Source organism: Phoenix dactylifera, unplaced genomic scaffold (genome assembly GCF_009389715.1).
Source record: "Phoenix dactylifera cultivar Barhee BC4 unplaced genomic scaffold, palm_55x_up_171113_PBpolish2nd_filt_p 000113F, whole genome shotgun sequence".
Lineage (NCBI taxonomy): Eukaryota > Viridiplantae > Streptophyta > Magnoliopsida > Arecales > Arecaceae > Phoenix > Phoenix dactylifera.
The window spans coordinates 156677-300855 of NW_024067685.1; the positions used below are offsets into that span (position 1 = coordinate 156677).

The following is a 144179-nucleotide window of genomic DNA, read 5'->3' on the forward strand; positions in this document are numbered from 1 at the left end:
TGGTCAAAACTTAGGAGGTGGCAGAATCAAATGCAGTTCTGGCTCACCATCCTAGACTTGATCTCAGCCATTGGTGAGAGCACTACTAAAGTCAATAATGGGTCTAACTCATCTGCTTTACGACTTGCTACTCGTTGCAAACCAAATCCTGCTGATGCGTTCGCAAAACTGCTCTCCCAAGTGCAGGAAAATATATCTTTCTTTTCTTTTAGAGATGAAAGAGCCCCCCTCTATTTTTTTTCGAATGAGAGATAAGAGCCCCCCCCCCCCAGCCGAGAGAGAAATATTCCTTGGCCTTCGATCCCCCTGATCGCATGCGGTGGAGACCGGTCGGCTGAGATGAATCCCCAGGAGAAGAGGATGGACGTGGACGGCTGGATGCTGATGTGGATGCGTGCGTGGGATCGCGATCTTCTTCAAATGGATGCATAGAGACGCTCGGGAGCTGATCGCGATCGCTTGCATCGTGGGAGGCTTGCTGGGATGTGCTGTGAAGCTCTGGGATGCGGACGGATGCGGAGGTGCTCGCGAACGGCTGGATGAAGCTGTGGATGCGGAAGAATCGAACACGGAGAAGCTGGTAGCAGGGCCTTGGACGCGGGAACCTGAGATCTAGGAGGTGGATCACGAACGCCTGCGGGATCTGATCGCAGATCCAGAAGCATGGGATGCGGAGGATACTTCGCGAAAGATTCGCACGCGGAGAAGACGGACACGGTGCCTGGGGTCGCGAATCCGGAAGACGCGCGGATGGGCTGCACAAGGGAGAGACTGATGCAGAATGAAGGAGCGTGGACTCGGAAGCGAGCTGATCGCGGGATGCCAATCCGAAAGCTGATTCGGAAGCTGGACGCAGAATCGTGGGAGCTCGGATGCGGGTCCATCCTGGATGGCAAGATACGGAAGAGGAAGCATGGATCACGGGCTCCAAAAGAATGAAGCGTTGTTTCCTTCTTTGAGCCACAAAAAGATGGGAACACGGAGACGCGTGGAGGGCGGATCCAACGCAGAAGGAAACTGAGATGCTTGGGCTCGCGGATGGATGAAGATCACTGATGGGAAGGGTATGATGTTGCTGCATGTGGCTGCACTTAGTCTGCTAATGCTCCTTTTAGTATGCAATTGGGGATGACCCCATACAGTTGGCTGTTCACCTGCGGTGATGCATCTTTTTGGACCCAATGTGCATTTCAGCTTTGATTTTACGATCACCTGCACTCAACAAAAGTATAATATTAAATCGGCAATTTTATCATTATCTGTTAACAATAATACTAATTTAAGTGATGTGTAAATTGCACTTTTGTGCTCTCATTACACCCCCCCCCCAAAACTAGCTTATTGCTAGTCTCTAGCAATTAACGAGCAAATAATAAAAAGAGGGCACAAAAGTTGTAGTCTAACCTATGACTTTTTATTGAAGCTAAGTACAAAGAATTAAGATATGTATCCACTTTCGTAAAGCATCACGATTGCACTTAGCACGTGCAACAAGCCGTTAAACCCCTAGGTTACCCTAGTGGACGAGTGTTGTCTCGTGAGAGTTTTCAGGGATGTTAGCCACAAACATCATGAATGATATGACATGAGATCCTAATACAAATATGAAATAAATCCTAAGCTAATACACATGTAATTAATTAATATGTATTTTCAAGCATGGCAACTGTCAAAGCAAGGAAATATAAAAGTGTAGTGTGCATAAAATAGTTTGACTTTATCAGAGTACTAATACCTCCACCACAACAGGGCACCGCCCGAGTTTTAGGCGCACTACTCAATTTCACAAGTGTTTTCTACAGTTTGTTAGAACCTGATCCATCAAATTTTTAGAATATCAAATATTGTATAAATTTGTCAAGAATGGTTTGCATGTAAAGAAAAAGCTATCAATCCCAACTAAACAACCCGGGTACACAGAGGTCCAATACAATGGAGTCAAACTAGCAATTACCACATGTCATTGGGTTCAGCCTGACCAACTCATTCATGCTTATTTTTATTTTATTTTTCATTCTTTTTTTTTACCAACACATATGACGACTACAGCTGTCCAACCTCCATGTAGCGAGCTTTCAGCCAATGACCCTCGACCAGTTGGCTCAAGATATTAGGTGAAACACCCCTCGGACTTAATTACTCGAACCAGACTATGCCACGAGGCTGACTTGTCATCATAAGAATTTTTTTTTGAATAATAATTATGCAAGAAAAGAGAAGGTATACTGAACCGTATAGATATTTTTATTATATACGTGACTGCATCATGACTATAGATCAACCAAGGTCGGATCATAAGGCACCTAAGTAATCTAGACGGGATATTCAACCTCTATCTTTATGTGAAAACCAAATCATGAACCTTATGGTACGAACAAAAATACTCGTACTTCTTTTACGGATAAGGCAAACAAAAATACAGTTAACAAATGTGAACTCCTGAGGCCTTCTTATTTATTATTAAGTACACGTGCGGGGATCTAATAATAGGTCTCTGATTAGTCATAGTGTACATGTGTTCCTTACCTTAATAGTCACACAAACTCAATATGAAAATACATGTGCATTTGTTCAGAAAAGAAAGTAATAGAATAAATCAAATGCAAAGACAAAATCTCTCTTTTTTATTTTTTATGTTTTTTTCATTCATTTCTTTTTTTCATTCATTCTTTTTTTAAAAAAAATATTTTTCTCCCCTTAACTTAAACATTGCATTGTCCTCAATGTACTATATACAAGAAAACTATATATGAAAGACAATAGAGAAAATAATATAGAAGAGAAGAGGAATACCTTGAGCTGTTGATATCCAGAAAAGAAGATCTATAAAATAAGAAGAAAACTAGAAATAAAAGAAAAATTAATTCTAACTAATATATACATACCTTTGTCGTCATGCTCAGTCATAAGAAGGCTCTCCCAAGGAAAAGGAGTCCTCTTCATCTGCAAAATTCTCAAGAAAAAATTTTAACTTGTGTCCATTTACCTTGAAAGTATTACCATCCCGTGGATTCTCAATCTCAACTGCCCCATGTGGAAAAACAGTTTTTATAATGTAAGGGCCTATCCATCTCGATCGTAACTTGCCGGAAAACAGATGTAAGCGAGAATCATATAAAAGAACTTTTTGCAGAGGTTTGAAAGACAATTTTAAAATTGATTTGTCGTGTAAAATATTCATTCGTTCTTTGCAAATTTTAGCATTATCATAAGCATCTTTGTGAATCTCATTAAGCTCGTTCAATTGCAATTTTCTAGTTAGATCGGCATCTTGGAGGTCAAAATTCAATTTTCTAATTACCCAATACGATTTATGCTCTATTTCTATAGGCAGATGACACGCTTTTCTGTAGACTAGTCGGTAGGAAGACATGCCAAGAATAGTTTTGTATGCAGTACGATAAGCCCACATGCATCTGATAGTTTCAAGGACCAATCTTTTCATGATGGGTTTACCGTTTTCTCTAAAATACGTTTGATCTCCCTATTGGCTAACTCTACCTGGCCACAAGTTTGCAGATGATATGGGGTAGCAACTCTATGGGTGACACCATACTTTTTCAATAAGGTCTCGAAAGGCTTATTACAAAAGTGCTTTCCACCATCACTAATTATGACCTTAGCCAAATCGTGAAAAAATATTTTCTTTCAGAAATTTCAAAACAGGTTTGTGATCATTGGTTCTACAGGCAACAGCTTCTACCCATTTAGACACATACTCGACACCAACTAAAAAATGTACTCATATCCAAAAGACGGTGGGAATGGGCCCATGAAATCAATGGCCCAACAATCAAAATTTCGATAATAGTAATGGGTTGAAGAGGCATCATTTGCCTACGAGTTAAACTTCCAATACGTTGACATGGATCACATATCATACAGAACTTGTGGGCATCTTTAAACATTGTAGGCCAATAGAAACCACATTACAAGACCTTTGCAGCAGTTTTCTTAGAGGCAAAGTGTCCACCACAAGCATCAGTATGGCAGAAAGAGAGTACGCTTTGTATATCATGATCCGGTATGCATCGTTTAAAGATTTGATCAATGCAATATTTAAACAAATAGGATTCATCATAATAATAATTCCTCACTTTGCGCAAAAAAAAATTTCTATCTGTCGACCCCCAATGCTCTAGAATCCAGTTCGTAACAAGAAAATTTACAATGTCAGCGTACCATGGCACAGTAGAGAGTGCAAACAACTGCTCTTCAGGGAATGAGTCCTTGATGGAAAAATATGACACCGAATCATGAAAAACTAGCCATGATAAATGGTCAGCAACCACATTCTCTACTCCTTTTTTATCTTTAATAGTGATGTTAAATTCTTGGAGTAGAAGTATCCATCGTATTAAGCATGGTTTGGCCTATTTCTTATCCAGCAATTATTTTAACGCTGCATGGTCCGTGAAGATAACAATAAGAGCACTAAGAATATAAGAGCGAAATTTGTCTAATGCAAATACTACTGCAAGCAATTTCTTCTCGGTGGTGATGTAATTCATTTGAACATCGTTTAAGATTTTGCTTGCATAGTAAATGACATATGGCTTATTATCTTTACGTTGTCCTAGGACAGCTCCTATTGCATAGTCGCTAGCGTCGGACATGATCTCAAAAGGTAGTGACCAATCGGGTGGTCGCACGATGGGTGCAGTGCTAAGCATAGACTTCAACTTTTCGAATGCATCTTAACAGGTTTCAGTCCAATTGAACGGTGTATCAAGGGATAGGGGATTACATAATGGTCGAGCTATGACACTAAAGTCCTTGATGAACCTCCTATAAAATCCAGCATGACCAAAAAATGATCTAACATCTCTAACCGTCTCGGGTGCAGGTAGCTTGGTGATTAAGTCAATCTTAACTCTATCAACTTCCATGCCCTTCGATGAAACAATATGTCCTAGGACAATTTCCTTTGGCACCATGAGGTGGCATTTCTCCCAATTTAATATCAAATTCTTTTCCATACATCGAGCTAAGACTGCTTGTAAATGTGACAAGCAATCTTCAAATGAGTCGCCAAAAACGGAGAAGTCATCTATAAACACTTCCAAAAACTTCTCGTTCATGTCTTCAAATATGTTGAGCATGCATTTTTGGAATGTTGCAGGTGCATTACACAACCCGAATGGCATCCGATGGAAAGCGAATGTGCCGAAAGGATAAGTGAAGGTAGTCTTCTCTTGATCTTCTGGTGAAATCTCGATTTGGTAATATCCGGAATAGCCATCGAGAAAACAATAAAAATCATGCCCTGCAACTCTCTCCAACACTTGGTCTAGGAAGGGTAGAGGAAAGTGATCCTTTCTTGTGACCAAATTCAGCTTACGGTAGTCGACACATATGTGCCAACTCGCCGGGACACGAGTTGGGACCAGTTCACCTTGTTCATTTTCTACTACCGTCAAACCCGACTTCTTAGGAACGACTTGAGTAGGGCTTACCCACTTGCTGTTGGAAATTGAGTAAATAATTCCCACGTCAAGCAACTTGAGGACTTCTGCCTTAACCACATCTCTCATCGTAGATTCAACCTTCGTTGCATTTGCCTTATGGTTTTGGCATTGTCCTCCAAATATATCCGGTGCGTGCAAATTAAGGGGCTAATTTCCTTCAATTTGGCAATAGATCACCCTAGAGCTCCTTTATGATTCCGTAGAACACCAAGTAATTTTCTTTCTTGGTCATAATCAAGATCAGATGAGATGATTATAGGAAAAGTATCCTCGGGTCCAAGAAAGGCATCCTTGAGTTCCTTTGGTAAGAGTTTCAACTCGAGCTTAGGTGTTTGTTTATGGGATGGTACTATTTTTGCCTCTCGAGGTGGCAGCTGTTCAAAATCTTCTACTTTTGGTCTCCATCCATTGATCATCATGGCATTCGAAAAATCCATACTAGGTGTGACTAACAAATCATCTTCATCGGTGCCATTAGAACACCAATCAATTAAGCCATCGCCGGATGGGTCGTTAAATGCTTCAGCTAACAAATATTCTTTCACGATAGTTTCAACCCAATTAACCTCCTTACTCTCTTCGTGATCATTAGGTTGCTTGCACACATTAAAATTGTTCAATTCCAGGGTCATGTTACCAAAAGAAAGCTTCATGACGCCATTCCTACAATTAATCAATGCATTAGAAGTTGCAAGAAATGGGCATCCTAAAATGACCGGAATCTGAGACTGTGAGTTCGAAGCCGGATGTGTGTCCAATACGATAAAGTCGACGGAAAAGTAGAACTTATCTATTTGGACCAATACATCCTCGATAATCCTCCTTGGAATCTTGATTGACCTGTCAGCTAATTGCAAAGTGACGGAGGTTGGCTTCAACTCACCTAAACCAAGTTGCTCATATACAAAATATGGCAACAAATTCACACTCGCCCCTAAATTTAACAATGCTCGCTCTATCCTAAAGTTGCCTATGATGCATGAGATAGTTGGGCAACTGGGATCTTTATATTTAGGGAGAATGTTGTGCTGCAAAATAGCACTCACATTTTCAGTTAAAAATGCATTCTTCTTAACATTTAATCGACGCTTGACAGTACACAAGTCCTTCAAAAATTTGGCATATGAGGGTACTCGTTTGATTGCATCAAGAAGAGGTATGTTAATCTTTACCTGCTTAAAAAGCTCAAGAATTTCAAAATTAGGTTCGAACTTTTGCAACAGCTTTAACCGTTGTGGAAAAGGTGAAGAAAAAGGGCATTCAACTTTTTCAGTAGAAGTTGGGACCTCAACTTCTTCTTTGTCCTTTTCATCAGCTTTGGGCACATCAGAATTAAAAGTGACCTGCGGTCTCAATGGGATGGTCTGATCAATGACTTTCCCATTACGCAAAATCATAATGCTCTTTGCATTCTTTGTATGCGAACTAGAAGGAGCCGCATTATTACTACCATGCACTTGTAGGTTAGGTTGGGGTTCAGCTAGAAACTTACCCTTCTCTTGGGTACTTAGGACGGTAGTCAACATTGACAATTGGTTCCTTATATCTTCAAAATTTCGAGTATTTTGAGCATTGATATTGGCTTGACCTTGTAGAAAAGATTGTATAGATTGCAAGGTATCCTCAATATTCGGCTTCTGAGAGGGCGGTGATGCAAAAGTAGAATGTGCAGGTGGAGGAGCTGAATGGTATTACTGCTGAGGATAATCATTTTTCCACCTAAAGTTCGGATGATTCTTCCAATCAGGGTTATAGGTATTCGAGAATGGATCATTATAAGGCTTCTGGTAGGAGTTCATAGTATTTGCTTGATCGTGCAAGACTTCCTTGAATGCCGGTATGGTGGAGCCATCTGTAGTGGTATGACTAGACATATCACAGATCCCACAACACTCGTTTATGAGCTCTATAGTCTTGACAGGCTCAACCTTTCTAAGCTCAATTTCTTCTACCTTCCCAGTGAGGGCTGCCATTTTAGCATGAAGATCATCTTCAGTTCTGAGGTTGTAAAGGCCACCCTATCCAGAGCTAGTAGGCTTAGGCAAAGACTTATTGTTTCTATCCCCGTTATCCCAAAGTTGGGCAGTCTCAGCAAGGGAATCCAAATACTCCCATGCCTCATCATGTTGTTTTTCTAAAAATCTACCATTGCACCTGGTCTCTACAAACTGTTTCAACTGTAGAGATAAACCTTCATAGAAGAAGCTAATAGTACTCCAAGTTTCGAACCCATAATGGGGCATGAGAGAAGAAGATCTTTAAATCTCTCCCAACATTCATAAAAAGTTTCATTGTCTTTTTGTTGGAAATTGCTGATATGCCTTTTGAGAAAGTTGATTCTTTGTGCAGGAAAGAACTTCTTCAAAAATTCTCTCTGCATATCTTGCCAAGTTCTTATTGATCTAGATCGCAAGGAGTTTAACCATGTTTTGGCCTTATCCTTTAGAGAGAAAGGGAACAACGTCAGCTTGAGGACATCCTCACGTTCGGCACTCTAAATGTAATGCCCAATTCTTCAAAGTCTTTCAGATGAAGGTAAGGACTCTCAGACTCTAATCCCTAAAATTTTGGTAGTAATTGAATTACCCCTGGTTTGACGTCAAAATGTCCTACATTATTGAAAAAAATCATGCATGAAGGCTGACTAGCTCTAGTAGGTTGTAGGTATTGTCTCAAAGTCATAACAGGGGGTTCATATTCTCAATCATGATGACTCCCCGCATCTTCATTTAAATCAGTCATCTTACAGGGTGTGAAATACTGCGAAGGAATCTCAAGATTGTGTTCTAAGGAATTATCACAAAATGAACGACTCAATCGACCGGTGTCGTCCCTATTCCACTTTAGCATGCAATTTTTATTTTATTTTTATTTTATTTTATTTTATTATTTTTATTAAATAAATGAAACTTACCTAAACTAAATCTCTAATTAAATCTGAAAATATATTAATAATTCAGCCGATTCTCCGGTAACGGCGCCAAAAACTTGATGCGTTCGCAAAACTGCTCTCCAAAGTGCAAGAGAATCGCGCAAGTAGTAAAACTCGGAAGTCCGAGGTCGAATCCTCAGGGAACGGTATATGTATTACTATCGTAATTTCAGATGTAATTTCAGATGGTTTTTAGAATTAAAAATAAAGAATAATAGATAAATAAACAAAGTTCAATGAAATAGAGATGGTTAGGGATCTGAAATCCCCCTTGATGATATTGTATCCAAGAAATAAACTCTATGGTTCTTGATTAAAGATTAATAGTAGGATAGATCTAATCATGGTATATTTTTCATGAACACATGAACCCAACTTCTAAGCATTCATCGTACCTAGTACGTCTATGACAAATCAAATACTAAAGGAATCTATATATCAATAGACATAAACCATTAAAGAACTATCTACCCAATAATTATGCAAGAATCCATAAAACATCAAAAACATAAATCAATAAGAGCAAAGGTTCAGAGTTTACTTCAAAAAAAGTAATATATCAAAGGTTCCTCCATCACTCTTCAGCTAAAAAATCAGCCTCTCATTAAAAACATTATCCTCCCTCTCATTTTTTTCTTTTCTTTTCGGAAACAAGACCTCCCCTATTTCTTTCTTTTTTTTTAGAGATGCGAGAGCCCCCCTCTGTTTTTTTCGAATGAGAGATAAGAGCCTCCCCCCCCCCCCCTTCGGCAGCCGAGAGAGAAATATCCCTTGGCCTTCGATCCCCCTGATCGCACATGGTGGAGACCGGTTGGCTGAGATGAATCCCCAGGAGAAGAGGATGGACGCGGACGGCTGGATGCTGATGTGGATGCATGCGTAGGATCGCAATCTTCTTCAAATGGATAAACAGAGACGCTCGGGAACTGATCGTGATCGCTTGCATCGCGGGAGGCTTGCTGGGATGTGCTGTGAAGCTCTAAGACGCAGACGGATGCAGAGGTGCTCGCGAACAGCTGGATGAAGCTGTGGATGCGGAAGAATCGGACGCGGAGGAGCCGGTAGCTGGGCCGTGGACGCAGGAACCTAAGATCTGGGAGGTGGATCATGGACGCCTGCGGGATCTGATCATAGATCTGGAAGCATGGGATGCGGAGGATGCTTTGCGGGAGATTCGCATGTAGAGAAGACGGAAGCGGTGCCTAGGGTCGCGAATCCGGAAGACGCACGGATGGACTGCATGCGGGAGAGATTGATGCGGAAGGAAGGAGCGTGGACTCGGAAACGAGCTGATCGTGGGATGCTAATCTGGAAGCTGATTCAAAGCTGGACGCAGAATCGTGGGAGCTTGGATGCGGGTCCGTCCTAGATGGCAAGATACGGAAGAGGAAGCATGGATCACGCGCTCCAGAAGAATGAAGCATTGTTTCCTTTTTTGGGCCACAAAAAGATGGGAACGCGGAGATGCGTGGAGGGCGGATCCAACGCGGAAGGAAACTGAGATGCTTGGGCTCACGGACGGATGAAGATCACGGATGGGAAGGATATGTTGTTGCTACATGTGGCTGCACTTAGTCTGCTAATGCTCCTTCTAGTGTGCAACTAGGTCTGACCCCATACGGTTGGTTGTTCACCTGCGGTGATGCATTTTTTTGGACCCAATGTGCATTTCAGCTTTGATTTTACGATCACTTGCACTCAACAAAAATATAATATTAAATCAGCAATTTTATCATTATCTGTTAACAATAATACTAATTTAAGTGATGTGTAGATTGCACTTTTGTGCTCTCATCACCTGCTCATTCCTCTTCTCAAACTGCTGCTGCTTCCTCCACCTCCTCCACTAGGACTCCAGAAGAAACCAACTACCACTGTCTTCATAGAATCCTAGGAGCCTTTTCTAATAAGCTTTATGATATTTATTATATAGCTAAGAGTGCCAAGGATATCTGGGATCCCCTAGAAAATCAATATAGACTTGATGATGCCAAGGATCTCTAGGATACCCTAGAAAATAAATATGGACTTGATGATGCCGGGGTAAAGAGATTTAAGGCCTCTGACTTTAGCAAGTTTAAATTTGTTGATTCCAAATCTGTGAATGATCAAATCCATGAATATGAAACCCTGATTCTTCAACTCCAGGCAAATGGAACCCACCTAGATGAGTCTTTTCAAGTTGCCTGTATCATAGACAAACTTCCTTCTACTTGGTCAGACTTTGCGAAGACTTTAAGCCACACCCAAGAAGATCTGTCTCTAACTCAAGTCCTAAATTCTATTAGGATTGAAAAAGAACATCGCCTTAGGAAAAAATTTCACTCCTCCACTCCTTTGCCAAAAGTCAACAATGTTGAATCCAAGCCTAAATCCAAAAATTAGAATCATTCTTTCCATCTAACCACAACAAATCCTTCAACAAAAAATCATTCAACCATAGAAACTCCTTCCAGCCCAACAACAAAAGACCCAACTTCTCTTAGAAGCAGAAAAAAGAGAAAGAATGAGAATCTGTTCATTGCTGTTTTGTCTGTGGTCGGACCAACCATATGGCCAACCAATACTTCTACAAGATCACTACTCGTCGTCAACCTAGAAGTAAGGGTTCTGCCACTTCTGGCGCCCAGGCCAACATGGTAACCTATGGGGCTGACTCCTCTGGGACTGCTATCAGGTTTGTTTCCTTCATACCTGAAGTTAACATGATCCAATTAGCACTTGACTGGTGGATTGATACTAGAGCTAGTATACATGTTTGTTCTGATCGCTTCTGATTTTCATCTTATCAAGTCTCATGTGGAGGAACTGTGACCATGGGTAATAATGCTGTGGCACGCATGCTTGGAGTGGGACGAGTGGATTTGACACTTACCTTTGAAAAGATCCTCACTCTGCAAGGCATGCACCACATTCCAAATATCCGTAGAAATCTAGTTAGTGGATTCTTGCTTGTCGAGCAAGGATATCGAATTGTTTTTGAATCAAATAAACTTGTAGTAACCCATGGTATATCTTTTATCGAAAAAGATTTTTTTTGTGATGGGTTGTTCAAACCCAATGTAATTATTCCATCTATGAACGAAAATTCTATTGTTCTTCATATTGACTCTCCTGTTGTCGGGCATGGTAGGCTGGAACATGTAAACTACAGTTCAATTAAAAGATTAATACACTTGAACTTAATCCTAAAATCAAAACTTAAGAATAATGACAAATGTGAGATATGTGTAGAGGCCAAATTACTTAAAAAACCCTTTCACTCTGTAAGTAGAGATTCTTATCTCCTTGGACTCATACATAGTGATGTATGTGACTCAGGAAGAACCTCAAGGGGTAGAAACAAATATTTTGTAACTTTCATATATGACCTTTCTAGATACTGTCACCTTTATCTTATCAAAGCTAAAAATAAGATCTTAAATAACTCAAAATCTATAAAACAAATTCTAAAAACCAACTAGATAAAAAATTTAAAACCTTAAGGTCTGATAGAGAAGGTGAATATACCTCATTTGAGCTGACCCAGTTCTGTGAAAAACATGAGATAATTCATGAAATAACAGTTTCCTATTTACCCAATCTAATGGAGTAGCTGAAAGAAAAAATAGAACTTTAATGGATATGGTTAACTCTATGCTAATTAGTTCCGGTGCGCTAAAAAATCTTTGGAAGAAGGCACTAGTAATTGCATCTTATATCTTGAACAGAATTTCATTCAAATATAATGATAAAATCCAATATGAAATATGAAAACATAGAAAACCTAACTTAAAATACTTAAAAGTGTGCTTAGCTAAAGTAAAAATTTCAACAACAAAAAAAAAATTGATCCAAAACAGTAGATGCAATATTTATAGGATATGTAATTGAGAGTAATGTTAATAGATTTTTAGTGTTTAACTCTCAAATAAATAAAATTAATAACATCATAATGGAAGCAAGAGATGCAATCTACTTTGAAAGTATATTTTTCTTTAAAATAAGGATAAATGATCAAATAAATACCAAGAATAATCTAGGGACTAGTTCAAGCAGAACCAGATTTAGAGAGGAAGAAGAAGAAGAAACTGAACCTATAAGAAGTAAAAGAACTAAGAGTTGAAAAGAACTTTAGAGAAGACTACTACACATTCCTAATAGAAGACTCCCCTACTTCTTTAGAAAATGCCATGAAATCTTTAGATGCCCCCTTCTGGAAAGAAACAATAGATAATAAAATGCAATCCATAGTTCAAACCATACTTGAAAATTGGCAGATCTACCTGCAGGAAGTAATCCCATAGGGTGTAAATGGATCTTTAAGAAGAAACTTAGACCAGATAAAACTGCAGATAAATACAAGGCTAGGTTAGTAGCCAAAAGTTTTACTCAAAAACTTGGGATGGACTTCCTTGATGTTTATGCCCCTACAGCTAGAATCACTACCATTAGGATCCTTGTTGTCTTGGCTTCCATTGATAAGCTGGTTATACATCAAATGAATATTAAAACCACTTTCTTGAATGGGGACCTAGATGGAGATCTACATAGACCAACCCGAAGGTTTTATTGTCCCAGGTCAAGAGAAAAAGGTATGTAGGTTGATTAGATCTCTTTATAGTTTAAAACAAGCCTCAAAACAATGGCACCTTAAACTTGATGAAATAATCCTAAATAATGGTTTTAAAATTAATAACACACATGAATGTGTATATTATAAAAAGAAGAATAACAAAATTATAATCTTATGTTTATATGTAGATGATATCCTAATTTTTGGAACAGACTTAGAAATTATTAATGAAGTAAAATAATTTTTATCTCTAAAATTTGACATGAAAGATTAAGGAGAAGCAGACCCAATCCTAAATACTAAAATCATAAGGAATGAAGATGGAATAACATTATCCCAAAGCCACTATGTGGAGAAGATTCTTAAAAAGTTTCACTACTCTGATTATCATCCTGTATCTACTCCCTATAATGCATCTCTTCATCTAAAGAAGAACTTAGGTGATCCAGTCAATCAAAGCTTGTATGGCCAGATCATTGGTTTTCTATAGTTTCATGCAAATTACACCAGGCCTGATATTGCATACTTTGTGAACCGACTAAGTAGATATTCTCACAGCCCTAACAATAATCATTGGACTGCTCTAGAAAAAATTCTCTGGTACCTTAAGAATACCGTATCTCTAGGATTAAACTATTGCAATTATCCTGCTATTCAGGAAGGCTACAATGATGCCAACTGAATCAGTGATACAGTTGACACCAAACAAACTGTAGTGGTTAAAAGCACCATGGAACCTGAAATGATTGCCCTAGATACCACTAGCATTGAGACCGAGTGGCTTAAAGATCTACTGGAAGACTTACCTCTTGTGATTTCACCATTACCTTCTATATTTATTCATTATGACTACAGATTCGCTATAGATAAATGCAATCAAGAAAATGCAAATATGAAAATGAATAGGCACTTAAAAGTGCATTATAAATCATTGAGATACAAATTAAATAATAACTTGATTGCATTAAATTTTGTAAAATCTGAAAGGAATCTACCTGATCAGCTTACCAAAGGATTGTCTAGAACATTAGTTCTAGAGTTGTCAAGAGGGATGGTGCTAGTGGGGCCTCATATAGGCAAGACATGATTTTCTTTTTGGGGAATGGGAGTAGTAATTTTTTAATACATATTGATATCTTATAAAAAACTTTCAGATGTGATGGCTATATTCAACTGAAATGGATTGAAACAACCTGCACCTCAACAGACCGAGCATGTATTTCAACATAGCTTTGTGCAACATCTACCGCTAAATGAAACTTCCTCTCTCTTATCGGCTGGTTAGTCTACCCTTGATTAAGTTCTGTATATGTTTTTTCAGTTGTTGATCCAAGTGGTCCTTTTGCTAAGGTGGTGTCCACAACTTAAAGCCATGTCATCATTTTGGCTCAAAATATATATACAGAAACCAAGCAAATAAATACACAAGGCCAATGAATTCATTATTCCAATGATAATGTGAATGTTTAATACTCACCAACAAGTATAGTTAGAACAGAATATGATGTTCATTTACAGTACTTCTTAAACCATACACCAATGTTAAGAAAGCTTTCGAAATCAGATTGTGGTCTGCAACAAAGAGCAAATGTCAGTACTTCGAGTAATTGTTCATGGTTGTTTAGGCATGAGATGACAGTAGCAAACCTCTCGATTCCATGGACATCTTCAGGAAATACAATCACTTTGACCTCAACACCTTTCTCCCTGAGAGTCCTCGCATACTATGAACATTTGAGACAATCAATTAGTTGTGAAACATAAAATTGTCAGTTTCTGCCCAACGAAAAAGGTTTGCCCCTTTTTCTACTACCTTCCAATCAAATGACACATGTAATCTTTGATGTGGTAAAGAAACAGGCTGAAGATGTGAGGTAGGACGCCAGTTTGAACTCCTTTATGTCACTCCACATCAAAAATAAATAATGTGACAGCTTTATTAGGATTGTTCAAAGTCATAAATGTTTTTTAATGCTTTACTTTGCAGCCCTATGAGGAGCTGAAGTTATTTTCATCTGCTGCTTTTCAGAAATACGAAAGCTTCATGTCAGGTCTTCTGCTGCTATTTTGTTGCATTGCTCTAACTCAAAGCTCCAGGATGCAAATCATCATCATGCATTGTAACGATAGTAATAAAAACCCAGTCAGTTTGATGACTTAAAGTATAAAAATAATCTTTGTATTCATTGACTTGGACAAATTTATGTTTTTGTCATGGTATTTCAGATTGGGTAGCCTCCTTTAGAGGAAGGCTGCACTACATTACTAGGTACATGTAGGGCTGTCACTCAATTAGAAAAGCTCAACTAAAGCTCAGTTTGGGTTAAACTCAACTCAGAGTTATTCATAGGCTTAAAATTAATTTCAAACCAAGCTGGAGATTAACCCAGCTTGGTCAGCCCCGGCTCAATAAGGTTTGAAAATATTATATAATATAATATCATATAAATAATACTAATATATTATTATACATAGCTTTTTCTATGACTTCGTTAAATTATTATGTTTTAGTTCGACATTTCCTAGTATATCTAATAATTTTCTAGATTTATGTTTAATATTATTTTTTGTAAATTTAATCATTTGAATCAGTTAAATGTTAACTCAAGCTTGAACACCACTAAAAGTATCTTGACTCAAGTTGCAATTAATTTCAGCTTGATATAAGATTATCAAGCAAATTGAGTAGGCAGTTTTGGGCTTCAATTGATAGTAAGCTTCAAGTAATAAACAAATCAAGCTTGATCCTAAGTTTCCAGCTCGAAAATAATTTCCAACAAAGTTTGATCAGATTCAAGCTTGAAAAAGCTCGGCTCAGTTACAACCCTAGATACCTGTTTTGTTTCCAAACAAAAATTTATGTTTTTGAATGATTGAGGTGGGTTCTGCTGCTCCATAATTTGAGGTTCGTTAATCTCAACATGTTAGGAAAGAAGCAATATTCTTATGTTTGTTTAATGGAAGTGAACCATTATTTTTCTCACAGAAATGAATATTGCTTAATCTGCTTGAAATCACTAACTTTTACAGATTCTTCAATTTTCCAGCCGTAAAAGGAAAAATATATAATAACACCAAATCTGTACCTGGAGACCATTAGAAACTGGAACACGAAGATCCTGTGCTCCCAAGAGGAAAAGGACAGGTGTTTTAACCTGCAGTTATTATCAAATTAGCAAATATGTTATTGCTAATTAAAAAAACTCTCTTAAAATATCTATCTCCAGCCATATTAAGCATACCCCCCCCCCCCCTCCCCCCCTCCGCGCCCCATCTTCCTGAATGAAAGTGTTTTGTTTGAATTTATTTTCTCAAAGTTATGGGTCATAATGTTATTATGGAAGTACAGTTTTCATAAATGTTGTTGAAATTTAATAATGATATTATCATGTTCATCATGTAACCACTAAAAAATTGGGCATCACATTCTTCAGATCTTCTAATTGTTTATCTCTTCCCTTGTAAGTCACCCCTCTTCTGCAGGAGGGATAATACTGAGAACAGCAGTTTCATTCTGGTTCCATCTTTCATCTCCTGCACTTATCTGATATCATAACATATATGAATCTTTGGAAGAGAAGGAGCTTAAGTTCAACAGAAGAGGAGAGCATGCAAAGTTGTTACAGTTTATGTAGTTCCCCTTTTGTCCTACAGGCAAACAAAGGAAAAGGACAACAAAATCACCATAATGAAGAAACATGATGGGCTATCCTGAAGTGAACCCTTGGATTCTATCCCGAGGTCAACCATAAAATTCTATTTCACCATTGGTTGTAGAAATTAACTAAAAGCAGAATGACTGATAAGAACATACCTTTGAGATATGTGCGATTGGAGATTTGCTATAAAAGAGACTTAAATATTCAGCTGAAGGAGCCTCTGAGAAGTAACTTTTTCCGTCTGACCCAAAGGCCTCTACATAACACCAATCAGGGATGTCAGTAGTACCAAGCATTAATGATAGGTTACAAACAGGATTTCGGACAGCTGCCACAACAAATCTATCTGGAGCCTGCATGAATGAAAAGATTAGGACATATGAATTTGCAAGATAATTCCATTAACTTTTAATAAATTGTACATTACCAAGTATTTTAAGCAGAATTAACTAGGACAAAGACCTGCATCTAGACATCTAGAAGGCATGCATATTTTACACTTGGAAGAAGAAAAAAGAGTTGGAGATTTGAAAACGATGACTCATTTCATATCCACATTTCATGAAAGGGTCATTGAGATATCAGACAGTACTATAATAAAGAGTCTAAATTACATTCTGTTTTACATTAAATTATTGGTAGCATATATTAACATATTTACTATTTAAATTATTAGTCTATAAAAAGCAGCAAGGAGCCTTATGAGCTGAAAAATGGTATAAAGAAGAACTGACAAATGATGAGAATACTCATTAATACCAGATGTGACAAATGATAAGAGAAAAATGGTAAAGAAGAATAGGTGGGAGGTGGAAAGAGCAAGGAATGTTTTTCTTTTTCTTTTCTTTTTTCTTTATAGGTGGGTGGGGGAGGAGCTGCAGGGAGGGTGGTGCCCAATTACATCTCATCAATTACATATAGGCCTTCTTATATCCAAACACACCTCTACACATGACAGAATGGTAGTTAAGCTCAAGATCTTTAAATGTTCTAAATCCTATTGCATGGTTGTGAAAACAGTCAAATGCTTGCTAGAAGCTTTCTGATCCTCAAGCTTAACAGTAATATTATTTATTTTAAACCGTCTTAGCATTAAACGGTAGGAAAAACATATACAACATAAAAATGAATGCCATATAAAATAATATTTAGAATAAATTATTAACTATCAAACAAAATATGCGATAAAGATTTTTGGATGCCATGGCTGAAAAATAGAAGCCTGTGCACGAACAAACATCTACAGAAATAAGAAAACAATCAGAGTTAGATATAGAGGGACAGGAGAAGGTGAATAACATTTACTCAAATAGAGTGGCGGTTTCTCATTAATGGATCTCAAAGAATGGTTGCTTACTATGAGAAAAGAAGCTGATGTTGAGAATGAGAACAGCAAAAACCACATTTCTATAATCTTAGTATACATAAATTTTAGACTCATCCAGCAAATTATAGATTATGTGACACTTCGTGACCGATAGTTGTCCTTACATCATCATTACATCATATTAGATATGATATCTTAATAAGAGGACTAATAATCAAAATATCAAATATATCAAAAATTGCATGCATTGAAGCTTCAGATCAACTAGATCATTGTTCAAATGGTGAAGCAGATTAATGAACCACTTTAAAGGTTTAAGCCAACATCTATATGGTTAAGCATTTGAAGCAGCCTCTAACCATGCAGAGAAGGCTCTTTGATGAGTAAGTTAATTTATGAATTTATTTATGGAGGAAAGTATTTATTTAAATCTTAAGTCATTCATACAAGCGATAGACTGGAAACAAAATAACTCGGTAGGTTGACTATATTGTAGAATTTGGAGAAAACCAGAACCAAATTGTGTTGGTAAAATATATATAGTACAGTACATTTTGTTCAAATTAATGATGCAAATTATGCATCATCAATCACTCAAATGCAAACACTGTGAGTGAAAAATACTTTCATTTTGATATCTTGTTAGTTTCATTCATGCAAGGAAACTACCTGACAGTTCATGTACAAATAGCCTTTGATGTGTGTGAAGTACTAAAATGTGGAGGTGTATCAAGAAGAAATAAACTAGTGAACCTCAACATCTCGATGAAGTATCTTTGCATACTAAACCTGGCCAATTAAATGAGTTGTTAAGAAACCTCCATGTGAACCTCCAAGAACAGCTACTTTAGATGCATCCACTAGTCCCTTTCCAGTGACATAGTCTAAAGCTGCAAGTACATCATTCACATCCTGCTCACATAAGAAATGAGGTGATATAGGATATCCTCATTAAATTCTGACAAAAGAATATAGATATCAAATTTCAGAGCATGAGGACAACTGGACAAGTACCTGAGACCCAACTTTCCCTGGAAGAGATTGCAATGCTTCCTCTCCAAATCCCAATGAGCCTCTGAGACAGCAAATGTTTCAATGAAAGACATTACTTTTGAATCTTATAACTCTTGTTGGTATACAATATTACAAAATTTCCTCAAAATATGTATGCATGAATGCATGGATGCACACATCCAGGGGATGGATGCATGCATTATGCATGTGTGTATGGATGTATGTATGCACGGATGCATGCATGTATGCATGTATGTATGTGTATACATTGGTCAAGTTCAGCTTATACGTTTTTTGAATTGGATGATGAGGGTCCTCAACTATGATCCGAGCTAGTTGGATGCGATATACTACCTCTAAACTTCTTTGGGGACTCCCAGCCTCAACAAAAGTGGTCAAAATTGGATAAGTTTAAATAACATGAAATAATGTATGTTTTTTGAATACCTGATGCATAGACTATAGTTCTCTGGATCATATGATTTTTGGTATCTTAGCTGTTTACAAGTAGTAGATCACATCCAATGACTCGGATCATCGATGTGGGACTTCCATTGTCCAATTCAAAAAAGGTGTAACTCTATAAGAGTGATACCAGGTGTAACTTGATCCTAGTCCTATATAAACAATCGTACATAAATACATATATATGTAGATACATACATATGTACACAGAAACACACAATATCATGGTATCACTTGGCAGATCTTAAAACTTACAGGTATAGAAGACTATAAAAGGTTCGCAAATGGTACATTACATTTATAGGTCCACAATTTTAAGCATAAACAAATTTAATTTCTTTATATTAGTTCAAACAAAAAAACATTGTTCTTTGTTGCACTGTACAAACAGTATCATAAATCATCCAAGAGTTCCGTAACAACTGCAAATTGACAGGTGCATTATTTCTCATAATTTTTCATATAAACTGACTTTATGCAACTATTTTGATATAGCAACACATGAAAGCCTAAAAATTCATGATAAAAAACAACAGGGACATGCAAATATGCATAGACATCAAAGGTAAAAAGCGTAGTATTCTAAACTTGTATGTATATTGTTGATAATATGGGGAGCTTGTGTATTCTATAGTTTTGCGAAAAAGTTTATATTGTCAGCTACCTTGATTCCTAACCTCTAGCCAATATAAAACAATAATTGTTGTCAAGGTTCGCAGTCTCGATATCAGACCCCATACTGGCACCATGCTGGTACAGTATCAGTATGCCTAGTATAGAGGTCGGTTTGGCGTATCGACACTTGGTACAACCCTCATATTGAGTCTTGGTTTGGTAATAGTATGGTTAGTACACTCGGTATGGGGCAGTATGCAGCAGTACAACTAACCATGACTGTTGTTATCATGTTCGATATGTAGACTGGGCCTTCAATTTTTTATAAAACAAGGATTAAAGGAAAAAATTAAAGGGGAAGAGCTCCAAATCATCTAGAGTAGAGAAAAGGTGGTCAACAAAGGAAGGGTACAAATTGTCCAAGAAAGCAAGTTTCAGTTTCAGGTCCTTATTGCTATGTATCAACCTACATCAATGCATTTCAACTCAATATGCATTAGTATAGGATAGTGCATAGGGTACATAGGTGGAGCTCGAACAATATACTGATAATCTAAAATCTAAAAAAATAGTACGAATTAAATCTAAAAAATAGTACGAATTATAGATGCAATATGCTTTTGATATGCATTGCCAATTAAAATATAAATTTTTTAATTTTCACATATCATTTTGGAAAAAGCAAACATTCTATATCTGAAACAATACAATCTCAAATAAATGGAAATACATTTGTTATTTATGGTAATGGGATCCGAGGCATGTAACTGACAAAATACAAGGCAAAATGGTAATTGACTTTGTCGAGCAAAATAAGGGCAAAAATGCAAATGTCGCTAACTAAATTCAATTATGTCCATCCTTATTAAAAATGTTATATATAAATATATGTGCTAGGACACCAATTTTGTTCATAACATGCATATCAAGCAAGCCTTAAATCCTTCAAAAATCGAAACAGTCTCCTTTTCGAATGCTCCCACGGTATGATAACCAAAACCACAAGATGAAGACCATTATAATCAGCTTCATTAGGCTTATTTATCATTCAATAATATCTGAAATACTACATATTAAATGGGCAGCTAAAGGATAGATTATGCTGAAGGAATGAGATAATTTTTTGGGTAAAATGCACCTAGGTCGAGTAAAAAAACAAAATTAGCTAATAGTAGTTACATGGAAACTTAGAAATATATCAGCAAACTTTTTAAAATGTAAATTAAGAAAATGTTTTTACACCTATTTAATGTAACATAAGATAATGACAATGTCCCAACTACCAAAAAAGCTATACAATGATATAAATTGATCATCCAAGCCTCCACCTCCCATCCCCCAACAAAAAAGGGTAAAATAACTTGATACTTCAAGTTAATGAAACAAGCAATTATACTGATTTACTGATAATAACACAAAATCAGAAAGAAAAAAAAGTATAATTGAAACCTGTATGTTGCAACAAATTAAGATGCTGGGGCACAATTGTGTAAGACTTGAACTGAAACAGAAGGTGGGTATTAGGGAATGTCATAATTCATCCTTCCTCTTTGCCCCACCTGATACCCTAGAACAATTCAAACTTGATCAGTTAGTTTGCCTAGGAGGAGGTAGAATTGCACCCACTAGAAAGGCGAGGCAACATGTAGAAGATGCTCTTAGCTGAGTCCTTAATGGAGAAGCAGGGGCTGTCGTAGAGACCCAGTTGTTTTCCAAAACAATGGTTCGCAATTTTCACTACAATCTTCTCGTGTCTGATCTCACAAATTGTATGTTTTCTCTTAGGGTCTCCCTCTAATCAAACTATTCAGCTTGAATCAAACCCTTCTTTATTAAATTCAGTTAAAACATAGTGGCAATCAAGCAAACATTTAAACTGGTTCTCCACTAATTATGATACTTCATAGTTCCTAAGCTTTCCTTAATATTAATTTGGTTCAGGTTTCACCACACATCTACCATCATTGTCCATTTCTACAACACTCAGATGTGTGAATTTATCCTATTTCTTTTCCAAAACTTAACCTTGCAAGATTGCAACCTCTATGATTTCTACCTATGTTCCATCTCGTCTTGCCTTGTTGCCTCTCATACTGATTTTTCAATTCCTGATCTGAAGAATAGAAAATATATTTTGTGTTTCTAATCATCCTTAAAACTCTCATTGACTAATTGTAAATTATCTGCTGATAACATAAACAAAGAAGTGATTCTCTTGAGTCATTTTCAGTCATTTCATTTACAGAATTATGAATGGATCAATGTTCCACAATGATACATGGTGACATCCACTAGAAATGAAAACCAATCATTCTCTTTCTGAAAACAATTGTTAGAAAAATAATAATAGCTAGAAAGGTCAATTTGCATAAAAATTAGCCTAGCATAAAATATTAAACCACTGTATGAACAAATGAATAAACAGGTACAGAAGAAGAGTAAATCTACACCTATAATTTACAATAAGCAAGGTGTAGCCTAGTGAAGAGAGAAATGCCAACGACTTAGAGTAGCTTGTCAATGAAACTGAATGTGGACCACCATGAAGAATTACAATTAGTGGATTGCGCGCACCATCTATCTTATTCTCTTTGTTCGATATAAAAATAGCCTCATATGGTTTTCTGGCACCTGCATTAAGTCGAATAATTAACAAAGATTGCAAATAACAGGATTTTCTTTAACATGCATGCATATCAAACTCCAAGACAAATTTCAGAATCCTCTTAAATATGGTAAAATATAATACTTAAAAATAGGGATATTTGGAATATACAATACTAAATATAAAGAATATAGAATCTTTAAATAGATAAATAAATTGGATAAGTAAAACTATGCTTCTTGCTGACAGCAACACAAAGTCCAGTTTAATGGGGTCAGATAAAGCTGGATCAGCAAAGTTATCATATTCAAAATCCCTTCCAAAAGCAAGCAATGGGGTGTTAGTGACTATCCATGGGACACTTAAGGAATCCTCTTTAGACTGGACATTAAATCTTATCATGAACCTCAGCAGATCAAGTTCGGCATAATTTTAAATAAAATACTTAAAACATCTTTAGCCGTACCCCCGTACCTCCCCAACACATATGCATCCCTGTTTTTTTCTTTTTTTCCCCCTTTTTTTCCAAATCTGCCTATTCAATTTTGCAGGTTTGAGAACTGATGTACGACTTGAGTGGCAAACAAGTATTAGTTAAGGCAAGCTCAATGGATATGGTTATGACAGAAGAGGAGAATTGAATAAGAAAAGAAGTTCGGAGTGGCTACTTAAACACTTCTACATGCGCAGTTTCTATACGTCCCTGTACATGTTTTCGGGTGCATGCTGATGCCTGCATGGGTACACTCACCATGGTAACATACCACTAACTACACAAAATATCAGTTTATTTAGATCAAAGACAAAGTATAGTTCTATGTACTTCAATACACTCCCTGCTTACCCTCCTCCATTTCCCCCAATATTCCAACATTGTGGATTATGCAGAGAACCAGTGAGGCGGAAAATGCTAAATAATGTCTAATTTTGACAACAGCTCAGCAAACTAGTTTGCAGAAAAAATGCAAGCAACTGGGAAGGCATGCCAATTCTCAACAAAACAATAATAACTAAACGACCACTCTCATAAGACACTCCACTTCTAGTAATCTGAAAGACACTCCAGTTATCATGATGGAGGGGACTGAACATTTGTCAAGAGAAAAAATTGAAGTTTCAGCCAGAATTGGATTCTTTTTACTGAAACAAATAGTTCCAGTAGTTTCAGTGGTTCTGGCCGGTTCAAAACACTATCCCTTATTTGGCTAGATTTTCTTGAACTTAGCTACTGGCCTAAAGAATGGAAAGTGACCATTATGGTTAATTTAGTAAATTTAGAAGATGTACAGCAGTACAGGTAATAAATGCCATTTTGGATGGTTCTTAATTTCTTTCATTATATTTCAACAAGTATGTCATTTCTTAGGTCATTTCTTCACTTATTTAATTTTGGAGGAAGGACATAGTTATCAGGTGCTAACAACTTCCCAGAAGCATTTCCTATGATTAAACTTAGAAATTTCGACAAGTTTGAAATTTAGGGTGCTGCTTGCAAAAATTCAAATGGTAAAATTTTCTTGCCAACTTTCTATATCGGCAGTTAAACTAATATAGGCTAAACAGAATTATGTTCATGAGAGACTGAAAGTTAAGCAACAAATCTTGTAGAAATCAAGAAAATAATTTATTATTACTTCTATGATTATTTTAGTGAAAGATATTTGACAGATGTGCTTTCTTGTTTTGCATTATGTTTCTTGAAAATCTCATTTAAATAATAAACCATTATAGATATCAAAACAATAAATCTACCTAATTTTATTTCATATTGTAAATAGAAAAGAGGGGATGTCTGAACTTTATTATTTATAATTTTGTATTTGGGTGCTTGATATGATGGTATTGGATTTTTATAGCCTATGATCAACAACTTATACCTTACACATACTTACTTTCATATACATCTTGATACTTAAATGTTAATTTTACAAGAAACTATAAAATAAGATTTTACTCTATCTCTGGTAATAATATGACATTACCCTTTACTATAAGGTGAAATATCATTTCATCCTTTTATTTTGTTAAAAACTTCTATAATTTTTGAGTTGTTCCACCATGAACAACCAAAACTGTAAACTGAAGTACCAAAACAAAGAACTATACTCCAAATGATACCTAACGAAGTTTTTCCATTTTATACTTTTCATTATTTAGATTTCTTTATTTATTTTTTGGGTTGAAAAGCCAAAGCTGCAATCAAAAATTATTTACGTAGAGCTCTTTCAATCCAATCAGACCAAAACCAAAAATTATGTTTAACCCTTGGTGGAGAGAGAACATGAGACTTGTCAACAAGTATTGAAACCACACTACAAGAAGGTGGAAGCTTACCGACTTGGTTGTCTGTTGGTGGTTGTGTTAGATATTTGGGTTCAAATCCCACCTTCACCAGGGTTTGGGGAGTTAGGGATATTTGGGGATATTTGGGCAACGGCTACCTTCTGATGGGTAGCCCATTGCCTACACTTCTTCTATTAAAAATAAAGGGGCAAGAAAAAAGAAAAAAGAAACAAAAATTCTGAAAAGGGTACTAGCAATTAGCCAAAATTTCACTTGAATGCCCAAGCAAAAAATAATGTTTTTCAAAACATTCTACAAGATGAAAATATCTTTATTGAGGACAAAATTGGTGGTAATAGACTGATGGTTTATCACTGTCATAGTTGGCATCATAGTAGGCATACGCAAAAACAGAGAAAGGATAAGAGAAAGAGGATCTTGGTGATGTTGCCACAAAGATATCAGAAAATAGGAAGGATTTAGAAGATGAAAATGACAGCAATTTTTTTCAACATGAATAGTTGTTAGTATTGACTCAAAGCTCAACAACTTATAGCAACTAGCAAGATCTGCAATCTCGGTACCGGATACCATATCGGTACTTTATCGTACAGTACGGTATAATATACCTCTATACCGAAATAGCTCTCCAACAATTTTCGCAATTTTTATCTCAGTACGCCTCAATACAGGTCAGTATACCTCGGTACAGACCAGTACACACCTCGGTACAGGGCGGTACACCTCGAAATGGGCGGTACGGGGCTTGTACCGACTTAAAGTTGCGTTTTGTATCGGTTTTCTCCTAGTACGGTATGGTATGCCTCATACTGGGCAGTATGAGGTGGTACGGCAAACTATAACTTATAGCATCTGACATAAATTGGATAAAAATCTTAATGGAAGTTTCAGCAGTTCAAGTTTCTATTAATTAATAAATAAATATTATTAGTTAGGTATATGTTGTTGAGTAAGACATCCCCAAGAGCCATTAGACACCTCAAGCATGAGGAAGTGGTGAGTAGGAACTGCATTTTTATTTCCTTGCAAATAATAAAATAACACCAGCTCCCACATGAAAGGACTCACCAATACTTCACTTTGATATGTTTGTTGTGTTATTTCATTATTTGACCTTCAACATTCTCCACAGTCCCACATGGTTCGGTGTCTCCTATAAATTATGCTATAGCAAAGACTTGCATAATCGACATGATGATGCACAGGATGCCTACCGTCCATGTATGTTTAACTCATCATTGCAAGTGATACGATCTATTAGTGACCTTGTCCATCTTTTCAAAGGTCTCAAGCAACATCCTCCTGATGGAACTGAACCCTGACTTGCTTTATCCATTCCACTTGAAGTCAAGGTTTGCTGAACCGATATTGGAGGGCGTATTGGTCGACGACTAATTCGGCACAATACGGATCCATACTGTGCTATCCCGAAGCGTACCGAAATTGAGAGAGAAGCAGGAGGAAGTGAGAGAGGACCGAAGGGGCGAAAGAGGGAGAGAAGTGGGAGAGAGGTGAAGAGGCTTACTTGGACGTTGGATGACGTCGATTAGCATTGATCGGTGTCAAAGAGAGCCCGATGAGTGACCAAGTGAGCGAGACGAGCAATCGAGCAAGGGGGACGAAGGATATGGCGAGCAAGATGAACGATCTGGTGAGTGGGATGATCAATCGGGCAAGCAATGCGAGAGATGGAGCTTCAAAGCTCTGATAATGGTGGAATGAGGGGGAGAGAGAGGTACTCAGAGGGCATCGGGGGGGAGTTGAGAGCCTTTGAACATGTCGAGCCAATGCTCAGAAGCCTTTAAATGTGCCAAACTGACCTAATTAGCCAAATCGTTTAGGTTCTTGACCGATTTGGTACAACCCGACTGTCCGATTTGGGTTGGTTCGACCAACCTTGCCTGGAGTTACTATCAAGATGCTCAAATAGCATATCATATTTCATGCAACAGTGATACTGGATCAACTGGTGGATTTGTCCCTGGATCACCTTCTTTTGAACAGCTTGACAAATATGGACAAATCTCTCCAGTTTTACATTAGTCCCAAGAGTAGTAGCTTCTTTGTAATACCCAATTCCTTAAATAGGGTCACTATGTATTGATAAAATCCTCCCTTCATCCCATCTATCAAGAAGGGTTTTAGCAATTTAAACATCACCAACATTTCTATCCAATATTCGCCATCTTGATACTGGATCCCATACTAGTAGCATGCTAGTGCAATGTCGGTATGCTTGGTATGAGGTCGGTATGCTTGGTATAAGATCGGTTCGGCGTACCAAGACTCTGTACGCCCTTCATACCAAGTTTCAATTCGATACTAGTACAGTATAGTATATGCCCAGTATGGGGCAATCCACACCAGTAAGCGAACCTTGATTCTGTCAATTCTTGATGCATCTTCTCAACAAGTACCCCAATCTAAGGATAATAACTCATTGAAGTTCTTCTATCACCAAGCTCATCCCTATGAAAACCCAACTTCATGCTTTTGCATTTAGACTTGTTGCCACCACTGTATTTGCTGGTACATACTAGGCTACCGTTTTGGTTCTTGAGCTTCTTCCATTTCGGCTCTAGGTGTGATGCATCAGAGGGCTGCAAATTATTGAAATATATAGAATGTTTTTTTTAGTCTTTAGAAATGACTCTTCTTTGAAAGAATTATGAAGGTACATCTCACTTTCAAAAGAATCTTAAGGCAACACCTCATGACTTCTTTTAGTTATGTTGCCTTAAACCATAAGCTCTTTAAGTCTTGACATGAGCCTTTTAAAGCATGGATGCAGCACCCATAGTCTAGTTTCACATGCTGGGTGAATGCCTGCATTATTAAATTATGCAAAACTACTACCTCAAAGGAGCTTCACCCAAAGCTTCATGCCAAAAATGGTAATGTCACTTCCCCTTGATATTGTTAACTTTTGATTGGTCTAGGTTTAGCACATACGTATAAAATTGCACATGCAGTATGTGAAAGGGTCAATCTTTTAGTGCCTGTTACTCTAATTAATGTGCATCAAATGGTCCTTCTACATAATCATCAATCATTGTTTCTCTCCTACCTCAGCATTAGAGCTTTACACTTGCACACAGATTGTCTTGCAGACTATCTTGATCCATTGGCCGTGTATAGACTTCTGTGTCCTGGAGTAGGTTTTCATCCAAGAAAAGCAAGTAGAAGTAATCTTTCATCCTAGCGCCGAAGCAAAGTTCAGTTCAATATCTCATATTTTATGGAGGTTATGTGGCTTTGCTGCCTTATATTATGAGTTGGTAATGCATTTAGTACTCCTTTATGCACTATGATCGCTAACATGCAATTTAGAAACTCAGATTGCAAAAACTCCAATTCTCTATGAGCTGATGAACCATATTGAGGTTGATCATCATTTATCTGACACTTACATCAATTATCTTGTCAAATTCTTACATTAATTGTAGAAAACAGCTCATGGCCTTCATGAAAAAGACATGTTACTACACGATTCTTGTTTTACTGCACAAACACCCGATGATTAATCCATTGTGAGACTGAGACTGTTAAAAAAAGTTTGTACATGGTGTTTGTACAGCCTTGCATTATTTGAAAGAACCATAGCCATAGCAATTTACATGGATTACTTAGATTACTGTTCTTATAGCTAATCTAACAATGGAGAATTGAAAGCCATCTAACATACATCATTAAACACTTGAAAGAAACAAAAAACATTGCACAACAGACAAATCTGCATAGCAAAGAGGCAAACAGTTTTCTTTACTACAAAAGATTCTGAAATTACCTTTAATAAGCTGGACTATAGATATAATTAAAACAAGTAACCCTAAATCTCTCTCATTGATCATATTTATATGTTTTATATAGTCAACAATGTTGAGCATGTTTTGCATCTTTCAGGAAGATCCATTACGACCATGTTATCGCAAATTTCATGACCAACTTGAAACAGAAGACATCAGATGTAGATGCTTAAAAATGCCTTCACATTTGGAGATGTAGATGTACTTGACAACAATGACAATGTACATGGTCGTATTATGATTTTTATATGTAGAGTATAAGTACAATACATATAAAGGAAATACTTGAAAATTTGTGAGGTTTCACAGAATGCATGATACATGAGACACACAATGCAGTTATCTCAAATTCTCAAATGTATTGTTGCATAAACTTATTGCCTCCATCCGTCATTAGATTCAATAATTCTTAGAAATTTCTGATAATTGTCTTGAACATTAACTTGATTTGTTTCCTTCACTCCTCAAACCATATTCTCAAGAGCTGTAGTCTACTTATGCCATTACAGCTGTCCAAGCTTTAATGTCATAAACTCATAATACTGTTTATAATGTGCTACCAGTCATCAGATGCCAAACTGTTGCAGTTTTCTTAGGAGTTAACTTATTTCAACATGAAATAGTTAACTAACATGCATCACTAGAATGGAACGAGCAAACAACTAAAATATAACCATATGCATCATGGTAGAATAGCATGGACCTTAAAAATTGCCTACCATATATGCATAGCAGCACAGAATCATACTAATTCAACATAAGAACAACAATGTTGTGTTTATTTGTTACCTTTAGAAAGGATTTCTGAAGGATCACTAACTGGAATCTTCATTATACTAAACTGAAGTGATGATAGGAAAGATTTCACCTGTTATAAGAAGAAAATTTAATTTTAACATTGTAAGAATTTTAATTCCTTAAATGCAGACAATGAATATAGAGTCCAAGAACCTGAGAAAGACAACCTTATCAGAGTATCTCACAAAAGGACTTGAAATGTTTAACCAATTCCACGTGTTTGATTGATCCATCTGACCAGTATGGTATCCATACTTGATTTGAGGAGGATCTATAGGGCTGCTTGACACTTGAAAATAGAAGAAAAAGATAAGTGAAAACTAAGTTTACTGCCCTTCCACTTGAACAACAGCATGATATGAACTTTTACCAGCAAGAATATTGTCCTCATCCAGTGCAAGAACATTCCATGAGTAGCTCGAGTCATTGGGAGTTAAACGTGATATTTCGCAGCTGTAGCAGAAAATTGCATTTTAACTATTTAAACAGGATAATTTAGCTCTTTATCTGCAAGTAAAGAGTAATCACTGATTACCTCAAAATGTTTACTGAAAGTATTACATTGGTGCTACCCCATACAGAAGACAAAATCATTGTACGTCCATCGGAAAGCCATGGATCAGAGAGAAAGCTGGAACAATAAAGTCCAGGGAAACAACCATCCTCAGGGCACACAACAACACGAACCTACCACATGTTTTTTAAAATTATGTACATTAGAATACAAGCTTTATTCCATCTACTTGAGCTAAAAAAAGTGATACTGCCAAAAGTATATATGACTGATGCAGCACTCTAGAATCCTCATGGGAACAACAAAAGATAGAAAAGAGATGAAATATATAGATGGTAGAGGCAAAAAAAGGGAGAAGTTTAAAGGAGGGAGGGAGGGAGACCATGGGGGAATAACCGTATAGACTTCTTCAGTCACAGATCTCCTTTTGTTTCATTCATTATTAGGATGAGTGTTCTATGGTCTGTACTAAGAACATTGCCTTCCATAGGTGGCTGGTCTCTTACTACACTGACCACAAATGAACTGGCAAATGTAAGGTTTCAACTACACAAATGAGATATAGTACAGACATTGTTCCACATAAGATTGATTTACAACCATCCATATAAACTGTCGTCGACAGTACAAGTTGATGTCATCATACAAACACAATAGTTTCAAAATTTTCAGAGGATTGTGTAGTGTATAGTGTATCAATCTCAGGCAGGTTAGGGTTTGGATCAGGTCCCCTGAGAATCCATATCTGATCTATATGTAAAAGGAGGTCATATTTTCCACCCAAAATTGATACACATGACCTTGAGTTGGACTGAAATAGGGTCATTTTCAGGTCAGTTTTGAATTGGAAGTACGTCAAACCAATCAACTTGCAGCCCTAATCACCAAAAACCCTGAAGAATCAGGGATAGCCTACCAGAGATATCTGCCCATAGGGGGCAATGGAATACAGGTGCGGGGCCCTGAATTCTGACCCTGATAATAAGCCACTAAGTCACATTTCAGAATAGTCTATAAGAATTGTTCATTATTTTAGTATCCCTCTCCCAATTATTCAGTAAGATAATAATAACATGCTTGCGAACACATTTCAAGTCATGTAACAAGAAGCTTGAGTTTTTAAATAGAACAGACAAGATCTTACCACATCTATAATATTTAAAGAGGACTGCAATTTCCTGTCGGCAGGCCAGTCAATTCTATGAAGTGAATTTGTGGCTGAATGTGCACCGCTATCAACAGCAGTTTTTGCAGATAGAAATACAAGGGACTTTCCATCTGGACTGTAAAATAACAAACCTATTCTACTTAGTTCAAAAATAAACTGTATAATCACTTGCTCAGCTTATATTAGTGGAGTGCAAACAAGATTGGTTACTGTGTATTCACAAAGAAAAAGTACTAATTACATATTTAAAAATGGTACACATGCACCAAGGCAAAACCAATTTTACCCATCAAAACATTGTAAAGCCAAGTCATGAACAAAAACAAAAAAACAAATGAGCGACTGGACCAGAATTTAATAATTGAAATGACCATGTGATGTGATACAAGGACCTTGAAGTATGCAAGAAACCCAATCCAGACTGCAACTTTCCATAATTACCGGTAACCAAAAGATAACTTACAACCAAAAACAGTCTATTTGCCATCAGATTTATGGATTTCCATTTGTCATTCATATCTATTGCCGCTGAAACTGGGCTGAGGTCGGAATGCATCGGACGACCCTGAGGTTGGCTGGAGGCGAAGTCGAGTAGGCTGACCGAGGTGCGGGGGGTGGTTCTTCTCCGTGTGTGGCCTACAAAAAGTCCACTTGTCGAAGAGTTTCTAGCGGAGGACCCTCCGATGTCAAGTCAGAATCGGGAGGTAGCAGTGTGGAAGAGAGAGAGTTTCAGCAAAGTGTAGGCTCCATGAGTAATATTGCATGCATACCAAAGGTCCCCCAGGCCGCCCCTTTATATAGGAGAGCTCATTTTGTCGTTATTTAGCCTGATGGGGCATGCAATAATGGTCAAATAACAGCCGATAGTATGGCTGAGGCATGGGTGTCAGTCTGCATGGGCGATGGGTGATGGGACGTAGGCCATGATACTACTGCAACTGTGAGCCGCCAGAGCTGTCGGTTGTTTGGACCGTCGGTCCTTATTGACATGTATTAATTGTTCTCCTCGACTGATGGATCTTCAATTGGGATCGAGGTTGCTCACTTCGGTTGATTGGCTGCTCGGTTGGGACTGAGGCCATTCTCGATTTTGTCCGGGGTCGAGGGAGCAGATCTAGCCTGAGGTTGAGGTATCTAACAATTCTCCCAACTTTTGCCCCCCACTTCTGAGGCCGAGCTACATCTCAGTTCGAGCGACGAAAGTCAAGCCGCTACTTCGATCAAGGACGAGACTTTCGTCGTGGGCAATAAATGAGTCGATTCATCTCCTCGAAGCGTCGTCGTATCTAGATTGTCCCAAGACATCATCACTACAGCGTTTCGCTTGAAAAATTATCAAAGCAGCGATCCGGCGGATTGCCCGTGCCATACCCCGAGGTAACATGTGGTGCGATCTACCGCAGTAGTTGATCGACACTTTGATCGGGGCCGTATGCACCTCAATATAAGGGTGTCCTCATCCTTCAGCCCCCACCCCTTGTTGCGCTTGCTTCTTCACTCGGGTGCTCGATTGTCCAAGCTCCCAGGTGGTGCTCCAATGAAGTCTTTCATCCCTCACTCCGGCATCCCCTGTGTTCCATTTCTAGTGGGTATTCACTCCTTTGGCTGCTCGATCCTTCTCCTTGTATTCTCTCTTGCCACCTTGTTCTCTTTGTCATCCTTCTCCGACGTCTTGTCCTTGGTCTTGCAGTTCTCGTCGCCATAAAGACCGATCTTGCACTAAGCCTTGAGAGGAGAAAGATGAAGAAGAGATCGGCAGCGGCTGCTGACGGTTAGACATCTTGGTGGAAAAAGTCGAGGGGGAAATCTTCCTCGGCCTGGGCTGCCGAGACCACCATCGAGGTCGATGTTGAGACCTTGATTCCAGGAGTTTCCCACGAGATGATCGTAACTCGGGGGGAGATTGCAGAACTTGACCCCAAAGAAGTCGTTCAGCCGTCTAGATCACCCCATCCAGAGGGGGCCGTTCTGCCCCCACGCCATCCGTCTCCCGAGGTTCGCACCTTGGCTCGATCGGATCCGAGCCTGTTTGCTTCAGCCGAGGGGGCCTTTTAGCCCCAACCCATGCCCGCAGGATCCATTTCCCAGAATGGACAGTCGAGGAGTCCGACTCAGCTCTGGAGTCTTTCAGAGTGGCGAGGGTGCTGGTCGAAAACAAACAGTTCCGAGCCGACAAGGAGCTCATACGCTCCCTCGACCCCACCGAGTTCTTTGACGCGGCTTTTGCCTCGATTATTCAGGCAGGTTTCATAAATATTCATTAAGTCATTTTTCTTGACAACTAACTCCCCCTCTTCTTTTCAGCACGCACTCGAGGTCAGTTGCTTGCATGATAGGTTCAAGATACTCTCGAGGAGCATCACAGAATACAAAGTGAGGGCAGAGGCCGCCGAGGAGCACACTCGTCTGGCCGAGGTGAGGGAGAAGGCTGTCGAGGAGCAGGCTCGAGAAGCCGAACAGAGGGCAAAGACAGCTGAAGACCGAGTTGAGTCGACAGAAGCCCAAGCCTCGGCTGTGCGGACCGAAGCCATGATCATGGAGAGGCAGCTGTCCTCCGTCAGGGGGGCATACAAGGCCGCCAAGCAGAACGTCGCGGAGCTTTCTGCAAAGCTAATTGAAGCCAAACGGAAGGCTACCGAGGCCAAAGAGCGGGCCGCCGAGACCAGGAGGCAGGCCATTCGGGTCGAGGCGGGGATTGCAGAGATGTTGAAGAAGTATTGCGCCTTGGAGGAGTTCCAAGAATAGGCCCTGAAGAATGTGACCGATGCCTTTGAGAAGGGCTTCAAAGCATGTCGGGCCCGAGCTCAGCAGCTCTTTCCACTTCTCCAGCCTCGATGACAACGACGCCAGAGAAAGGCAGATACACAAAGGCGGCGGCGGCAAAGGTGGCGACGCCGACGGCGACGGCGAAGGTGATAGAGATAAGGGCAAGGAGTGAAGCCCCGCCTCTCCATATATGTTTTTTGTTTGTTTTTCTTCTCGCTCGGATAAACCGAGTTCAATGTACTCGTCTTTTATCCAGCCTCTAGCTTTACTTTTATCCTTGTTGTTTGCTTTTTGTCTGAGTTCATATCGTTGCCCCAAACTTTAACCTTTTCTGGTAACTCCTTTTGCTCGACTTCTGTCGAGGTCAATGCATATACTAAAAGATAATGAAAGTAAAGAAATTTTCCAAAGTACCAGACTTGGTCTCTGTCTGTCACCTGCTTTCTGTTTGAGTCTAGGCCATAGCGACGAACTCCGACCTTCCATTGTAGTTATTTTTAGCTCGGTTTCTGCCGAGGTCAATTTACACACTGAAAGATAATAACAGTAAAGAAATTTCCAAAGTACCTGACTTGGCCTTTACTTGTGTTCGACCACTTCTTGATTTGAGATTGGATCGTCTCACCGAGCTCTTCCCCTTAAGGGGCTTCAGCCTATCTTGGGCTCCTCGGTCGATCTTTCTAGGATTCAGTTTCTAAGAAATTCTGAGTGAGCTCAGCTGAAGAAAGTCCCAAGTCGGACCAGGATGTCTCCTTTCATCTGAACCATGGTCCCAAAGGCATACTTGGATTGAGATCTGGGAGGGATTCCGAGCAGGCTTGATCTTCTATTGGGGCCATTTATGACCTAGGGAGGTTGAGTGGGAAGCCAGGCCTTCGGCACGGAGGCCGGTCTTCTGCTTGGGCCATTTACAATCTAGGAACATCAAGTGGCAAGCCAAGCCTTCGGCACGGGGGCCGATTTTCTGCTTGGGCCATTTACAATCTAGGAAGATCGAGTGGCAAGCCAGGCCTTCGACGTGGAGGCCGATCTTCTGCTTGGGCCATCTACGACCTAGAAAAGTTGAGTGGCAAGCCAAGATTTCGGCGTAGGGGCCGATCTTCTGCTTGAGCCATTTGCGACCTAGGGAGGTCGAGTGGCAAGTCAAGCCTTCGGCACAAAGGCCGGTCTTCTGCTTGGGCCATTTATGACCTGGGGAGATCAAGTGGCAAGCCAAGCCTCCGGCGTGGGGGCCGATCTTCTACTTAGGCCATTTATGACCTAAAAAGGTCGAGTGGCAAGCCAGGCCTCCGGCGTGGGGGCCGATCTTCTACTTAGGCCATTTATGACCTAAAAAGGTCGAGTGGCAAGCTAAGCCTTCGACACAGAGGCCAGCCTTCTGTTTGGGCCATTTACGACCTAGGAAGGTCGAGTGGCAAGCCAAGCCTTCGATGCAGGGGCCGGTCTTGAGGAGGTGCCAAGCTTCCTCGAGGTGTCTCCTCTGTTGGAGCCCAGGCGTCCCCAGAGTGACCCAAGTTAAATACGTTTTTCGCAACCATCCGATCTGAAAGATAGAAAAACAACAAAAAAAAATTATTAGAGATAAGTTAGGGATACAAAGGACCTCACTGATTAAAGACACGAGGGTTGTCGGAGTTCCGAGCCCATGGGATCAGGACATTGCCGAGGTACCCCAACCAGTACGTCAAAGACCTTCAATTGTTGGATTCCAAAGTCCTTTGAAGACTTGAGTCCGGTGATGAGCGCTTCGTGCTTAATTTCGTTGTCCAAGATGGAGAATATGAACCGAAAAGCATACTCCGTGATTACTCCACCAGGGCTGGTGAGTATGGGACTAGTCCCACCACCTCCCGGGCCCAACACCCACCCACATGCAGGGTCTATGGCCGCTCGATGGTCATCCTTTTGATGAGCTAGTTATCCGAGGCACTTAGACCCTCGACAGGTCCGCCAGTAATGCTGTTGATGATGCCTGTTGTCGGACGATTGTCGATCGACTCCAAAGATGGTGGATCAAAGGCCGACGTGGGTGCTTACCGGCCTGATCGAGGGTGCACGTACCGGTCAAGCCACTTGCGCCAAATGAGCGCTTCAATTTCATTTTTGAGCTAAACGCACTCCTCTATGTCGTGGTGGTTTTGGTAGAAGCGGCAGTACTTCTTCTGACCTCTCTTGGTTATTGGGTCTTTCATCAGATGCGGTGGGCGCAGATAGCCTCGGCCTTCGATTTTCATAAGGATCTGTGTCCTCGGGGCAATTAGAGGGGTATATTTCCCAAACTTCTAAGAAGGGCTCTAGGGCCGCTGCGAGCCCCTCTTGCGCTGAGGTGAGACACTCCTTGCTCTCTTCGCCCCTCGCATCTCTCTTTCCTCCTGGAGGGGTCTCCCGCTAGCAGACTCACGACAGGAGGCCATGGCGTCCTCTACATTGGTGTACTTGTTAGCTTGCGCCAACATTTCCACGAAGTCGATGGAGAAGCGCTTTTCCAAGGAGAAAAGAAAGCTTCACGGTGGTAGGTTGCTCTTTACTGCTGACATCGCGATCGACTGATCTAGGTCGTGGACCTCCAGCGTCTAATATTGAAGTGGCAAATATAGTCCCTAAAGGACTCTTTCTCCTTCTGCTTGATGTCGAATAGTATATCCGAGCCATGACACTGTCTTCGGCTAGAGACGAAGTGGGTCGTGAAGAGGCGAGCAAGCTACTTGAAGAACTGAATGAAATCGGGCTCTTTGCGAAGGGCTGCGGGAAATGCCTTGCAAAGCACGGTGTCGGTGGCTCCGTGCAGCATCATAAGAGCCTTGAAGCTCTCAAGATGGCCTAGGAGATCTAAGGGGCCATCGTATGGCTCTATCTAGGGCATCTTGAACCGATGTGGCATCGGTTCCTCCATGATCTGCTTGGTAAAGAGGGGCTCCAAGGAGAAGTGAGGTCATTGTTGGCCCTCGAAGCATGTCCCCTAAGGGCCCGAATCTGTCAGCCCATTTTTTCGATTATCCAATCGAGGTCGGCATCCCGTCAAGACGAGACTCAATGTGGCGAACAGGCGAGAGGCTCTAGACGAAGTCCTCATCAGAATGGGAGCTCAGAGTATGTCATTTTTCATTCCAGTGGGGATTGCTCCGCCGAGTATGCCAGCTCTGGTGAGATCGCTCCAAATCTCGGCATATTAGGGGCGGTGGCTGACTATGCGTATGCCATGAGCCGGTGATTGAGAGTGGTGGCTGGGTTGGCCAAATTCTGGCTGGACCATCTCCGGTCGCTCTACTGCCTGCTGCAGCACCTATACCTGTTGAGCGAGCAGGTTGAACTGCTCATTGTCCATAAGAGCGACAGATTGTTCCGGTGGAGTAGGTTCTAGGCTCTATCATTACCCTCAGCAGGTCGGTGCGTGGCGTTGCGAAGCACGCGATGCGCCGAGGGTTCCTCGTAACTTCATGCTGGTTGTCTCTTCCTTCGATAGATGCCAATGTTGCTGGGGTTGGTGGTCCTTCTAGCGCCAATCTGTTGCCGCCGAAACTAGGCTGAGGTCAAAGTGCAGCTCGAACAACCCTGAGGTCGGCTACAGGCAAAGCTGAGCAGGTTGACCGAGGTGCGAGGGATGGTTCTCCTCCATGTGTGGCCCGAAAAAAGTCCGGTTGCCGGAGAGTTTTCGATGGAAAACCCTTTGATGCCTAAGTCAAAATTAAAAGACAATAATGTGGAAGGAAAAAAAATTTCAGTAGAGTATAGCAAGGTCCGTCGTACCGAGTCCAGTAGGCATACCGGTTGCCTACTGGACCGGTACGGTTCCGGTTCGTACCGAAATCAGGCGGTATGAATCGGAAAGCTCTTCTCCGCCGGAGCCGGAGAAGAAGAAGAGAACGAGAGAGAGCGTGGGGAAGAGAGGGAGACCACTTGCGGCCGCCATCGAAGAGCCGCTGAGGGGCGGCGGAAGCCGGGAGGGCAGCAAAGCCCAACGGGGGGCAGGGAAACCCGCAGGGGCGCGGCGGAGGCAAAGGCCGCGGCCGCGTCCCCTGTTTCACCGTAGTTTTTAATTTGAAAATTTTAAGTGAAGTCGGCAAATCGGTTTTTAAGATTTTTAATTTGGCAACCGATTTGCCGACTTCACTTAAAATTCCTAAATTAAAAACCACAGCCGCGCCCCAAATTAAAAACCTCGGCCTCGGCCTCCGCCGCGCCTCTGCGGGTTCCCCCGCCCCCTGGCCTTCGCCGCCCCCGGCCTCCGCCCTCCCTCTCTTCCCCGCCATAGGTGGTCTCCCTCCCTCTCTTCCCCGTGCTTTCTCTTTTTCTCTTCGTCTTCTTCGTCTCCGGCATGGAACCAGCCTGTACCGATTTTCACGGCTCCGCCGTACCGATAACTGGCCGGACTGGTTCGTACCGGCCACCGATTCGGCATACCATGGAGTGTAGGCTCTATGAATAATATTGCATGCATACCTGAGTTTTCCTGGATTCTTTCTTTGTTTAGGAAAACTCATTTTGTCGTTATTTGGCCGGACGTAGCATGCAATGATGGTCAGATAACAGTCGGTAGTATGGCTGAGGCATGGGTGCCAGTTCGCGTGGACGGCGGACAGTGCTGATGGGGCACAGGTCATGGTGCTGTCACGGTTGTGGGCCGCCAAAGCTGTCGATTGATAGGATTGTCAATACTTGTCAACATGTGTTGATTGTTCTTCTTGACTGATGGCTCTTCGGTTGGGATTGAGATTGCTCACTTTAGTTGGTCGGCTGCTTGGCTGGGGCCAAGGTCGTTCTCTTCGGTTTACATCCGAGGTCGAGGTGTCCAACATTTCTCCCAGCAATATCAATGAATCTATTCAATTAGTCAAGCCTTTACATGTCATTTCAAACAACATAAATCCAAGATCACCTGCCTCTACTTTGTAGGTATCTATATAGTCTTCAATGCAAGATTTGCCATACCGGTTGGTACCGAGCACCGGACCGGTTGCCTAGCGGCATGGTCGGTACGGACCCCGCCATGCCATGCCGTGCCAGATCTGTACTAACACAGTAGAGGAAGAGGAGAGGGCAAACGGGAGAAGAAAAGAGAGAGGAGGAGGGAGGGAGGCCGATGGAGTGTCGGTGAAGGCCGGCGGCCTCCGCGATTTTTAAGTGAAATCGGCTTGCCCAAGCACCAACTTTCGACGGCCCTCCGCCGGCCTCCCTCCCTCTCCTTCTCCCTCTCCCGCTCGCTTTCTCTTTTCTCCTCTTTCCTTCTTCTCCCCCTCCAGCAACGGATTTCATTTTTTTTTGCCGAAACCATCCTGATCCACCGCTAGAATGGCTCGGTACAACTGGAACCGCCCGGTTCGGGATGGTTCCTTTGACTCTAAACCATACCATACAGTACTGGTACTAAACTGGTCAAACTAGCCCCGTACCGAGCATGCTAGCACATTAATAAAGTGGTACTAGTACAAAGTCTGGTACCAAGATGGCGAACCTTGCTTCAATGAATGCTAAAGAGATAACCATTGACTCTCCATCGCTTCATTCTTGATCAGCTATATAACTCTTAAACTTCTTGCATTGTACTGGTTTCTTACATTACTCTTCTATGTTCTACTGCATGCCCAACTTGGAATTGCAATCTTCAGAATTTTCATCTTATGTGCATGAATCAAGTTATTGATCAACTTTTTAAAACATCAAATATCCAAATTTCAAGTTTTATAAACAAATGCCACATTGAATGCAACAATCACGCATATTCCACAAGCATATCGAATGCAACAATTGAATGCATATTCCATGGAATCATGCATATTCCACGGTAATATTAAATATCTTCATCTAGCTCATGAATTCCAGATGAAAACATGATAGCATAAATTAACCAGCCTAGCGTACCTCTTGGCCATTAGGTCTAACCCCATCACTTTTGGTAGTTGTCCCATTAAAACTACTTCCATTCAATTTCGTATATGCGAGCCCAATAAAGATGGGGTAAGGGTTGTTGGTCAACATTGTATGTTGTTTAACAAATCCGAGGATCCAATACCTCCTTCCATCAAATCTTATCACCATTTACACAAGATTCAAGTATCATGCATTTTTCCACCTTGTTGACTAAGAACCAGCATGACATTTGGACCATGTCATGCCATGCTGTCACACAGCAGGCACTAGCATAAAAAGATAAAAAAACAGTATTAACTGATGCATAATTTGGACTCTGAATACTTTCCAAAAACTCAATCATTATTTTCATGTAGACTACTTTTGATTTCTAATATTTGGAGAAATCATATCTCAAACATCAAAGAAGATTTTGAATACTAAAAGAAAATCCAACTACTTATTTTAAGTTAACATGCACACATTCTTAAATGAAGGTATATTCAAGATCATTTTTTTTTATTTTTTCCTTCTTTTCAAAATTTCTCAAAAAATATATATAATGATATGTAACATTACTAAAAATAAGAAGAAAAGTAGTACTATCTCTAGATCTTAAATCAACAATCTGTTTGCCATATTTACAAGTATTCAATATTCATGTACTCCAGAACATTAAGAAATATCATCTGACTATTGAATGCTGGTGAACACAAATTGAAAGATGGTGAAGATTGAGGTTTGAAAACTCGGTTTTAGTATTGGTTTCAGTTAGGCATGTGGAGTTTCAATTTCACAGGCTCCACTTCAAGTTCTGAAGTGTTTGTAAGAAATTGGTAGACTAACCTAGAAACCATTGAACTTAATGAATCTACCATGGTTCTTTAGACATTATATTTATAGACCAATATGTCCAATGACAAAACAGAAATGACAAAATAATTATAGTAAACCAAAATTATGTTGGACGTGCTTTAAGATCAAAAGAGAATTATAATCAAGGGGAGCAATATACATTACCTAAACCGCGGAAAGAAAGCGCTACTTAAGCCATGAGTTAAATTGATCTCAGTTGCTGAATTGTCCATTTCATTATCACTGAATCATCATATATGATCAAAAGTTATCAACGAGAAAAGCTGGAATCCATAAAGCATCATATTAAGATTCTGTCAACTTTTAAGAAGAAATTGGTGAAGAAAGTGAGCATAACATCTCTATAGTTTCTAAGGGCAAAAGCACACTCACTTTAATGGTACTTCATTAGCTTTCAGTTCTTGAAAAGGAGCCCTAATTGCATATAAGGCACATGGCCTATTGTAACAATACTTAATACCGAGCTTTCTTGGAGTCTGGTTTGGACCATTTTCTGATGACCACCCAACAAAAACCAAGTAATTGTGACATCCATGGGAAGATGATGGAGCCCAAACAACTTGACCAACAGTTAAGGATTTTGAAATGCCTTGAATGGCCTGTACTTCTCCACTGTGACATAGATTGGAAAATGTTAGGTTGTAGAAATAGTCATCTCACACATATTTCAATAACTCATACTCATAGACATAGTTTGATGTAAAGATAGACCTGTTAATGTTGACAACAAACAATGAAGGTTTTCTTTTTTTTGAATAGGTTTCACCCCAGTCCTCTTCCCAATCTCCTTGGCCTTTCCAGCTACCACAGTCCTTCTCAGAACAACCTTCTTTCTTGTAGCCCAAATCATTAAATGCTGGTTTTAATGGAGATGGCTCTTCCGCAACATAAGCAATGAGAGTTTCTTTGTGATTCCAGGAAACTCCCTCAAACCTTTAAGAATAATTCAATTTTCAAGTAGCAGTTTAAAAAAAGGAAGTAACACTGTCAATTGTAACACCCAACAATATGCTATCAAAATAAATATTAGGTAGTCAGGTAGAACAATGAACTCGGGCTTCTAAGTCACAAAAACATGTAAGGTATTACCATCCATCAGTATATAGCGAGCCATGAACAGATTGTGGAATATGAATCTCCTTCTCCAACAGAGACGGACCCCATATTTCAAGCTGTGTAGGGGATTCTTTTTCTTTATTCCGAACCACAAGAAGCTTTGAACCTGATGGTGATGGGACAATTGTGGACACACCAGTCATTTCTATAGGAAAGGGGGTCCACTGGAAATCCACTGACTGTTTACTTGTCTTTGAAACATGAGATGATAGAATAACTGTCCGTTTTTTGTTAGCCAACAGATTCACTTGCCCAGTAGAAAACATTGCCCTAGAACAGTTTGCTGCAGTCACAGAAACAAAGGCCAAAATAATCTTGGAGAAAGAAACAAAGGCCAGAATAGATACAAACAATAGCATTGACTTCTGCAATCATTCAGAACATGGGTAGAGGTAAGAGTTGTAAAGGTCAAAAGTCCATACCACCATCAGACTTGAAAATCCATGCCTTGTCAATGCTAGGGATATTACTAAATTCTTGAAGCAATTTAGCCTGAGAAGCATATTCTGCTTCAATTGTTGCATCTATTCCCAGAGGCATTTCCTTCTCTGAGACAGCCCCAGGCACTTGCATAGCTGATGAGGTAGATAACGCCTGACTAATGTTACGAAATGAAGATAATAAACCAGCAAAATATCAACTTCTTGAATGGAAAACAAATCCAAAGCACTTGAGAAAAAAAAAAAAGGCAAAAGTAAGGCTTTCAAGGAGCAATTAACTTCTAAAATTATCGGCGTGTTTTTCAGTTATCCACAATATTGATTACCAAAAACACAAAGAGGAACCAATTTACACTAGGTTGCTCTTAGCAGATAAGGTGAATCAACGCTGATTTACATGAAATACTTTTAAGTAGAATTTTTCATAAAAACCAACAAAAACTATTATACTGTCAGAGATGCAATTAAATATTCTTAAATCGCTACCCAAATACACAAACACTACAGTGACAACCATTGTGAAGCAATGATATCTTGCACACTTTGCCACATAGTTGTATGACAGATGGATCTAAAACAAGTTAGAAGCAAAATGACCGCAATTCAAATTTAAAACATAGAATTGGGCATTTACGTTTTAAGAACTAGCATACAATATTACAATCTATAGAAGCTCTTGAGAATTTCTACGAAATAATACGGGAAAAAAATATAAAAGCAGACAAATAGAAGGGGGAGAAGAAGATCAAGCATCTAAAATCTCCAAAACCAACAATATTGGGCTTATGAATATTCAAGGACTGGCTTAAAAAAAAAACGTGGAAACACTGGCAATGTAGAGAAAGAGAGATTGAAAACCAGTAGGCATCTGAAAGCCGATAACAGAGAGAGAGAGTAGCGGGGTTCTTACGCGGGACTATAGAAGAATTTGAGAGAAGCGGAGCGGACTGAGGATTTGGGGCGGAAGGATGAGGAGGAAAACTGGAGGCCGTATAAATGGGGGGTGGCAGGCAACACGCTGGCCATTGGCATCTAGGCATCTACGGTCAGATCATCCCTGCCAAGATTCGGTACTTTATACTCCTCCGCGGATCATTGTAAAGTCCGATGTTCCTTTTTTTTTTTTGGTACATAAAATAGGTGACGAGGGGGAACCAAGCGGAATTTAGGTCGCCATTTGCGATACATGATAGGCTCATCGTTTCATGGTATGATCTGAAAATCCGTTGGCTAAGATTACCATGATCATCTTTTTAATTGGATTTCTTTGATCTCCAAATCTGCAGCAGGAGAATGCTGGGCCTAAATACATCATTGGACCACAGTCATCCTTTCTCCCTACAGGAACGTTGCTAGATTGAGCCAGTATGAATTCGGGCTAGATAAAGTACCGTTTCTTCGGCATGTAAAATAGTATTTCTATAAATCCCAAGAGGGTAAAAGCAATAATAGGATGAGCAGGCTGACTGATGTGTCTAAACTAGCTTTTTGAGTTTGGATAGACATTATGGATGATTTGTGGAATGATTTTCCAATATTATTGTGCCTTTGAATTGCTTGACTATTAAGGAAGTAAAGTTTGAATAGTCCAAGAAATGTGAGAGAAGCATTACTGAGCTGAAAAGAAGATTGATGTCACCTCTCATCCTCACTATATTTTCTGGGAGTAGAGCTTTTACCATATATAGCTAGGCTTCTAATGAGGGTCGACGATATGTCCTAATGCAGCATGATGAGTTCATGGCATATGGTTTTAGGCAATTAAAATCTTATGAACAAAAGTACTCTATAGAGATATGGACATAGATTTGGGGTTATTTGCATAAGTCTTTGGTCTTAAAATCTAGAGCATTATTTGTACTGTGAACACTATAAAATATTCTCTGAACAATGCATAAAATACATCTTTACTCAGAAAGAATTAAATATGAGGCAAAGGAGATTGCTAGTATTGCTAAAGAATTATAATTTATCAATTAACTATCATCCAAGAAAAAAAGCAGATGCTCTAAGTAAAAAATCTTTAGGTATTGGTTATATTAATCATTGTTGTTGTCGAATCCGGACTGAGGTAAGGAGTACAGCTCGGATAACCCTGAGGTCAATTGGAGGCAGGTTGACGCGTCGAATGCTGGGTTCCTTCGGAGATGCGATCAGAGACTTTTTGCAGGCAATAATATAAAAGGAGGAGAATTTCAATAGAATATGGTCTCTGTGAGTAATATTGCATGCATACTCACAGAAATATTACTCACAGAGTATGGTCTCTGTGAATAATATTGAAGTCCCTTAGGTTGTCCTTTTATATAAAGAAGCTCATTTTGTCGTTACCTAGTCTAATGTGGTGTGCGATGATGGCCAAATAATGACCGATAGTATGACCAAGGTATGGGTGCTAGTCTGTGTGGGCAGCAGGCGGCGCTGGTGGGGCGCAGACCGCGATGCTGCCATGACTATAAGCTATCAGAGGTATCAGTTGTTAGGATTATCAGTCCTTGTTAATATGTGCTGATTGTTATGGCTCCTTGGCTGATCAGCTTCTCAGCTAGGGCCGAAGAGCTCACTTCAGTTGGTTGGCTGCTCAGCTGGGGCCGAAGTTATTCTCCTTGGCTTATGTCGAGGTCAAGGGGGCAGGTCTGGCCATAGATCGAGGTGCCCAAAATTTTTTCCAACACATGCCCCCTTCTTTCAAGATCGAACTGCCTTCTGGTTTAGGCGATGGAAGTCAAATCATTACTTCGATTGAGGACGAGGCTTTCATCATGGGCAATAAATACGCCAATCTATCTTTTGGGGTACTCTTCGAGGCATCATTACTACAGCGATCTTGTGAATGATTTACAAGGGTGTACTAAATAGACATCTCAAGAATAACCTGCATATCACCCAATAATATCACTCTGTTGATTAAGGACATGTCCATACTTAAGCAGATGTGGATTCCCCGATTTTGATAGCCTACATCTTTAGGTCAATTAAGGCTCTAGGAGAGTCCTATTTAACAAGGAGAAAGGGCTTATAAAAAGTTTGCAGGATGCAATAAAAGGCTAAATTCGGTATAGTCATTGTAATAGAAGATCAGGGAAGAGAAGAACTAAGTTCTCATGACTTGGTTGTGTTGAGGAAGAAGAGAAAATGTAGTGCCAAGATCCGATGGAATGGAAGTATTGTTGTTTCTAGTCTTCAAGTTGGTGGAGGAAACAATGGAATGAACGAGATTATGGAAAGAAGTGCGTACAACCTAAATCATGAATTAACCTTTTTGGCTAAGTAAAACCTAAGACATATGATCGGAATTAGGTTGGTTGAGAGGGTTTGCAATTGTTAGGTATTATGAACTAAACTACTTCCTTGAGTAAGACTCTAAACCTAAACTAGAATATTCTATTAGATTCTTATGAATAATTCAAGAAGGTGCCTGGATAGATCTCTTAAGAACAACCAACATATCACCAAAGAGTCTCATTCTATTGAATGGGGACTTGTGCATTGAAAATGTTGGCAAATCTGGATTCCAACCGGTTTTGACATCCATATTTGGGTTTCTTCATGATTTGGAAGGATACTATTTTGATATCTCATGCGTGTTGTTGTTTGTGGGTTTTCCATTTGAAATTTTATGTATAATTCAAATAATTGTGATTTGTACAATAGTATTTGTATTTTTCTGGACTATGTTTATGGTCATCTATATACATAGTAGCTTTTCTTTTTCTAGAGAAAAGGAAGGGAAACCTTTCCATTTCATCAAAGAAATGCAATAAACTACATCAAACAAAGGAGGTGATCTTCCAAATCCTTTTTTACTCGCTAGCTCTTGTATAATGGAATGTTTGGTGTACAATGGAGGAGAAAGGGTATGTTACCAAGTTTGCAAATAGAATAGAAAGGCTTGACATTTAATTCCAAATCATGCTAGGAAGAGGATGGGGAAGAAGAGCTCCAACTCTCATTGCTTAATTGCATTTGAAGAAAAGAAAAAAAAAAGTGCCAAGATTTATTGGCACTCATAGGGTCCCAACCCAGCATATAGGCAAAGGATGAAAGGATGAAAAGAGTTGTGACCTAAACTACAAATCATATGCTTCTTTGGTTGAGCTGAAATAGTCAGTTGTCGATTCCACTGCTTAAATAGTTATTTTATTGTGCTACAAAAGTTTAAACCCAAATCTATAGTTTTGCCATAGCCTTTAATCAAACCCACTTTAAATACAAAACCTTTAGTGAACCCAATGCCAAACCATATTAGCCACATCTAGAGCCATTCCTTAACCACACTTGACATTTCTAAGACTAAATCCTATCTTGATTGATTCACATTGTACGTATTTGAGTGTTAACAAGTAAATTAGATGCAAATTACCCATATTATGACCATACTTAACTTGTTATAAAGAAGAAAAACCCTAGTCATCCCAAAAAAGAACATAGGCAAGAATATTATGTAATATATATAATCGAAGTTTCATGTATAAATAAGTCTGTTCATCACTAATGCAATAAGATTTTGTGTGTATTTTAGGAACTTAAATCTAACTATGACCAATTTAAGTGATATATCTAATTCAGGTCTAAACAAGGATAATATACAAGGAGTAATATCATGATGGTGCTACCTTGATTGTATTAACTTGTTATACAATCAAGTTTATCTTTCATGTTATAGTCTAAAGTAATATGTCCAACTAAAACTTAGACATATCAAGGTTTCAATAAAACTGATACTCCATTATAAAGAAACCCCATTGAAACTATTATTAACCGTTGTAATAGTTACGATCACTGTTAGTTATTTTGTGATTTAGAATTATTCAATATTAAAATAATAATACTATAATAGTTTTTTAATGGCTTATAGCGAAAATAATGGATGACTAATGATGTTATTGTCCAAGTCAATTCATTTATTAAAAGATTAGTAAATGTGGCACAAACTTTTTCGGAAGAAAATTGGCAAAAGTTGAATTTCAAATTGCTACATAAGTATTTTATTTAAGAAACAATACAATTACAACTAACCATCAATGTTCATTATATAATGGTTGTTATAATGGAATAATGGTCAAATAACAGCCATTAATCAAATGATTATTATTTATCTTAATATTATATGCAAATGTTTTAATTCTCCAACTTTTGAATTCCCATAGTGACCCTAACTTAACTTTTATTTTGTTCGTGTCTCTTTCTAATCCTTATTAGCAATTATAATCCAACACAAACTACATGCAAGGATTACTAAAGATCATTTACAATATTTAATAGTATCAAGCTACTTTTTTCGCCTAATATTCTACTATTTATTTAATTATAGTTATGATCTTATTGCTATAAGGTTAAGAGTCCTATTAATTGCTTGGACTATAGGAAGCCAGGTGGGAATTCTAGACCCCACAATCCAAATGTCGACGAGGGAGAAACTTAGTGATCTACTATACCTTCCACTTCTTCTCAAAATGCTACAAGATCAGTAATCTAAACGACGACAAGAAAGAAACTTCACAAACATATATGAATAGTAGCTTTGATTTTGTATGTGTTGTTTTCCTTGACTGTCATTATTGTTAGATTTTTATTAAATAATAATTAAAAGTTTTCATACTTAAAACATATATATTATGTATATATGTTAAGAAGGGAGTGTGGTGTGGATGGTTGGTGTGCCCGCTTGAGGTGCTTGAGGTAGGTAGTTCGAATCTCTGTTCCCTTCTTTTTTAAATCTCTCATATGGAGGATTTATTTACGTGAAGGCTCGGTTCTGTGCTTGTGCTCGTCCGACCCGACGGTCTTTGCGCTCGAGCCTGTGCTCGCTCGGCCCTGCTCGTCCGAGATTACTTGCGCCTCACAGGCCCTGCTCGTCCAAGGTTCCTTGTGCCTGTGCAACCAGAGGTTCTTTGCGCATGTGCCCTGCTCGTCCGAGTTTCCTTGCGCTCGTGCCTCTGCTCGTCGGCCCTACTCGTCCGAGGTTCCTTGCACCTGTGCGACCCAGAGCTGAGGTCGTCCAAGAGACTGAGGCCCTGCTCGTCCGAGGTTTCTTGTGCCTGTGCTCGTCCGAGGTGCCGAGGTTGAGGTCGGACCACAGGTGCAATGAGCCCAGAGGAGCCGAGGTCGGACAACAGGTGCGATGAGCCAAGAGGCGCATGAGTCGTGCTTCGCACCCTTAGCACGAGGAGCCACGTCGCTTCCTCGATAGCACCTCTTCGCAACCGACCTCGCATCCGCTGGCCATACTCCCAGTGTTTTTTCAAACTTTCTTACCGGTTTCGACCGTTGGATCGTTTTTTGGGTCGCGTCTGTCCCGAAGAAGTCTATAAATAGACCTCTTCGGATTAGACAGTATATAGAAAATTGAAAACGGAGAACTTCTATTCTTCCTGTTTGCTGTTTTTCTTTCAATCAATGGGCTTGCTGCATACTGATTCTGGGTTCGAAAGCTTCTTTGATCCGTGCAAATCATTGAGGCAGAAGGAACAGTGCGAGAGGCTGTTGTATCTCAGGAGTAGAACGCCATCCAAGCCTAGTGCACTGTAAGGCGGCGAAATCTACTTCAAGGAAAGTGACCAACATACCACGCCTCAGCATCTCGGGTTCCATTTTTCCACTTTCTCTATTTATTTTCTGTAAGCCTATTTCTGCCTATTATTTGTTGAAGTAGAGTATTATAGATTTAAAAATTTCTGGGACAGTATATTCCCAACATTCTTGAAGTAGATTTCTTCCTACATATAATAGGCTAGTACTTAGAGTTACCCCAATGGCCAATGCAAGTGACCCGGTTCCTCCTGAAAAATTTAATGGAAATAACTTTAAGCGTTGGAGACAGAAGATGGAAATCTTCTTAACCACACTTGGGTTATTTTCCATAATCTTTGACTCTCCTCCAAATGAGGAAGAGAATGAACCAGCTAGAACTTGTAATTTGGAGGAATTTAAGAAGAAAGACTACCTGTGTAGGGGAAGGATTCTGTCCTATCTTACTGATCCCCTTTTTGATGTCTACTGCACTTTTAAAACCTCCAAGGAGATTTGGGATGATCTTAATAAGAAATATGGTATCCAAGATGCCGGAATGGACAAGTATGCTGCTAGTCAATTCCTGTCTTATAAGATGGTTGACACCAAGCCCGTAGTTGACCAAGCCCATGAGTTAACAGTGATTTATCATGAGTTAGGCTTAAGGGGAATGGGAATAACTGAGAGCCTTCAAGTTGCTTGTACCATTGACAAGCTCCCACCTTCTTGGAAAGACTTTGGGTTATCCCTGAAATATAAAACCGAGGATATGACAATGAAAACTCTATTGTCTGCCATTAGGATCCAAGAACAACACCTTGAGAAAGATAATGAGCAACTCATGAATCCTGAGCTTCTTACCAAGGTGAACTTTGTAGAAAGCCAAAATAAGACCCATAAGTTCAAGAACTCCAAATTTGAAAAGGGTGGACCTAGAAACAAAAGAAAACCTATGAAGCCAAAATACCATATCAATAAGAATGATCGGAAGCCGATTTGCTACAATTGTGGGAAACTCGGTCATATGGCTCGAGTATGCCGGATGAAGAAGAAGAAGTATCAGAACTATGAACATGCGCCTTCTCAACCTGCAAATCCACAAACCAACATGGTGCTATCCAGTACTGATCCTACTAGTACTGATGATCGGTATGTAACTTTAAGTCCAGAATTAAATTTGGCAATTTGCTCTACCGATTGGTTAGTGGATACAGGTGCGAATGTTCATATGTGTACTGATCATACCCTTTTTACTACTTATCAGGTCCGGAGTGGCCTAACAGTAACTATGGGGAACTCCACCTCGGCACGAGTGCTTGGAACTGGAAAAGTACTTCTAAGGCTTACGTCTGGAAATGTGCTTACACTATTTAATGTGTACCATGTGCCCGATGGAAGGAGGAATCTGATCAGTGGATCTCTTCTAAATAGAAGTGGTTATTCTTTGTTATTTCAATCTAAGAAAGTGATTATAACAAAGAATGGAACATTTGTAGGCAAAGGTTATGAGTGTGATGGCTTGTATGTAATAAATAATGTATCTTTGGATTTTTCTTCTAATAATAATAATAAAATTGTGCTTTCAATATGTTCTTCATCTCTTTGGCATGCTAGATTAGGACATGTGAATAATAATACTATTAAAAGAATGATTAGCTCTGGTTTATTATCTAATGTTTCATTAAATGAAAAGGAAAGGTGCCAAATTTGTGTTCAATCTAAACAACCTAGAAAACCATTTAAAATAGTAAATAGAAATTTAACTTTATTAGAATTAATACATTCAGATGTATGTGATCTAAATGGAACTTTGACTAAAGGGGGTAGAAGGTATTTCATTACCTTCATAGATGATTATTCTAAGTATTGTCAAGTTTATTTAATGAAATCTAAAGATGAAGCATTTGAGATGTTTAAGACTTATAAATCTTTAGTAGAAAATCAACTTGACAAGAGAATAAAGATTCTCAGGTCAGACAGAGGAGGAGAATACACCTCTAATGACTTGAATGAATTCTGTAGAGTTAATGGAATTCTACATGAAGTTACACCTCCCTATTCACCTCAGTCTAATGGAGTGGCTGAAAGGAAAAATAGGACTCTGCAAGATATGGTAAGATCTTTGCTTGCCAACTCAAGTTTACCTGAGGTTTGGTGGGGGGAAGCAATGCTTACTGCATATTTCCTGCTTAATAGGGTTCCATTTAAAGGTTCTAATGAATCTCCTTATGAACTTTGGAAAGGAGGAAAACCTAACCTAAACTTTGTAAAAGTTTGGGGTTGTTTGGCTAAGGTTAATATTCCTTTAATCAAGAAAAGAAAATTAGGACCTAATACTTTTGATGCTGTGTTTCTTGGTTATTCTCTTAATAGTGTTACTTATAGGTTCTTAGTCATTAGTTCTGATATTAATGGCATAGAAAAGAATACTATAATTGAATCTAAAGATGCTTCTTTCTTTGAAGATATTTTTCCATTTAAGGATAAAATAGAAAAGCATGTAATAAATAGATCTAATGATGCATCTTGTAGTTCGCCATCTAATTCTCTAATTATTCCTAATAATGAAAATGAAAATGAACTTAATGATATTAATGAACTTGGTAAAGGGAAAAGAATTAGGAAAAAGAAAGATTTTGGATCTGATTTCTATACTTTTATGGTTGAAGATGATCCTAAAACTTATAAAGATGCTATGAACTCATTAGATTCTATGTTTTGGAAGGAAGCTATTAATAGTGAAATGAATTCACTTATGACTAATAAAACATGGTTTTTAACTGACTTACCACCTGGTAGTAAGGCTATAGGTTGTAAATGGATATTTAAGAAGAAATTAAGACCTGATGGTTCTATTGAAAAATATAAAGCAAGATTAGTTGCTAAGGGCTTTTCTCAGAAAGAGGGTATTGACTACTTTGATACATATTCTCCTGTGACTAGGATAACCACAATTCGTACTTTAATTGCACTGGCTTCAATCCATAATTTGATAATTCATCAAATGGATGTCAAGACTGCCTTCCTTCATGGTGATTTAGAGGAAGAGATCTATATGGATCAGCCAGAGGGATATGTGGCTCAAGGACAGGAAAGAAAAGTTTGTAGGTTAGTCAAATCCCTCTATGGTTTAAAACAAGCTCCTAAGCAATGGCATAGGAAATTTGATAAAATAATTGTTTCTTATGGCTTTAAAGCAAATGAATCAGATAAGTGCTTATATTCAAAGTTAGAAAATGATTCATGTATTATCTTGTGTTTATATGTTGATGATATTTTAATTTTTGGTACTGATATGAATATGGTGACTGATATCAAAACTTTCTTGTCTAATAATTTTGATATGAAAGATTTAGGTCAGGCAGAGGTAATTCTTGGTAACAGGATTACCAGAATACCTGATGGTATAATTTTTGATCAATCACAATATATTGAGAAAATATTGAAGAAATTTGATAAGTACAACTGTAAACCAGTGAGTACACCTTATGAGCATGGTTTGAACTTGAAGTGCAATAAAGGTGATCCAGTGGCCCAAGAGAAATATGCTCAAATTATTGGGACACTGATGTATGTTGCAAATACAAGTAGACCTGACATTTCTTATGCTATAGGAAAGCTCAGTAGGTTTAATAGTTGCCCTAGTCTTAGTCACTGGGAAGCACTGGATAGAGTACTTAGATACTTGAGAGGTACAATATATTATGGTTTACATTACTCAAGATTTTCCACTGTACTTGAAGGATACAGTGATGCTAGTTGGATCACTGATTCAGTGAATCGAAAAGGAACTAGTGGATACATATTCATGTTGGGTGGTGCAGCTGTTGCTTGGAGATCATCCAAACAAACTGTGATCACAAGATCCACTATGGAGGCTGAGATTGTAGCCTTAGATTCTGCAAGTCAAGAAGCAGAATGGTTTAAGAATCTTATGTCTGAAATACCTATTATGGAAAAGCCTATACCTGCTATCTCTTTGTTATGTGATAATGAAGCTGCAATTAATACTTGTAGAAATACTGAGTATAACAAGAGAAACAGAAGACACATTAGTGTGAGACATAAGACTATTAGATACCTAATTAAAAATGGTATCATAACTTTGGAATTTGTTGGATCTAAAGATAACCTAGCAGATCCTTTAACTAAAGGACTGGCTAGAAGCAAAGTCATAGAAACATCAAAGGGGATGGGACTGAAACCCATAAGGAATCATTGATAATGGCAACCCAACCTTTTCTGACTGGAGATCCCAAGACGAAAGGTTCAACGGGAAAAACAAGTTGTTTAATGATTAGTTAGCACTATAATAAAATGACTTTATGTCATTTGGTCTCTTCCTGTGATGTGAGTGCTAAATACAGCAGAGGTATACGGAAGAGTTTAAAACTCTGAATGAGTCCGAGACTATGGCAAGGTGCTGTGCTGCGAGCACCCTTAGAGGACTCACCTATGTGAGTGTGACTGTGTGGCCGCAGTCTATGGGGATAAGGGTTTAACCCCTAGAGCACTCATGAAACTGAGATATTGGCGCATAAGGCCAGAAAAAGCACCACCTATAATGAACCCAGTATTTGCATTTGTCATGGGTGAAGTATATAGAAATCTGAACCAAAGGATTTGGTTCAAAGCTTTTTAGCTACCACTATACCTTTCAGATGAAAATATACTTTCACTAGGTAAAGGTTCAAAGCCGCAAGCTACCTTTATTGAAGTCGTGACATAAACAAGCCCAGTTTGACTATTTTTTATTTTATATAGTTTTTGAAAACATTTTAATCAGGTGGGGGAATGTTAGATTTTTATTAAATAATAATTAAAAGTTTTCATACTTAAAACATATATATTATGTATATATGTTAAGAAGGGAATGTGGTGTGGATGGTTGGTGTGCCCGCTTGAGGTGCTTGAGGTAGGTGGTTCGAATCTCTGTTCCCTCCTTTTTTAAATCTCTCATATGGAGGATTTATTTACGTGAAGGCTCGGTTCTGTGCCTGTGCTCGTCCGACCCGACGGTCTTTGCGCTCGAGCCTGTGCTCGCTCGGCCCTGCTCGTCCGAGGTTACTTGCGCCTCACAGGCCCTGCTCGTCCAAGGTTCCTTGTGCCTGTGCGACCAGAGGTTCTTTGCGCATGTGCCCTGCTCGTCCGAGTTTCCTTGCGCTCGTGCCTCTGCTCGTCGGCCCTGCTCGTCCGAGGTTCCTTGCACCTGTGCGACCCAGAGCTGAGGTCGTCCAAGAGACTGAGGCCCTGCTCGTCCGAGGTTCTTTGTGCCTGTGCTCGTCCGAGGTGCCGAGGTTGAGGTCGGACCACAGGTGCAATGAGCCCAGAGGAGCCGAGGTCGGACAACAGGTGCGATGAGCCAAGAGGCGCATGAGTCGTGCTTCGCACCCTTAGCACGAGGAGCTACGTCGCTTCCTCGATAGCACCTCTTCGCAACCGACCTCGCATCTGCTGGCCATACTCCCAGTGTTTTTTCAAACTTTCTTACCGGTTTCGACCGTTGGATCGTTTTTTGGGTCGCGTCTGTCCCGAAGAAGTCTATAAATAGACCTCTTCGGATTAGACAGTATATAGAAAATTGAAAACGGAGAACTTCTATTCTTCCTGTTTGCTGTTTTTCTTTCAATCAACGGGCTTGCTGCATACTGATTCTGGGTTCGAAAGCTTCTTTGATCCGTGCAAATCATTGAGGCAGAAGGAACAGTGCGAGAGGCTGTTGTATCTCAGGAGTAGAACGCCATCCAAGCCTAGTGCACTGTAAGGCGGCGAAATCTACTTCAAGGAAAGTGACCAACATACCACGCCTCAGCATCTCGGGTTCCATTTTTCCACTTTCTCTATTTATTTTCTGTAAGCCTATTTCTGCCTATTATTTGTTGAAGTAGAGTATTATAGATTTAAAAATTTCTGGGACAGTATATTCCCAACAATTATTTGATAGATATAGAGGTTAACGCTTGTGAGTACACACTTGTAAGATCATTAAGATGGTCTTTCCTTCACATCCCTCAAAAATATTTGATACTATTTTCACATCAAGTTTTGAAAATATCTCTTTACTCCTTCTAACTACTTTATGTTGATTATATTTTTTGTGTAATATTTATTATGAGGATTTCTTTTCTTTGTTTCGACTTCAACCTTTAAGCAATCATAAATCATGATTTGTTGTTTGTAAATTGTTCAATAAATTCAAGATTAGAATTATGTTGATTTAACCATGAAAGCATCTCTTTTATCATTTTCTTAAAAATTACTCATCATTTCCCGAGTAAATTATACTACTATTTAAAAAAAATAATGCATTTTTGCACTTATCATAACCAAAATCTTTGTTATTGCTATGCTGTCAAGCTTGTTAATAAATTATAATTTGAAATTTGTTGATGCACTAGTGGAGTGATTTACAGGCCATACAAAAGTAGTACTCTCTAAATAAAAAAAAAAAAAATACTGAGTCCAACTCCACGAATCGTTTTCCTTTTTTCTCCTTTCTTTTACAATGGGTCGAAGTCCAGCCCTAAAAAGAGGTTGCGCTGAAAGTAACCATCCTTAAATTTTCTCCTCTCGGAGACGAGGCAGTGAAACAAAGCCGTTTTCCTTTCCTTTCGGATTACACAAGAAGGCACCCATCCATGACCACCTCCCTCGGAGCCGCCCCGAAGCTCCCCTTCTCTCCCTCCACCCTCCACACCCTCGCCAGAAGGCTCCCTGTCTCCCCCTTTCTCCTATCCCCTAAACCCTTCTCCTCTCGAGCCCTCGGCTTCGGTTTTCCTCTTCCTCCACGCTTGCGCTCTTCTTCTTCTTCTTCTTCCCTTCTCCCCCGTCGTCGCTTGGCCGCGCGCGCCGGCACCGGCGCCGACAACGGAGCCGCAGGGGAGCCCCGGCGCTATGATTTTGATCTCTTCACCGTTGGCGCTGGCAGCGGCGGGGTCCGGGCCTCGCGCTTCGCCGCCAACTATGGTGCTTCCGTGGCCATTTGCGAGCTCCCCTTCGCCACGATATCTTCCGACCTTGCTGGCGGTGTCGGAGGAACGTAAGAATTCTTTTCCCTTCTTGCGGTCCCTTTTATTTCTGATAAATATGATTTCGTTCTTTACTTTTTTTTATTTTCAAAGTTTTGGAAATGGGTTTTGATTGTTTTTTTTTCGAGAGAATTTTTGAATTTTTTTTAAGGATAAGATGCAGTTGATGTGTCGTTTCTTATTGGTTAAATTATTTATTTCTTTTGTTTACAAGAAGTGCAGTGTGAATGTTTAAGGAATAACATTAGGTTCTGGGTCAAAACTTGAATATTGTGAGGTTTTTTTGATTTTTATTAGGAAGTTCCTGAGTAGGTAAGATTACGTTGTTATTCTAGTTTGGGAATTAAGAATGTCTCATACTGAAGTACTATAGATGGTTATTTGCAACTTTTCTCTGAGAGTTAAAGAATTGGAGAGCAAGCAATAATTGGAGAGTGTTTGCGAACATATTTCTCAAGAACAATCCCTGTGGATGGTGCTTGTTTCTTATTCACAGAGAAGGCAAGTTTGGCAATGGCATGAAGATATGACATCATATTTGCTGTTCAAAGGTCTTTCTGACTAGTTTTTTCCCCTCAATCAAACTACAGTTACATTTTCAGAAGAGTGTTAAATTATGGCAGTGCATATGCTAGTAATGAGCGCCTGGAATTTCTTTTGGTCCATTCTATGGTGGATTGTGGAGGTCTAAAAGAGCTCTGGAAGAGGGATTGGATGCAGAGCTCACCTCATCAAAGTGTGAAGGCTTTGGGGTTTCCTTTCTAGGGTTTTGTTGCGGAGTTCTTCTCACCGAGCACCGAGCCTCGAGAAGGCAGTGGAGTTTCTCTAGTGAATGGGTAGTGAGTACCACCGTCTTTCTTGAGTGCGAGAAGGGCAACTTAAACTGACGGTTCACTTGAAAAACCGAAATCGAGCAGCACAGTAGTTAACAACAGACCCCTCCTATGTTCTTTTATTATCTTCATTTTTCAAGAAGATGACCATGCAACTACTTCACAATCCTCGTAAAGAAAAGAAATAAAAACATTAATAATATATCCTCTCAAAAAAATAATATTCACCTAATTGATCTATTCCTTTTAGTTTACTTATTGTTTGATAAAAGACACCGGAGAAGCGCATTCTCAAAGTTTTTTTGGTACAGAGAAAAGCATTCTCAGATTTGAGTGTGCATTTATTAAACTATATAAATGATAAATTTAAACAGGAGCACCATGACCATCCATGATTTTGTAGTAATTTTTATTATGAGTTGAGTTTAGCTCTTACCAATTCTTTTTCTAGGAGAAAGAACCCTTTCAGGTGAAGGATTGAAAGAGAAAAAAAACTTATACTCATGTCAGAGGGGTGTGTAAGTTGAAAATTGGGGAGGGAGAGATTCCAATCAAAGGCATAATAGGGGAGGGAGAGAGTGAGAGACTAGACAAGGATTGGTTGGAATTATTGACAAGGGAGTTTAAGACATCTTCTATATTGGAGGACTTTGCATTTTTTTCTGGATTGGTGGTGAAGTAGGATCCATAATACGGGTGGCAATTTACTCAAGCCTATCGGGTACCTGACTCGTCCCGAACCTAATGGGGTGGGTTTTACTCGACCCGTAGTCGATCCAGAGTGGGTGTGGGTAATGATAAAACCCGCCTTGAATCCGATCCGGATATATATATTCTTCACAACTCCCTTCCATGAGGCAAAAAAATGTTTTGTGTGCCAACAAAAATGATTTTTGTAGTTTTACCAATTCGCTTTCCCTAACCTGCCCCGTCGAACTCTACTTGCCCCGTCCCGGGCCGAACCCTTCCTGCCCTGCCCTGAGGCAAGTCCAGGGCGGCTACGAGCCTACCTGACCCATTGCCATGCCTAATCCATAAAGATGAAGTCACTTTGAATGAGGCTGTAGAAGTGTTTTATATCTTGGGTAGGTCTCTCATCCAAGAAAACAAACTGCTAGTGAGCATGTCTAATTGATCATGACATCTGAAGGAATAACCAGGATTAATTATGTGTATTTTATCAGATACCTCTTCTGCATGCTTTCTTCACTAGTAAAATCATGCTTATCGACCAACATAGCTCTCACCTGTTCATATTTTCATGTCTCATAGAGAATGTTAGTTTTTTGGAATTTTGTTTTCTTTATGGATTGACATCATACTTAATGATTTAAATATTTAGGATGCATTAATGTTAATTGTTGTGTGTTACATGTTTGAGATGGCATAAGCCTTGATGATAGTAAAGATATATAATCATGAATGGGCTATGTTTTGGTTCGTCAAGCTTTGCTTATGCATACCTCAACTTTTTTACTGTAGCTGTGTGCTCCGTGGATGTGTTCCGAAGAAATTGCTGGTTTATTCATCCAAGTACTCTCATGAATTTGAAGAGAGTCGTGGTTTTGGATGGACCTATGAAGCTGATCCGAAGCATGACTGGAGCACCCTGATGGCCAACAAAAATGCCGAGTTGCAGCGCCTCACCGGGATTTACAAAAATATTTTGAAGAATGCTGGGGTGACATTAATTGAAGGTCGTGGAAAGGTTGGATGATGTTTTGAGATCAGGTTAAAAATTCGAAGAGAATTTTCTTCTGCTTAATTACTACAGATTGATGAGCAAAGTTTTATCTGTTGTCTCTTCTGAATGATACAGATAATTGACCCACATACTATTGACGTAGATGGGAAACTCTACTCTGCTAGGCACATACTTATTTCAGTTGGTGGTCGACCCTTCCTGCCAGACATTCCTGGAAAGGAGTTTGCCGTTGACTCAGATGCTGCTTTAGATTTGCCTTCAAAACCTGAAAAGATTGCAATAGTAGGAGGAGGCTACATTGCTTTAGAGTTTGCTGGCATCTTCAATGGACTAACAAGTGATGTTCATGTTTTTATTCGGCAAAAAAAAGTGCTTAGAGGCTTTGATGAGGAGGTCAGAAAGTCATTGGGATGTTTGATTTTATGACTTCAGCTATATGTTCAGAAAGTTCGCTTCCTCACATCTAGGATTTTGCAGATCAGAGACTTTGTTGCAGAGCAGATGTCTCTTAGGGGTATTGAATTTCACACTGAACAGTCTCCTCAGGCAATCCTTAAATCAGCAGATGGTTCACTATCGCTGAAAACTAACAAGGGAACTGTTGATGGTTTCTCACATGTAATGTTTGCAACAGGTCGAAGACCAAATACAAAGGTCCAATTTTCCTTGGGCAATTTATTTCACATACAAGTAGCCTGGTTTCATGTTGATGCATGAATAATCTTCATAATATGTACTGAATGTGATGTTAATAAATACCAATCATGTTGCAGAACTTGGGACTGGAGGAGGTTGGAGTGAAATTGGCCAAGAACGGAGCATTATTGGTATATATGAATTAGCCGTTAGTTCTTGCTGGATCTTTAACTTACTATTATCTCATCAAGAGCAATGTATTAGTCATTTTATCAATAGATTTAAGTTCTCCAGGTTGATGAATACTCTCGGACATCGGTTGATTCCATCTGGGGTGTCGGAGATGTTACTGATAGGATGAACCTCACTCCAGTTGCATTGATGGAAGGAGGGGCTTTTGCAAAAACTGTATTTGGCAATGAACCTACAAAACCAGATTACAGGTTAGCTTCTACTGCATAAACACTTGGATGAGTATTCTGAAGTAATCTTCAATAAGATTGCTTCTGAAACATATATCAGATTGCTAAAAATGGAAACAGAGATGTGGAAAAGACCAGATATTGCCCAATACACACTTTACTTTTCCCCCACTTACTACAACCATAACAATCAATTGTTATCACATATTGTTGTCAGCTTATTAAACAATCTTTTCAACATCATAGATATTTACTTTTCCTAAATGTGAGCTTTCATCCGTGTAGGCTGCATCTGGTTCGGGAATAGGAAAAATCTGAATAAGTTGTTTAGTTTCTCTATATTCCTCTTTATTCAACTTTATCCTGCTTTTATATGAATCAATCTGTAACCTGTTTGATTGGAAACTTTGAATAAACTGGAATAGCTGCAAATGTTGTTTGATTGGATAATATGGAATCAGTGAATAACTGCAAACGTTTTCGCACTTCGAGATGAATTAATGCTATTGCAATTCGCAAAAGTTGAGTACAAGTTATTCAACCGCTCCTAGCTGAATAGACTTATGCAGGTTAACATGGTTCTATACCTGTTGATCAAAATAAAGTTATGCTGGTTAGAGATGAATAAAAAATCAGTGATTGGCTGAATAAACCCCTTATTCAGCACTTATTCGGGGTTTATTCACGAACCAAACACAACCTAAGTCCGACAAAGAAGTAAAACCTCCAAAAATTATCTCAATTCAGGACTTTCAATATTGCTTTTTCTAACATTTTTCAAAATTCATCGATTTCTATTGGTTTGAAAACTCATTTTTGGTTCTACATATGTTTGTTACTTTTGAGGGTTCTGGGCGTGTGCAAACGGTGACATACATGATATTTTCAGCTGCACTAGAATATGGAACATGTGACATGTCCTCCTCATCTGACTGTGGTGACAAAGGAGCTGAAAGCCTGAAATGAGCAGCAAGTGGAGTAGTCACAGGCTTGGCATTTTTCATGCCAAAACACTTTAAGACCTCAATATATTTCTTTTGAGTCAGATCTAAGTTTCCTATGTTTTGGTCTCTATGTATCTCCATACCAAGAACCTTCTTGGCTGCTTCCAAATCTTTCATCTCAAATTCACCACTCAACTATGCTTTCAACCTGTTGATTTTAGACATATCCTTGGAAGCAATAAGCATATTGTCAATGTATAAAACAAATAAATGAAAGAACCATCTACAAGTTTCTTGAATTAAGCACAACTGTCTTGCTTACTCCTTGAGTAGTCATTAGCAACCATATCAAACTGCCTTACCACTTCCAAGGAGACTGTTTCAAGCCTTACGGTGACTTTTTCATAGGCAAACATGGTCTTCCTTTCCATCAATCACAAATCCCTTAGGTTGATGCGTATAAATCTGCTCTTCAAGTTCACCATGCAAGAAAGCTATTGTAGTATTGAGTTGCTCCAATTTCAAGTCATACATGGCAAATAAAGCAAGCAATAGACAAATAGAACTATGTTTCAAAACAGGTGAGTAAACATCATTATTGTCAACATCTTCAACCTGACTGTAGCCCTAAGCAACCAATTGGGCCTTGTACCTAGCATCTTCAACTCTTGGGGTACCTTCTTTCTTCTTAAAAACCCATTTGCAACTAACAATCTTCTTTCCTTTTTGTGGTTCCATGAACTCCCAAGTATAATCTTTTATGGAGAGACTCAATCTTCTCTTCTATGGCAGCTAGCCACTTAGCATAATCAACACGAGATAGCTTTTGAATATGTGGAAGGCTCACCACATCAACTACCCCCCTCTACCACTTGCAAAGCATAAGCAACTAAATTTGCATGGCCATATCTTTGAGGTGGTCTAATATCTTTCCTCTGTCTGTCTTTAGTAATACTATATTCCTTATCCTATGGTATTTCTTTCACCTTAGAAGTACCGCACACCTATTCTGAACCAAGTTGAGAAGAAGAACTATGTTGCAGAGGAATTGAGCCATCACTCTAACTCCACCTTCTTGATGTTACTCTTCATCTTTCCTAAGTCACCAGAAATAGAAGACTCCTTTCTCGGGTGAAGTATAGTGGACTCATCAAGGTAACACCCCTACTAATCATGAATTTGGATGACTTGGGATCAGGAGACCATAATCTATATCCCTTCACCCTAGATGCATAACCGAGAAATATGCACTTTTTAGGTCTAGGCTCTAATACTCTATCATCAACATGAGCATATGCAGAACATCCTAATATTTTCAAAAGGCTGCCACTACCTAAAAGTCTTGTGACAAGCAAACATTTGAGGGCATACAACAAGCTCTCTCCATGGTAGTTCTGTTCATGCGCTCAACCACCCCATTTGCTATGGTGTATGTCTAACTTTTTTATGTCTGAGAATACCCTCATTTTTGCAAATTCTTCAAATTTAAAAGAACAAAGCTCCAATCCATTGTATGCTTTAATCCTGTTGATCTTCTTCCTTGTCTGCTTCTCAATCATAGCCTTCATTGCATAAATTGCTTAAACACTTCATCCTTGTGTTTTAACATAAATACCCAAACCTTTCTGGAATAATCATCAACCAAGGTAAACATATATTGAGTACCAACTTTAGAAGGAATATAATCCAAAAGGTATTGTGAACTGTAGTACTGAAGTTAACTCATTTCGGCTTGCCAAATACACAATGCTTGTAGAACTACATCTTTCCTATGCTCTGGCCATAAAGAGGACCTCTCCTACTCAACACAATCAACTCTCTTTCACTCACGTCTCAACCTCGTATGCAAATTTTGGTGATATCAGAATCTATTATGGAAGATGACGAAACAATTGTTGCACCTATAAGTTAGTAGCACCTTGAAGTACATACAAGCAAGGTTGGAGGAACCGGTACCGGGCACCGTACCGATTCTTCGGTGAGACGAGTCGGTACGGGCTGTGCCAGGCTTGTATCGGCAGAGTCAACAATATCGTGGGAGAAAAAGAGAGAGAAGGGGGAGAGGGAGGTTGGTGGAGGGTGGCTGACGCCGGCGGAGGCCGCATCGAAATAGGAGAACCAGCCGCGGCCTCGCCCCCCGCAGCCTCTGCCGGCCCCCTGCCGACCCTCCGCCAGCGTCCTGACCTCTCTCTCTCCCTCTCTCCCCTGCTTGCTCTCTCTTTTCTTCTCCTTCTTCGGCTCCGGCTCCGGCTCTAGCAACGGGTCTCTTTTCCGTTGCCGGGACCGTATCGGTGAGTCACTGGTACGGCTCGAAATAGTCGGAACCACCCAGTTTGGGACGGTTCCGCCGAACTTGCATACATGTTTCTAGACCTCTTAGCTTCTGTTACAACTTGGGCACCTTTAACTAGTGCACCCTTACTAACTTCTATAACAGTTGTGTACTTGGACCCATTAACATCAAGGGTTCTTAAAGAGATGAGATTCTTCTTCAAATGTAGAACATGTCAAACATTAATCAAGGTTTTCACCACAACATCATGTATTTTAACTCAAATTGCCGCTTTTCCAATTGTTTTACAAGGGGCACTTTTGCCCATCAATACAACTCCACCATCAACGGATTCGTATGTAGAGAACCAATCTCTATTGGGACACACGGTAGGAGCAACCCAAATCTAGAATCCATTCATCTTCAGAGGTGGAAATTTATTTCGCCTTATTGGGTATCTGACCCAACCCTAATGGGGTGGGTTTTACCCTACCCATTTCGAGTCGATGGTGGGGATAAAATCCACAACGGAGTTGAGGTAGGTGTAGATAATGGCAATAGTCGCCTTGAACCCAATCCGATTTTATATTGCTTTGATGATTATGATGATTATGATGATAATAAAGAAAAAAGTATTGTGATCGATCATAAGAATGATTAATCATGTGAAAGCTATAAGGTATATGCTTAGTTGTTCATTGTTTAGTTGATTGCTTTTTTTGGTTTAAGGGATGCTTGACCTTCTAAGAACAATATTTCTGTTTGTTGTTTCTATTATTGCTAAAAATTTGATTTGTTATGCTCTCTATCTTTGACTATTATTTTGTTTAATGTTATGTGAAGTACCAAGATTTACTTCTATATTCCTTTTTTATTTGGTTGCAAAAAATATAATTTATACAGCTCTACTTGCCTTGACCCGTCCCAACCCCTCCCGTCTAACTTTCTACCTGCACTGCCCCGTCCCTGAGATAGGTATGGGGTGAGTATGGGTATGTCATTCCAAATTGCGGGGTAGATATGTATGTCACCTAATCGACCCATACCCACCCTATTGCTATCCATATTAATCCTTGGATTTAAGCTCATTGGTCCATGAGAGAATGGTTTAAGCACCCTCAGAATCACCCTTTGGTACACTAGCTTGTATGGTTTTTTTTTTTTTTTTTTTTGATCCTACTGTTGCTTGTTTTTCAACTTATAACAATCAGTCCTAATATGTCCTTGCTTATGGCAGTAATGATAAGTCAAACTTCTGTAATTAGACTTCGATCTTGTCCTACGTTTGCTACTATTGAAGCCCTTTTCATTAGACCTCCCTCTGGCAATCAAGCTTTTTGCCTGACCTTCACTCACATTCCCAGTTGTGTGCTTCTCAATTTATTTTGTAAAATGTAAGGATGCTTTAATGTCCTCCATAGAAATAGTATCTCTACCATAAAGGAAGGTATCTCTAAAATGCATTTAGGAAGAAGGTAAAGAACAAAACAATAGGAGGGCTTGATCTTCATCATCTATTTGGATGTTAATACTCTTTAAATACATAATAATGGAATTAAACTCAACAAGATGAGATTTAATGGTTGTACCTTCTACCATATGCAGCATAAACAAATGTTGCCTAAAATACGGCTTGTTAGTGCGGGATTTTGTTATACACAAGGCCTCAAACTTGAGCCACAACTCGGCAGCCATCATCTCATTGAAAACTTCCTGCAAAACCTCATCAAATAAGCCCAACTGAATTGCAGTTAGGGTTCTATCATTCATATCCTCTTTCTACTCCTCCGTTAGAGTATTGGGCATCTTCTCCTTCTCCAGCAACACCTCTGCAACCCTTCTTATGTCAAGACAACATGCATCTTAATTTGTCATAAACCAAAGCTATTGGAGGGATCAAACTTCTCAATCCCGACTATCGTTGACATCTCAGGACCCAATCAAACAACCTAGGTCTTTGATACTAGTTTGTTAAAATGGATTTAGATGAAACAAGGTACTTAAGGAAGAAGAACAAAGAGATAAGAGAAGAGAGGGAAGGGAAAAACACAGCACACATAGATTTACGTGGTTAGGCCACATGCCTATGTCCACGGGTGAGGAGGAAGTAGAGATTCCACTATAATCAAAGGGATGGAGTACAGGAACAAAGTTGCTTCTCAGCAAAACCCTAACCCAATACATGCCATCTCTCATACTTTCCTAAGATGAGGCAAAACAAGATGTATATCAAAATTAGGTCAGATCCATATTACAGGGGCTCACGAAAAATTTCCAATCAACTTTTTTTTTCTTTTTTCCTTTTTTTCTCCAAATTCCAAACTGAATCATGGAGCGGGGTGAATCAAGGAATTCAAAGCACACTTAACAAGTGAGCTATTTAATTAAATTCTTTTAGATAAAAAATTATATTTGTTATATGTAAAAAAAGTTTTTATTCTTGTGAAGCATGTTGTATATATAGTTGTTCACATTAATCTTTATAAAATATTGTAATAAGGGTCTTTTTAGAGTGTGTGGTTTGTGAAGGGTTTTATTTATTAGCCACCTCCTCTATTAACTTGAGAAAAAAAGGAAAAACCAATGAAAATTGGCACGGTATAGCTTGTGTATTTAGAAAAATAAAGAATGAGTTAAGGATGATCATGGACACCAAAGTAAGGCAGAAAATAAATATGTATGGATAGTTCAGTTAGTTTTGGTGGAAATTTGTCAAAACCAGTAAACTGATTAGCTTTGGTCGGAACTAACTGAAACTTGAAACTGGGGGGTAAATTTCAGTTTTGTCTTAACATTCTGGCTGAAGCTGATGAATTTCTACCAAAACTTAAAACCATGATTTCTACATAGGTATTAGTCCATCCCGCCAAACATCATACACGACCTTTCTCTAGTATGTCGACCTTATACTCTTAATTTATTCATCCATATGGAGATTCCAACTGGATTCCATTAACAATGAGAATTCAGTGTTAACTGAGATGCAGACCTTGAAAACTACCAGTTCTCTATGATTTCTTGATCTCCGCAATAGATTTTTATAATGTTAATCTAGTTGATGATCAGTGGCATGATCTTATTGGTCTGCATGGTTTTCTATGACTAATTATTTTAAGTCACATAAAATTTAAATGCCAAGGAAAGCCAAGTAACTCTTTGAAGTCAAGTTCATTAAAGCTATAGAGAATTCATAGAGATCAACAACTGCACAAGCACCAGGCTATAATCATGTTAGATACCTAAACATTTTCACATGGTTTCCATTTGTAAACAGCATCCTCTAGTTAAGAATCTAGGCATGTGATAATTTTTACAAAAGATAATTTGACGTGACATCATTATAAGTCCAAATTAACCCTTTGACTAAGCAGCAAGAATAAAGCTGCCTACTGTATGTTGAAGCTGAAGTAATAATATGGATGCAACAAAGAAAGAAGAACATCAAGCACTATTTTGATATTGAATGTGGCTGTCACCACTCGTAGAATAACACCAATTCGAAATGTGCATAGTTTTTAAGTAGCAGTTAATCTTAAAAGTCTAAAGTTGAGGAACCTCTGGTGCTTTTATAGCTTTCCAAATCTTTAATTTTTCTTTTTAAGTCATGTCATTTTAAAGTTTATGAATTCAAGTTGTTTGTATTTGGGTGCCCACAAGGATTCTTTGCATATGCTTCTTTATGTTAAAGGAAAGATTCTACTGTTTTCTTGGTTTTTCTCAAAGCAAACTAGTTTTTCATGATGGTTGATATGTTGATTGGTTTAAGGCTTTGCTTTTTTGAATTATTGGTAAGTATTTAAGGTTTGAAGAATAGGGGTGGCAATTTACTCTACTCCATCCGGTACTCGACCCGATCTGACCCAACCTTAATGGGGTGGGTTTTACTTGACCCACAGCAGATCCGGGGCGGGTACAGATAATGATAAAAGCCTGTCTTGAACCCAATCTGGATATATAACACTTCATAAATTCTCTCTGAAGCAATTTGTATGCAAAAGATATTGATAACCCGCCGCATCATGAGACAAGTACGGGGTGGGTATGAGTGATGGCCTACCTGACCCATACCCAACTCATTGTAATCTCTATTGAAGGCCCTTACTCCTAGAAATTCGATACAAGTGCCAAAAAAATTTGAAGATTTTAACTTCGTCAGCTAGGTACCAGGAATTTTGGGTACTGCTGACTTTAGTTGCATACCTTAGATAACGTTGTTCATGAATTGTTATTTGTAGGATATTATGTACATAAATATAGTTTTAGGCACCATCTTGATGTCTTATATTTTAACATGCATTTCATGTACAACGTTCCAACTCATGTCTCCTTGCTGCCTGCACAAAGACTAGGACCTTACACCAAAACCTCTCTCTCACCCCCCCCTCTCTCTCTCTCTCTCTCTCGCATGTCTTCCCTCTTAAAATTGCTTCGTAGTTACTGCATTTTTTTCTCAATATGAACTTGTTACACTATGTCTTAGATGATATCACTCTATTGATGTTCTAGTGATGGTCATGTAGGGATGGCAATGTTTAACCAATTTAACTTGATTCAACTAGTTGTAGGTCGGGTCGGGTTGCATGTTTAATAAAATGGTCAGATTTGATTCTAGATTTTTCACCCATTTAATAAATAGGTCTGGTTCAGGTTGATAGATTTTTGATTTAATCTATATTCGACGCGACCCATATTTGGTCTGATCGACCTGATTGCTACCCCTATGATCAAGATATGGTTCCTTCAATTTTAATCAAACATTTGCTTTCGAACATGAAACTAATACTACTAAAAGATTCATATTAGATGAGCATGTGCATTCTAGGGCAAGGTTTCAAGTCCTGGTGGGACGTCCCATGGGATATCGAGATGGGGCACCAACAAAATGTTAGGATGATACTATTCCACCATTGTCCCAGTATCTTGTTTGGCATGTCTTGGGACATCCCCCATTTCAAGTGTTTGGATAAGGTGGGATGGCAGCACATCCCATTCCACAGAAATACCGGGACGGCCCGTCCCATGTGATTTGAGTGATTGCTCTAGGGGTGGATGCACATACATATTATATCTATGAAGTCAACATACAAACTCATACAAAGAAAGTAAAGAAAAAGCCAGTAATTTGGATAACGTAATTGATGTATATGGATGAGGTGCTGCAATGTCCATCATTCTAGGGCTATTATCTTGATGCTGCTTGCAAAGGGCTATGGTCTGTTGTGATTTCATGTAATGCTTTGTTGTGCATGCATGAGTGGACTTACTACACTTCTCTTGCTTTTGATTCTCACATAACTATTAGGACTTGCTAAGACTTTGTAAGATTCATTTTACCTGAATAGTCCTTCAAAATTTTACTGGTACTACTCTTCCTTACTGAAACCTATTGTACTACAACTTTTATTTTCGTTTGTCACCTATTATATACCATTTCTTTCAGCTGACTACTCAGCCGTAAGTTCTCAAATCCTCGAGTAAACCAATCTATATTTCATTCATCCTTGTTTCTGATCATGAACTGCCAAATTAATTTTAATCTTTTCTAAGATGATAAATTTAAAAGAGAGATGCTATAATTTTTATTGTAAACTACTGATCCTACCACTCTCTTTGTATAGGAAATCACCTGAGCAAGTGGATCTGTCTGATAGTTCATATGCTGTAGTGCTTATCAATGACCTTACTTTAAAAGGTGATGGCCATAGTGTGGACATCCACTTTCAGGGATGTTGGTTATGGCCTCTTCAGATTTAACCTCATGTAAAGTAACACTCGACTTATTATAGTTCATAGATGAGTGGAGACCAATTTGGACATTCTATATGCAAAAGGGGGCTGCAAGGGGTCCGTGATAGAGCCATAGAAAGGCAGATTACCTTAGTAGGGGGGAAATTTGTTCTTTCCACTTCATGTTATGAAGTTGAAATTCTATGAATGATGGTAACTTGTTTAGGTGGTTATGTATATCTTATATAGCAATTTATAGTGCAGCTTATACCAAATCATTGGGATAAAGTTTCCTTAAGATTAAAACCTAAAAATGGACAATGTCTTCTGAGCTTTATTTTCTCAATGATCAGGGTATCTGCAGTTTTTATCAATAAAATTGTAAAACCAATTCTTTATCTTCATTTGGCTTCTTACGAATCTCGATTCATTCACCAGTCATAAAATCTTGAGTTAAAGCTTAAAAATTATGACAACTACTAATCAACGTCAAGAAGGGGTTTTAAAAACCAAGAACCAATGAATTATTACATCAGGGTAAGCCTCTATCAATGATCAAAGTTTGCCTGGTTGATACTAGTATCACATGTGAAATTGTGCTGAAAGCAACCAAAGCTTTCTTTAATATTATTTTGTGGGCTTTTAGTTTATATAAAATTAGGTGGTGGAGTAGTTGTTGATCCAACTCCAAGACTTTTCTAATGGGTAGATGATGTATTTGTGACAGAGCGGTGCCATCTGCTGTGTTTTCTCAGCCACCTATTGGAACAGTCGGTCTTACTGAGGAGCAGGTGACACGAACACTATATCATTTCGTGTTGTGAATGAGTGGATGGGCATGTGCGGGCATGTTTGCACATGTGTGGGCATGTGCACTTGCATGCATGTCTGCATGTGTGTATGTGGGGATGGGTGTGCATATACATGTTTATTATGTTTTTCTTTTACATGTATAAATGGTTCAGGCAATTCAAGAATATGGGGATGTTGATATCTACACAGCTAACTTCAGGCCTCTGAAGGCCACTCTCTCTGGTCTTCCTGATCGTGTATTTATGAAAATTATTGTTTGTGCAAGCACGAACAAAGTTTTAGGAGTGCACATGTGTGGGGAGGATTCCCCAGAGATTGTCCAGGTGCTTTACTTAGACTTAGTATATTTTTGTGTGTTTTTTGCTAACATGTACCTGAGTGTACCTGATCTGCCGCCATTATTGTAATTTCTCGTGTTTCAGGGGATTGCTATTGCTGTCAAGGCTGAACTTACAAAGGCAGATTTTGATGCCACGGTTGGTATCCACCCTACGTCTTCAGAGGAATTTGTCACAATGAGAACTCCAACTCGAAAAATTCGGAGTTCTTCCTCTAGTGAGGTTTGTTCCATTTGTTCAATAGTTTCAAATATTAGCTGATTTAGTAGTGAATTATTAACTGCTGATATTTTGGCCAGTTCACACAATATTATATTCTGAAAGTTAGCAAATGAGCTTTTCAGAAATTTCTAGTCATTCCTTTTTGTTTAATAGCTCTTTTAAATAAATTTTCTTTTCTTTTTTTTTGATACTTCCAGGAAAAGACTGATGATGGGGTCAAGTCAGCAGTAGATGTTTAGAACTTTTACAGTAAGGTAAAGAACCACACTATTCTGTTAGTGATGACGTCAAAAACTCCTTATATTATTAATGGTGCTATGTTTTCTACTATTTTTCAAGCTAAGTACAAGTCTTACTAATCGTCGAGATGGTCATCGCTGTTGTTGGTTCTGAGACGTTTTTTGTCAATGCCTTGGATCCTAGATTCTATATGCATATTGTTGAGCTAATGTTATGCAAATGATGAAAAGCTTGGGCTGGAAATGGACCCAATCGACCCGAGGCCCATTGGGCTAGGCTAGCTTTAGGTTAGGCCTTTTTTTTGATAAAATTCAGGTTAGGCCTTGGGCGAAGCTCGAGACTATTTTGGGTCGGGCTTGGGCCTAAATATATTTCAAGCTGAGCTCATGCCAATGCTTGGCCTAGCTTGGACCCGACTCGAAGCTCGAGCCTAGAACCTGGCCAATCTCAAGAGAAATTATGCTGTAGTTGATTTATCAACAACCTTTTTAAAAATGATCTACTAGCTATAGTTATGCTAATTGTGGTTGAGTGCTTAAGCTTTTATTAAAGTTATTTAGTATTCACTATTTGATCTGCTAGGATTCTTTTGTGGTTGTGCTAAGCATCTCGGTCCATTTGAGCCAAGAATTTCAGATCAGTCGGACCAATTCGGATTGGACCCAACCTTTTAGTCCAAATGGTCTTTTTTTTTGGGGGGGGGGGGGGGGGGGGTTGGGCCCAATTGGGGCTCGCGTTGGGCTTGAGCTCAGTGTAGGGGCCAGGATTTAGAAAAAAAAAATTGTTCCTAGGCGTACACTAAAGCCCAGAATTTCCAGGCTGAGCTTAGGCAGTCCAGTGTGGCTTGACCCTACTCGGCTGGTTCTAGCCTTAATCTTAACTCTTGGAGTTTGGAATAATGGATGAGTGGGCAGTAAACATGGCACTAGTTCAATGTTGAGAATGCCTTGCCTTTACTTCTGCAAAACCTTCTTGTTCCTTCACAATCTTGTCTCTGCTCATCCAGAAGTTCTAGTATTTAATCAGGAGAATATTTTTCGAGGTAATGTGGATTGTTTTTGCACTAAGGGAAGAACTTGTTGGTAATTATGTTTATCTGATTTATGTGTTGTAGTGGAGGGCTTATAGTTACCAATGAGGATATGTCTTGTACATCAATGTAAGATATGGTTGATCAGGAGAGACACATACAATATTCGTGCCTGCAACCCACAGCATTGAGGCTATCATGTCCTTGAGCAATAATGATATATCCTTTTATTCTGTTGTCTAGCGACTAGATCTTCATATTTCAGGCAAGCTCCCAATACCATGTTTCCAGCTTAACATTTGTCGTCGCATTGGATGGAAAAGGTTCCCATTTTTGCACTAGCCAATGCAATAATTGTAGCTAAGGGTCTTTGATAATGAAGACAAATTTATTTGACTTGGTTCCTCCTCTACACGTCATTTTCAACCTACTCAAGTCAACAACTTGGTGAAGGCCTACAGCTTCAACCTATTGTGAGGCACGATGAAAGAAAGATCCATGTATGAGAATCCTCATTTTTAATTTGGCACTCAAATGATTAAGTTGCAGTAATATTATCTTGTGCCCTCACAAGAGTTTACTAGATAAAGCATCTTCTGACTACAAGTCAAACTACTGGTAGTTTGCAAATTGGTAGTTGGACCACAATTTCACTTAGTTCAGATCCAAGCCAATGAGGTAATGGGAAATTTCAGATGACATGAGTTAGCAAATTGATTATATTTCTTTGCATTTTTAAAACCAATAACTAGGTCATTTGGTTCGATTAGGGGTTTTCAAGTCAACTCCAATTTGTTCAATCTTGATCTTAACTTGTTGCAAATGGTGTCTAATATTTAGAACAAAAGGATAATGAAGTCAAGGGCTTGGATAATGGTTCGCCGTCTTGGTTGGTACCGGTGCGTATCGTGCATAATGTACAGTACCGGTACCGAACCGGTGCACGGTATAGGGCGCGTACTGAATTACACCGAATCAACCTCTATACTAGGCATATTGACACTGTACCAAGATGTTATGCATACAGGGTATGGTACTTAGATAGCGAACCTTAGCTTGGATCATACCACACAATCTATACCATGATTATTCAAGGCCTCATCGAACTATAGAGGTGTCAATGGAGCATCTTGGGACATCAAAAGTATTTAATGGTCCAAAATTAATCATGAGTCCAGTCTATATCTGTTTAGTATTTTATTAGATTCTTGGACATTAAATTACTTAAGTAACTTGGCCCATAAATTAGTTGGCTATCAAGTTACATGACTTGCAAGTTTCTTGGGCCCCAAATTTCATGCCTTTATAATATATTTGGTTAGTTGGTTCTTAAATTAGGGTTGGTTATATATATAGGATATAGATTAGTGAAAAGAAGGATTTGAATCACGCACTATATTTAGTTTATTGTTGAGAAAGGAAGTGGCTTTTCTCTCCTCTCCCTTGTCTCTTTAGTGCCTTCATCTCCTCTTTCCTTTCTCTCTTTTTCCCTTTCTTAATCTAGTCTTCTCAATTAGTTTGCTGAAATCTGAACCACATCTACAAATTAAAGAAAAAGGATTGTACTCTACTTACCCTTTCTTTCCCTTCACTCTCATATCTTTCCTTTGGTTCTCTTTTCATCATGTCACCATTCAATAAGTTTCTAGATGAGGTATGTCATCAACACATAAGGTAGGACTTTGGGGTTATGCACTAGATTGATATCTCTCAACAATGCATTGATGTTAAATGTTAATGCTAGACTGCAGGCAATTTCAGCAGATTTGGATGTTGGACAATGACTTGAAGTAAGGCCATCTTCTCTATCTTTTAATCATGAACAAGCTATGAAGCAAATTCCTGCAATGTCCGTGCAAGTCCAACTACATGAAGCACCCTAGATCAAAAGTCTTGTAGTTGAAAATACATCGACCAAGAATTTTATGATCAAAGATGTGTCCATCAAAGATCCTACAAAAGGTGATTCTTGATATCAAGAGCTTGCAATTGAAGATACACCATGTTCTAAAGATTTGATTGAGAAGCACGAAAGCACCAACGAACAAGTCCTCAAGCAGTTTCGAAACAACCAAGGCATGGATCGGTCTTTCAAGGGTTGTGATCCTATCACAACATTTTGATGATCCATGTCTTGTTGGCTTTGTGAAATTGTTGGAATATACCATCCATCAAATGATTAAAAGCTTCATGGTTGTCAATCTAAAGGCACTAGAATAACCAGATGATGGTGCAATCACAAGATGTGTTTGTATGGGTCTCCAGTAGATCCTGGAAATTCGGTGGTAAATCAAGCATTAAAGTGACATTAAGATCTCAAGGACGAGATCCATGCAGCGGAAGCGCATGATGAAGTCAAGGGCTTGGATCATGTAAAACAATCTATTCCATGATTATTCAAGCCCGGGCATCAAAGTTATTTGACAGTCCAAAATTGTTCCTTGTCCCTTTAAGTTATATTTGACAGTCTATATTTGTTTATTTTATTAGTTTTTGGGCATTAAGTTATCCAGCATTTAAATAGCTTATCCTTTAAGTTACTCGGCTGCTGTTAAGTTACTCGACCTACAAGTTACTTGGGTCCCAAGTTACATGCTTTCTTTAATTTGTTTCATGACTCACTTTTAAGTTAGGAAGGCTATATATAGAATATAGGAAGGATAAAAAGATGGACTTAGAGTCATGTATTTATGTGAGTTTGTTATTGAGAAAGAAAGTGGTTTCTCTCTCCCCCCTTCCTCCATAGTGCCTTATTTTCCTCTCTCCCTTCTATCTTTTTCCCTTTCTCTTTGTCAGCTATTCCTCTCTCTTAGTCTTCTGAAACCTGGACCATGTCTTGAAATTAGATTATAGGTCAATATCAACCCTTGTACTTTAATCCCTAGACCCTAAAAAAGCTGTTCCTAACACCAAACTCTATCTCCTAAATGCTTAGAAAGACCTAGAAAAAGTTCTTCCTTCCATTAATCTTTTATTGTGGTGTCAAGATCTAGGTCCGATTCTCCGAGGTTTTACCCTCTTTTGGGGCTCCTCACGGAGATATCTTCAGAATCCATTCAATGGATATTCGGAGATTAATTGGAATAGAGTTTTAAGTTTCAGATCTGATAGTTAATCCTTTAACCTCCAAAACAGTTCACTTCTTCCATGCTTTCTATGATAGGACAACAAGCACCAAAAGGGAGAAAAACTCTTAAACTTTCTAACCTGTCAGGTCCTCCAATGCAAAAGCAGGCCATCTGTAAGTTGTCCTGTGACACGAGTTAGCAAATTGATTATGTTACTTTGAATTTTTCAAACCAATAAGCTAGGTCATTGGTCGGTTTAGGTGTTTTTCAGGTCAGATCCAATTTGTTCGTTCCTGATCTTTTGTTATTACATAAAGGTGTCTAATATTTAGAGCGGCATGTGACTCATTTAAGTAAAGAACATGAGTAAGATCGGCTTTGACTTTAACAGTCGATCCATTTGCACTTGATAATTAATCAATTGGTTAGCTTCATTCAGATTCCTCTTGAGGTTCTTTGTATTTTTATTCCTGCAAAACATACATCTCTAGCCCTTTTTAGTCCTCTAAAACATTCTAAATGCATTCCATAAGTATGCTTATCATTGGGAGGTTATACATGTGAAATGTTGTATTTAACAGAGGATCTGAAGGAGATATTGTTTACATTGTAATCTGGTGATGTCTTGCAGGAGTCGAGGAACGATGAAGAGGTGTAAGTTCTTATTTTAAGAACAATACTGGTATGGGTCCATTCAATTGAATGTTGATATGGTTTTCTGAAAGTTATTTTCTTCTCAAACAAATGAATTGGTTCGTTGACTAGGATATAGTGGAGATGGATTTTGATAAGACTTACATATTCATTATTTTTAGTAGCAAAGTGTTGGAGGCTAAATTAGTTGAAAAACAATGCAAGTCTCTTGGAAATTGTTGCTCTAAAATACTTCAAATTGTTAAATGGGAATTTTAACAGCACATAACATACCTTGAAAATCATAGACAAGGAAAATTTGTTGGGTGAAACTGGCTTAATAATCGAGACAGAGAGGAATATTATAAAGGTTTTTATATAGAAAAGGCAAGAATAGGGAGTAAGGCAAAGGAACTTGATTGATTGAGACTGGTTATGGACAGAGCATAGGGAAAGAAATAGCTAGGCTAGTGAAGTTTATAAGAAATCTTGCAAGATTAAGAAATTAAATAGGGCCTAAAAATGAAAAAAAAAAATGTTCGGTCCAAACTTCAGATTACATGTGGGGTCGTTGATTAGGAAGTCCACAAAAAAGAAGGTTGTAGTATTTCTTTTCCGCTAATATATTTAATAACTTTTTATGCTGCAAAAGACTGCTAAAATTCATTGAGGAAGTTGTTCGAGGATAAATGATGCAGGAACAATGTGCCATGGATGCACAAAGATGCATTGTTGGTGGAGCATGGAGAATGATCACTTGCTGGTGGGGCTACTGATACTTTGGCCTCCTTAAAAACTGAAGTGGACGTTTAACTATGGCCTTAGGCCTGTTAACGAGCCGAGCCGAGCCCGAGCTTGGGGAGGCTCGGGCTTGGCTCGTTTCACAGAACTCGGGCTCGGTCTCGGGCTCGGGCTCGGTACCGAGCTCTGTATTGAGCTCGAGCTCGGGCTTGTTTGGTAAAAGAAAAGCTCGGGCTTGGGCTCGTAAAGCTCGTTTCGAGCTCGGACTCGAGCCCCATAACAAAAATCCACATTAAATACCACAAATGAGGCCGTTACGTCATTAAAATAAGGCCCATACGTCATTAGAATGAGGCCCATTTCCTTGGTCTCACTGTTGTGGCTCGAGCCCGTTTGGGCTCGTGAGCTGCTTGGGCTCGAGCTCGGGCTCGAGCTCGAATTTAAACGAGCCTCATTTTAGGCTCGGGCTCGAGCTCGTTTGACTAACGAGCCGAGCTCGAGCCGAGCTTTTAACGGGCCGAGCCCGAGCCGAGCCCGAGTAGCTCGGCTCGTTAACATGCCTATATGGCCTCATCTAGCTTGGCAAATTTACTCCACTGGCAGGTCAGGTTGAAATATCTGGACCTCTTAGTGCAACTGGATTGGATTGGAGTGGTGTTGCATGGACATGGAGATGAGAATGCTTTAGACATGCGTCCAAGTGTCTGTTTCAGCAAGAGGGAAAAAGTAAGATACTGGTATATGTGGGAAAAATAATTTTAAGTGAAATATTGTAGATTTATGTATTGTATATTATTTGTTAAGATCTTCTGGTATACATGTTTCTCATTCAAACATCCCATTAAACTGGAAGATTTTATTAAAAATTGATATTTTTCCAACTTAATTTAGCATATACATTTTTGATCAATCTCTGGGAGAAACAAAATCTCACTTTAGCATTATTATAGTAAACTGAATTCGTTGTTGGAAGATCCAACTCTATCAATTTCTAAAAGCTGCAACCAAAGTGTCTGTTGGACATGTATCTGGGGATATATATTTGACACGGATTCTAGGAGCTAGAACCAAAGTGTCCATATAACACAGGATCTGAGTTAATCTAAACTGTTTAATGAGAGCCAGTTTGTTGGCTCCAGTTGTCATATTTTAGTTTAACCTTGCTCGAACTAGATTTTATATATCTGGATGGTGCCATCCTGATTAGTTTTTCAACAGAGTCGAGCTGAATTTTGAAAATGTTGCAAATTTGGTTGGGTTTGGATCAAAAAGAGCCCAATTCTATCTTTAGGCCTAATATGGCCTCATACTTTTGTTCTGGAACAATCAAAGCCAAAAAAATGCTAATATGAAGCTGCACAGTCTAGAGATTGCACAAGAAAGCTATATGTGGTTGCTAGTGATGCCTATGATCCAGAAGTGCTAGTGCTAGTAATTAGAAGTTCTTGCAGGATCACTAATTGGCATCAAGAATGAAGAGATCCATCTCGTGCCATTATTCGCAAGATGTCAATGAAGATTAGCAACTCTTGATATAAAATTGCCATTATTTTGTTAGGTGAACCTGCCTCTGACTTGCATCTTTTGATTTTGCACTTTGGACGAGATAAAGATTTTTTCTATCTCTACGTCATTGGTTACTTCACTTGTGCAATAAACAAGAAATTACAGTAGAGAGAAACAAATTAATGAATGATAAATGGAGTATACATCCTATTATCCTTTGGGTGATTGTTCTCCTTGTTTGTGAAAAGAGAGCCTGTCCATGTACTGCACTGTATCTGCCATATGTACCATCTTGGTAGGTTATCAACATGGTGCAATGATTTGTATCTGTGTTCATTTTCTATTGGCTTGTATAAATAAAATATCAAAGTGATATACAGGCTACAGTAGACAGTTAGGGCATATGGGCTTGTACCGTGCTTTTCCTTTTTACCCATGACTAACCATGCTAACCTTATTTGTGCTTGAGAAAACTTGGAACTCTTTCGTTGTTTGTCTATTTTATTTTATTTTTAAATTTGAACACCAATAGCATGTTGTTTGCAGTATACCATGAGTATAGATTAAGGCAACCCAGAATGCACAAGCTTCCTAAATTACTACTAATAAGATGATCTTTGTGTAGTAGAAACAGCATGTACACAAAACCAAGTGTAATTATGTTTTAATAACATCGAAATGTAGCATGTGTAGTACAAACATATATTATTAGGAACACCATAAAAAATGGGCTCACTTGGAATCATTTAATCTTTTTGGTGGTGACAAAATTTTGCAGCATAATATAAAATATCCGAAAAAATGTAAGCAAATAATTAATAATCTATCATATGTTCAGGGCTTTTGTAATAGTGAGTTTACTTGATCTTTCAGGCAAGATAGAAAGAGCTTTGGATTCAAGAATATTGAGATATTCACTATTGAGGGAATTTAAGGAAATCTGTCATTTGTGCTCTCTCTTTCTGTGATCAAGTTCCGAGCTTTCTTCTCTTCATATCTCGGTGGAAATAAAAATTGATCATATTTTATGTAAATATAGTGCTCTCTCTCTCTCTCTCTCTCTCTCTCTCTCTCTCTTCCCTACATAATATTTATGCTGGTCAGGTTTCTGTTTCTTTAGATTATGCTTGAAGTCGTCAAAGAATTTATGCAGCTCGTACCCTCATCAATGTTTGGCTGGTCTATTTGCATCCCATTGGTTATATTATACCTGATGGCTGTGCCTGTGACTTGTAAGCCCTGCAGGATATTATCTACAAGCTAGATGATTGTATACTTTATGTATTTATTTTGCCTATTTAATTCCCCTGAGGAGCACTGTATATTGTGCTGCTATGTGGACTGATCAAATTGCGAACATATGAAAATTGATTATGTTCACTTTTTATGGTTTGCTATACGAAACTTTACGTTTCTTGATGGTGTCTGTAAACTTGCTAAGAAAAGCCAATTTATGAAACCATATGGCCATCATTTCCATTTTTGCTGTAAGCCCATTAAGCTGGCCTGAGTATCTTTCGGCATTTGCTATGTTTTAAGTTGACTATTTAACATTATAGCAATTGTTATAGCAATTTTAGAGGCCTCCTGTATATATATATATATATATATATATACACACACACACACACACACACACACACACACACACATACACACATACATATAGGTATTTAAATGATATTAGAAGCTGGTCCTCCAATTATAAGTGTTTATAAATTCAAATCTCCATGCATGTATGGAAAGCAATTTTATCCTTTAAGCATGAGAATCTTCTTTTTTTTTAATCATTATCTCTGTTATTATCTATTATTACTCACCATATTTGCTAATGATAGTTGTCATAACTGCCATCATTTTATACTTAAAAGTTCCTTCGACTGGGTAATGATTATTTGCAGAATGAAGAGAGGTCGGTTATTTTTATTACAAATGCAAATACAATTTAATTCCAACCAAAAATTTCTCAAATGTTAACAGGATGGCTTGAAAGATTTCTCCTACTAATCTCTCTGACGAAAAGTAAATAAAAGTAACTTGGGAACGATGGCAGGTCCCTATGCAATATAATTAAGACACGTGAATGCAAACCACTCATCCTGCATCCTTTACCCGGTAACCACCTCCTTCAGAATCAGAGCCCGTGGAAGCAGAAAGAATTTAGAGAACAGGGAAATACAAATGGCTGATCCAGTTGTTGTATTTGCGAGCAATGATGAACTTGACAATCAATCATCAATTCGAGATACTTGTTTACTTGTTGCGAGCAATATTGTTACCTCCGTTGATTTGGCTTCCAGTTAAGTCTATTGAGAGCTTCAAGTCCGTTATTAGGCAGCCGGGAGACTACTGGTTTCCGCTGAACGGCCCGTAGCTATTTTGACTGCGTTAAGCTACCTTTTGAAGTCTTATTTACTTGTGGCTCGCTTGCTCACTGCAGTGTACTGCAAGATGCATATGGTTAACATCTGGATGTAGTTTTTTTTCTTTTTTTTTAATGAAAAAAGCAGGAGGTTGTGGACAACTATCCTGAAATTTATTAAAGCAAAGCAAAAGCAAGCGGGATACTGCTCCTTGGTATTGATGATAACAATGTTAAGAGAGCTTCACGGGATCTTATAGCAATGAGCTTCACGCGATGTCTCGCACCAATCCAGAGGGGTAACGATTATGCTATGCAATGGTTACAGAAAAACAGAAGGCGGGCAATGAGTTGGCAGTGAGAGCTCGTCTTCCAGGGAAAGGTGGTGTCAAGGACTAGTAGAAGTATTGCTGTGATGGTCCTTTTTTTTGAAAGCCTCTAAGAGTTTCGCAATAATCCGTTTTGAACGTACCACCATAGACTTTTGTCCAGTTCTGAAGGCGGGGAGGATTATCCAAGTTGTTACTGTGAAGAGATAGTCCCATGCATCTGGTTTTTAGGGGGTGAAGTTTGCTGTCGATTCGCGAGAAGTGATCTTCTCTCATGTTTTCTTTTGTTAACAGTTTGTTGTGAAAAGCTAGCCAATTGAAGACTTTTGTTTTTTCTGGGAGTGGCAGCTTCCAATTTATGTTGGCAAAATGGGATTCTACTCCGCCATGACTGAAAAATCTGGAGCCGCGTCTGACTGAGTAGCCTTTCATGATATTCCATTTCCAGATTATGCTGTCTTCTGCATCCATAAGAGATACATTTTGTATGATATCTCTCGGTTGCTCTAGTTTCTCTGCTTTCCTTTGGCTCAGAATGAATGTAAGATTTGTTGGTTGTTTTATCATGGAGAGGTTGGCAACAGTGGCTTCCTTTTTATGAAAAATAGTTATAGCAGTGGGAAAAGTTTCTTCAACGGGATATTCGAAATCCGTGGGTTGTTCCAGAAACCGATTTGCTTCATGTTTCCAAGTTTGAAATTGATGCTTTGGAAGAACCTTTGTTTTGATGAAGCGATGCTCGCTATCAAGACTTGGCTTGGAGCAGAGGTTTTATAATGAAGTCCTTGAATCAGCCTTTTCCATGATCTGTTTTGCTCACTGAAGAACCTCCACGCCACTTCATGAGCTTGCATTTGTTGAAGAGGCGACAGATGATCACTTCGAGCCCGTCGATGGATTTTGGTCGACAGACTATAGACTATTTCGCAAGGCAGCAACCACCCTTGCAAGCTTTATCTCCTGGTCACAAGAATTATCTTCTTTTCTTTTCAATTTGTTTGATTACTTCGGCGGGTAGACCTAACGTGGACATCCAGTATGAAGGGATGGCACCATGGATGACATTAACCAATGTAATTCCTCCGACCATGGACAGGAGCTTACCTTTCCACCCAGCGAGTTTCTTTATCGATCTTTTCCTCCAAGAAGCGCCAATCAGATTTCTTAAGTTTTCTATAGTGAAGAGGGAAGCATACTTGATTGGGAGGTTCGATAATTGACACCCCATCTGATCTGCAAAACATTTGCTTTTTTCTGCTCCTAATCCCATTGATATGTGAGAGCTTCCGGGAAAATTTATCTTCATTCCTGTTAGGAGTTCTAAGCTGTAGAGAATGAATTTGAGGTTGGTGGCATGAAAGTTGGTTGCATTGCAGAAGATCAAGGTATGAGTGATATAACAAAGTTAGGGATCAAAATATGGATGTATGAGTGTGGGTCACATCTGGCAAACCTTAAAGTGCAACCCAATTTGATTGAAAGAGTCAAAGTTGCTCAAGATAGTGATCCAAAATTATAGAAAGTCAAAAGAGGAGTAGGTTGTGATAAGTAGTCAAAGTTTCTGGTTCATTAGAATGGGTCTTTGAGATTCAGAACAAATTATGTGTTCCTAATATTTCAAATTTGAAGAAGGAAATTCTAGAGGAGGCTCATAATACCAACTACAAAGCACATGCTTGTTGTACCAAACTATATAAGGACTTGAAGGAAACCTTCGGTGGAATAATATGAAGAGAGAAATTACTTAGTTTGTTGCAAAATATCTACCTTGTCGGCTAGTAAAACCTAAGCATTAGAGACTAAGAGGACAATTGAAACCTCTACCTATCTTTGAGTGGAAATAGGAGTACATCACCATGGATTTTGCAATAGGTTTGCTTGAGAACCCTAGTTGCAATGATGCAATCTATTCATTTCTTGGCTTATAAATTTTATCATTCTCTTGAAAGATTGGCTAAACTTTACTTCAAGGAACTTATGAGGCAATACTGCATTCCTGTGGCTCATTGATCATATAGCGACAAATTTGTATCTCTATTTTGGACAGATTTTCATAGAACCTTGGGAACAAAGCTTAATTTTAGATGCTTTTCGTGTCATACAGATGAACAATTAGAGAAAGTCATTTGTATATGATCTCTCGTTTGACTCCTCTCCTTTACCTCGTATGACTATGTTCACCGACCTCTTCTTGTTCAACTCTGTTACTTGTCTGGCATCCAACCCGATTTTCGTCCTCCTCATGTCTCTTCCGTCTCTCTATGTCCGTCCCTCCTCTAGCCCACTGCCATCTCACAGGTCACCACATCCTCACTAGACTTCAGCACCGACCACAACTTTAGCATAGCAAGCACCACTATATATGAAGTGATTCCTAGCACCATCGCCTCTTGTGTTACCGTCATCAGTCCCTCTTGTCTCCACCATCTCTCGTGCCTCCTTTCTCTATCTCTCTCTCTCCTTATTCTCTCACTCTTCCTCTCTAGAGGAAGAAAGGGAAAAGAAAACCATTTCTTCTTCCATTGCCTCTCATCTTGTTGCTCTCTCACACCACCATACCCATCCCCTCTCCCCAACTCTCTCCCCCTCCCCCTCCCTCTCTCTCCTTTTCTCTATGTGTGTGTGGAGGAAGAAGGTGAGAGGGTATCGAGCCTCTCTCTCTTCCACTACCTTTCCCCCTCTCTCTATCTCGTCCGTTTCTTACCCCCTCTCCCCTCGGCTCATTATTCAATGCAATTTCTGCACTACTTTTTCCAGTAGACCTAGATGACCTCCTTATCTCACCTCTAGTCTCTCTGTTGAAAAAAACAGGAATAGGCTTGTGGCATGGTTATTAGAACAATGCCACTATTTCATGCTATAAAGGTCATTATTTTGAAATCAGAGTTTTTGGGATTTTTTTTTTGAAATTATTTAAAATATTAGTATGGTATTAATCTAGTACACCTATGATTTTGGATTATTAGGTGCTAAGGGATCCTTTTGAAGAAATTAATCTACATTATTGCTGGTATTTGTGAGGTAAGCAACATTCTAGAATTTCAACTATTTTGTTCAAATTATTTGCAAAAAAATCTCATGTCAAATAATAAGCAAATTATTATAATTTCAAATTTAATTATTTGAACCCAATTCTTGAATGTATTACTATTAAACTTTATTTGTTAAATCATCTCAATTTATAATTACTGCATATTAAATCATATCCTTTAAATTGGCTGCCTGGTTTTTATAGACTATTGTGTTCACTTTTCTTGTATTTAAAAATTGGTTCAAGCAAGTAAAATTATATTTGTTGAAATTTCTTTTGTAATTTAGGTGGTGAGTTTGCATGTTGTTGTAAACTATGCAAATTTTTGAAATTCTGAACCATTGGAAGACTTCATTTTGTTTTTATAAATATTTAGATTATCTTAAAAATTGTAAATATTCAAAAAATTAATATATTAAATTGAATACACACACACATACATATATATATATATGCATGTATGTATGTATGTATGTATGTATATATAGTGATCTAACTCTCAGTATGGCTATGTTATGCAACCTATATTATAGAGGTTAAAAACAATATTTGACCTACACCATATGAGTTAAGTATGATATGCGACCTACATTGCAGGGGTTAAAGGGGGTGCTGTGAAGGATTACATGCAATACCATGATCTATTCCATAGGGGTTATATGCATTTTTATATCTATGACCGAATATTATATAAGTATAGTTCTGAACTTGAAATTTTGATTGTGTATTTTATATTAGTAAAAATGCATTATTTCATTTCATGTATAATAATGTGGATCTTTACTTTTGTTAATACATTACTACATTATGCAGATTTGTTGAGTCAAATTTATTTTGATATTTGCTTGTTTCAGTTATAAATAGTAGATTGTTACTTATAGAGCTATTAGGCTCTTTATTTTCGTTTTTCTCTTTTAAGATCCAAAGACTTAAAAGACTAACCTAATAACATCTTTGGGGAAGGCAAATAGAGGCAAGACTGGCTCCATTCTTAAGCCAACCTAGTTTTTGTCAATTTGTATATCAAGTGTTACTTGAGGATTAATTATAAATACATTAAGTACTAGAAGTTTAGAGTTGTACATTATTTATGACTTTGGTAATTCTTATGCATATATGTAGTATTCCATTTCGGGAGGTTAGTTATTCTAATAATCACTACTACTTGTGTATGAATTATATTGCTATCAAATTATATTAAATTCATTAATAGGTGGAAATCTTTGTATACTTATGGCTCCAACTCTTGTGTGTATGAGGTGGTTGTCATACTCTATGATTTTTGGGTCAAGGGTATGGCTCCTCTTCTCTTCAACCACAAACTTTATAGGGATTACTTTAGGATTTTGTAGTTATGAAATAGGGAAACCTGAACCTAGTATATATAGATTTTTCTGTAGGAGTCCTGTCCATCATAGAACAAACTGTATTCTAGGCTTAAAATTCTTAGATGAGGCAACTATGCTTATGGAACTTAAACATGACTGTCTTTTTCATTTGGTATGACTTAATTTTCTATTCCATATGACTAAGCCCTACAACCTAGGTTTTATAAAATATAACTTGTTGCTATACCACAAAAATCTAACATATACTATTTGTGCTAGATGTATGCCCTAGAAGCCAATCTGGCTGACACATTATTAATTTTGAGACATAATTTTGTACTTGACTTTATAATTATTAAATAATAAATGGGCATCTTTTTCATTCATATTGTTTATTTGCCTATGAATCGTCCGAGAAATTAATAAGATGATGATACATATTCTCAAGAGTTGAGAATTTGAGCCATGTATCATTAGTGATTAATTTCTAAATGCTCCCGATCAATGGATCATCACGAGGACGGTGATCGATTCGATGAGATCAGTGCACAGATCGCTTTCCTTATGGATGGACGAGACTCGAGTCCACAGTGTAGGGACACTAAAGTGAACAAGGGTACTGAGCGTGACCAAGACAAGAAGTCACTTGGATGTTTATCCACTCGTCAGTGACTTGCTTGATGTTGCAGTAGTGTGACTGGTCCTTTGACTTGCAGTGCTTCGGCTACTCACAGTGAGGTTATTGTAGTTTGACTGCACTATACATGGTCTCTAGTCATATGGGTCATTGTAGTGTAGATTGGCTGTAGTAGGTTTACTGTAGGAGTAAGGTATGCACCTACATGAAATCTATCGATCTTGATAGATGAGGAGTGATCCTATGTGATTTATAAGACTGAGTTCGTAAGACCTCGGCCGGAGCAGTACGTATAGTGAAGAAAGAGTTTTTCACTCTCGAACTTAAGTCGAATAAATCTAGACATATGACAGACGACGGGGTTTGACGAGTTATCCATGACCTCCGATCTGTAGGATCCACGATAGAAGGACTGTATCATACGATACTGCACCTAGAGGTTCATTATTCCATTCTACTAGGTAGCCACTACATGCTGCTTGGTGTCACTGGTGGATGGTGAGACTCACAGGGACCATCTTGATGGTCGATGATCCCTAGTGAGTTGAGTTGGAATTGTTTCAACCCATTGAAAGGAGTTTTCAATGATATTGTGATAGAGATCGCAATATATCTCACTACCAGATAGAATAGAACCTATGGAGTCACACACATTAGAGGTATTAACCGATCCGATGGTTGAATTGTGTTTAGGAATCATAAATAATCAATTTGATTGATAATTGACTAACCCGCTAAAGGTTAGTGAGTTGAAGAAGGAATAATTGCAATTGGATTGCAATTTAATTTAATTAATTGGACTTGATCATGAGTTCTACTTGGAGTAGAATTCTTAGAGTCCTAATTAGATTAGAATTTCAAATTAAATTAGAATCCTACTTGGAGTAGGATTTCTAAAGTCCTAATTGGTTTAGGGCTGAAATTTGAGAAGTCCTAATTAGATTAGAAGTTCTTAAGTCCTAATTAATTTTAATCTAATAATTAATCCAATGACTCCTAATTCGATTAGGATTGAAGAGTTTAATAGAGTCATGGTTCAATTGAATCCTAATTGGATTAGGATTTAGAGGAAATTGAAATGGGTGCACTTAATCCTATTTTGAATAGAATTGGACCTAGTACTAGACCTAACCCAATCCCCACTTAATTTGATTAAGTGGGGCTGACCAAAGGGGATAAGAGGGAGGGAGGCCCCTCCCTTGGCTGATGGCGTGAAGGAAAAAGGAGGGGCGTATGCCCCTCCTCTTTTGATTTACAAGGAGATAAAGATGAGCTCCTAAAATTTAGGAGTTCATCTCCATCCACACGCTATAAAAAGGGAGGATCAAAGGGGCTGTCGAATGCATGGAAATTCACTTCTCTTTTCAGCCGTGAACCCCTCCTCCTCTCTTCCTCCTTTGAGCCACAAGCAATAAGGGAAAAAGGAAGCTTTGGCGTGGCCTCCTCCTTCCTCCATTTGATTCCAAAGAAAGAAAAAAGAAAAGGCTGCAAAAGGGCTTTTAGATCTTCTTCCTCCTCTCAAGGCAATCAAGAGTTGATTCAAAGGAGAGGATATCAGCCATCTAAAGTCATCTCTGCAAGGGAGCTAGCACCCCGGGGAGATACGAGAGCTTCGATCAATTCATTACCTCGTGTGGATACCCGTAGAGGCCGGACGCATGTGCGGCTTCAAGCGAACCTTCCAACAAATTCTCGATCATCAGATTTGTGGTAATCATTTATCCGCACAAGGTGAAGATCTGATCTTCCTAATGATTTAAAATGATTTAAAATATTTAATCCTAATCTATCTACAAACGATGTTTTAAAATACGTTCATGCGATGAACGGGATCTCGCGCATGCCTTTCTGCTGCGCATTGAATTTTTCTGAAATTTTTTGCGGCATGCATGGGATCCCAACAGTGGTATCAGAGCCCGGTTTTGTAGATTAAGATTAGGATAAAATGATTAAGGCATAATAGATCTGAAAATTTAAAGATTATACTTGCTGAATTTTTCTGTACGCAGAATTTTCAGCTTGTTGATTTTTCTGCATGCTGATTTCTATGTAATTAGATTAATGACTCTATTGATTTGTTAATGTGATTACAAGTATTTAGAATCATATCTTGCATGATCAGCAACTCATGAGATAACATAATTTGTTAAATATTCAGATCTGTAAATTATATTTAATGCATGAGATGCGTATGATGATGATCATGGATGGACCCTTTACATGTGCTGAAATATTCTGCGATGTTCTGTGATGTTATATGATGGCATGTAAATCAAATTTTCAGATGCCTGCGTACATCTTATATTGAGGTATTAGAGACATGCGTGTCTCATGAAAAGGGTTGTAATTATTATTTAATTTTATTTAATTTTTAATGTTAGGGGTTTGAATGATCCTTTCAAGCATTCAGAAGTGCAACAACTTATTCGAAAGGAAAGACTGTCACTTTGTGGTTTGGTGGAAACTAAAGTTAAAAAGAGAAATAAAAAAAAGGTGGCGAACACCATCTTTCGAAATTGGGGTTTACTGTGCAACTATAATGCTTCTTCTCATAGATGGATTTGGATTGGTTGGAATCCTCACGAGGTGGATGTGGTTCTTATAAATTCATCCGACCAAGTGATGCATGTGCATGTTAGGGATCTTGCTAAGAATTCCTCTTTCATTGTCTCGATTGTGTATGGTGATAATTGCCCTATTAAGCGGAGTTAATTCCATTTGGAGGGAACGTAATGCTCGTTTGCATGGCGATGGCCCTACACATGAGTGTGTTCTTCTGAGAGAGATTACTTTTTGTATTGTGATTCGGATTAATCTCACACGGGGTGTGATTCCATCTCCTGCTAATAGATGGCTTCACAGTTCATGGGGATTCTCTGATGATATCTTTTGACACGCTCGTCATTCTGTTCTTACAAGCTTTGTAGTTAGTTGTTGTGGCTCGAGGGGTATGCCCTCCTAGCCTTTGATTTCTGGGGTATGCCCCTATGCATTTATACGTCATTTTTTCAATTTGGATATATACATACTTACCTTTATCGAAAAAAAGCGGAGTGAATTGTGGGCTGATTTAGTTTCTCGCAGTGTGGGATAGGAATCTTCTCCATGGGTGCTCATGAGGGACTTCAATGCTATAAAGTCACAAGAGGAGATGGTTGGGGGCTCTCATAGTTGGCTTTCTTGACAGAATGACCTTGCTACTTGTTTATTTCAATCTGGCCTTAGTGATTTACGATAGAATGGCTATCTCTTCACGTGGTCTAATCGGCAGAACAAGGCTCCTATTATGAAGAAGCTAGACCGGGTCCTTGCCAATTTGACATGAGAGTGTGACTTTTCAGGCTCTGAAGCTTACTTTCCTCCCTCCGGTGTTTCGGATCATTCTCCAATGGTGGTAACACTGGCTGCCTTACCTTCGCGAAAAACACCATTTAAATTCTTTGATCTTTGGGTTGAGCATCCGCAATTTCTATCCGTGGTAGCTAAAGCATGGGCTATAGATGTAAAAGGAAGTCCGATGTATCAACTATGCCATAAGTTGAAGCATTTGAAAGGGGAGTTGAAAAAGTTTAATAAGGAGTTCTTTGCAAATTTGCCTCGGCGAGTGGTGTGAGTTAAAGAGGCTTTGGAGGAGGTACAACGTATGATTCAGCGTCATCCTCTTGACTCGACTTTTCACACCGAGGAGTCAAGGCTCATTAAGGATTATTTGGAGTTGAGCAGAGCGGAAGAAAGTTTTTTGAAGCAAAAGGCTTGGGTTCAGTGGCTGAATTTGGGAGACAAGAATTCGAGGTTCTTCTTCCAATCTATGAAGCTTTTTCAGAGTCATAGCAAGATCACATCTATTTCTACCGATGATGGGGCTCGGGTGGAGACTTCGGGTGAGGTCAGTGACACTATTGTGCAGTTCTTTCAGAATCTTCTAGGTTCTCATGAGGTTGCGGGTGTTGATGAGGACATGCTTCAGCGAGTCCTTCTAAAGCGGCTCACTGAGATTCAGAGGGAGGATTTAGATCGATCTGTTTTAGCTGACGAAATAAAGATGGTGATATTCTCTTTGAAGGACAATAAGGCACCCAGTCTGGATGGTTTACTCATTTGCATGGCGATGGCCCTACACATGAGTGTGTTCTTCTGAGAGAGATTACTTTTTGTATTGTGACTCGGATTAATCTCACACGGGGTATGATTCCATCTCCTGCTAATAGATGGCTTCACAGTTCGTGGGGATTCTCTGATGATATCTTTTGATACTCTCATCATTTTGTTCTTACAAGCTTTGTAATTCGTTGTTGTGGCTCGAGGGGTATGCCCTCCTTTGATTTCTGGGGTATGCTCGTGTGCATTTGTATGTCATTTCTTCAATTTGGATATATACACACTTACCTTTATCAAAAAAAAAAAGTAATGTGAGGAAAGGAAAACCAAAACAAAAACCAAAAAGAGAAAGGGACGAAAGATAAGAGTGGCTTCAGACGTGTATCAAGCCAACCAAATCCCTCCTATCTTTCTCTCCACCCAAAACAAAACTGCTATCCCCAATGGTCATCGCAAGTTGCTTCACATTTGTCATCCCTCCTCTCTCATTTCCTTTGAATCACTGCAGATCTAGGATTTTGCTCTGCGGGAAGGAAGGCTTGAGGGGGAGAATGGAAATGGACCCGAGAAGGAAGGGTTCTTTAGGGTTCCTTTGCGGCTCCGTGGCTCTGCCTCAACACTCACCCTTCGTTTGGGAGTTCTTGGGAGAAAAGAAAAGAAAGAAAAACTTTAATGAGGAGGAAAAAGAAAAAAAAGGAATAGAATAGACTTTCCTCTTCTCTTGTTTGGGAGTTTTAAGAGGCAAGAGAAAAAACTTTTCTTCCTCTTATTTGGTAGTTTTAAGAGAAAAGAAAAGAAAGCATACATTTTTAACACTTCTACTAAAATACCTTTATTATAAAAGGGTCATGCTTATGAGTAGAGGTGCAAATGGATCGGGTCGGACCGAGTCAGCTGAAAGTGTAGCTGTGGAGATGGAGATCCATAGAGGTGCAGCAGATGGGTATATGGAGATGGAGATGATATATGAAAAGTTAAAACAAAAGATGACCTAGGATATATTTGTCCTTTTAATTTGGTATGTTTTTAATTTAAGGGTAAAATAGGTATTATAAAAAAGTTATAAAGTTCCAATTTCTTTCTCTCCAAATCCTCCCACTTATGGGAGGAAAGAAAGGAGAGAATTGGAGCCCAAAATTTTTTCTCCTATTCCCTCCTTTTCTATTCTTTTTTCCTCCACTAAAAAACTCCCAAACACCAAAATTTTTAACTTTCCCTTCCATTCCATTCTTTTCTCCTCAATTCCAAGTTTTCAAATGGAGCCTCAGGGAAGGGAGGGTTCTACTTCTCTAGGGTTCTCTAGGGGACTCGGGACTCCCCTTCGATTCAATAAGGCTACAAATGGGCATATGAGTTATCGGCTTATGGTTGAATCGCTGATGGCGCTGGCCTTTATTGAGATACGCCCTGTGTGATGCAACGATGGCATCTTCTAAATTTTGCATGGAATGTCGTTCATTGAATGAATGCGCCACGGATCGTAGAGTTCAAAAATTTTTCTGGATCCAAATTTAGAAGACCTTTGCACTTATGAGGAAGGAGAAATTAGGATCTGAAGGAAGTTGATTAAATATCATATAAACTGAAACAAAAATTAGAAACAAAGATTTGAAGATCCCATTTTCAAACTTTGTGTGGATGGAAAGACACCGTAGCTTGATGATCTTTGTAGGTTCCTGTTTGAGCCGCACAAGTGTCTGCCCTCTATAGGTATCCACACGAGAACTTATTCATCTGAGATCAGATCTTACTGGAGTACTAGCTCCTTGCAAAGACCTCTCATGACTATCAAAAAGATTGGAAGAAAATCAGCAACATACCTTCTTGAAGAAGAACTTTTTCTTCTTCAACCTTGCTCGCGATGGAGGAGGAGGAAGGAGGAAGCTTTGCACATGGATCTTCCTTGCCTTGCTGCCGTGGAAGAAGAGAAAGAAGAGGCCCTCTTGCTACCGTAGAGAAGAAGGAAGGATGCTTGGGGGTTGGTGAGGAAAGAATTCTTCTTCCCTTGGCGTCTTGGCTCTTCCCTTTGTTTATCCTCTTCACGTTTCCAACACCTTGGAAGAAGAAGAGAGATTGCTCCTTGCTGCTATAGGAGAAGAGGAGAAACCTCTTGCTGCCATGGAGAAGGAAGAAAGGAAGAGGGAGGAGGCATGGAGAAGAACCCAATGAATTCATATCACATGCCCCAATGCATCCCTTTTATAGATGGTGGCCTAGGGTTTGTCATGACAAGAGATAAACTTTTCATAACCCCACCCTTGGATTAGTGCCAAGTATCCATGGCGCAATGATGAGAGAATTAGAATCCTCTTAGGTGGCACCTCAAATGAATGCATGACATGTGCCCTTGGATCTAGAGATCGGAGCCTAATCACATTGGGCTTGGACCTCTTTCATGGCGCCTAGGTTAGGTCCTAATCACATTAGAACTTATTCCTAGATTATGAGCCCAATTTCTAATCACATTACGACTTAGGCTAACTCCTAATCATATTAGAAGAATTAGATGGGGCACCATGCATCCTACGACGCCATGTGGACTTTAGAGACCGCATAGTGTGAACACGACTTATCTTACGATGACATATAGACTTTAAAATCTGCATAGTGTGAACACGACTTAAGGCATATAACTTGATCTAATCAGGATTGACCCAATCATGAGCCCAACTCAATTTGGGTCGAACCCAATTTGATTTGGCTCATCAAATCAGCCCAATTGCAATCAATTCCACTTAATTCTTCTTCAATTAACTCACTAACACTTAGTGGGTTAATTCAATCACCTATTGATAATTAAAATCAATTGTGATTCTAAATAACAATTATGATAGTCTGACTAATCAAATCCTCTATGTGTGTGATTCCGTAGGTTCTATTCAGTCTGGTAGTGAGACATATTGAAATCTCCATCTCAATATCACTAAAACTCCTTTCAGTTCTACTTTTAGAGTTCACTGATTACCAAGTAAATGCCTTCGGGTCTCACAATCCACTAGTGACACCTAGCAGTATGTGGTGCCAACCTAGCAGAATAGAAGTCTGAATTTTCAGATGCAGTTAGCGTATGATACAGTCCCTTTATCATGGATCCTGACAGGACGGAGGTCCGTCATATGCCAAATTTATTCGACTTCCAGTTCGAGATATGGAAAACTCTTTTTTCAAAATACCTGGCCAAGTATCGAACTCAGTCTCATAAATCACATAGGATCACTCCTAATCTATCAAGGTCGATAGATCCCATTTAAATGCAATGCTATTCCAAGATAAACCTACTGCAGCCAATTCGCACCACAAGGATCCTTATGGCTAGGGCCCAAGTTTACATGCTTGTCAAACTATAGCAACCTTATAGTGAATAGCTGAGGCATCGCAGATCAAATGATCAGTCATACAACAACAGCATAATATCACGTACGAAGGAATTTCAAAGCGAATCCCAACAACGTGCGGCTCGGTCTGTCAAAGATAACCGATCAGCCTTCCTGGCGTGGGTATGTAGTCTCTATGACTTAGGTCACGCCTAACAACAATAATGCAGCGAAACACAGCACCAGAAAGTACCACGAAGGAGAAGGAGAAATATAGGGAAAGAGAATTTTATTGAATAACCGCTCAACTGATTATAATAAGCTCTCCTGGCCTCTCCATCTCTACCGGATACCAATCCCTCCCCTTTGAGGGTCCTCTTATAGATAAGCAACCTCCAGTTACAAGTCCCTCACGAACTCAACTTCCAATGCACAGGATAAGGATGAATTCTAGATAAGATAGGAAAATCCCGATTCCAGCAGGATTCTGCGCAATCAGATAAAACAGCCAAGTTCGTGCCTCAAACGAACTCGGATTACCATGAAACTGGTTTTGTTAGATTTAGGACGAAAAACTCTTCCAGATAGCACCTTTTTCACTTTGAACAGACTTCTGTAGAGTTCTAGAAATGCCCCTCAAAGTGAAAGCGCGTGGAAACAGCGTTACAGCCATGTCTTCTAACCATACACGTTTTCAGTTATAAAAACGTGTTAAAATATGTTCCTTGCCTTCTGGAGACTTATGCCACGTTCCTCCATCAGTGACACACATTTTCATGCATCCCAATTTTCCGGATTCAGTCTATGCTTCGAGATAAGCCCACAACGCTGAATCAGTCTCGTTGCAGGAGCTTTCCTTCTAATGATGAACCGGCATGTATTCTCAACAATACACGCCTTGGAGCACGTGCCCATGGCTCCATGCTCTTGGGTATTCCTCCTACATCTTGGACATGTTTTCCTAGGTGATCCTAGGGCCCAGATTTGGTCTCCAAGTTGCCCAAATCTCTAGAGAGCACCGTCAGACCTCGAACCTGTCCAGCGACCTGATCTGGTTTATACCTTGATCCACGTCCGGTCCAGCTCCGATTCGAGGAGCCGTGATAATAAGTAGTCACTGACGAGTGGATGTCTCCATGTGATTACTTTTTTTGGTCATGCTCAGTACACTTGTTCTCTAACAAGTACTTGCACAATCACTCCAGTGTCTCTATACTGTGGACGTGAGACTCATCCATCTGATTAAGTGATCTGTGCACTAATCTCAGCAGATGATGGATCCATCGATCAGGAGCATTTAGAAATTAATCCCTAATAACACATGCCTCAAATTCTCAACTCCTTGAGAATATGTGTCATCATCTTATTAATTTCTTGGACGATTCATAGACATATACAAATATGAATGAATAACAAATTGCCCAATCTTGTTAATCAATAAGAGTCAAATTACAAATTTATGTCCCAGATTACAAATATGCGTTAGCCACATTGGCTTCTAGGGCATACTTCTAACAACCTCTTGCTCATGCTTAATCAAATAATCAATGGAATGGGTTATGAGTTACGGACTTGAGGACTCAAAAAAATGGGTTAATCAATCAGCGAATGGGTTATGGGCTGTGACTTGTGGGTTAAATGGGTAATGCGGGTTCAGGGCGGGTCGGATTGGGTCGTTGGGTAAATGATCCAAATTGACTCAAAAAAGAAATGGGTCGGATCGGGTCCGAGTCGGCTCAAGATTAGGTTGACTCGGACCCAATTCGAAAAACATAATGGGTCCAATTTGAAAACCTGACTCGGACCCACGGGTCCTCTAAAACGGCTTGAGTCGGGTCGGGTCGGGTCATGGGTCGACCCGACCTATTTGCAGCTTAGCTTTATCTCTTTTTTATCCATCTCCTACTCCAAGGCAAACAAGATCTATCCTTTTTTTTCTATCTCCTTCTTCAACTCTTACATATCGACTGGTTAAATGGACTAGGCCCAATTTCTTATTAGTTGGGCTTGGTATTACATTCTTCCCCTCTAGAAAAAATTCATTCTCCCATTGTATAGATTTACATCCCATTGTATATTATAATTTATCTACTTATGCTTTGATAACATATTAATTATAATGCCTCCGACTCAAGATTGCAAGCCCAGGATCGTGGCAATAGTCATATACTCATAGAGAACTCCCCCCCACAACCATACAAGGCATCTCTTCATTTTTTTTTTGGATAAAGGTAAGTGTGTATATATCCAAATTGAAGAAATGACGTACAAATGCACAGAGGCATACCCTAGAAATCAAAGACTAGGAGGGCAAACCTCTCTAGCCACAACAACTAACAACAAAGCTTGTAAGAACAAAATGATGAGAGTATCAAAAGACATCATCAAAGAATCCCCACGAACTGTGAAGCCATCTATTAGCAGGAGATGGAATCACACCCCGTGTGGGATTAATCCAAGTCACAATACAAAAAGTGATAAGAGCACACTTCGGACCGTCCTGGAAATAGGTAGAGAAAGAGGAACTTGACCCTAACCGCGACCTGCCGGTAGAACCAAAGTTATCAAAAGAAGCGTGACCCTAACCGCGACCTGCCGGTAGAACCAACACTATCAAGTTCTAATCCAAGAACAAAGGTGAAGCTCTCACATAAGAGAAACTCTCAAATTTCATTCATGCGTTCTCCCCCTCTCAAGTACAATCAGATGTTATTTTAAGGCTGAAATGGCTTCAAAGAGAAGCAACTCCTAGGAAATTACATAGCACTACTTGTCATGCATTTTCCAAGGCTGCATTTACCAAGGCTTGGAAAAGATGCATGTTACACCTACTCCTAGAAAAGTAACCAGAACTTAGGAAAAAGATCCCAAAGTAATTATAGTGACTTTGGGAACTACAAGAAAGTCTGAATGTGACTTGGGGAATACAAAACATCATCTGAAATATCACCCCAAAAGTATGCACGAAAATCCAAATACAATAGAAAAGTTGGCCTTCCCATGAATGCTTCTTGTCATGTGATTTGGACTTTCCAAAGTGTTGTCTTCAGGTTGGACTCAAAGCATCTTCACCCAATTGTATGAAAGTGAACCAATTAGGTGCAGCCTCTATCTCACGTTGGTCTTCTTTTCCTTTGATTTTTATGATCAGGCTTTCCAAAGCTTGTTTCATCCTCTTAGTCTTGGCCCTTGTCATAGGACCTTCAATTCCATGCAAAGGATCTTTAGATGGGCTGGTTGCGTCTCTATCATTCCCTCCCTCTTCAAAAGGATTCGTCCTCGAATCAGATTCATCACCTACATCAAACAAAGATAGATCAGCCACATTAAAGGTAGCACTTACATTACCATATTCACTTGGGAAGTCCAACTTGTAGGCATTGTCATTGATCTTCTCTAGAACTTGGAAGGGTCCATCTCCTCTTGTTTGCAGCATAGATTTTCTTTGAGTGGGAAACCTCTCCTTCCTCATATGAACCCAAACCCAATCTCCTGGTTCAAAAATAACTTTAATACGCCCCTTATTTGCTTGCTTTGCATATTGCTCATTCTTCCTCTCAATGTTGGCTCGAACTTTTGCATGCAACTCCCTAATAGTATCCGCCTTTTTCTTACCATCCAAATTGGTACACTCATTAGTAGGCAAAGGTAAGATGTCTAAAGGAGTCAAAGGATTAAAGCCATACACAACTTCAAAAAGAGAATAAGAAGTAGTAGAATGAACAGTTCTATTATAAGCAAACTCAACATGTGGCAAGCATTTCTCCCAATTTTTCAAATTCTTTTGAATGATAGCACGCAACAAGGTAGTAAGTGTTCTATTTACTACTTCAGTTTGTCCATCCGTTTGAGGATGTGCAACAGTAGAAAATAAGAGTTTTGTTCCTAGTTTATTCCACAAAGTTTTCCAAAAATGATTTAGGAACTTTACATCCCTATCACTTACTATTGTTCTAGGCAATCCATGCAAGCGCATTATCTCTTTAAAGAACAGATCAGCAATATGTGTTGCATCATTGGTTTTGGAGCATGCAATGAAATGTGCCATTTTACTAAACCTATCAACAATGACAAATATACTATCTTTGCCTCCTTGAGATCGAGGTAATCCTAACACAAAATCCATTGAAATATCAGTCCAGGGTTGATTAGACACAGGCAAAGGTGTATAGAAGCCATGGGGCATGACTTTAGATTTAGCTTGTTTACATGCTATGCACTTATCACAGACCGATTGCACATCATGCTTCATGTTAGACCAATAAAAATGCTCATGCAATATTTCTAAGGTCCTTTTTATCCCAAAATGTCCCATCAATCCACCACCATGACTTTCTCTAACTAGCATTTCACGCAAGGAACAAACAGGCACACACAACTTATTTTTCTTAAACAAGAAACCATCATGCCTATAATAGTCCCCAAAAGCATGTTTAGAACAAGAATTCCATACTTGGCCAAAGTCAGAATCATCAGCATATAAGTCCTTTATAAACTCAAAACCAAGTAATTTAGTTTGCAAAGAAGTAAGCAATGCATACCTTCTGGACAATGCATCAGCCACTTTGTTTTCCTTACCATTCTTGTACTTGATTACATAAGGAAACATCTCAATGAATTCCAACCACTTGGCATGTCTTTTTTGAAGCTTATCTTGAGATCTTAGAAACTTCAAGCTTTGATGGTCAAAATGAATTATGAATTCCCTTGACCACAAGTAGTGTTGCCAAGTTTGCAAAGCTCTCACCAGAGCGTACAATTCTTTGTCATACATGGAATAATTCAATGATGCCCCATTAAGCTTTTCACTAAAGTAAGCAATTGGTTTAGAGTCCTGCATTAGTACGGCCCCTATACCAACACTAGATGCATCACATTCAATTTCAAAAGCTTTATCAAAATTAGGCAAACAAAGCAAAGGTGCATTGGTCAATTTTTCCTTTAATGAATTAAAAGCTCCCTCATGCACATCATTCCACTTAAACACAACATTCTTTTTAACAAGTTCATTCAAAGGTGCAGCAATAGAACTAAAGTTCTTTACAAACCTTCTATAAAAACTTGCTAAACCATGAAAACTTCTTACCTCATTTGCATTCTTAGGTGTAGGCCATTCTCTAATTGGCCTTACCTTCTCCTCATCCACACTTATTCCTTTCGAGCTTACAACAAAACCCAAAAACACAACAGATTCATGGCAGAATGAACACTTTTTAAGATTAGCATATAATTTGTTTTCTCTCAAAACATTAAGAACAACATGCAAATGATTAACATGTTCATCTAAGGTTTTGCTATAAATCAAAATATCATCAAAATACACTACAACAAATTTTCCAATGAAAGAACGCAAAACATGGTTCATTAACCTCATGAAGGTGCTGGGTGCATTAGATAAGCCAAATGGCATCACCATCCACTCGTATAAACCATATTTTGTTTTAAAAGCCGTTTTCCATTCATCACCTTCTTTCATGCGAATTTGATAGTATCCACTCTTCAAATCTATTTTAGAAAACACACACGAACCATGCAATTCATCAAGCATATCATCCAATCTAGGGATAGGATATCGATACTTTACAGTGATTTTATTTATGGCTCGGCAATCCGTACACATGCGCCACGTCCCATCTTTCTTCGGAACCAAGATCACAGGAGCAGAACACGGGCTAAGACTCTCCCTCACAAATCCTTTTTGCAGCAACTCATCTACTTGCCTTTGAATTTCTTTTGCTTCCTCTGGACTTGTTCTGTAGGCTGGTCTATTTGGGATTGAAGAACCTGGAATTAAGTCAATCTGATGCTCAATACCTCTTGTAGGAGGTAATCCATGGGGAATTTCTTCTGAAAAAATATCACCAAATTCCTGTAACAAAGAAGCAACCATACTAGGCAAAGAAGAATTGAGTTCGTTAGTGAAATAAACATCCTTGTGTATGAGCACAAGTAGCTGCTCTTTTGCTAACAAGGCACTCTCAACCTCTCTTTTGCTTGCAAATGCACTCACTCTCTTTTTTTTTCTCTTCTTTGGATTCTGATTTATTCTTTTCTTTTGTCTGCTCACTCTCATTTTTTTTATCTTTCCTCTCTTTTTCTTGAATGCTCAATTGCTCCTCTCTCAACTTACACTCTCTTGAAATTCTGATTTGATCAGCAAAGGTCTCGGTTGGTTGGAGAGGTGTTAAAACAATAGTGTGATTGTTCATAACAAGAGTGTATCTATTTTTGTACCCATCATGAATAACCCTTCTATCAAATTGCCACGGACGCCCAAGAAGTAGATGTCCAGCATGCATAGGTGCCACATCACAAAGAACTTCATCCTTATATTTACCGATGGAAAAAGAAATCATCACTTGCTTAGTCACCCTTATGTCACCACAATCATTCAGCCACTGAAGTCTATATGGATTAGGGTGCTTTAATGTGGGCAAATTCAATTTTTCAACCAACAAGGTGCTAGCAACATTAGTGCAACTCCCACTATCAATGATTAAGCTGCATACCTTGTCGTTTATATGGCATCTTGTATGAAATATATGCTCACGTTGCTCCTCATTACCACCCGCCTTAGGTTGCATGTTGAGAGCACGCCTAGTGACAAGCACATCTCCAACAACAGGTTCAGCAACTTCAACATCACTACAATCCTCCAATGGTGGCATGTCATCATCACTTGAGCTCACACTCTCTATGTCTCCATTATCTAGCAGTATCATGGCTCTTTTATTTGGACATTGAGAAGCAATATGTCCAACTCCTTGACACCTGAAACATTTCATATCACGAGATCTAGAGGATGAATTAGTTTCCATTTTACCTTTAGGTGCAGCAATCGAATTTTTGGCCTTTGCATCTTCTTTTGGCTTTGACACAGATTTGTTGTTTTGCCAATTCGATTTCCATGAGGAACTAGTAGTAAATTTGGAAGTACTCTTAGCTTTCAATTGCCTTTCCACTAGAATAGCTTTGTGCAGCAAATCCTCCATCTCTATATAATGTTGCAATTCTACCACATCAGCTATCTCCTTCTTTAAACCTCCAATGAATCTAGCCATAGTTGCCTCTCGGTCTTCTTCAACATTGGCTCTAATCATGGCTATTTCCATCTCCTTATAGTAATCTTCCACACTCATGGAGCCTTGAGTTAGACTTTGCAATTTTCTGTGCAAATCTCTATAGTAGTGGCTGGGTACAAACCTTTTTCTCATGACAGCCTTCATCTCATCCAATGTACCAATAGGCCTCTCTCCATTTCTATGTCTACTAGTCACCATTTGATCCCACCAAATACTAGCATAATCATGGAACTCAACAATGGCTAGTTTAACCCTCTTCTCCTCGGAATAATTATGACATTCAAACACATGTTCAACCTTTCTCTCCCACTCTAAATATAATTCAGGATCATTTTTACCTTGGAATGCAGGGATTGTCATCTTAATACTTCCCAAATGACTGTCTTTTCTTGATTCATCTCTTTGCCTCCTTCCATTACTTCTTCCATCCGAATACTCCTCTTCTTCTTCTTCTTCAAACATCCTCCCCCTCAAAGGTTTGAGTCTGCTTGGTGATTCCAAATCATTCATTCGTGCACCAAGCTTAGTAAGTTGATCAGCAATGGCTTTCATCCATAACTTCATATCAACATCTGGTTGTTTACTACCTTCACTACTCATCTTTGTATGCTGCAATCAAAAGATTAGTATAAACAGAATAGGTCCTCACACACTCCTCTCTCTGGTAGACACTCTTTTATAGCTTTTTCTTGATGATGATCTCACCCTCTTGCCTTTTACCACTTAGCTTCACCTTATGAGCTCTTAAATAAGAACCTTTTGGATGTTTCTACACAACAGGAAACAGTAAGGAGTCGATGATAACCTTAGGGAACAAGAACTCGCAAGGAACAATTTAATTGGAACCAACAAAGGGTTCAAGGAAGGTTTGAATTGAGAACAATTCAATGGAAGCGTTAAAGAACCCACAAGAAAATTAGGAGCAAAATCTGCCCCGAATTTTTTTTCTTTTTCTTTTTTTTTTCTTTTTTCTTCTTCTTCTCTTTTTTTTTTTTTTTTTGAAATAGCAGAACAGAAAGGAACAAGGACGATGACACAAACCGATTAAAGGAAGATGTCACCAAGGATATAGAGATAAACAACAGCGGAACACCTTTTTTTTTTTTTGAATTAAACAAGATAAACACACAAAGCATAGATAACATCTGATTTCAGGAACCGGGCTCTGATTCCAAATGATAAGAGCACACTTCAGACCGTCCTAGAAACAGGTAGAGAAAGAGGAACTTGACCCTAACAGCGACCTGCCGGTAGAACCAAAGTTATCAAAAGAAGCGTGACCCTAACCGCGACCTGCCGGTAGAACCAACACTATCAAGTTCTAATCCAAGAACAAAGTTGAAGCTCTCACATAAGAGAAACTCTCAAATTTCATTCATGCGTTCTCCCCCTCTCAAGTACAATCAGGTGCTATTTTAAGGCTGAAATGGCTTCAAAGAGAAGCAACTCCTAGGAAATTACATAGCACTACTTGTCATGCATTTTCCAAGGCTGCATTTACCAAGGCTTGGAAAAGATGCATGTTACACCTACTCCTAGAAAAGTAACCAGAACTTAGGAAAAAGATTCCAAAGTAATTATAGTGACTTTGAGAACCACAAGAAAGTCTGAATGTGACTTGGGGAATACAAAACATCGTCTGAAATATCACCCCAAAAGAATGCACGAAAATCCAAATACAATAGGAAAGTTGGCCTTCCCATGAATGCTTCTTGTCATGTGATTTGGACTTTCCAAAGTGTTGTCTTCAGGTTGGACTCAAAGCATCTTCACCCAATTATATGAAAGTGACCCAATTAGGTGCAGTCTCTATCTCACGTTGGTCTTCTTTTTCTTTAATTTTTATGATCAGGCTTTCCAAAGCTTGTTTCATCCTCTTAGTCTTGGCCCTAGTCATAGGACCTTCAATTCCATGCAAAGGATCTTTAGATGGGCTGGTTGCATCTCTATCATTGGTTGCGTCTCTATCAAAAAGTAATCTCTCTCAGAAGAACACACTCATGTGTAGGGCCATCGCCATGCAAACGAGCATTACGTTCCCTCCAAATGTAGTAGACCGCAGTTGCCACCATAAGCTTTGCAATTCGACCCAAGAGTGAACGACCATCCATTTGAGAAAGCCAAGATCGTATCCATCCATCTACACGAGGCCCACGGAATATTACACTTGGCACAAAGAACAGACCAGATGCGCTGAGAGAATGGGCACTAAAAAAATAAATGATCCACATACTGATGCCCACCCTCACACAAAACACATTGGGCGACCTGAATAATGCCAAAGCATATAAGCTTAGCTTGAGTATACAAGGCATCCTGGATGGCTAACCAAAGAATAAAAGACATCCATTGATAAGAGCACACTTCGGACCGTCCTGGAAACAGGTAGAGAATGAGGAACTTGACCCTAACCGCGACCTGCCGGTAGAACCAAAGTCATCAAAAGAAGCGTGACCCTAACCGCGACCTGCCGGTAGAACCAACACTATCAAGTTCTAATCCAAGAACAAAGGTGAAGCTCTCACATAAGAGAAACCCTCAAATTTCATTCATGCGTTCTCCCCCTCTCAAGTACAATCAGGTGCTATTTTAAGGCTGAAATGGCTTCAAAGAGAAGCAACTCCTAGGAAATTACATAGCACTACTTGTCATGCATTTTCCAAGGCTGCATTTACCAAGGCTTGGAAAAGATGCATGTTACACCTACTCCTAGAAAAGTAACCAGAACTTAGGAAAAAGATCCCAAAGTAATTATAGTGACTTTGGGAACTACAAGAAAGTCTGAATGTGATTTGGGGAATACAAAACATCATCTGAAATATCACCCCAAAAGTATGCACGAAAATCCAAATATAATAGGAAAGTTGGCCCTCCCATGAATGCTTCTTGTCATGTGATTTGGACTTTCCAAAGTGTTGTCTTCAGGTTGGACTCAAAGCATCTTCACCCAATTGTATGAAAGTGACCCAATTAGGTGCAGCCTCTATCTCACGTTGGTCTTCTTTTCCTTTGATTTTTATGATCAGGCTTTCCAAAGCTTGTTTCATCCTCTTAGTCTTGGCCCTAGTCATAGGACCTTCAATTCCATGCAAAGGATCTTTAGATGGGCTGGTTGCGTCTCTATCATTGGTTGCATCTCTATCATTCCCTCCCTCTTCAAAAGGATTCGTCCTCGAATCAGATTCATCACCTACATCAAACAAAGATAGATCAGCCACATTAAAGGTAGCACTTACATTACCATATTCACTTGGCAAGTCCAACTTGTAGGCATTGTCATTGATCTTCTCTAGAACTTGGAAGGGTCCATCTCCTCTTGTTTGCAGCTTAGATTTTCTTTGAGTGGGAAACCTCTCCTTCCTCATATGAACCCAAACCCAATCTCCTGGTTCAAAAATAACTTTAATACGCCCCTTATTTGCTTGCTTTGCATATTGCTCATTCTTCCTCTCAATGTTGGCTCGAACTTTTGCATGCAACTCCCTAATAGTATCCGCCTTTTTCTTACCATCCAAATTGGTACACTCATTAGTAGGCAAAGGTAAGATGTCTAAAGGAGTCAAAGGATTAAAGCCATACACAACTTCAAAAGGAGAATAAGAAGTAGTAGAATGAACAGTTCTATTATAAGCAGACTCAACATGTGGCAAGCATTTCTCCAATTTTTCAAATTCTTTTTAATGATAGCACGCAACAAGGTAGTAAGTGTTCTATTTACTACTTCAGTTTGTCCATCCGTTTGAGGATGTGCAACAGTAGAAAATAAGAGTTTTGTTCCTAGTTTATTCCACAAAGTTTTCCAAAAATGACTTAGGAACTTTACATCCCTATCACTTACTATTGTTCTAGGCAATCCATGCAAGCGCATTATCTCTTTAAAGAACAGATCAGCAATATGTGTTGCATCATTGGTTTTAGAGCATGCAATGAAATGTGCCATTTTACTAAACCTATCAACAACGACAAATATACTATCTTTGCCACCTTGAGATCGAGGTAATCCTAACACGAAATCCATTGAAATATCAGTCCAGGGTTGATTAGACACAGGCAAAGGTGTATAGAAGCCATGGGGCATGACTTTAGATTTAGCTTGTTTACATGCTATGCACTTGTCACAGACCGATTGCACATCATGCTTCATGTTAGACCAATAAAAATGCTCATGCAATATTTCTAAGGTCCTTTTTATCCCAAAATGTCCCATCAATCCACCACCATGACTTTCTCTAACTAGCATTTCACGCAAGGAACAAACAGGCACACACAACTTATTTTTCTTAAACAAGAAACCATCATGCCTATAATAGTCCCCAAAAGCATGTTTAGAACAAGAATCCCATACTTGGCCAAAGTCAGAATCATTAGCATATAAGTCCTTTATAAACTCAAAACCAAGTAATTTAGTTTGCAAAGAAGTAAGCAATGCATACCTTCTGGACAATGCGTCAGCCACTTTGTTTTCCTTACCATTCTTGTACTTGATTACATAAGGAAACATCTCAATGAATTCCAACCACTTGGCATGTCTTTTTTGAAGCTTACCTTGAGATCTTAGAAACTTCAAGCTTTGATGGTCAGAATGAATTATGAATTCCCTTGACCACAAGTAGTGTTGCCAAGTTTGCAAAGCTCTCACCAAAGCGTACAACTCTTTGTCATACGTGGAATAATTCAATGATGCCCCATTAAGCTTTTCACTAAAGTAAGCAATTGGTTTAGAGTCCTGCATTAGTACGGCCCCTATGCCAACACCAGATGCATCACATTCAATTTCAAAAGCTTTATCAAAATTAGGCAAACAAAGCAAAGGTGCATTGGTCAATTTTTCTTTTAATGAATTAAAAGCTTCCTCATGCACTTCATTCCACTTAAACACAACATTCTTTTTAACAAGTTCATTCAAAGGTGCAGCAATAGAACTAAAGTTCTTTACAAACCTTCTATAAAAACCTGCTAAACCATGAAAACTTCTTACCTCATTTGCATTCTTAGGTGTAGGCCATTCTCTAATTGCCCTTACCTTCTCCTCATCCACACTTATTCCTTTCGAGCTTACAACAAAACCCAAAAACACAACAGATTCATGGCAAAATGAACACTTTTTAAGATTAGCATATAATTTGTTTTCTCTCAAAACATTAAGAACAACATGCAAATGATTAACATGTTCATCTAAGGTTTTGCTATAAATCAAAATATCATCAAAATACACTACAACAAATTTCCCAATGAAAGAACGCAAAACATGGTTCATTAACCTCATGAAGGTGCTGGGTGCATTAGATAAGCCAAATGGCATTACCATCCACTCATATAAACCATATTTTGTTTTAAAAGCTGTTTTCCATTCATCACTTTCTTTCATGCGAATTTGATAGTATCCACTCTTCAAATCTATTTTTAGAAAACACACACGAACCATGGAATTCATCAAGCATATCATCCAATCTAGGGATAGGATATCGATACTTTACAGTGATTTTATTTATGGCTCGGCAGTCCGTACACATGCGCCACGTCCCATCTTTCTTCGGAACCAAGATCACAGGAGCAGAACACGGGCTAAGACTCTCTCTCACAAATCCTTTTTGCAGCAACTCATCTACTTGCCTTTGAATTTCTTTTGCTTCCTCTGGACTTGTTCTGTAGGCTGGTCTATTTGGGATTGAAGAACCTGGAATTAAGTCAATCTGATGCTCAATACCTCTTGTAGGAGGTAATCCATGGGGAATTTCTTCTGGAAAAATATCACCAAATTCCTGTAACAAAGAAGCAACCATACTAGGCAAAGAAGAATTGAGTTCGTTAGTGAAATAAACATCCTTTTGTATGAGCACAAGTAGCTGCTCTTTTGCTAACAAGGCACTCTCAACCTCTCTTTTGCTTGCAAATGCACTCACTCTCTTTTTTTTCTCTTCTTTGGATTCTGATTTATTCTTTTCTTTCGTCTGCTGACTCTCATTTTTCTTATCTTTCCTCTCTTTTTCTTGAATGCTCAATTGTTCCTCTCTCAACTTACACTCTCTTGTAATTCTGATTTGATCAGCATAGGCCTCGGTCGGTTGGAGAGGTGTTAAAACAATAGTGTGATTGTTCATAACAAGAGTGTATCTATTTTTGTACCCATCATGAATAACCCTTCTATCAAATTGCCACGGACGCCCAAGAAGTAGATGTCCAGCATGCATAGGTGCCACATCACAAAGAACTTCATCCTTGTATTTACCGATGGAAAATGAAATCATCACTTGCTTAGTCACCCTTATGTCTCCACAATCATTCAGCCACTGAAGTCTATATGGATTAGGGTGCTTTTAATGTGGGCAAACTCAATTTTTCAACCAACAAGGTGCTAGCAACATTAGTGCAACTCCCACTATCAATGATTAAGCTGCATACCTTGTCGTTTATATGGCATCTTGTATGAAATATATGCTCACGTTGCTCCTCATTACCACCCGCCTTAGGTTGCATGTTGAGAGCATGCCTAGTAACAAGCACATCTCCAACAACAGGTTCAGCAACCTCAACATCACTACAATCCTCCAATGGTGGCATGTCATCATCACTTGAGCTCACACTCTCTATGTCTCCATTATCCAGCAGTATCATGGCTCTTTTGTTTGGACATTGAGAAGCAATATGTCCAACTCCTTGACACCTGAAACATTTGATATCACGAGATCTAGAGGATGAATTAGTTTCCATTTTACCTTTAGGTGCAGCAATCGAATTTTTGGCCTTTGCATCTTCTTTTGGCTTTGACACAGATTTGTTATTTTGCCAATTCGATTTCCATGAGGAACTAGTAGTAAATTTGGAAGTACTCTTAGCTTTCAATTGCCTTTCCACTAGAATAGCTTTGTGCAGCAAATCCTCCATCTCTATATAATGTTGTAATTCTACCACATCAGCTATCTCCTTCTTTAAACCTCCAATGAATCTAGCCATAGTTGCCTCTCGGTCTTCTTCAACATTGGCTCTAATCATGGCTATTTCCATCTCCTTATAGTAATCTTCCACACTCATGGAGCCTTGAGTTAGACTTTGCAATTTCCTGTGCAAATCTCTATAGTAGTGGCTGGGTACAAACCTTTTTCTCATGACAGCCTTCATCTCATCCCATGTACCAATAGGCCTCTCCCCATTTCTACGTCTACTAGTCACCATTTGATCCCACCAAATACTAGCATAATCATGGAACTCAACAATGGCTAGTTTAACCCTCTTCTCCTCGGAATAATTATGACATTCAAAGACATGTTCAACCTTTCTCTCCCACTCTAAATATAATTCAGGATCATTTTTACCTTGGAATGCAGGGATTGTCATCTTAATACTTCCCAAATGACTGTCTTTTCTTGATTCATCTCTTTGCCTCCTTCCATTACTTCTTCCATCCGAATACTCCTCTTCTTCTTCTTCTTCAAACATCCGCCCCCTCAAAGGTTTGAGTCTGCTTGGTGATTCCAAATCATTCATTCGTGCACCAAGCTTAGTAAGTTGATCAGCAATGGCTTTCATCCATAACTTCATATCAACATCTGGTTGTTTACTACCTTCACTACTCATCTTTGTATGCTGCAATCAAAAGATTAGTATAAACAGAATAGGTCCTCACACACTCCTCTCTCTGGTGGACACTCTTTTATGGCTTTTTCTTGATGATGATCTCACCCTCTTGCCTTTTACCACTTAGCTTCACCTTATGAGCTCTTAAATAAGAACCTTTTGGATGTTTCTACACAACAGGAAACAGTAAGGAGTCGATGATAACCTTAGGGAACAAGAACTCGCAAGGAACAATTTAATTGGAACCAACAAAGGGTTCAAGGAAGGTTTGAATTGAGAACAATTCAATGGAAGCGTCAAAGAACCCACAAGGAAATTAGAAGCAAAATCTGCCCCGAATTTTTTTCTTTTTTTTTTTTTCTTTTTTTTCTTCTTCTTCTTTCTTCCTTCTCATTTTTTTTTTTTTTTGAAATAGCAGAACAGAAAGAGACAAGGACGATGACACAAACCGATTAAAGGAAGATGTCACCAAGGATATAGAGATAAACAACAGCGGAACACCTTTTTTTTTTTTTGAATTAAACAAGATAAACACACAAAGGATAGATAACACCTGATTTCAGGAACCGGGCTCTGATACCAAATGATAAGAGCACACTTCGGACCGTCCTGGAAACAGGTAGAGAATGAGGAACTTGACCCTAACCGCGACCTGCCGGTAGAACCAAAGTTATCAAAAGAAGCGTGACCCTAACCGCGACCTGCCGGTAGAACCAACACTATCAAGTTCTAATCCAAGAACAAAGGTGAAGCTCTCACATAAGAGAAACCCTCAAATTTCATTCATGCGTTCTCCCCCTCTCAAGTACAATCAGGTGCTATTTTAAGGCTGAAATGGCTTCAAAGAGAAGCAACTCCTAGGAAATTACATAGCACTACTTGTCATGCATTTTCCAAGGCTGCATTTACCAAGGCTTGGAAAAGATGCATGTTACACCTACTCCTAGAAAAGTAACCAGAACTTAGGAAAAAGATCCCAAAGTAATTATAGTGACTTTGGGAACTACAAGAAAGTCTGAATGTGATTTGGGGAATACAAAACATCATCTGAAATATCACCCCAAAAGTATGCACGAAAATCCAAATATAATAGGAAAGTTGGCCCTCCCATGAATGCTTCTTGTCATGTGATTTGGACTTTCCAAAGTGTTGTCTTCAGGTTGGACTCAAAGCATCTTCACCCAATTGTATGAAAGTGACCCAATTAGGTGCAGCCTCTATCTCACGTTGGTCTTCTTTTCCTTTGATTTTTATGATCAGGCTTTCCAAAGCTTGTTTCATCCTCTTAGTCTTGGCCCTAGTCATAGGACCTTCAATTCCATGCAAAGGATCTTTAGATGGGCTGGTTGCGTCTCTATCATTGGTTGCGTCTCTATCATCCATGAAATAGCTTGGCTATGCCAAACAAGCTTCCACCAGTCCACTCTACTATGACGCGTGCGCAACGACTCCCAAAAACCACGAACAGAGAAGGAACCCTTCGGAGCATCAATCCACTGCAATACATCCGGCCTTCTGCTATCTGGCCGGAATGAAGTAGGAGTACTACTAATGAGCTCAAGCCATGCAGGGGAGTGAGAGATAGGCCAGTGCCACTCCTGGCCATCAATAATAGCCTCCACCTTGGCATTCTGCCCAAGGCCAGAATCATAGATAAACTTTTCCCCAAACACCTCAATAAGAGGACCAAGGGGATGCCAATGGTCAAACCAAAGTGAAATACTACTCCCGTTGCCCACTCGATATCTCATCTTCCATCGGACAAGGCTGCGAAGACTAAGAATCCTCCGCCAACTCCAAGAGCAATCCCTGGGGCATTTGATCTTCCAAATACTTCTGCCTCGCAAAAGATAAGAGCGAACTGATGTGAACCCCGTAAGATAGATTCTTAGAAACCCACGAACAAGTTGATGAATAACCCAAGAAAGTCTGAAAAATCAGTTTGGAAGAGATAGAACCTTGACCCGATGTTTAGCAAAACATGAACCAAAGGTATAGAAGGTTGTTGACGCCACACCCTAATAGAATCAGGATGATAAGTCACTTGAACGCCACAAGGGTTGCCTTGATAAGTTCTAAGTTCAATGAAGAACCAAAGAAGTGAATAACCTCACAATTTTCATTCCAATTCAGATCTGCCTGTTTACATAAGGAACACCCTTTTTATAGCCCAAAGGGAAACCTAACAGCCTTTAATTAAAGTCTAATCCCTAGAACAATAATGACTCCACTAGTCATAGTTCAGTCTCCTAGGAAATTAATGAAGACAGTTTCCTAGAACATTAATGAAACTCCACTAGTCAAAGTTCAATCTCCTAGGAAATTAATAAAGACAGTTTCCTAGAACATTAATAAAGCTCCACTAGCCTTTAGACATTCAGCAACATAAAACTAAATCTGAAAACTCCAGCAATATTTCCACCAAGTAAGCATCTAATTTGGCCTAATAATTTCATGGATCATGTTGACTAGTCCACAAGCTATCTTCACGTCCAAATCCACTCCAATAGCCTCTTGCTGGTTCCAAGCTTCCTCAATCAGCCCATTAAGTGCTTCCTTCATTCTTTTAGCTTTGGACCGAGTGATTGGTCCTCCACCAGTTTGTAATGGATCATCAAGATGTATCGGACCAGAATGCTCCATACATTTCTCCTTGCTTCCCACGGCCTTGGATAGTCCCTCCTTAGGTTGCTTGGTGGCTGCATCCTGGTTTCCATCATTCCCCCTCTCCTGAAAAGGATTCGTCCTCGAATCTTCATCACCTGCATCAAAAAGGGAAAGATCAGAAACATTAAATGTAGTACTAACATTATACTCACCTGGTAAGTCAAGCTTATATGCATTATCATTAATGCGAGCAATGACTTGAAATGGCCCATCTCCTCTAGGGTGCAACTTAGAACGCCGTTTTGCTGGAAATCTTTCCTTTCTCATATGCACCCAAACCCAATCTCCTGGTTCAAAGATCACTTTCTTCCGCCCTTTGTTGGCTTGAGTAGCATATTGTTCAGTTCTTTTCTCAATGTTTTGCCTAACTTTCTCATGCAATTGCTTCATCGTTTCAGCTTTCCTTTTGCCATCTAAACTAGCACGCTCATCAATAGGTAAAGGTGACAAATCCATTGGAGTTAAAGGATTAAACCCATACACTATTTCAAAAGGAGAAAAGTTAGTAGCAGAATGCACGGATCTATTATAAGCAAATTCAACATGTGGCAAACACTCTTCCCAATTCTTCAAATTCTTCTGAATGATGGCACGCAATAAAGTAGATAAAGTTCTATTAACTACCTCGGTTTGCCCATCAGTTTGTGGGTGGCAAGTTGTAGAAAACATGAGCTTAGTACCTAACTTACCCCACAAAGTCTTCCAGAAGTAGCTCAAGTGATGTGAACCCCTTAAGATAGATTCTTAGAAACCCACGAACAAGTTGATGAATGACCCAAGAAAGTCTGAAAATCAGTTTGGAAGAGATAGAACCTTGACCCGATGTTTAGCAAAACATGAACCAAAGGTATAGAAGGTTGTCGACGCCACACCCTAATAGAATCAGGATGATAAGTCACTTGAACGCCGCAAGGGTTGCCTTGATAAGTTCTAAGTTCAATGAAGAACCAAAGAAGTGAATAACCTCACAATTTTCATTTCAATTCAGATCTGCCTGTTTACATAAGGAACACCCTTTTTATAGCCCAAAGGGAAACCTAACAGCCTTTAATTAAAGTCTAATCCCTAGAACAATAATGACTCCACTAGTCATAGTTCAGTCTCCTAGGAAATTAATGAAGACAGTTTCCTAGAACATTAATGAAACTCCACTAGTCAAAGTTCAATCTCCTAGGAAATTAATGAAGACAGTTTCCTAGAACATTAAGGGCTCGTTTGGTTCGCGGGAAGTATTTTCCCTCCTAGGAATATGATTCCTGGGAATCAGATTCCTAGGAAGAGGATACCTAGGAAAGTACTTTTGGCATGTTTGGTTAACCATGGAAAAGTGACAAATTTCCAAAGTGCTTATGTTTGGTTGACCATCCACTTTCCTAGGAAAGTTAAGTATAATTCCTATTATGCCCTTAATAAAAATTAGGTCTTTAATGCCTCTTTAATGCTTCTTTAATGCTAAAGGATCTTTTTGGGAAAAAACAAAAAAGGAGTGATTCCCACCTCATGGGAAAGTAACTTTCCCATGTTTCTCATGGGAAAGACTTTCCCATGAAATGTGGGAATCATATTCCCATGGGAATACAACTTTTCCATCTCTCTCCTTTGAAAACTCCAACCAAACAAGAGGCATTTCATTACTTTTCCGTTGACCACACTTTCCCCCCTCCTTTTCCTGTGAACCAAACGAGCCCTAATGAAGCTCCACTAGCCTTTAGACATTCAGCAACATAAAACTAAATCTGAAAACTCCAGCAATATTTCCACCAAGTAAGCATCTAATTTGGCCTAATAATTGCATGGATCATGTTGACTAGTCCACAAGCTATCTTCACGTCCAAATCCACTCCAATAGCCTCTTGCTGGTTCCAAGCTTCCTCAATCAGCCCATTAAGTGCTTCCTTCATTCTTTTAGCTTTGGACCGAGTGATTGGTCCTCCACCAGTTTGTAATGGATCATCAAGATGTATCGGACCAGAATGCTCCATACATTGCTCCTTGCTTCCCACGGCCTTGGATAGTCCCTCCTAAGGTTGCTTGGTGGCTGCATCCTGGTTTCCATCATTCCCCCTCTCCTGAAAAGGATTCGTCCTCGAATCTTCATCACCTGCATCAAAAAGGGAAAGATCAGAAACATTAAATGTAGTACTAACATTATACTCACCTGGTAAGTCAAGCTTATATGCATTATCATTAATGCGAGCAATGACTTGAAATGGCCCATCTCCTCTAGGGTGCAACTTAGAACGCCGTTTTGCTGGAAATCTTTCCTTTCTCATATGCACCCAAACCCAATCTCCTGGTTCAAAGATCACTTTCTTCCGCCCTTTGTTGGCTTGAATAGCATATTGTTCAGTTCTTTTCTCAATGTTTTGCCTAACTTTCTCATGCAATTGCTTCATCGTTTCAGCTTTCCTTTTGCCATCTAAACTAGCACGCTCATCAATAGGTAAAGGTGACAAATCCATTGGAGTTAAAGGATTAAACCCATACACTATTTCAAAAGGAGAAAAGTTAGTAGCAGAATGCACGGATCTATTATAGGCAAATTCAACATGTGGCAAACACTCTTCCCAGTTCTTCAAATTCTTCTGAATGATGGCACGCAATAAAGTAGATAAAGTTCTATTAACTACCTCGGTTTGCCCATCAGTTTGTGGGTGGCAAGTTGTAGAAAACATGAGCTTAGTACCTAACTTACCCCACAAAGTCTTCCAGAAGTAGCTCAAGTGATGTGAACCCCGTAAGATAGATTCTTAGAAACCCACGAACAAGTTGATGAATAACCCAAGAAAGTCTGAAAATCAGTTTGGAAGAGATAGAACCTTGACCCGATGTTTAGCAAAACATGAACCAAAGGTATAGAAGGTTGTTGACGCCACACCCTAATAGAATCAGGATGATAAGTCACTTGAACGCCACAAGGGTCGCCTTGATAAGTTCTAAGTTCAATGAAGAATCAAAGAAGTGAATAACCTCACAATTTTCATTCCAATTCAGATCTGCCTGTTTACATAAGGAACACCCTTTTTATAGCCCAAAGGGAAACCTAACAGCCTTTAATTAAAGTCTAATCCCTAGAACAATAATGACTCCACTAGTCATAGTTCAGTCTCCTAGGAAATTAATGAAGACAGTTTCCTAGAACATTAATGAAACTCCACTAGTCAAAGTTCAATCTCCTAGGAAATTAATGAAGGCAGTTTTCTAGAACGTTAATGAAGCTCCACTTGCCTTTAGACATTCAGCAACATAAAACTAAATCTGAAAACTCCAGCAATATTTCCACCAAGTAAGCATCTAATTTGGCCTAATAATTGCATGGATCATGTTGACTAGTCCACAAGCTATCTTCACGTCCAAATCCACTCCAATAGCCTCTTGCTGGTTCCAAGCTTCCTCAATCAGCCCATTAAGTGCTTCCTTCATTCATTTAGCTTTGGACCGAGTGATTGGTCCTCCACCAGTTTGTAATGGATCATCAAGATGTATCAGACCAGAATGCTCCATACATTGCTCCTTGCTTCCCACGGCCTTGGATAGTCCCTCCTTAGGTTGCTTGGTGGCTGCATCCTGGTTTCCATCATTCCCCCTCTCCTGAAAAGGATTCGTCCTCGAATCTTCATCACCTGCATCAAAAAGGGAAAGATCAGAAACATTAAATGTAGTACTAACATTATACTCACCAGGTAAGTCAAGCTTATATGCATTATCATTAATGCGAGCAATGACTTGAAATAGCCCATCTCCTCTAGGGTGCAACTTAGAACGCCGTTTTGCTGGAAATCTTTCCTTTGTCATATGCACCCAAACCCAATCTCCTGGTTCAAAGATCACTTTCTTCCGCCCTTTGTTGGCTTGAGTAGCATATTGTTCGGTTCTTTTCTCAATGTTTTGCCTAACTTTCTCATGCAATTGCTTCATCGTTTCAGCTTTCCTTTTGCCATCTAAACTAGCACGCTCATCAATAGGTAAAGGTGACAAATCCATTGGAGTTAAAGGATTAAACCCATACACTATTTCAAAAGGAGAAAAGTTAGTAGCAGAATGCACGAATCTATTATAAGCAAATTCAACATGTGGCAAACACTCTTTCCAATTCTTCAAATTCTTCTGAATGATGGCACGCAATAAAGTAGATAAAGTTCTATTAACTACCTCGGTTTGCCCATCAGTTTGTGGGTGGCAAGTTGTAGAAAACATGAGCTTAGTACCTAACTTACCCCACAAAGTCTTCCAGAAGTAGCTCAAGTGATGTGAACCCCGTAAGATAGATTCTTAGAAACCCACGAACAAGTTGATGAAAAACCCAAGAAAGTCTGAAAATCAGTTTGGAAGAGATAGAACCTTGACCCGATGTTTAGCAAAACGTGAACCAAAGGTATAGAAGGTTGTTGACGCCACACCCTAATAGAATCAGGATGATAAGTCACTTGAACGCCACAAGGGTTGCCTTGATAAGTTCTAAGTTCAATGAAGAACCAAAGAAGTGAATAACCTCACAATTTTCATTCCAATTCAGATCTGCCTGTTTACATAAGGAACACCCTTTTTATAGCCCAAAGGGAAACCTAACAGCCTTTAATTAAAGTCTAATCCCTAGAACAATAATGACTCCACTAGTCATAGTTCAGTCTCCTAGGAAATTAATGAAGACAGTTTCCTAGAACATTAATGAAACTCCACTAGTCAAAGTTCAATCTCCTAGGAAATTAATGAAGGCAGTTTTCTAGAACATTAATGAAGCTCCACTAGCCTTTAGACATTCAGCAACATAAAACTAAATCTGAAAACTCCAGCAATATTTCCACCAAGTAAGCATCTAATTTGGCCTAATAATTGCATGGATCATGTTGACTAGTCCACAAGCTATCTTCACGTCCAAATCCACTCCAATAGCCTCTTGCTGGTTCCAAGCTTCCTCAATCAGCCCATTAAGTGCTTCCTTCATTCTTTTAGCTTTGGACCGAGTGATTGGTCCTCCACCAGTTTGTAATGGATCATCAAGATGTATCGGACCAGAATGCTCCATACATTGCTCCTTGCTTCCCACGGCCTTGGATAGTCCCTCCTTAGGTTGCTTGGTGGCTGCATCCTGGTTTCCATCATTCCCCCTCTCCTGAAAAGGATTCGTCCTCGAATCTTCATCACTTGCATCAAAAAAGGGAAAGATCAGAAACATTAAATGTAGTACTAACATTATACTCACCTGGTAAGTCGAGCTTATATGCATTATCATTAATGCGAGTAATGACTTGAAATGGCCCATCTCCTCTAGGGTGCAACTTAGAACGCCGTTTTGCTGGAAATCTTTCCTTTCTCATATGCACCCAAACCCAATCTCCTGGTTCAAAGATCACTTTCTTCCGCCCTTTGTTGGCTTGAGTAGCATATTGTTCAGTTCTTTTCTCAATGTTTTGCCTAACTTTCTCATGCAATTGCTTCATCGTTTCAGCTTTCCTTTTGCCATCTAAACTAGCACGCTCATCAATAGGTAAAGGTGACAAATCCATTGGAGTTAAAGGATTAAACCTATACACTATTTCGAAAGGAGAAAAGTTAGTAGCAGAATGCGCGGATCTATTATAAGCAAATTCAACATGTGGCAAACACTCTTCCCAATTTAAAAAATCTGCTGGCTTTAGAAGATTCAAATCTCTCCAAATTAAGTCAGCCACCCTCTCCTTCCATTGTCTCAAGCCCAACTAGGTAACTTTCCTCTATTGCAAGCTACTAATTTTGGGAATCATTTGAATGATCAGTTGCCTTTGGGAGATTCATTTATCTCCAAAAAAAGTCTTCCAGAAGTAGCTCAAGTGATGTGAACCCCGTAAGATAGATTCTTAGAAACCCACGAACAAGTTGATGAATAACCCAAGAAAGTCTGAAAATCAGTTTGGAAGAGATAGAACCTTGACCCGATGTTTAGCAAAACAAGAACCAAAGGTATAGAAGGTTGTTGACGCCACACCCTAATAGAATCAGGATGATAAGTCACATGAACGCCACAAGGGTCGCCTTGATAAGTTCTAAGTTCAATGAAGAATCAAAGAAGTGAATAACCTCACAATTTTCATTCCAATTCAGATCTGCCTGTTTACATAAGGAACACCCTTTTTATAGCCCAAAGGGAAACCTAACAGCCTTTAATTAAAGTCTAATCCCTAGAACAATAATGACTCCACTAGTCATAGTTCAGTCTCCTAGGAAATTAATGAAGGTAGTTTCCTAGAACATTAATGAAACTCCACTAGTCAAAGTTCAATCTCCTAGGAAATTAATGAAGGCAGTTTTCTAGAACGTTAATGAAGCTCCACTAGCCTTTAGACATTCAGCAACATAAAACTAAATCTGAAAACTCCAGCAATATTTCCACCAAGTAAGCATCTAATTTGGCCTAATAATTGCATGGATCATGTTGACTAGTCCACAAGCTATCTTCACGTCCAAATCCACTCCAATAGCCTCTTGCTGGTTCCAAGCTTCCTCAATCAGCCCATTAAGTGCTTCCTTCATTCATTTAGCTTTGGACCGAGTGATTGGTCCTCCACCAGTTTGTAATGGATCATCCAGATGTATCGGACCAGAATGCTCCATACATTGCTCCTTGCTTCCCACGGCCTTGGATAGTCCCTCCTTAGGTTGCTTGGTGGCTGCATCCTGGTTTCCATCATTCCCCCTCTTCTGAAAAGGATTCGTCCTCGAATCTTCATCACCTGCATCAAAAAGGGAAAGATCAGAAACATTAAATGTAGTACTAACATTATACTCACCTGGTAAGTCAAGCTTATATGCATTATCATTAATGCGAGCAATGACTTGAAATGGCCCATCTCCTCTAGGGTGCAACTTAGAACGCCGTTTTGCTGGAAATCTTTCCTTTCTCATATGCACCCAAACCCAATCTCCTGGTTCAAAGATCACTTTCTTCCGCCCTTTGTTGGCTTGAGTAGCATATTGTTCAGTTCTTTTCTCAATGTTTGCCTAACTTTCTCATGCAATTGCTTCATCGTTTCAGCTTTCCTTTTGCCATCTAAACTAGCACGCTCATCAATAGGTAAAGGTGACAAATCCATTGGAGTTAAAGGATTAAACCCATACACTATTTCAAAAGGAGAAAAGTTAGTAGCAGAATGCGCGGATCTATTATAAGCAAATTCAACATGTGGCAAACACTCTTCCCAATTCTTCAAATTCTTCTGAATGATGGCACGCAATAAAGTAGATAAAGTTCTATTAACTACCTCGGTTTGCCCATCAGTTTGTGGGTGGCAAGTTGTAGAAAACATGAGCTTAGTACCTAACTTACCCCACAAAGTCTTCCAGAAGTAGCTCAAGTGATGTGAACCCCGTAAGATAGATTCTTAGAAACCCACGAACAAGTTGATGAATAACCCAAGAAAGTCTGAAAATCAGTTTGGAAGAGATAGAACCTTGACCCGATGTTTAGCAAAACATGAACCAAAGGTAAAGAAGGTTGTTGACGCCACACCCTAATAGAATCAGGATGATAAGTCACTTGAACGCCACAAGGGTTGCCTTGATAAGTTCTAAGTTCAATGAAGAACCAAAGAAGTGAATAACCTCACAATTTTCATTCCAATTCAGTTCTGCCTGTTTACATAAGGAACACCCTTTTTATAGCCCAAAGGGAAACCTAACAGCCTTTAATTAAAGTCTAATCCCTAGAACAATAATGACTCCACTAGTCATAGTTCAGTCTCCTAGGAAATTAATGAAGACAGTTTCCTAGAACATTAATGAAACTCCACTAGTCAAAGTTCAATCTCCTAGAAAATTAATGAAGACAGTTTTCTAGAACATTAATGAAGCTCCACTAGCCTTTAGACATTCAGCAACATAAAACTAAATCTGAAAACTCCAGCAATATTTCCACCAAGTAAGCATCTAATTTGGCCTAATAATTGCATGGATCATGTTGACTAGTCCACAAGCTATCTTCACGTCCAAATCCACTCCAATTAGCCTCTTGCTGGTTCCAAGCTTCCTCAATCAGCCCATTAAGTGCTTCCTTCATTCTTTTAGCTTTGGACCGAGTGATTGGTCCTCCACCAGTTTGTAATGGATCATCAAGATGTATCAGACCAGAATGCTCCATACATTGCTCCTTGCTTCCCACGGCCTTGGATAGTCCCTCCTTAGGTTGCTTGGTGGCTGCATCCTGGTTTCCATCATTTCCCCTCTCCTGAAAAGGATTCGTCCTCGAATCTTCATCACCTGCATCAAAAAGGGAAAGATCAGAAACATTAAATGTAGTACTAACATTATACTCACCAGGTAAGTCAAGCTTATATGCATTATCATTAATGCGAGCAATGACTTGAAATGGCCCATCTCCTCTAGGGTGCAACTTAGAACGCCGTTTTGCTGGAAATCTTTCCTTTCTCATATGCACCCAAACCCAATCTCCTGGTTCAAAGATCACTTTCTTCCGCCCTTTGTTGGCTTGAGTAGCATATTGTTCAGTTCTTTTCTCAATGTTTTGCCTAACTTTCTCATGCAATTGCTTCATCGTTTCAGCTTTCCTTTTGCCATCTAAACTAGCACGCTCATCAATAGGTAAAGGTGACAAATCCATTGGAGTTAAAGGATTAAACCCATACACTATTTCAAAAGGAGAAAAGTTAGTAGCAGAATGCACGGATCTATTATAAGCAAATTCAACATGTGGCAAACACTCTTCCCAATTCTTCAAATTCTTCTGAATGATGGCACACAATAAAGTAGATAAAGTTCTATTAACTACCTCGGTTTGCCCATCAGTTTGTGGGTGGCAAGTTGTAGAAAACATGAGCTTAGTACCTAACTTACCCCACAAAGTCTTCCAGAAGTAGCTCAAGTGATGTGAACCCCGTAAGATAGATTCTTAGAAACCCACGAACAAGTTGATGAATAACCCAAGAAAGTCTGAAAATCAGTTTGGAAGAGATAGAACCTTGACCCGATGTTTAGCAAAACATGAACCAAAGGTATAGAAGGTTGTTGACGCCACACCCTAATAGAATCAGGATGATAAGTCACTTGAACGCCACAAGGGTTGCCTTGATAAGTTCTAAGTTCAATGAAGAACCAAAGAAGTGAATAACCTCACAATTTTCATTCCAATTCAGATCTGCCTGTTTACATAAGGAACACCCTTTTTATAGCCCAAAGGGAAACCTAACAGCCTTTAATTAAAGTCTAATCCCTAGAACAATAATGACTCCACTAGTCATAGTTCAGTCTCCTAGGAAATTAATGAAGACAGTTTCCTAGAACATTAATGAAACTCCACTAGTCAAAGTTCAATCTCCTAGGAAATTAATGAAGACAGTTTCCTAGAACATTAATGAAGCTCCACTAGCCTTTAGACATCAGCAACATAAAACTAAATCTGAAAACTCCAGCAATATTTCCACCAAGTAAGCATCTAATTTGGCCTAATAATTGCATGGATCATGTTGACTAGTCCACAAGCTATCTTCACGTCCAAATCCACTCCAATAGCCTCTTGATGGTTCCAAGCTTCCTCAATCAGCCCATTAAGTGCTTCCTTCATTCTTTTAGCTTTGGACCGAGTGATTGGTCCTCCACCAGTTTATAATGGATCATCAAGATGTATCGAACTAGAATGCTCCATACATTGCTCCTTGCTTCCCACGGCCTAGGATAGTCCCTCCTTAGGTTGCTTGGTGGCTGCATCCTGGTTTCCATCATTCCCCCTCTCCTGAAAAGGATTCGTCCTCGAATCTTCATCACCTGCATCAAAAAGGAAAAGATCAGAAACATTAAATGTAGTACTAACATTATACTCACCTGGTAAGTCAAGCTTATATGCATTATCATTAATGCGAGCAATGACTTGAAATGGCCCATCTCCTCTAGGGTGCAACTTAGAACGCCGTTTTGCTGGAAATCTTTCCTTTCTTATATGCACCCAAACCCAATCTCCTGGTTCAAAGATCACTTTCTTCCGCCCTTTGTTGGCTTGAGTAGCATATTGTTCAGTTCTTTTCTCAATGTTTTGCCTAACTTTCTCATGCAATTGCTTCATCGTTTCAGCTTTCCTTTTGCCATCTAAACTAGCACGCTCATCAATAGGTAAAGGTGACAAATCCATTGGAGTTAAAGGATTAAACCCATACACTATTTCAAAAGGAGAAAAGTTAGTAGCAGAATGCACGGATCTATTATAAGCAAATTCAACATGTGGCAAACACTCTTCCCAATTCTTCAAATTCTTCTGAATGATGGCACGCAATAAAGTAGATAAAGTTCTATTAACTACCTCGGTTTGCCCATCAGTTTGTGGGTGGCAAGTTGTAGAAAACATGAGCTTAGTACCTAACTTACCCCACAAAGTCTTCCAGAAGTAGCTCAAGTGATGTGAACCCCGTAAGATAGATTCTTAGAAACCCACGAACAAGTTGATGAATAACCCAAGAAAGTCTGAAAATCAGTTTGGAAGAGATAGAACCTTGACCCGATGTTTAGCAAAACATGAACCAAAGGTATAGAAGGTTGTTGACGCCACACCCTAATAGAATCAGGATGATAAGTCACTTGAACGCCACAAGGGTTGCCTTGATAAGTTCTAAGTTCAATGAAGAACCAAAGAAGTGAATAACCTCACAATTTTCATTCCAATTCAGATCTGCCTGTTTACATAAGGAACACCCTTTTTATAGCCCAAAGGGAAACCTAACAGCCTTTAATTAAAGTCTAATCCCTAGAACAATAATGACTCCACTAGTCATAGTTCAGTCTCCTAGGAAATTAATGAAGACAGTTTCCTAGAACATTAATGAAACTCCACTAGTCAAAGTTCAATCTCCTAGGAAATTAATGAAGACAGTTTCCTAGAACATTAATGAAGCTCCACTAGCCTTTAGACATTCAGCAACATAAAACTAAATCTGAAAACTCCAGCAATATTTCCACCAAGTAAGCATCTAATTTGGCCTAATAATTGCATGGATCATGTTGACTAGTCCACAAGCTATCTTCACGTCCAAATCCACTCCATTAGCCTCTTGCTGGTTCCAAGCTTCCTCAATCAGCCCATTAAGTGCTTCCTTCATTCTTTTAGCTTTGGACCGAGTGATTGGTCCTCCACCAGTTTGTAATGGATCATCAAGATGTATCGGACCAGAATGCTCCATACATTGCTCCTTGCTTCCCACGGCCTTGGATAGTCCCTCCTTAGGTTGCTTGGTGGCTGCATCCTGGTTTCCATCATTCCCCCTCTCCTGAAAAGGATTCGTCCTCGAATCTTCATCACCTGCATCAAAAAGGGAAAGATCAGAAACATTAAATGTAGTACTAACATTATACTCACCAGGTAAGTCAAGCTTATATGCATTATCATTAATGCGAGCAATGACTTGAAATGGCCCATCTCCTCTAGGGTGCAACTTAGAACGCCGTTTTGCTGGAAATCTTTCCTTTCTCATATGCACCCAAACCCAATCTCCTGGTTCAAAGATCACTTTCTTCCGCCCTTTGTTGGCTTGAGTAGCATATTGTTCAGTTCTTTTCTCAATGTTTTGCCTAACTTTCTCATGCAATTGCTTCATCGTTTCAGCTTTCCTTTTGCCATCTAAACTAGCACGCTCATCAATAGGTAAAGGTGACAAATCCATTGGAGTTAAAGGATTAAACCCATACACTATTTCAAAAGGAGAAAAGTTAGTAGCAGAATGCACGGATCTATTATAAGCAAATTCAACATGTGGCAAACACTCTTCCCAATTCTTCAAATTCTTCTGAATGATGGCACGCAATAAAGTAGATAAAGTTCTATTAACTACCTCGGTTTGCCCATCAGTTTGTGCGTGGCAAGTTGTAGAAAACATGAGCTTAGTACCTAACTTACCCCACAAAGTCTTCCAGAAGTAGCTCAAGTGATGTGAACCCCGTAAGATAGATTCTTAGAAACCCACGAACAAGTTGATGAATAACCCAAGAAAGTCTGAAAATCAGTTTGGAAGAGATAGAACCTTGACCCGATGTTTAGCAAAACATGAACCAAAGGTATAGAAGGTTGTTGACGCCACACCCTAATAGAATCAGGATGATAAGTCACTTGAACGCCACAAGGGTTGCCTTGATAAGTTCTAAGTTCAATGAAGAACCAAAGAAGTGAATAACCTCACAATTTTCATTCCAATTCAGATCTGCCTGTTTACATAAGGAACACCCTTTTTATAGCCCAAAGGGAAACCTAACAGCCTTTAATTAAAGTCTAATCCCTAGAACAATAATGACTCCACTAGTCATAGTTCAGTCTCCTAGGAAATTAATGAAGACAGTTTCCTAGAACATTAATGAAACTCCACTAGTCAAAGTTCAATCTCCTAGGAAATTAATGAAGACAGTTTCCTAGAACATTAATGAAGCTCCACTAGCCTTTAGACATCAGCAACATAAAACTAAATCTGAAAACTCCAGCAATATTTCCACCAAGTAAGCATCTAATTTGGCCTAATAATTGCATGGATCATGTTGACTAGTCCACAAGCTATCTTCACGTCCAAATCGACTCCAATAGCCTCTTGCTGGTTCCAAGCTTCCTCAATCAGCCCATTAAGTGCTTCCTTCATTCTTTTAGCTTTGGACCGAGTGATTGGTCCTCCACCAGTTTGTAATGGATCATCAAGATGTATCGGACTAGAATGCTCCATACATTGCTCCTTGCTTCCCACGGCCTTGGATAGTCCCTCCTTAGGTTGCTTGGTGGCTGCATCCTGGTTTCCATCATTCCCCCTCTCTTGAAAAGGATTCGTCCTCGAATCTTCATCACCTGCATCAAAAAGGAAAAGATCAGAAACATTAAATGTAGTACTAACATTATACTCACCTGGTAAGTCAAGCTTATATGCATTATCATTAATGCGAGCAATGACTTGAAATGGCCCATCTCCTCTAGGGTGCAACTTAGAACGCCGTTTTGCTGGAAATCTTTCCTTTCTCATATGCACCCAAACCCAATCTCCTGGTTCAAAGATCACTTTCTTCCGCCCTTTGTTGGCTTGAGTAGCATATTGTTCAGTTCTTTTCTCAATGTTTTGCCTAACTTTCTCATGCAATTGCTTCATCGTTTCAGCTTTCCTTTTGCCATCTAAACTAGCACGCTCATCAATAGGTAAAGGTGACAAATCCATTGGAGTTAAAGGATTAAACCCATACACTATTTCAAAAGGAGAAAAGTTAGTAGCAGAATGCATGGATCTATTATAAGCAAATTCAACATGTGGCAAACACTCTTCCCAATTCTTCAAATTCTTCTGAATGATGGCACGCAATAAATTAGATAAAGTTCTATTAACTACCTCGGTTTGCCCATCAGTTTGTGGGTGGCAAGTTGTAGAAAACATGAGCTTAGTGCCTAACTTACCCCACAAAGTCTTCCAGAAGTAGCTCAAGTGATGTGAACCCCGTAAGATAGATTCTTAGAAACCCACGAACAAGTTGATGAATAACCCAAGAAAGTCTGAAAATCAGTTTGGAAGAGATAGAACCTTGACCCGATGTTTAGCAAAACATGAACCAAAGGTATAGAAGGTTGTTGACGCCACACCCTAATAGAATCAGGATGATAAGTCACTTGAACGCCACAAGGGTTGCCTTGATAAGTTCTAAGTTCAATGAAGAACCAAAGAAGTGAATAACCTCACAATTTTCATTCCAATTCAGATCTGCCTGTTTACAGAAGGAACACCCTTTTTATAGCCCAAAGGGAAACCTAACAGCCTTTAATTAAAGTCTAATCCCTAGAACAATAATGACTCCACTAGTCATAGTTCAGTCTCCTAGGAAATTAATGAAGACAGTTTCCTAGAACATTAATGAAACTCCACTAGTCAAAGTTCAATCTCCTAGGAAATTAATGAAGACAGTTTCCTAGAACATTAATGAAGCTCCACTAGCCTTTAGACATTTAGCAACATAAAACTAAATCTGAAAACTCCAGCAATATTTCCACCAAGTAAGCATCTAATTTGGCCTAATAATTGCATGGATCATGTTGACTAGTCCACAAGCTATCTTCACGTCCAAATCCACTCCAATAACCTCTTGCTGGTTCCAAGCTTCCTCAATCAGCCCATTAAGTGCTTCCTTCATTCTTTTAGCTTTGGACCGAGTGATTGGTCCTCCACCAGTTTGTAATGGATCATCAAGATGTATCGGACCAGAATGCTCCATACATTGCTCCTTGCTTCCCACGGCCTTGGATAGTCCCTCCTTAGGTTGCTTGGTGGCTGCATCCTGGTTTCCATCATTCCCCCTCTCCTAAAAAGGATTCGTCCTCGAATCTTCATCACCTGCATCAAAAAGGGAAAGATCAGAAACATTAAATGTAGTACTAACATTATACTTACCTGGTAAGTCAAGCTTATATGCATTATCATTAATGCGAGCAATGACTTGAAATGGCCCATCTCCTCTAGGGTGCAACTTAGAACGCCGTTTTGCTGGAAATCTTTCCTTTCTCATATGCACCCAAACCCAATCTCCTGGTTCAAAGATCACTTTCTTCCGCCCTTTGTTGGCTTGAGTAGCATATTGTTCAGTTCTTTTCTCAATGTTTTGCCTAACTTTCTCATGCAATTGCTTCATCGTTTCAGCTTTCCTTTTGCCATCTAAACTAGCACGCTCATCAATAGGTAAAGGTGACAAATCCATTGGAGTTAAAGGATTAAACCCATACACTATTTCAAAAGGAGAAAAGTTAGTAGCAGAATGCACAGATCTATTATAAGCAAATTCAACATGTGGCAAACACTCTTCCCAATTCTTCAAATTCTTCTGAATGATGGCACGCAATAAAGTAGATAAAGTTCTATTAACTACCTCGGTTTGCCCATCAGTTTGTGGGTGGCAAGTTGTAGAAAACATGAGCTTAGTACCTAACTTACCCCACAAAGTCTTCCAGAAGTAGCTCAAGTGATGTGAACATCGTAAGATAGATTCTTAGAAACCCACGAACAAGTTGATGAATAACCCAAGAAAGTCTGAAAATCAGTTTGGAAGAGATGGAACCTTGACCCGATGTTTAGCAAAACATGAACCAAAGGTATAGAAGGTTGTTGACGCCACACCCTAATAGAATCAGGATGATAAGTCACTTGAACGCCACAAGTGTTGCCTTGATAAGTTCTAAGTTCAATGAAGAACCAAAGAAGTGAATAACCTCACAATTTTCATTCCAATTCAGATCTGCCTGTTTACATAAGGAACACCCTTTTTATAGCCCAAAGGGAAACCTAACAGCCTTTAATTAAAGTCTAATCCCTAGAACAATAATGACTCCACTAGTCATAGTTCAGTCTCCTAGGAAATTAATGAAGACAGTTTCCTAGAACATTAATGAAACTCCACTAGTCAAAGTTCAATCTCCTAGGAAATTAATGAAGACAGTTTCCTAGAACATTAATGAAGCTCCACTAGCCTTTAGACATTCAGCAGCATAAAGCTAAATCTGAAAACTCCAGCAATATTTCCACCAAGTAAGCATCTAATTTGGCCTAATAATTGCATGGATCATGTTGACTAGTCCACAAGCTATCTTCACGTCCAAATCCACTCCAATAACCTCTTGCTGGTTCCAAGCTTCCTCAATCAGCCCATAAAGTGCTTCCTTCATTCTTTTAGCTTTGGACCGAGTGTTGGTCCTCCACCAGTTTGTAATGGATCATCAAGATGTATCGGATCAGAATGCTCCATACATTGCTCCTTGCTTCCCACGGCCTTGGATAGTCCCTCCTTAGGTTGCTTGGTGGCTGCATCCTGGTTTCCATCATTCCCCCTCTCCTGAAAAGGATTCGTCCTCGAATCTTCATCACCTGCATCAAAAAGGGAAAGATCAGAAACATTAAATGTAGTACTAACATTATACTCACCCGGTAAGTCAAGCTTATATGCATTATCATTAATGCGAGCAATGACTTGAAATGGCCCATCTCCTCTAGGGTGCAACTTAGAACGCCGTTTTGCTGGAAATCTTTCCTTTCTCATTTGCACCCAAACCCAATCTCCTGGTTCAAAGATCACTTTCTTCCGCCCTTTGTTGGCTTGAGTAGCATATTGTTCACTTCTTTTCTCAATGTTTTGCCTAACTTTCTCATGCAATTGCTTCATCGTTTCAGCTTTCCTTTTGCCATCTAAACTAGCACGCTCATCAATAGGTAAAGGTGACAAATCCATTAGAGTTAAAGGATTAAACCCATACACTATTTCAAAAGGAGAAAAGTTAGTAGCAGAATGCACGGATCTATTATAAGCAAATTCAACATGTGGCAAACACTCTTCCCAATTCTTCAAATTCTTCTGAATGATGGCACGCAATAAAGTAGATAAAGTTCTATTAACTACCTCGGTTTGCCCATCAGTTTGTGGGTGGCAAGTTGTAGAAAACATGAGCTTAGTACCTAACTTACCCCACAAAGTCTTCCAGAAGTAGCTCAAGTGATGTGAACCCCGTAAGATAGATTCTTAGAAACCCACGAACAAGTTGATGAATAACCCAAGAAAGTCTGAAAATCAGTTTGGAAGAGATAGAACCTTGACCCGATGTTTAGCAAAACATGAACCAAAGGTATAGAAGGTTGTTGACGCCACACCCTAATAGAATCAGGATGATAAGTCACTTGAACGCTACAAGGGTTGCCTTGATAAGTTCTAAGTTCAATGAAGAACCAAAGAAGTGAATAACCTCACAATTTTCATTCCAATTCAGATCTGCCTGTTTACATAAGGAACACCCTTTTTATAGCCCAAAGGGAAACCTAACAGCCTTTAATTAAAGTCTAATCCCTAGAACAATAATGACTCCACTAGTCATAGTTCAGTCTCCTAGGAAATTAATGAAGACAGTTTCCTAGAACATTAATGAAACTCCACTAGTCAAAGTTCAATCTCCTAGAAAATTAATGAAGACAGTTTCCTAGAACATTAATGAAGCTCCACTAGCCTTTAGACATTCAGCAACATAAAACTAAATCTGAAAACTCCAGCAATATTTCCACCAAGTAAGCATCTAATTTGGCCTAATAATTGCATGGATCATGTTGACTAGTCCACAAGCTATCTTCACGTCCAAATCCACTCCAATAGCCTCTTGCTGGTTCCAAGCTTCCTCAATCAGCCCATTAAGTGCTTCCTTCATTCTTTTAGCTTTGGACCGAGTGATTGGTCCTCCACCAGTTTGTAATGGATCATCAAGATGTATCGGACCAGAATGCTCCATACATTACTCCTTGCTTCCCACGGCCTTGGATAGTCCCTCCTTAGGTTGCTTGGTGGCTGCATCCTGGTTTCCATCATTCCCCTCTCCTGAAAAGATTCGTCCTCGAATCTTCATCACCTGCATCAAAAAGGGAAAGATCAGAAACATTAAATGTAGTACTAACATTATACTCACCTGGTAAGTCAAGCTTATATGCATTATCATTAATGCGAGCAATGACTTGAAATGGCCCATCTCCTCTAGGGTGCAACTTAGAACGCCGTTTTGCTGGAAATCTTTCCTTTCTCATATGCACCCAAACCCAATCTCCTGGTTCAAAGATCACTTTCTTCCGCCCTTTGTTGGCTTGAGTAGCATATTGTTCAGTTCTTTTCTCAATGTTTTGCCTAACTTTCTCATGCAATTGCTTCATCGTTTCAGCTTTCCTTTTGCCATCTAAACTAGCACGCTCATCAATAGGTAAAGGTGACAAATCCATTGGAGTTAAAGGATTAAACCCATACACTATTTCAAAAGGAGAAAAGTTAGTAGCAGAATGCACGGATCTATTATAAGCAAATTCAACATGTGGCAAACACTCTTCCCAATTCTTCAAATTCTTCTGAATGATGGCACGCAATAAAGTAGATAAAGTTCTATTAACTACCTCGGTTTGCCCATCAGTTTGTGGGTGGCAAGTTGTAGAAAACATGAGCTTAGTACCTAACTTACCCCACAAAGTCTTCCAGAAGTAGCTCAAGAACTTGGCATCTCTATCTGAAACAATGCTCCTTGGCACGCTATGTAGTCGCACTATCTCTTTAAAGAACAAATCTGCAATATGGTTAGCATCATCAGTTTTATGACATGGAATGAAATGTGCCATTTTAGAAAACCTGTCTACAACCACAAAAACAGAATCCATACCCCTTTTTGACCTCGGTAAACCCAACACAAAGTCCATGGAAATATCTACCCAAGGTTCACTAGGTATTGGCAATGGCTTATACAATCCATGAGGTAAAGATCTAGATTTACCTTGCTTTCAGGTGATGCACTTCGCACAAACCCTCTCTACATCTCGTTTCATGTGTGGCCAAAAGAAATGTTCAGCCAAGACATCTAAGGTTTTCCTCACACCAAAGTGTCCCATTAGTCCCCCACCAAGAGCCTCTCGAACTAATAACTCTCTCAAAGAACAATTAGGCACACATAATCTATTTTCTCTAAATAGAAATCCCTCATGCCTATAAAATTTTCCAAATGCCGCATGTTCACAAGCTTCAAACACATTACCAAAGTCAGAATCATTAGAATACAAATCTTTAATGTACTCAAATCCTAACAATTTAGTATTCAAAGTAGAGATCAAAGTGTACCTTCGAGACAAAGCATCCGCAACCACGTTTTCCTTACCTTGTTTGTACTTGATCACATAAGGAAATGACTCGATGAACTCCACCCATTTAGCATGGCGTCGGTTCAGCTTACCTTGGCCTTTCAAATGCTTTAAGGATTCATGATCTGTATGAATGACAAACTCCTTGGGCCACAAATAATGCTGCCAAGTCTCCAAGGCTCTTACCAAAGCATACATCTCTTTGTCGTAAGTTGGATAGTTCAAAGCTGCCCCATTGAGTTTCTCACTAAAATAGGCGAGGGGTCGGCCTTCTTGCAGCAAGATAGCTCCAATACCTATACTTGAAGCATCACACTCAACTTCGAAAGTTTTAGCAAAATTAGGTAAAGCAAGTAATGGTGCTGAACTTAGTTTTTCTTTGATCAAATTGAAAGCCGATTCTTGTTCACTTCCCCATTTAAATCCAACACTTTTTTCACAATTTCAGTTAAAGGTGCAGCTAGGGTGCTAAAATCCTTAACGAACCTTCTATAAAAACTAGCCAACCCATGAAAGCTATGTACGTCAGTTATGGTTTTAGGTGTAGGCCACTCACGGATTGCCTTAACCTTCTCTTCATCAACCTCAATTCCCTTAGTACTAACAACATAACCAAGAAATACAATTTGACTAGTACAAAAAGAACATTTTTTGAGGTTAGCATACAACTTCTCATCTCGCAAAATACTTAAAACCTTATGCAAATGATCAAGATGCTCATTTAAGCTTTTACTATAAATCAGAATGTCATCAAAGTATACAATAACAAACTTACCAATAAAAGCATGCAAGATATGGTTCATTAATCTCATGAAAGTACTAGGGGCATTAGTTAACCCAAAAGGCATAACTAACCACTCATATAAACCATATTTAGTTTTAAAAGCAGTTTTCCATTCATCACCCTTACGCATGCGAATTTGATGATAACCAGATTTTAAATCAATCTTAGAAAAGATGCAAGAACCATGCAATTCATCAAGCATATCATCTAACCTGGGAATGGGGTGGCGATACTTTACCGTAATCTTGTTGATAGCCCTACAATCAACGCACATTCGCCAAGTTCCATCCTTCTTAGGCACAAGCAATACAGGAACAGCACACGGACTCAAGCTTTCTCTAACATGCCCTTTTGCTATCAACTCCTCAACTTGTCTTTGGAGTTCCTTCGTCTCCTTGGGGTTACTCCTATAGGCTGGCCTGTTGGGAATTGATGCACCAGGGATGAAATCAATCTGATGCTCTATTCCCCTAAGTGGTGGCAATCCATAGGGAACCTCATTGGGAAAAACATCAGCAAATTCCTGCAAAAGAGATATAGCAACACTAGGCAAAGAAGGTTTAAGGTCGTTAGTATAAGCCTCCTTGTACAGAAGTACAATCATTGGCTGTTTTAAAAAGAAAGTTCTCTTAACTTCACTTTCTTTTGCATAAAAAGCTCCCTTTTTTTTTCTTGCTCTTGAGGCTTTTCTTTTTTATCTTTCTTTTTGTTTTTAGCCTCTTTTTCATTTTCATTCTCATTCTTTTTACCACTCCTCTCGGCCTCACTTCTTTTCTCACAATCACTTTTGATTTTCTTTTGATCCTTATACACTTGCCGAGGTGTTAATGGTATAAGAGTTATAGGTTTGCCATTCATTACAAAAGAATACCGATTCTTGAACCCATCATGCATAACCTTTCTATCAAATTGCCAAGGTCGGCCCAAAAGAATATGTCCAGCATGCATTGGCACTATATCACAGAGCACCTCATCATGATACCTCCCAATGGAAAATGAAACCAGCACCTGCTTATTGACCTTAATTTCTCCACAATCATTCAACCATTGAAGCTTATAAGGTCTAGGATGCTTAATAGTAGGTAAGTTCAACTTTTCAACCAAAACAGTGCTTGCTACATTAGTGCAACTACCCCCATCAATTATCATGTTGCATACCTTGTCTTGGATGTGACAACGGGTGTGAAAGATATTATCTCGCTGTGCATCATCCTCCTCCTTTACTTGCACATTCAAAGCTCTCCTGGTGACAAGGGTTTCACCATTAACCGGATATTCTTCTCCATCACTCTCCTCCAATGGTGGCATGGGCTCTTCATCTTTATCCGATTCACTTGCTGTCTCAACATCCCCATCTTCCCTTAATAACATCACTTTTTTATTTGGACATTGAGATGCAATATATCCCCTTCCCAAGCACTTAAAACATTTAATATCTCTATTTCTAGAAGTTTGGGAAATAGATTTACCTTTATCCAAGCTAGAACCCGCATCCTTGCCTTTGGAAGTTTCAGCCTTACTCTTGGATTCAACCTTGTCATCCTTTTTGCTCCAATTTGATTTCCAAGTGGAAGACCCCAAATTCCATTCATGCCTTGTTGAACCCTTTCTTTTGAGTTGTCTCTCAACCTTCATGGCCATGTGTACCATGTCCTCAAGCTCCACATAATGTTGCAATTCCACTATATTGGCAATGTCTAGATTCAAGCCTTGCAAAAACCGTGCCATGGTTGCCTCTCGGTCCTCCTCCACATTAGCCCGAATCATAGCTATCTCCATTTCCTTGTGGTACTCTTCCACACTTTTGGACCCTTGGTTAGGCCTTGCAACCGCTGGTACAAGTCCCTATAGTAATGGGATGGAATGAACCTCCTCCTCATGATAGCTTTCATCTCCTCCCAAGTGTCTATGGGTTTCTCACGGTTTCGCCTCCTAGACAAAACAAGTTGATCCCACCAAATAATAGCATAGTCAGTGAACTCAACAGCAGCAAGTTTTACCATTTTTTCTTCGGAATAGTTGTGGCAATCAAAAACCAACTCCACTTTCTTTTCCCATTCCAAGTATGCCTCAGGATTGCTCTTGCCTTGAAATGAAGGAATCTTCATTTTAATGTTTCCCAAGCTGCGATCAACATCATCTACCCGCCTTCCTCTCCAACCACCTCTATCAACTCTAGCATGGTCGGACATGTTATAAGACGCTTTTTCATCAAAAATATCATCGTTCGCATCCTCATGCTCAACTTGGAATTGACGCCTTGCTTGCCTTTGCACATTAGGACCTTCACGTGCATGGTTCCTTTGCAACGCAGCAATGTTCGCATCTTGTCTTTCCAACCTGTCCAAAATTTCACCAAATCTGACTTCCATGCGCTCAAAATGTTGTCGCATAGCTCGTTGTTCAAGTGTCTCTGCCGTTCTTTCTTCCTCGCCACTTGACATCATTGTAGTAACCTGTCAAGAATGTTAGAAAACCTCACAAGTTCCCCCCCAGGTGTTTTACCCCAATGATATGTCACTCACCAAGTGTTTCACTCTTGCCTTTTACCTCTCAATTCACTTACATTAGTTCTTCAAGGAACTAGAGAAACTCAAATCAAAGCAATTACCTCGCGATGTACGAACAACTTATCCACGAAACTCAGAGGGTGGACAAGAATTGAAAAGGATCAAGAATAACAAGTCAAATACTTACTTTCTTTTTCAGTTCAAATCTGTTTCAGAATACCAAACCGAAGCCACAAAATTTTTTTTTTTTTTTTGCCTCATAATTTTTTTTTCTGTTTTTTTTTTTATATAAAGCACAATAGAGGCACTTTAAACTTCAAGGAATAGAAATTGAAAATATGGAAAGCAACAAATAAGATGATGAAAAGGCCAAAATAAAATAAGAAGCACCAAGGATAGAAACTGATTTAGAAGACCTATGCTCTGATACCAACTGATGTGAACCCCGTAAGATAGATTCTTAGAAACCCACGAACAAGTTGATGAATAACCCAAGAAAGTCTGAAAATCAGTTTGGAAGAGATAGAACCTTGACCCGATGTTTGGCAAAACATGAACCAAAGGTATAGAAGGTTGTTGACGCCACACCATAATAGAATCAGGATGATAAGTCACTTGAACGCCACAAGGGTTGTCTTGATAAGTTCTAAGTTCAATGAAAACCAAAGAAGTGAATAACCTCACAATTTTCATTCCAATTCAGATCTGCCTGTTTACATAAGGAACACCCTTTTTATAGCCCAAAGGGAAACCTACCGGCCTTTAATTAAAGTCTAATCCCTAGAACAATAATAAATCCACTAGTCATAGTTCAGTCTCCTAGGAAATTAATGAAGACAGTTTCCTAGAACATTAATGAAACTCCACTAGTCAAAGTTCAATCTCCTAGAAAATTAATGAAGACAATTTTCTAGAACATTAATGAAGCTCCACTAGCCTTTAGACATTCAGCAACATAAAACTAAATCTGAAAACTCCAGCAATATTTCCACCAAGTAAGCATCTAATTTGGCCTAATAATTGCATGGATCATGTTGACTAGTCCACAAGATATCTTCACGTCCAAATCCACTCCAATAGCCTCTTGCTGGTTCCAAGCTTTCTCAATCAGCCCATTAAGTGCTTCCTTCATTCTTTTAGCTTTGGACCGAGTGATTGGTCCTCCACCAGTTTGTAATGGATCATCAAGATGTATCGGACCAGAATGCTCCATACATTGCTCCTTGCTTCCCACGGCCTTGGATAGTCCCTCCTTAGGTTGCTTGGTGGCTGCATCCTGGTTTCCATCATCAAGAACTTAGCATCTCTATCTGAAACAATGCTCCTTGTCACGCCACGTAGTCGCACTATCTCTTTAAAGAACAAATCCGCAATATGGTTAGCATCATCAGTTTTATGACATGGAATGAAATGTGCCATTTTAGAAAACCTGTCTACAACCACAAAAACAGAATCCATACCCCTTTTTGACCTCGGTAAACCCAACACAAAGTCCATGGAAATATCTACCCAAGGTTCACTAGGTATTGGCAATGGCTTATACAATCCATGAGGTAAAGATCTAGATTTAGCTTGCTTACAAGTGATGCACTTCACACAAACCCTCTCTACTTCTCGTTTCATGTGTGGCCAAAAGAAATGTTCAGCCAAGACATCTAAGGTTTCCTCACACCAAAGTGTCCCATTAGTCCCCCACCATGAGCCTCTTGAACTAATAACTCTCTCAAAGAACAATTAGGCACACATAATCTATTTTCTCTAAATAGAAATCCCTCATGCCTATAAAATTTTCCAAATGCCGCATGTTCGCAAGCTTCAAACACATTACCAAAGTCTGAATCATTAGAATACAAATCTTTAATGTACTCAAATCCTAACAATTTAGTATTCAAAGTAGAGATCAAAGTGTACCTTCGAGACAAAGCATCCGCAACCACGTTTTCCTTACCTTGTTTGTACTTGATCACATAAGGAAATGACTCGATGAACTCCACCCATTTAGCATGGCGTCGGTTCAACTTACCTTGGCCCTTCAAATGCTTTAAGGATTCATGATCCGTATGAATGACAAACTCCTTGGGCCACAAATAATGCTGCCAAGTCTCCAAGGCTCTTACCAAAGCATACATCTCTTTGTCGTAAGTTGGATAGTTCAAAGCTGCCCCATTGAGTTTCTCACTAAAATAGGCGAGGGGTCGGCCTTCTTGCAGCAAGATAGCTCCAATACCTATACCTGAAGCATCACACTCAACTTCGAAAGTTTTAGCAAAATTAGGTAAAGCAAGTAATGGTGCTGAACTTAGTTTTTCTTTGATCAAATTATAAGCCAATTCTTGTTCACTTCCCCATTTAAATCCAACACTTTTTTTCACAATTTCAGTTAAAGGTGCAGCTAGGGTGCTAAAATCCTTAACGAACCTTCTATAAAAACTAGCCAACCCATGAAAGCTACGTACGTCAGTTATGGTCTTAGGTGTAGGCCACTCACGGATTGCCTTAACCTTCTCTTCATCAACCTCAATTCCCTTAGTACTAACAACATAACCAAGAAATACAATTTGACTAGTACAAAAAGAACATTTTTTGAGGTTAGCATACAACTTCTCATCTCGCAAAATACTTAAAACCTTATGCAAATGATCAAGATGCTCATTTAAGCTTTTGCTATAAATCAGAATGTCATCAAAGTATACAACAACAAACTTACCAATAAAAGCACGCAAGATATGGTTCATTAATCTCATGAAAGTACTAGGGGCATTAGTTAACCCAAAAGGCATAACTAACCACTCATATAAACCATATTTAGTTTTCAAAGCAGTTTTCCATTCATCACCCTCACGCATGCGAATTTGATGATAACCAGATTTTAAATCAATCTTAGAAAAGATGCAAGAACCATGCAATTCATCAAGCATATCATCTAACCTAGGAATGGGGGTGGCGATACTTTACCGTAATCTTGTTGATAGCCCTACAATCAACGCACATTCGCCAAGTTCCATCCTTCTTAGGCACAAGCAAAACAGGAACAGCACACGGACTCAAGCTTTCTCTAACATGCCCTTTTGCTATCAACTCCTCAACTTGTCTTTGGAGTTCCTTCGTCTCCTCGGGGTTACTCCTATAGGCTGGCCTGTTGGGAATTGATGCACCAGGGATGAAATCAATCTGATGCTCTATTCCCCTAAGTGGTGGCAATCCATAGGGAACCTCATTGGGAAAAACATCAGCAAATTCCTGCAGAAGAGATATAGCAACACTAGGCAAAGATGGGTTAAGGTCGTTAGTATAAGCCTCCTTGTACAGAAGTACAATCATTGGCTGTTTTAAAAAGAAAGCTCTCTTAACTTCACTTTGTTTTGCATAAAAAGCTCCTTTTTTTTTTCTTGCTCTTGAGGCTTTTCTTTTTTATCTTTCTTTTTGTTTTTAGCCTCTTTTTCATTTTCATTCTCATTCTTTTTACCACTCCTCTCGGCCTCACTTCTTTTCTCACAATCACTTTTGATTTTCTTTTGATCCTCATACACTTGCCGAGGTGTTAATGGTATAAGAGTTATAGGTTTGCCATTCATTACAAAAGAATACCGATTCTTGAACCCATCATGCATAACCTTTCTATCAAATTGCCAAGGTCGGCCTAAAGGAATATGTCCAGCATGCATTGGCACTATATCACAGAGCACCTCATCATGATACCTCCCAATGGAAAATAAAACCAGCACCTGCTTATTGACCTTAATTTCTCCACAATCATTCAAACCATTGAAGCTTATAAGGTCTAGGATGCTTAATAGTAGGTAAGTTCAAACTTTCAACCAAAACAGTGCTTGCTACATTAGTGCAACTACCCCCATCAATTATCATGCTGCATAACTTGTCTTGAATGTGACAACGGGTGTGAAAGATGTTATCTCGCTGTGCATCATCCTCCTCCTTTACTTGCACATTCAAAGCTCTCCTGGTGACAAGGGTTTCACCATTAACCGGATATTCTTCTCCATCACTCTCCTCCAATGGTGGCATGGGCTCTTCATCTTTATTCGATTCACTTGCTGTCTCAACATCCCCATCTTCCCTTAATAACATCATTTTTTTATTTGGACATTGAGATGCAATATGTCCCCTTCCCAAGCACTTAAAACATTTAATATCTCTATTTCTAGAAGTTTGGGAAATAGATTTACCTTTATCCAAGCTAGAACCCGCATCCTTGCCTTTGGAAGTTTCAGCCTTACTCTTGGATTCAACCTTGTCATCCTTTTTGCTCCAATTTGATTTCCAAGTGGAAGACCCCAAATTCCGTTCATGCCTTGTTGAACCCTTTCTTTTGAGTTGTCTCTCAACCTTCATGGCCACCAAATTCCCAAGTGTCAATGGGTTTCTCACAGTTTCGCCTCCTAGACAAAACAAGTTGATCCCACCAAATAATAGCATAGTCTGTGAACTCAACAGCAGCAAGTTTTACCTTTTTTTCTTCGGAATAGTTGTGGCAATCAAAAACCAACTCCACTTTCTTTTCCCATTCCAAGTATGCCTCAGGATTGCTCTTGCCTTGAAATGAAGGAATCTTCATTTTAATGTTTTCCAAGCTGCGATCAACATCATCTACCCACCTTCCTCTCCAACCACCTCTATCAACTCTAGCATGGTCGGACATGTTATAAGATGCTTTTTCATCAAAAACATCATCGTTCGCATCCTTATGCTCAACTTGGAATTGACGCCTTGCTTGCCTTTGCACATTAGGACCTTCACGTGCATGGTTCCTTTGCAACACAGCAATGTTCGCATCTTGTCTTTCCAACCTGTCCAAAATTTCACCAAATCTGACTTCCATGCGCTCAAAATGTTGTCGCATAGCTCGTTGTTCAAGTGTCTTTGCCGTCCTTTCTTCCTCGCCACTTGACATCATTGTTGTAACCTATCAAGAATGTTAAGAAAACCTCACAAGTTCCCCCCCCCCCGGTGTTTTACCCCAATGATATGTCACTCACCAAGTGTTTCACTCTTGCCTTTTACCTCTCAATTCACTTAAATTAGTTCTTCAAGGAACTAGAGAAACTCAAATCAAAGCAATTACCTTGCAATGTACAAACAACTTATCCACGAAACTCAGAGGGTGGACAAGAATTGAAAAGGATCAAGAATAACAAGTCAAATACTTACTTTCTTTTTCAGTTCAAATCTGTTTCAGAATTCCAAACCAAAGCCACACAATTTTTTTTTTTTTTGCCTCACAATTTTTTTTTCTGATTTTTTTTTTATATAAAGCACAATAGAGGCACTTTAAACTTCAAGGAATAGAAATTGAAAATATGGAAAGCAACAATGGAGAAGATGAAAAGGCCAAAATAAAATAAGAAGCACCAAGGATAGAAACTGATTTAGAAGACCTATGCTCTGATACCAACTGATGTGAACCCCGTAAGATAGATTCTTAGAAACCCGACGAACAAGTTGATGAATAACCCAAGAAAGTCTGAAAATCAGTTTGGAAGAGATAGAACCTTGACCCGATGTTTAGCAAAACATGAACCAAAGGTATAGAAGGTTGTTGACGCCACACCCTAATAGAATCAGGATAATAAGTCACTTGAACGCCACAAGGGTTGCCTTGATAAGTTCCAAGTTCAATGAAGAACCAAAGAAGTGAATAACCTCACAATTTTAATTCTAATTCAGATCTGCCTGTTTACATAAGGAACACCCTTTTTATAGTCCAAAGGGAAACCTACCAGCCTTTAATTAAAGTCTAATCCCTAGAACAATAATAACTCCACTAGTCATAGTTCAGTCTCCTAGGAAATTAATGAAGACAGTTTTCTAGAACATTAATGAAACTCCACTAGTCAAAGATCAATCTCTTAGGAAATTAATGAAGACAATTTCCTAGAACATTAATGAAGCTTCACTAGCCTTTAGACATTCAGCAACATAAAACTAAATCTGAAAAACTCCAGCAATATGTCCACCAAGTAAGCATCTAATTTGGCCTAATAATTGCATGGATCATGTTGACTAGTCCACAAGCTATCTTCACGTCCAAATCCACTCCAATAGCCTCTTGCTGGTTCCAAGCTTCCTCAATCAGCCCATTAAGTGCTTCCTTCGTTCTTTTAGCTTTGGACCGAGGGATTGGTCCTCCACCAGTTTGTAATGGATCATCAAGATGTATCGGACCAGAATGCTCCATACATTGCTCCTTGCTTCCCACGGCCTTGGATAGTCCCTCCTTAGGTTGCTTGGTGGCTGCATCCTGGTTTCCCTCACGAACCCAAAAAGACCAAAGAGAGTTATCGTCATCATTACAGAGAGCCCATAAGTGTTTGGTCATGGTTGCCCTATTCCAAGTCACCATGTTCTTAATGCCCAAACCCCCTTCCTCCTTAGGCAAACAAATATTGTCCCATGCTACCTTCGCACCTCTAGTGCTAAGCTCACAACCCTTCCAAAGGAAAGAAAGTAAAGTGGATCCCACCTTCTTAATAATTGATTTGGGCAAGATGAATAAGGAGGACCAATAAACTTGGATGGAAAACAAAATAGATTTGATGAGTTGTAATCTACCAGCAAAGGTGAGAGCACGGCAAGTCCAGCTCTTGGTTTTGGCAATAATCCGATCCACCAACACCTTACAATCAGTAGCCTTTAACTTAGTTGTTATGAGTGGTACACCAAGATACCTAATCGGAAGCGTTCGTTCATTATACCCGAGGATATCCAAAAGCTGCATTCGAAGCTCGGAAGGCACTCCACAAATGAACATGCTCCTCTTATCTGGATTTGGTATAAGTCCAGAGAAGTCTCAAAATTGCTAAAGACAACCATCGATCAAAGACACAGAAGCCAAATCCGCTTTACAGAAAATGATAAGATCATATGCAAAGCACAAGTGAGAGATCTTTTTCTTTTCACAACTCCAATGGTACTTGAAACCACTATCCCTTACCATATTAACCATCGGACTCGAAAAGACCTCCATGGCTAGGACAAAAAGATAAGGTGACATAGGATCCCCTTGCCGCAAGCCCCGACCCCCAGGAAAGAATCCATGAAGTTCGCCATTAATAGAGATGGAGAAGCGAGTAGTGGAGATACACTCCGCAATCTATCTAACAACTCTATCCGGAAACCCCATAACACGTAATACAGCAAGTAAAAAATCCCACCGAACAAAGTCATATGCCTTCATTAGATCCACCTTAAGAGCACATCTCGGAGAGCCACCAGAGCGATGACAGTTCCGCATTAACTCTTGGCAGAGGATCATATTATCACTAATACGTCGACTCGCAACAAAGGCCGTTTGGAAAGGTTCCACCAATTCCGAAAGTACCACCTTCACCCTATTTGCCATGAGATTTGCAATACACTTGTAAACAGTGTTACAACAAGAAATTGGTCTAAAGTCCTTTACCTTGGTAGGGTTTTGAACCTTAGGAATCAAAGAAAGTGTTGCAGCATTTGCTTGTTTTAGAAGATGCCCGGAGGAGAAAAAAGATTGGATAGCTACTATGACATCTGCCCCAACTATATTCCAAGCCTTCTTAAAGAAGCCAGCACTAAAACCATCCGGACCGGGAGCCTTGTTGTCCTTCAAAAAGAACATCACCATCTTTAGTTCGTCATCTGAAACAGATCGATCTAAATCTTCCCTCTGAATCTCAGTGAGCCGCTTTGGAAGGACTCGCTGAAGCATATCCTCATCAACACCCGCAACCGCATGAGAACCTAAAAGATTCTGAAAGAATTGCATAATGGTGTCATTGACCTCACCTGGAGTCTCCACCCGAGCCCCATCATCAATAGAAATAGATGTAATCTTGCTACAACTCTGAAAAAGCATCATAGATTGGAAGAAGAACCTCGAATTCTTGTCTCCCGAATTCAGCCCCTGAACCTGAGCCTTTTGCTCCAAAAAACTTTCTACCGCTCTTTTCAACTCCAAATAATCCTTAATGAGCCTTGACTCCTCGGTATGAAAAGTCGAGTCAAGGGGATGATGCTGAATCATACGTTGTACCTCCTCCAAAGCCTCTTCAGCTTGCACCACTCGCAGAGACAAATTTGCAAAGAACTCCTTATTGAACTTTTTCAACTTCCCTTTCAAATGCTTCAACTTATGGCATAGTTGATACATCGAAGTTCCTTTTACATCTATAGCCCAAGCCTTAGCTACCACGGATAGAAATTGCGGATGCTCAGCCCAAAGATCAAAGAATTTAAAAGGTGTTTTTCGCAAAGGTAAGGCGGCAAGTGTTACCACCATTGGAGAATGATCCGAAACACCGGAGGGAGGAAAGTAAGCTTTAGAGCCTGAAAAATCACACTACCATCTCAAATTGGCAAGGGCCCAGTCTAGCTTCTTCATAATAGGAGCCTTATCCTGCCGATTAGACCACGTGAAGAGACAGCCATTCTGTCATAAATCACTTAGGCCAGATTGAAATAAACAAGTAGCAAGGTCATTCTGCCAAGAAGGCCAACTATGAGAGCCCCCAACCATCTCCTCTTGTGACTTTATAGCATTGAAGTCCCCCCTAAGCACCCATGGAGAAGATTCCCATCCCACACTACGAGAAACTAAATCAGCCCTGAATTCACTCCGCTTAATAGGGCAATTATCACCATACACAATCGAGACAATGAAAGAGGAATCCTTAGCAAGATCCCTAACATGCACATGCATCACTTGGTCGGATGAATTTATAAGAACCACATCCACCTCCTTAGGATTCCAACCAATCCAAATGCGTCCATGAGAAGAAGCATTATAGTTGCATGGTAAACCCCAATTTCGAAAGATGGTGTTCGCCATTTTTTCTTTATTTCTCTCTTTAACTTTAGTTTCCACCAAACCACAAAGTGACAGTATTTCCTTTCGAATAAGTTGTTGCACTTCTGAATGCTTGAAAAGGGTCATTCAAACCCCCAATATTTCAGCAGCCAATAATCATTAAAACTAAGAAAAGAGAGAGAAATCAAGCTCCATAAAGGATTACCTCCATTTACCCCCCCTCGGGGAGTAGTATTTCCGCCCTTTCTTGCCCTTGCCACCTGACCCTTTCATCTTCTTTTTTTCAAGCGAGTCCTTTGCCTTAATAGCCAACTGATTAGCCATAGGAGTAGTAGCACCATCAGCACAAATAGGTAGCAGTTGTGGTGTAGCTTCATCCATTTTGGGTGTATGCTCTTTAACAACATTTTCGAAATAACACTCTCCCTCTTCAAATTCCACATTATCCTGAAGATCCAATAAAGCAATGAATTGCGTGGACTTCTCATCCATCCTCTCCGAGCTAGGTGAACGTAAAACAATCGCATTAGATGGTGTTGCTTCCAATTCACGCCCACAAGGTGCTGTCAACCCTTTATTCTCACAATGAGGAGTTGAAGGTGCCCCACATTCCACCGGTGACTTTTCTTTTTCACGCCTTGTAACTTCTTGCCATTCACCTTCACTAGTAGAACCCACCTTAGGCACCACTTTGTCACCACCGTCGATCTTAGGTGTTGGATGTATGCCCTAGAAGCCAATCTGGCTGACACATTGTTAATTCTAGGGACATAATTTTGTACTTGACTATTTATTATTGAATAAATAAAAGGCATCTTTTCATTCATATTATTTATGTGTCTATGAATCGTCCAAGAAATTAATAAGATGATGATGCATATTCTCAAGAGTTGAGAATTTGAGCCATGTATCACTGGTGATTAATTTCTAAATGCTCCTGATCAATGGATCATCACGAGGACGGTGATCGATCCGATTAGTGCACAGATCACTTTCCTTCTGGATGGACGAGACTTGAGTCCACAGTGTAGGGACACTGAAGTGATAGTGCAGGTGCTTGTTAGAGAACAAGGGTACTGAGCGTGACCAAGACAAGAAGTCACTTGGATGTCTATCCACTCGTCAGTGACTTGCTTGATGTTGCAGTAGTGTGACTGGTCCTTTGACCTGCGGTGCTTCGGCTACTCACAGTGAGGTTATTGTAGTTTGACTGCACACATACATGGTCTCTAGCCATATGGCTCCATGCAGTGTAGATTGGCTGCAGTAGGTTCACTGTAGGAGTAGGGTATGCACCTACAAGGAATCTATCGACCTTGATAGAAGAGGAGTGATCCTATGTAATTTGTTAGACTGAGTTCTAAGACCTTGGCCAGGGCAGTAATATAAAGTGGAGAAAGAGTTTTCCACTATCGAACTCGAGTCGAATAAATCTTGACATATGACAGACGAAAGGGTTTGACGAGTTATCCATGACCTCCGTCCTGTAGGGATCCACGATAGTAGGACTGTATCACACGTTAACTGCACCAAGAGGTTCATCATTCCATTCTGCTGGGTAGCCACTACATGCTACTAGGTGTCACTGGTGGATGGTGGGACTCACAGGGATTATCTCGATGATCGATAAACCCTAATGAGTTGAGTTGGAATCGTTCCAACCCATTGAAAGGAGTTTTCAATGATATAGTGATAGAGATCACAATATATCTCACTACCAGTCAGAATAGAACCTATGGGGTCACACACACTAGAAGTATTGACCGATCCGATGGTTGAAAAGTGATTATGAATCACGAGTAATCAATTCGATTGATAAGAAGTTGAAAAAGGAAAGGGAATTAATTAATTGGACTTGAAACAAGAGTCCTACTTCGAGTAGGATTCCTAGAGTCCTAATTGGCTTAGGACTGGGAATCCTAGTTGGAGTAGGACTGGGATTCCTACTTGAAATAGGATTCCTGCAATCCTAATGAGATTAGGAGTTTTGAATCAAAATTGGATTCCTACTTGGAGTAGGATTCATAGAGTCCTAATCGGATTAGGACTTCGGATTCAAATAGAGTCCTAATTGGATTAGGACTAAAATTATATATGTCCTAATTTGGATTAGGGTTTCTTAAGTCACAATTAATTATTAATCTAATGAATCAATAAGACTCCTAATTGGATTAGGATTGAAGAGTTCAATTGTGTCAAAATTGATTTAAGTTCTAATTGGATTAGGACTTACCTAGATTGGATCCAAATTGGTTCACCCTTGGGCTAAGCCTAATTGGATTAGGGCTTGACCACATTAGGGCATTTCAAACCCTACTTAATGTGGATTAGGGTTTACCATGAGGAGGGGCATATGCCCCTCCCTTTTCCATGTGGAGAAGGGAGAAGAGAAGGGGGCCGGCGCCCCCTCTTGGAAAGATGTCAAGGGCTCCTAAATTGTAGGAGCCCTTCATGTCTATAAGAGAGGCACTAGGGCCGGCGCCCTAGATTGAACTGTTCCTCCTTCCAAGCCGTGGCCTCCCACCCTCTCTTCCCCCTTGGTTCAGCCGCAAGCAAGGAAGAACATTCAAGGTGTTGGCAGCTTCTTCCCTGCTCCATCCTTGTTCCAACGCAAGGAAGAAAAGAAGGCTGCGTGGGGATTCTTCTTCTTCCTCTTCTTCATCCTTCTTCTTCCTCCTCTCAAGTGCATTCAAGAGTTGAAAGAAAGAGAGGAGATCAGCCATCAAAAGCTATCTCTGCAAGGGAGCTAGCACCCCGGTGAGATAGAGAGCTTGGATCGGATCCTGCTTCGTGTCGATACCCGTAGAGGCTGGACACTTGAACGGCTTCAAGCGAACCTTCATCCTAGACCACAAACTTCAGTTTGCGGTGATCATCTACCCGCACAAGGTGAAGATCTGATCTTCTAATGTATTTAAAAGTTTTTAATCCTTATCTATCTACGAACGGTTTTTGAACAACGTTCATGCGATGAACGGTTGTTCCCGCACATGCCTCTTCCGCTGCATCTGAATTTCTAAATTTCAGCGGCATGATCGGGGTTTTCCAACAGTGGTATCAGAGCCTAGGCTTCGTAGATTAAGGTAAGGATTAATTATTAATAGGCTTATTAGATCTGAAAATTGAATGATCATGCATGCTGAAAATTTTCTGCATGAAGATTTTTCTAGGGTGCTGATTTTTGCATGCTGATTTTTATGTGATAAGATGATGATTCTAATTGTATTGTTAATGAGATTAGAAAGTTTGGAATCATGATTAGCATGATCAGCAACCTATGTCATGAGATAATCAGTTAGTTTTCAGATCTGAAAATTATAATTGCTGCATGTGGTGATGATCATAGGATTCAAACCCTTTGGTAACAAATGTAATGACCTGCGATGCGATCTGTGATGTCATGTAATTATTCAGATGCTTGCATGCATCTTATTTGATGTTTTGAGAGGCCTGCGTGCCTCCTAAAAGAAGATGTAATTTATTATTTTTTTTATTTTACATCTGGTTGTATTTCTATGATGTGATGTACGCCAACGATCAAGTTGAAGACAAGGCATGAGATGAACAGGGGTCTAAGCGGTTGATGGCGATTGGATCAAGAGTTGGTCAAGGATCGAATCAAGGAGGCTTGGAACCAATTCAAGAGTTGAAGACCAATTGATCGATTGACGTGCATGTGCTTGTAATACGACCTAATTAGAATCCATGATCATCACCCATTTAAAGTTTAGCTTTAATTATTGCTGCGATTATAACTGCCTGCAATGTGCCGTTTGCATGTGATGTGAATGAGAGTCGGGTAGATAGGTTTACATGTGATGTAGCAAATCCAATTGAGACCTAAATTAAAACCTCCTCAATCAAGTCGAGAGTGAACCAACATGAGCGAGTCATATTAGATTAATTGATCTAATTGGTGTCTAGAAAAGTATGAAAGGTGGTTACTTAATTAGGACCTTACTCTCTGAGTAAGGGGAGCCTCCCACCTGCTTACCTGGCCAATTGTTCGATTACCTTTTATGAAGAGCTCAAGTTGCAAACACTAAGACCTGATTAACCAATATTAAGTCAATAGGTCTTCCACTGTAGTAGAGCT

At 39.3% G+C, this 144179-nt stretch overlaps 4 protein-coding genes, 1 non-coding gene and 2 pseudogenes across 13 annotated transcripts; 2 read left to right on the plus strand and 5 right to left on the minus strand.

The window, feature by feature from the left end:
• Positions 1-7694: 7694 nt before the first annotated feature.
• Positions 7695-7800, plus strand: LOC113463021. The gene has a single exon (XR_003386560.1). It is a non-coding gene; the product is annotated as a small nucleolar RNA R71 (small nucleolar RNA).
• A 6572-nt stretch (positions 7801-14372) lies between these two features.
• LOC103711615 (acylamino-acid-releasing enzyme 1) lies at positions 14373-43359 on the minus strand. 4 transcript variants are annotated; one of them, XM_017843931.3, is made up of 18 exons: positions 43186-43359; positions 42258-42410; positions 41809-42118; positions 41431-41652; positions 41092-41331; positions 40864-40941; positions 31207-31345; positions 30084-30235; positions 29919-30001; positions 29716-29837; positions 29540-29618; positions 22486-22666; positions 18956-19016; positions 18731-18853; positions 16770-16967; positions 16042-16110; positions 14603-14679; positions 14373-14527 (listed from the first exon to the last, which is right to left on the minus strand). In XM_017843931.3, exons 1-18 carry the CDS (start codon positions 43313-43315, stop codon positions 14464-14466), a joined length of 2481 nt encoding a protein of 826 aa, XP_017699420.2. In that variant the 5' UTR covers positions 43316-43359; the 3' UTR covers positions 14373-14463. The 4 variants fall into 4 exon arrangements, 3 of the variants coding, with proteins under 3 accessions (XP_017699420.2, XP_038972531.1, XP_038972532.1); XM_039116603.1 differs by having other exon boundaries at positions 42258-42433; positions 43186-43306; XR_005507159.1 differs by lacking the exon at positions 14373-14527 and adding an exon at positions 14769-15046 and having other exon boundaries at positions 42258-42433; positions 43186-43306.
• Positions 43360-55331: 11972 nt separating this feature from the next.
• Positions 55332-78365, plus strand: LOC103711614 (glutathione reductase, chloroplastic). 6 transcript variants are annotated; one of them, XR_003386559.2, is made up of 14 exons: positions 55332-55827; positions 58132-58357; positions 58469-58747; positions 58832-59008; positions 59128-59181; positions 59285-59433; positions 69083-69146; positions 69321-69491; positions 69591-69728; positions 69926-69982; positions 74698-74748; positions 75398-75462; positions 76044-76166; positions 77820-78365. XR_003386559.2 is itself a non-coding variant. In XM_008797840.4 (11 exons), the coding sequence occupies exons 1-10, from the start codon at positions 55427-55429 to the stop codon at positions 69965-69967; spliced, it is 1701 nt and encodes a 566-aa protein (XP_008796062.2). In that variant the 5' UTR covers positions 55332-55426; the 3' UTR covers positions 69968-69982; positions 77820-78365. The 6 variants fall into 6 exon arrangements, 2 of the variants coding, with proteins under 2 accessions (XP_008796062.2, XP_008796063.2); XR_005507160.1 differs by lacking the exons at positions 75398-75462; positions 76044-76166 and having other exon boundaries at positions 77820-77975; positions 78067-78365; XR_604788.4 differs by lacking the exons at positions 75398-75462; positions 76044-76166.
• Positions 78366-96359: 17994 nt separating this feature from the next.
• LOC120104801 lies at positions 96360-99487 on the minus strand. Its single transcript, XM_039116594.1, has 5 exons — positions 98555-99487; positions 97766-97914; positions 97132-97207; positions 96499-97023; positions 96360-96386 (listed from the first exon to the last, which is right to left on the minus strand). Exons 1-5 carry the CDS (start codon positions 99485-99487, stop codon positions 96360-96362), a joined length of 1710 nt encoding a protein of 569 aa, XP_038972522.1.
• Positions 99488-104078: 4591 nt separating this feature from the next.
• LOC120104802 lies at positions 104079-107052 on the minus strand (annotated as a pseudogene).
• A 2083-nt stretch (positions 107053-109135) lies between these two features.
• LOC120104803 lies at positions 109136-111351 on the minus strand. The gene is made up of 3 exons (XM_039116595.1): positions 111186-111351; positions 109522-109851; positions 109136-109464 (listed from the first exon to the last, which is right to left on the minus strand). Exons 1-3 carry the CDS (start codon positions 111349-111351, stop codon positions 109136-109138), a joined length of 825 nt encoding a protein of 274 aa, XP_038972523.1.
• A 10485-nt stretch (positions 111352-121836) lies between these two features.
• LOC120104804 lies at positions 121837-130984 on the minus strand (annotated as a pseudogene).
• Positions 130985-144179: the final 13195 nt, after the last annotated feature.

What these genes read in the sequence shown, in the direction of transcription:
- LOC103711615 (XM_039116603.1), bottom strand. Translation starts at nt 43,301, where the DNA reads ATGGCCAGCGTGTTGCCTGCCACCCCCCATTTATACGGCCTCCAGTTT. An exon ending in GATTTTCAAGTCTGATGGTG is followed by an intron (nt 42,119 to 42,257) that starts GTATGGACTTTT and finishes CTGTGACTGCAG; the next exon opens with CAAACTGTTCTAGGGCAATG. An exon ending in GCTTTCTTTCCGCGGTTTAG is followed by an intron (nt 31,346 to 40,863) that starts GTAATGTATATT and finishes GTTATTTTACAG; the next exon opens with TCCAGATGGAAAGTCCCTTG.
- LOC103711614 (XM_008797840.4), top strand. Translation starts at nt 55,427, where the DNA reads ATGACCACCTCCCTCGGAGCCGCCCCGAAGCTCCCCTTCTCTCCCTCC. An exon ending in TAATTGAAGGTCGTGGAAAG is followed by an intron (nt 58,358 to 58,468) that starts GTTGGATGATGT and finishes TGAATGATACAG; the next exon opens with ATAATTGACCCACATACTAT. An exon ending in ATTCCCCAGAGATTGTCCAG is followed by an intron (nt 69,492 to 69,590) that starts GTGCTTTACTTA and finishes CTCGTGTTTCAG; the next exon opens with GGGATTGCTATTGCTGTCAA.
- LOC120104801 (XM_039116594.1), bottom strand. Translation starts at nt 99,487, where the DNA reads ATGACAATCCCTGCATTCCAAGGTAAAAATGATCCTGAATTATATTTA. An exon ending in GAAGCAAAAGAAATTCAAAG is followed by an intron (nt 97,208 to 97,765) that starts GCAAGTAGATGA and finishes TTTTGTTGTAAG; the next exon opens with CTCGAAAGGAATAAGTGTGG. An exon ending in ATGATTCTGACTTTGGCCAA is followed by an intron (nt 96,387 to 96,498) that starts GTATGGAATTCT and finishes GTGAAATGCTAG; the next exon opens with TTAGAGAAAGTCATGGTGGT.
- LOC120104803 (XM_039116595.1), bottom strand. Translation starts at nt 111,351, where the DNA reads ATGGAGCATTCTGGTCCGATACATCTTGATGATCCATTACAAACTGGT. An exon ending in TTTGGACGTGAAGATAGCTT is followed by an intron (nt 109,852 to 111,185) that starts GTGGACTAGTCA and finishes CTTTTGAAATAG; the next exon opens with TGTATGGGTTTAATCCTTTA. An exon ending in ATATAAGCTTGACTTACCAG is followed by an intron (nt 109,465 to 109,521) that starts GTGAGTATAATG and finishes TTTTTGATGCAG; the next exon opens with GTGATGAAGATTCGAGGACG.